This window comes from Buteo buteo, chromosome 33 (assembly GCF_964188355.1).
Source record: "Buteo buteo chromosome 33, bButBut1.hap1.1, whole genome shotgun sequence".
NCBI lineage: Eukaryota > Metazoa > Chordata > Aves > Accipitriformes > Accipitridae > Buteo > Buteo buteo.
Window position 1 is genome coordinate 1,700,500 of NC_134203.1, and position 141,164 is coordinate 1,841,663.

At 45.0% G+C, this 141,164-nt stretch overlaps 7 protein-coding genes across 15 annotated transcripts in view; 5 read left to right on the forward strand and 2 right to left on the reverse strand.

The window, feature by feature from the left end:
- The first annotated feature begins 442 nt into the window (after positions 1–442).
- On the forward strand, positions 443–3,025 carry LOC142026402 (sulfotransferase 2B1-like). Its single transcript, XM_075019372.1, has 6 exons — positions 443–578; positions 877–1,085; positions 1,472–1,598; positions 2,129–2,223; positions 2,309–2,489; positions 2,910–3,025. The coding sequence occupies exons 1-6, from the start codon at positions 443–445 to the stop codon at positions 3,023–3,025; spliced, it is 864 nt and encodes a 287-aa protein (XP_074875473.1).
- Positions 3,026–9,426: 6,401 nt separating this feature from the next.
- LOC142026401 (scavenger receptor cysteine-rich domain-containing group B protein-like) lies at positions 9,427–16,516 on the forward strand. The gene is made up of 7 exons (XM_075019371.1): positions 9,427–9,606; positions 11,472–11,498; positions 12,599–12,928; positions 13,344–13,673; positions 14,088–14,417; positions 14,981–15,310; positions 16,214–16,516. Exons 1-7 carry the CDS (start codon positions 9,576–9,578, stop codon positions 16,246–16,248), a joined length of 1,413 nt encoding a protein of 470 aa, XP_074875472.1. The 5' UTR covers positions 9,427–9,575; the 3' UTR covers positions 16,249–16,516.
- A 783-nt stretch (positions 16,517–17,299) lies between these two features.
- LOC142026399 (scavenger receptor cysteine-rich domain-containing protein DMBT1-like) lies at positions 17,300–38,285 on the reverse strand. Of its 2 annotated transcripts, XM_075019367.1 has the most exons (13): positions 38,192–38,285; positions 36,538–36,604; positions 32,872–33,082; positions 30,573–30,896; positions 28,806–29,129; positions 27,286–27,609; positions 25,767–26,090; positions 24,974–25,297; positions 24,214–24,537; positions 21,896–22,219; positions 20,758–21,081; positions 18,447–18,770; positions 17,300–18,139 (listed from the first exon to the last, which is right to left on the reverse strand). In XM_075019367.1, the coding sequence occupies exons 2-13, from the start codon at positions 36,592–36,594 to the stop codon at positions 18,129–18,131; spliced, it is 3,195 nt and encodes a 1,064-aa protein (XP_074875468.1). In that variant the 5' UTR covers positions 36,595–36,604; positions 38,192–38,285; the 3' UTR covers positions 17,300–18,128. The 2 variants fall into 2 exon arrangements, with proteins under 2 accessions (XP_074875468.1, XP_074875469.1); XM_075019368.1 differs by lacking the exons at positions 20,758–21,081; positions 21,896–22,219.
- A 9,198-nt stretch (positions 38,286–47,483) lies between these two features.
- Positions 47,484–59,915, forward strand: LOC142026391 (butyrophilin subfamily 2 member A1-like). The gene is made up of 12 exons (XM_075019350.1): positions 47,484–47,529; positions 51,223–51,297; positions 52,033–52,305; positions 52,860–52,958; positions 53,641–53,667; positions 55,492–55,518; positions 56,541–56,567; positions 57,003–57,029; positions 57,959–57,985; positions 58,666–58,686; positions 58,810–58,836; positions 59,413–59,915. Exons 1-12 carry the CDS (start codon positions 47,484–47,486, stop codon positions 59,913–59,915), a joined length of 1,179 nt encoding a protein of 392 aa, XP_074875451.1.
- A 25,824-nt stretch (positions 59,916–85,739) lies between these two features.
- On the reverse strand, positions 85,740–95,044 carry LOC142026392 (butyrophilin subfamily 2 member A1-like). Its single transcript, XM_075019351.1, has 8 exons — positions 94,972–95,044; positions 93,408–93,764; positions 92,396–92,680; positions 91,411–91,509; positions 88,237–88,299; positions 86,994–87,014; positions 86,802–86,828; positions 85,740–86,315 (listed from the first exon to the last, which is right to left on the reverse strand). The coding sequence occupies exons 1-8, from the start codon at positions 95,042–95,044 to the stop codon at positions 85,771–85,773; spliced, it is 1,470 nt and encodes a 489-aa protein (XP_074875452.1). The 3' UTR covers positions 85,740–85,770.
- A 7,424-nt stretch (positions 95,045–102,468) lies between these two features.
- On the forward strand, positions 102,469–113,654 carry LOC142026393 (butyrophilin subfamily 2 member A1-like). Its single transcript, XM_075019352.1, has 8 exons — positions 102,469–102,541; positions 105,190–105,540; positions 106,786–107,070; positions 108,357–108,455; positions 108,857–108,883; positions 112,389–112,409; positions 112,597–112,623; positions 113,110–113,654. The coding sequence occupies exons 1-8, from the start codon at positions 102,469–102,471 to the stop codon at positions 113,652–113,654; spliced, it is 1,428 nt and encodes a 475-aa protein (XP_074875453.1).
- A 24,296-nt stretch (positions 113,655–137,950) lies between these two features.
- The window catches only part of LOC142026395 (uncharacterized), a 4,641-nt gene continuing 1,427 nt past the window's right edge, over positions 137,951–141,164 (forward strand). For 2 of the 8 annotated variants that reach the window (XM_075019354.1, XM_075019359.1), the window contains exons 1-3: positions 137,951–138,046; positions 138,505–138,681; positions 139,406–139,699. In XM_075019354.1, the coding sequence (XP_074875455.1) occupies positions 137,977–138,046; positions 138,505–138,681; positions 139,406–139,699 (541 nt within the window). In that variant the 5' untranslated portion in view covers positions 137,951–137,976. Of the gene's footprint in view, positions 138,047–138,504; positions 139,700–141,164 lie in introns of all 8 variants that reach the window. The other 6 variants (XM_075019360.1, XM_075019362.1, XM_075019361.1 and 3 more) reach the window with 6 other exon arrangements.

Consider the following 141,164-nt stretch of genomic DNA (forward strand, 5'->3'; position numbering starts at 1 on the left):
CCAGACAGGGAAGTTCTACCTCCTCTCCCTCTGGCTGGCCAAAGATCCTGCAACGATGGCAGCTTGACAACCCTCTAAGCTGTGAGGGCAGGTAAACACGTGGGGCAGCAAAGGGAGATGGGAGGTTGGTCCATCAGCAGGAATTTAGCCCTAGAGCTCCTTAAATGCCCTGCGAGCCAGCTGTCCCCCATCCACACAATTTGCTGTTGAGGTACCGTCCCCATGAGGAAGGACCAGCGAGTATCCGGGTGGGTTATCCCATAATACACATCCCATATCCCCAGATGTTGGGGATATGGGATGGCTGGGGTCCTGTTTGGGACCTGCTATGGGGGGGAAGAGGTTTCTTGGCTTGGAGTCAGCACCCTTACCCTTTCTCTCTCCCTACCTATCATAGTGACACATAGCTGTGGCATCTCATCCCCATCCCCACCCAGGTGCGATGCCGGTCCAGTATGTGACGTACGAAGGCATTAAGTTCCCCCCTGCCTACAACTCCGAGAACAGCTTGAGTTTTGCCCACAATGAGTTCCTGGTGCGTGACGATGACATCTTCAACGTCACCTACCCCAAGTCAGGTACGAGGGGTGGGCAGAGGGGCTGGCCAAGGGTGGAGAGGGGCAGGAGAGGGGTGAGGGCTTTGGAAACATCTTCAGGTGTTGGTCTTGTGAATCTTCTCTTGTGGTGGGGAACAGGAATGTTTTGGGGGGTTTTTACCACAGTGGTTGTGCAAGGGCAGGGCAGCACCATCTCTTGGAAGGGCACAGACTCAGTGCTGAGGGTGCTGCTGACCACAGAGCTATGGCACAGTGAGGTCCTTCCATCCCCACCCCCCAGGCAAGGTCCCCTGCCCTGCATCTCTGCTTTCCCTGGCAGGCACTGTGTGGATGACTGAGATCCTGAGCCTCATTCGCAGCCGCGGCTGCCCCAGCTGGAGCCGAGCTGTCCTCAATTCTGACCGCATGCCCTGGTTCTCAACCCGTCTGGGTCTGGAGTCAGCCCTCAGCTACCCTCCACCTCGCCTGCTGACCTGCCATCTCCCCAGGCACATCTTCCCCAAGTCCTTCTCCCATTCCAGCGCCAAGGTGGGACGGGCACCCATGCAGAGCTTCAAGGGGGACAGGGGAGCGGGGAAGACCATTGCCCGGGATCTGGGGAACCTTGGAGTGAGGGGGCATTGGGCAAGGACCTTGGCATTGGCCTAGGAGAGTGGCGAGTGTCCTCCAGATGGAAATGTGCAGAGCCCCATCTCACATCCTGCCCCTCTTGGATGCTTTAGAGAGTCACAATGGCTCTAGGGGACTTGTGTGTTCATGGAGACCCCAGCCCAAGGTCTGCATGACGGAGTCTAGCCCAGGGTTGGTCCTTGTGTGGCCAGACCCCTCCGTTTTCAGATCTACCCCAGTGCCAGTGCCTGCAACTCCCCTTCCCCTACCGGGAGTATATCACTCCTGTACGCACTCTACCCCAGGTTATTTACACCATACGGAATCCTCGAGATGTTGTCGTCTCCTACTACTACTTCTCCAAGATGTGCAACAGCTATGAGGATCCCACATCCTTTGAGCAGTTCCTGAGGGACTTTCTGAATGGAGAGCGTGAGTGTGGTTTCAGGCTTACTCAGGGCACAGGGTTGGGTGGGTGGTGTCTTCCATCGCCTCTGGCTCAAGGGTCTTTTGTTACTGTCCACTGACGATGGCTGTGAAGCCAGGCTTCCCACAGGAGAGAGGTCAATGGCTCAGGAGGAAAGCAAAGCACTTCTGGAGAGACACACAGGTCCACAAAGCCCTGTTGTGCTTTGAAGCAGATGGAAAGTAGACTTCCCTGCCTTTTCCTGCAGAGTTCAGATGTCTTCAGGAAGTCTTGGCCAAGAAACCCTATAAAGCCCTGGCAGGACCTTACCCATGAGCCTTGCATACCTCTAGCCTCAGCCTCTTCCCATCGTGGACATGGCTGGAGAAGAACCCATTGCTCAGCTGTAATTGCAGCTGAACGTCCCAGTCCCACCTGCTCCCTGGAAACCATTGCTCTGTCCTGCATCGTGGCTGCCCTGCTCCCAACCTTGTGTGAACCCTCCTCGGTCTTGCACATCCCCTGCCCTGCCTTACTGCCTTTTGCCTCCCATCAGTGCCCCATGGCTCCTGGTTCGAACACGTCCGAGGCTGGATGGAGATGAAGGATGCAGAGAATTTTTTCTTCATCACCTATGAAGAGCTAAAGCAGGTAGACACCTAGGCAGACCCTCCAGCTCCAAACATGCTGGTGGCACAAGCCACTCGGTGCTAACAGGCTCTGTCTGTCCCTCCAGGACCTGCACAGCAGCGTGAGACGTCTCTGCCAGTTCCTGGGCCAGGATTTGGATGATGGTGCTGTCTCCTCAGTGGTGCAAAATGCCTCCTTCACGGCCATGCAGGAGAACCCAATGTGCAGCTCCATCCTGCTTCCTGCAGACATCATGGACCAGACGAAGGGCCAGTTCCTGAGGAAGGGTGAGCACAGAGGAACCCCATCACAACACCTCGGGGAGAGCCTCCTGTCAGGTGTCCTCCCCCATGAGGACAGCCAGAGCTGTCTTGGAGAGCCCTATCACAGTCCATTTGGGTCTGAAGAACAGGGTCTATATAATCATAGAATCATAGGAGAGAATCATAGAATGGTTTGGGTTGGAAGGGACCTTTAGAAGTTAGCTAGTCCCCTGAGCAGGGACATCTTCAACTAGATCAGGTTGCTCAGAGCCCCGTCTAACCTGACCTTGAACGATCCCAGGGATGGGGATGGTCTCTCATTTTGGACAACCCCCTTGGGGTGGTAGCTGGACCCAAGGGCTGAGCCTCTCCTCTTGTGCCTACAGAGCAGAGAGGGGGCTTTGTGCTATGGTGGACTCTGAGCCACACACGCTTCTTCCTCAGGCATCTGCGGGGACTGGGAGAACCACTTCACAGTGGCGCAGAGCGAGACCTTCGACAGGATCTACCAGGACAGGATGCAAGGCCTGAACGTGACCTTTCCTTGGGACAGGCATTAGGATTTGTCCCTATCTGAAGCCAGCTAAGCACTGGGTATAAACCAGCCACCAGCCATTGGGGTAACTGGCTGCTGTTGGACAGAGGGCGTTGTATTGAGGGCTGCAAATGGTACTGAACCTCAGCATGCACACCATTAATTTGCACCCTTTCTCCTTGGGAGAGCTTTTTCTCCTGGGTTGTGCCTGTCCTCTCTGTCCCATCCCTCGACCCTTTTTCCCCTGAGGCAGGCTCTAGGGTCTCCCAGGGTAGGACCCACCTCCCTGCCCTGCAACACATTCCTCTTCTGCAGGCAGAGGAGAGTAGCACACAGATGAAACATGTCCTGCCCGTCACATCCACTGGCCAGGGCATCTTGATTGGGAGCTGCAGTCAGCTGAAATGTTGTCTTGGAGCTGCTTATCAAACGGGAGAGCAGTGGGGTAAACCCTTTGCATGGGGTGGGTTGAACAGCAGGATGGCAAAATATCCCCTCCACTTTCCAAGCCAAGAATGGGAACTCTTCAAATCATAGAATCATAGAATGGTTTGGGATGGAAGGGGCCTTAAAGATCATCTAGTTCCAAGCCCCCTGCCATGGGCAGGGACACCTTCCACTAGACGAGGCTGGTCAAAGCCCCATCCAGCCTGGCGCTGAACACCTCCAGGGATGGGACATCCACAGCCTCTCTGGGCCACCCATTCCAGTGCCTCACGACCCTCACAGTAAATAATTTCCTTACATCTAATCTAAATCTACCCTCTTTCAGTTTAAAGCCATTACCCCTTGTCCTATCACTACATGCCCTTGTAAAAAGTCCCTCTCCAGCTTTCTTGCAGGCCCCCTTTAGGTACTGGAAGGCTGCTATAAGGTCTCCCCAGAGCCTTCTCTTCTCCAGGCTGAACAACCCCAACTCTCTCAGCCTTTCCTCACAGGAGAGGTGCTCCAGCCCTCTGATCCTCTTTGTGGCCCTCCTCTGAACTCACTGCAACAGGTCCATGTCCTTCTTATGTTGGGGGCCCCAGAGCTGGATGCTGTACTCCAGGTGGAGTCTCACCAGAGTGGAGTAGAGGGGGAGAAGCACCTCCCTTGACCTGCTGGTCACGCTTCTTTTGATGCAGCCCAGGATATGGTTGGCTTTCTGGGCTGCAAACATACATTGCCAGATCATGTTGAGCTTCTCGTCAACCAACACTCCCAAGTCCTTCTCTGCAGGGCTACTTTCAATCCACTCATCACCCAGCATAGGACATGTCCAAGAGGGACATGGACGGTCAGCTTTAGGGCCAGGGGTGCTGTACAAGAGTTTAGGAAAGGGTGTGCAGCCAAGACAGCGTTGCCATTGCACCTCTCTTGATCCAGCCTGATAGAGCCTAAACCTAAATCAGGTGATGGGTTTCAGTGAAGCAAGGCCACTTGTGCAAGATGCAGTGGGATTTAGAAGCATAGCCTTGTCCTTGTGCTGAAAGAGGTGTAGTGCAGGATGGGATCTCCATGGGGACCACAGCCAAAAGCATCCCAGATAATCAGCCTTCTACAAGATTTAGATGATTATGCCCACAGAGAGGCTTTGGGGAATCAAAGAAGGGGATGGACCTTTGTGGATCTTGGCCAAGAGATGGCTCTGTGGTTTGTGCTCCACTGAGCTTGGAGGGAAGAGCAGCTCCTTCAGCTGCTGATGTACTGCTTGTAATTATTGACAGTCTTACTTCCTGATAAGGGCAGCCAGAGACACCAGGGGATGGCTCCAGGCTTGGCAAGACACTGTCCAGAGAGGGAAGGTTGTCCCAGGGACAGTGAGCACTGCCATGGTTGGCACGTCTGTGTTGAGGTCTTGAGCAACGTCCCAGCCGGAAGATGACCTGACTTGGAGAAAGCGTTCTAGCCCTGTTGGCAGTGAAGGCCAGGCCACCTTTATTGCACACCCACTCATGGCCAACGCATTGTGCCCAAGAACCACCAGGTCACAAGTTGAGAAATAAAGAGAAAGAGTTTGTGACACAGCATTGGAAGGTACCCCCCAAAACCACAGTCAAAATTGTTTCCTCTTATATAAAGTACAGTCAAATGACCCCATTCGTGCGTTATGCTCTGGATGTCTGGGTGCCTTATCGAAATGTTTGCCTTCAAGCTATATGTGTCTCACTCTACACCCAGCACAACATTTTTGTCTATGCCATCCCGCTAAAAGTTGAGGTTTGGATCAATGCCTCAGCAAGGCTTTGGAAGAGCCAATACCATGAAGCCTCGGTGCAACAGCCCTCTCTGCCCCAATCCTAAGTATGGGGAGGGGAAAAAGCCAACGTAAAAGGAGAGTGGGATGTGGGAATGGACATGGAGAGCTGTCAGGTCCCCAAGGACCCTGGCACAGCACTTTTTGACAAAGGGCTGGGCCATGTTCAATGTCTTGCAGAGGCCAAATACTACTTTGAACTATGTGTATCAACTAAATCATCAGTAATTATAAGAGGAGCCCTGAACGTCTACTAATCGGATGTAGGTGCTGACACTGCAGACACCCAGGAAAGGGCTCATTTGTCTAAATATAGGCAGTCTTCCACTACATAAAATTTCTATTCTCTGTTTATTCTTGTGCCATATTTATAACCTGATGAAGATGTCTTGGACGCTACAGGGTGACTCCAGCATCAGTCAGTGCACATATCCCACCCACCTTGCCTTTAGAGACATCAGGGTATCAGATAGAGGCCAGGTGGGATGTGCTATGGTGCTTGCAAAGATGTTCCATCAAAGATGAGACCACTAAAGGGTTTTGCTGGCTTTGGGAAACAATGTGCCTTGTACATCCAGAGTTACTTAAACTCCTTTACAGCAGGAGACAAGCCCAAAGAAAATACAGCAAGTACAGCTGTCCTAGCAAAAAAAGAGTTCAGTTCCTGATTACCCTTCCTCCTCCTAGCTCACTCTTAATAAGCAGAGCCCTCATTAAGCCATAGAAAGTAATCGCTGTGCTCAGGGAATGTGTTTTCATGGCCTCCAGAGGGAGAATGCAACCAGAGCACCCTTCAGTTCTCTTCGGATGTGTCTCCTCAGATACGTGGAGAGCATCCTTCCCATCTTTACACACTTACACCTTCTCACCTCAGATCAACCAGCTGCAGCTGTAAATTTTACCTTGCCACAGGGCATAGACATCAGGTCCCAAACAAGGTATCTCTTTGTGAACTCATTTCTCGCCTGTTCCCTCTGTGTTTACACGGCACACGTGCTAATCCCATCCCACCCTCTCTTCTAGACCAAAGCACCTATTTTCCCCAGGGAAAGCCAGAGCCCAGCTGAGGGGCCGTTCACACCAGAGCCCACCCCAGTGTAGAGATGTATCAGACTGCTTTTGCCTCTCTGCTCCAGCTCTGTTGTAGCCAGCTCTGCCCTCCCCATGCACACACTTCCCTGCCGCTCCCCCACGTACCCAACACATCTCATCTTCATTCTACAGAAAACAACTCTCTGGCAGGCTTAAAAAAAAAAAATTCCTACTACCTCAATCATTTTGAGCTGAGAAACAATGCAAATATATCCTCAGGTGTGGAACAAAGAGCCCATCCAAACCAAGCACCATGCAGAATGAGCATAGCTGGTCTGCTTCGTGTGGCACTAACTCTCAGCGGTGTGAATGTGAGCTGGTTCATGCCTTGGCTGCATGGAGTGGTCCACTGAGCCGCCTTCAGCATAGCAGGTCTGACGATGAAAGGATAAATGGTTGAGTTTTCACCCTAAGCTTGATCAAAACAGCAGGTCTGATGATGAAACGCAACAAATGATTGAGTTTTTACCCTACGAATGCCAGTGATATTAAATCCTGATCCCAGCCTGCCCAAGAAAGTGATAATGACAGCATGGTCACTGCTTGCCTTGGAAGAGATTGAGTGCCTGGTTAAATAAACAGCAGGTCTCTGCTGCTCCATGTTGAGAACCGACTGACAGCAATGATGCTAAAGCAGCCGAAGTCACTGTGTTCCCTGGTTTGCATGCACAGGACCAGTGTATGGCTGAAGAAAAATCGGGAAATTTGGGTTATCTTCACACTGTCCTGAGGAGAGGTGTCAGGGCTGGGTAGGACTGTGTTTTCAACAGGTCAGCAGGGAGAAAAGAGGAATTTCTGTTTGAATTTTTGGGTACTCGAAGTAAAAGATGCTGGGAAACTCCAGAACATTTCAGGAAAGCCACAGCAGGTGTCAAGACTTGTCATACAGTACAAGGGACACCACTCCACACAAGGATCCTCATGCACAGTCAGTTGGTCCAAGCCTCCCTACGTAGTTAAAATTACACTTCGAACCACTTGGGTCTTAAGAGAAATGAATGAACGAATAAATGAATGAAAGAGGAAGACAGAAAGAGAGGAAGAGAAGAATAAAGGAGGGAAGGAAGGAAAAGAGGAAGGAGGTGAGGAAGGAAGAGGGAACGAGGGAGGGAAGAAGGAAGGGGGGAGGAAGGAACTCTGGTGAATTTTAGAGGATTCAGTCTAAATCCAGTTCCTGGAAAAACACTGAGCACGAAGCCAATACTTCTATTTGTAGCCACCTAGAAGATAACATGCCAAGTGTTATCAACAAACACAGGTTTGTTGGGGTTAAGTATCAAGTGAGCAATCGACTGTACAAATACAAACCAGGAATCACTGGCCAGACTCCCTGCAAGTGGGAAGAACCTAAGGATCAGTATCAAAGCACAACAGGCTATGGCTCAACAACCTATGGGTATTGCGACAAAAGCAAACCTCACCTGAGGCTTCTGGAACAGGGGGTCCTCCCACACACGAGATGTCTGTGTGACTGTTGTCCTTTCCCAGCAGAGCTGAGGTCTCTGCTGCTCGTCAGTGGCTGGGTGTGTGCATCAGCTTTCAAGAAGGGTGTTGGCCAACTGCTGGAGACTGTCCAGAAGGGAGGCGGTAGCAGCTATCTAAGCATAGAAAACAGGACAGAGATGGAGAGATTGAAAATGTACTCAATGAGCAAAACTGAAAACTAAGCAAACAGATAAGAACAGTCTTCAAATGCTAGTGCAGGATGGGATCTCCATGGGGACCACAGCCAAAAGCATCCCAGATAATCAGCCTTCTACAAGATTTAGATGATTATGCCCACAGAGAGGCTTTGGGGAATCAAAGAAGGGGATGGACCTTTGTGGATCTTGGCCAAGAGATGGCTCTGTGGTTTGTGCTCCACTGAGCTTGGAGGGAAGAGCAGCTCCTTCAGCTGCTGATGTACTGCTTGTAATTATTGACAGTCTTACTTCCTGATAGAGGCAGCCAGAGACACCAGGGGATGGCTCCAGGCTTGGCAAGACACTGTCCAGAGAGGGAAGGTTGTCCCAGGGACAGTGAGCACTGCCATGGTTGGCACGTCTGTGTTGAGGTCTTGAGCAACGTCCCAGCCGGAAGATGACCTGACTTGGAGAAAGCGTTCTAGCCCTGTTGGCAGTGAAGGCCAGGCCACCTTTATTGCACACCCACTCATGGCCAAGCTCCCTAGAGATGATGCTGAGCAAAGGTCGTCTGGGCCAAGCTTGCCCAGATAGCTAGTGCAAATGCAAAGAGGGGGTCGAGGATTTTGCTGAGTGGTGGAGGGTGCGGTGTGATTCTCCCAGCATCACATCACCTACCCTTCAGGACGTCCGCCTCCTCAGCCAGCCCTGGGGCATCTTCCCCCTTAGACATCTCCAGTGCGGGTGTCTGAGTCTGACACCTGACTGCAACTGCCGCCTAGGAGTGCCTGATGATCTCTGCTGAGCATACAAGGTATCTAAATGCATTTTCCAGATAGAGAAGTTGGCACGAGGTAGATCCAACCCACGATAGCAGCAGCATCGTATCCCTGCTCAGCAGTGTGACTATCTGGGTTGTTCAGCCTTGTAGGGGACCTGGGAGCCTGGCTGTGCCATCCAGGGACAGACCATCCTGCCACTTGCTCATCTGGTTTTGTTAAGACTGGGAGGAGGTCTCACACCAACCAAAAAATTAACTGGATTGTGAACACACACAAAGCTTGCAACCAAATTTCACAAAGACTTCCCGTCTCTTGGGACAAACATGGGACAAAAGCTGGAAAAACCTTCCCCTGTTGGAAGATGCTGCTTTCAGCAGTGGGAAAAGGTTTCTTACGTCTTCTCACGCTGCATTACTGGCATGGGATCATACCCATTTTCCCAGTTAAGCCTGGGCACTGATGCCCTATTCCTGCAGCTGCAAGGAGCCAGTCGTGGAAGGCAACTTGCAAAACCCTGTCTCCCCCCATCCCTGCCACTGATGGTCCAGAACCGGCTGTCCTGAGAGGACTTGTTTGCTCTGCAGATTCCCGAAACAGCCCACTTTCACAATCATGCAGCTTACGTGATGCTTATGGCACAAGAGTCGCTTCCTGGCAGAGGCTTGGCTTTTCATACTTGTTGAGCACCTGCCACGGGGCGCGGAGGGAGTTTTTCGAGGTGGAGGGGAGGAGCTGTGACAAGGGGGACTTCTCAAATAGCCAATGCCTTGAGCACATGTCCTGCCTCCTCCCTGCCCTGCTCTTCCTTGGAGACAAGGAGCACACGGTATCTTTGCCACCAACATGAGGCTTGTCCTCCTGGCATGTCTCTGGGGTAAGTGAGGTGGGATTTTCTTCCTCTTTGCTTTTGTCTTGGAATCTCTTTGTCAGTGGTTCTCCTCTTCCACTATTGCTTCTTCTACAGCCCGCAGCACAAAGCAAGTGGGACATTGCAAGGAACTGAAATGCAATTGGTGGTATTTGATAGCTGAGTGTGGACGCTCAGGTCCCCTCAGATGTCAGTAGACAGCTGCCCCACCTTGGCACCAATACCTAGACACCTCGAGAAGTGTCTCATTGGGGAACTGAATCCCAGTGCTCGTGAGCAAAGACAGCAGCACACAAGGTGGGCTTCCCTGCTCCTGTTTATCTGCTGTGGGTTCCTAGCCTCTGTGGGTTCATAGAATCATAGAGTGGTTTGGGTTGGAAGGGACCTTTCAAGGTCAGCTAGTCCAAGCCCCCTGCAATGAGCAGGGACATCTTCAACTAGATCAGGTTGCTCAGAGCCCCATCCAACCTGACCTTGAATGTTTCCAGGGATGGGGCATCTACCACCTCTCTGGGCAACCTGTTCCGGTGTTTCAGCGGCCTCATCATAAAAAATGTCTTCCTTGTATCTTCCTTTGTTCCTGTGCATCAGGGATGAGACCAGACCTGGTGGCAATGGGCAGAGGCACTGAGCGTGCTCAGTGGCTACGGTACGTGGGTAGGCACTTCAGGCTCCCAAGAGGATATGTTATCTGAATCCCACTGGAATTTACAGAGAAGGGGGATAACCATTAGGTATCTCAGCCCATAAACCTTAGAAGTAGCTAAAAAAAAAACAAAAACAAAACAGGCAGATGGGTAAATGACTTGTCAGCAGTTCTGCCCTTGCCCAAAGCTGTTGGTCAATGCTTGGGATCTTGCCAGACTGCTGCATTTGAGAGCAGAGATCATTGTTTGTGTTCAGCTCTTCTTTGCTGTTGACCTTCTACAGTAGGCACAAAGTCCCCTTCTCCTGAGTTTCCAGGAAAAAACAGGTCCTGGCAAGTTTTTCCTCAGGCTTTCCCTCCCAGGGTTTGCCTCCACCTCTAGTTAATCCTCAGGGAAATCTGCTGAATGGGAATAGCTTCTTTGCACAAGTCTCCAGACACATTCCACCTTGAAGACGCTTCTTTGCACAACCCAGTAGCAGGCATATAGCTGTTCCCGTGGCATTTCATTGCTGCCATTAATGTCTGCAGGACTGACAGCAGTCCTGGGGTTAATTTTGTCTGGTGCCTGCCTGAAGTTCAGAGACAGCAATGCTTCTTCCTGGTCTGGCCCTGACCGACAGGCAAGAATAAAAATGCTGTGCTGCTTGCAACTCATCACATTTTCAGCAGTTTCATTCAGTGGTGTACCTCTTGCCTGGCTGCTGATGAGAGCTGGGTGTCACACCAAGAGTCTCTAGGCAGAGACTCCAGCCCCAGTTCGACCCTCTGCTGCTCTGGACACCAGCCCTAGGATGAGATTGGTATGCATCAGCCATGACTCAGCTCTTTCCACTGGCTGTCACAGGAGTCTAGATAATCTAAGCATCTAATCTAACCTGTCTGGACACTGACTTTCAGGTGACTGAATATGGACAAGAGAAACCCCAACTGCTCTGCTATGGTATTTTCACATTATCTGCCCAAACCAATATTTTTTTTTTTCCCCAGTAGGTTGATTTTGGGGTTTTTTCCTTATCTGATCTCTTTATCAAGAAAGTCCTGTGGACATGCACTAGGATAGGCAAAGCCAATTGACAGCTGGGTTAGGGAGACAGCCAGCAATGATGGGCCCTAAGAGAACTCACAGAGTCTTGTTTCTTGCCTGTGTTTTGCTGTCCTGAATCTCTGCACTCTGCAGAGCTCATAAGACTTAGACTAATACACTGTGTTTCTTCTATTTCAGCTTCCCTTGCAGGAGTCCTGCTGGCAGGTCAGTATTTGTAGTAGAGAGTGGAGCATGAGTCAGCACACACAGCTATCATAAAATGTCATGCAGAATGATGCTATGTCTGATCTGGAGATTTAAATATGCTGCTTGGGGCTAAGAGACCTTGGTCTGAAACCTGCTTCTGTGGCCAATGATCTTTCTGTAAACCACATTCTCCTGATTAGCTGATGGAGAAGACCTGACTCTAGCTCCTGTATGCTCTGTGAGATGCAGCTGGCTGGAGATTTATGGGTGAAAGGGGCAGTACTGATCCAAAACATTGACAAAACAGCTGCTTATTTTAGTGAAGTTAAACCAGAAGTTGAGATACCCTCAATGCTGGGGTCTGATCTCCATGAGATGGAAGAATCCCTGGTGTCCCCTTGGCTCCATGAGCCGGTGTGGAGGTGCTTCAGGGTTTCAGTCCCTGGCACTTTTCAGTCCCTGAATTTCTCCCACTACAGCACCCCAGATCTGTGCAAAGGGACAATGGTATCCAGAGAGATTTGGTTCTTGATATTAGGTGGCAAACAGTGTTGTGATCAGAGGTTTGGCAACTGGGGCCAGGTTTTCAGAGTGATTGTGTGTCCTTGTGGGTTCAACAGCAGGAACAGGACTGAGTAGGTCCTTTCCACTCCCAAGTGCTGACTGGCTGTAGGTCCACAACTGCACCCAGCAATCACTGCCAATAGCTGAGAAAACCCAACCCTTCCCTTGGGGAAGGGGTAGAAATGTTTTCATTCTCTCCTCCCTGTTTCCAATCCTTGTAGCAGCATTTGCTGGGAGACACAGGCCTTAACTCTGGGGACACTTACCCAGAACCTGAATGCTGGGGTAGGTTTTGGGGGCACAACACATCTCCCTCTACAGCTGAAAATGAGCCCTGTGATTTGTATCTCAAAACAGACTTATGGTGCCACAAACACCCGCAGCTTTTGGCCATTCCGAGCTCAAAACCCAGTTCCCAACCACCAAAGATTTGGGATGCTAGAATATCCTGGGCTTTTCTTCCTCCTGGTTTGGCAATAAAGACAGTCTCACTGGGGAGGAAAAGACCTCTTTCTCATTCTCTGCCTTCACCCTGGGGTGTCTGGTCTCTCTAGAAGATGTAGACACAAGCAAACATGAGATCCGCCTTGTGGGTGGCCCCAACCACTGCTCCGGGAGAGTCGAGGTGCTTCACAATGGCATCTGGGGGACCGTCTGCGATGACCAGTGGGATTTACGGGAGGCGAAGGTTGTGTGCAGGCAGCTGGGCTGTGGGACAGCGCTATCAGCCCCTCGGGAGTCTAAATACGGGGAAGGGAAAGACCAAATCTGGCTGAGTGACGTGAACTGCAAAGGGACAGAAGCATCCCTCGCTGAATGCAAGGCGAAGCCGTGGGGAGACAACATCTGCAACCACGTAGAAGATGCCAGCGTGGAGTGCTCAGGTAACCCCCAGGTGTTTTCTACTTTGTGCCACATTGGCCCTTCTGCCTCAAATAAGCCAGGGTGCAATTTCTGACCCATCCAGTTAGGAGGTCAGGGATGCAGAATGACTTTGTTCAGCTCCAGCTTCTTACCCCGCTTGACCCAGAGAAGTTGCATCACAACTCCTGGACCTGGAACAACCTGCAGAGATGGGAGAGGACACAAACAGTCCCATCCCTTCCCTGACGGCCTCCATGCTGATACTATTTTCCCTTCAACTTTCCTTCTTAAGCCAGAAGTTAGGAAAGGAGCCTTTGACAGGCACTTGGGATGAGCAGAGACAGTTTTGGTGCATCACGGGAGATTCTGCTTTCTCCAGGCAATCAGGGATACAGAGACATGTCCCAAAACTTTTCCCTCATTTGTTTTTGGCAGAAACAGAAATACCTGAGCCAGGACCAATCCGGCTGGTGGGAGGCCCGAACCGATGCGCTGGGAGGGTTGAGGTGCTTCACGAGGAACAGTGGGGCAGCGTGTGCCATGACGACTGGGATCTAAACGATGCCCAAGTCGTGTGCAAGCAACTGGGCTGTGGGGATGCGGTGCTGGCCCCCATTGGAGCCAAGTTTGGACGAGGATTTGACACCATCTGGCTGGATGACGTGAACTGCACAGGAGTGGAAGCTGCTCTCTCCGAGTGCCCTGCGAGGCCGTGGGGGGACCACAACTGTTACCATGGGGAAGATGCCAGTGCAATTTGTTCAGGTAATCCTCCCATTCTCCTGCTTTTGCCAGCCATGCATGAGGGTGCCTTCACTGTCAACATGGGCACAACCTTGGACAGGAACAAGGGCTTCCTATGAGGCACTCTCCTACTGGGTTGGTGCTAATCTAATAGTCCCGCTGGTGGCCTGGGGTCCTTACTCCATGGAAGAGGGCTTCAGTCTGGGAGTTTCTCTCCTCTCTGCTTACTGGGGTGCTCTGTGGCCATTTTTCTTCAGCTCAGGCTTGAGGTTAAGACTGCCATTGTTCTTCTTGCTTGGCCAGTTGCATGTTATACGTGGAGAAAGCTATGGAGGAGAGGCTGCTGTGTGCAGGGCAGGGCGGGGATACTCAGGGAAGAGGGGACACACACACCAATGCACAGCCTGAGCATGCCCTCTCTGGATGTGTCTGCAGACTCGGGGATCACCGTCTCCACTACAGTCCGCCTTGTGGGTGGCCCCAACCGCTGCTCCGGGAGAGTCGAGGTGCTTCACAATGGCGTCTGGGGGACCGTCTGTGATGACCAGTGGGATTTACGGGAGGCAAAGGTTGTGTGCAGGCAGCTGGGCTGTGGGACAGCGCTATCAGCCCCTCCGGAGTCTAAATACGGGGAAGGGAAAGACCAAATCTGGCTGAGTGACGTGAACTGCACAGGGACAGAAGCATCCCTCACTGAATGCGAGGCAAAGCCGTGGGGAGACAACATCTGCAACCATGTAGAAGATGCCAGTGTGGAGTGCTCAGGTAACCCCCCCTCCATCCCGCATCCTGTGCCTGCTGGGCAGTAGGATGAGCAGATTCCACCACACACATGTCCCCTGCCTGAATCAGGGCTGGTCCCGAGCCCCAGTGCAGCTCTGTGGATATCTGCTGGTGGGAACAAGAGAGGGACGCAGCTGATTGATTCATCCCATCACTGGGTGCAGTGCTTGCCCAATGACCTAGGGACGACCCATGGATATAGCTGACCCAGGAGCAGCATTAAATCCTCTCTTACCTGAAACTGCTCTGGTCCCTTGTCCCACCTCTGGGCTGCAGGGCGACTAGCATCAGCAGACTCCTTGAAGCAGACACACAGTAAAGCCTGCAGCCATCCATGAAGACCAGGAAAGCTTCCTTCTGCCCTTTTCCCACAGCCTCTCTCCGTGGCTTTTCTGTCTTCCTTCCCACTTCAGAGAAGCCTGGCCCTTGCCATATTGCCAGTGTGCTCAGAGACACCTGAGACTCTGCCGAGCAGGCAAGCCTTCCACAGGTGGTGGGGTGTGTAGGATGCTCTCTTAACATTTATTTTCTGGGTATTGGTGCAGAGGTGGACATTCCTGAGCAGGGGCCAGTCCGACTCGTGGATGGCCCGAACAAGTGTGCTGGGAGAGTCGAGGTGCTTCACGAGAACCGGTGGGGCAGTGTGTGTGATGACCACTGGGACATGAAGGATGCCAAGGTGGTGTGCAAGCAGGTGGGCTGCGGGTCACCGCTGTCGGCTCTGGGAGGTGCCCGCTATGGGCGAGGGTCAGACATTATCTGGCTGGACGATGTTGAATGCAACGGGACGGAAGAGAGCATCTCTGACTGTCCAGCCAGGCCATGGGGTGAACACAACTGCTATCACGGAGAGGACGCTGATGTTGTTTGTGCAGGTAACTGCCCATCACTGTGGCATCTGAAATGATGTGGGGACAGGGTCAAACACTTCTAGCAGAGCCAGCAGGCTCAACTGCACGGTACAAAAGGGGAATCACAGGGTGGGAAGGCTCCCGCCAGCTCAGGATAATGCTGGTGGAGACAGGGAAATGAATACAGCAGGGAGCTGTAAGGAATATAGAGCATCTTGTTAGGATGGATGTGGTGGGACCAGCTGGTGGGAGAGAGGCATCAGCACAGCAGAGGCAAACACACTGTTGACAGTCTGACTATGGGATGAATCCTGCTGGGGAGATGCTGTCAAGGGGGTTTTATATAGGGCAAGGCTCCTAAAGGGCAGAAAGTGGGAAGGTAGGGCAGTTTCTGGGGCAGGATGCAATGATGAGCATCTGTGGGGGCAATGGTGTCTAGGGCGAGATGCCTCTGTGTTAGTACATCATCAATACTCAGTAAATATTTGAGTTGGACTCTCTGAAGCTCTTGGGAGCTGAGTTCCTGACTTCTCATGCCGTGTTTCTTGGGAGAGAATCTTGGATAGGCCCTGCATGGGTGAAGGGAGGAATCCCTGGGGGTCTTAGGCTGGTTTCATTATGGAGGAGCAGGGCTGTAGGGGCTTGGATTTCACTTGGGTGCTGCACAGGGACATGCTGTCAGGACCATGTGCTGCAGTCCTCTAGATCAGTCATTGCATTCTGCACTTCATATAGTCCCGTCCTGGCTCCCGCAGGGCCCTGTCCAAAGCTCAGGGTTTGGGTTCCCAAGAGCCCCAAATATAAGGCTATAATCCAACCTGCAGACCTTCTTCAGGAGCAGAGTCTTTGTCATTTCTAGCAGGCAATTCTGGTGTCAGACAGTTCCTGAGAGCACATTTTGCTTTACCTTGCTCCCTTTCTCTGCAGTTAACAAGATCCTGGAGGAGACAGAAGCACCATGAGTGCCAGACAGGCCCCACTGGTCCATGCTCATCTCGCTGCAGCAAGATGGGCCAGCAAGATTCGGCTGGGAAGGTGAAGGCCAGGGAAGTTGCAGAATCATCTGTGTGCCACAACAGGATCCAGGGTTTGGCAAAACCATTCTCTCTCATTCTTTGAAGGTTCTATAAACTCAATAATAACTGCACTGATGGAAAACCCAGCTCAACACATTATTCCCACTGAAAAGCAAATACCATAAAGTGACAATAAAGTTCCCCTAAAACTGAACTGGCTGTCTCATAAATTGCTTGTGGATCTCTGCTGCCTAAGCACATTATCTGGCAGGGTGCAGTTGGTCCAACATGATGAATATTTATGTGATAAAAGAATACGATGAATATTTATACCAATGGTATGACAGTATACCATTTCTCAGGTCTGCAGAGAAACATTTGCCTCCACTAACATTCAGATCAGTAACAAGGGCAGCCATAGGAGCCTTGGGAAGGGTACTGAACATTGCACAACACAAGCTTATCTCTGAAGGCTTCTCTGTCCCTTCTCGGGGGGGACTGCCCCCGATAGGGAACAATTCACCCCATTTTCTCCTTCACTTTTCCCCCGGACCAAAGCCGGCACTTTACAAGTGGATAATTTCCCCTTTCAGGGATGTCCAAGCAAGACCTAGCCTTCAACACAGAATTTTTTTGTGATTTGTTGCTTTCCAAAAAGCAAGGTGCTTTGTGCCTTTCAGCACAACATAAACACTTTAATCCCAATGAAGCAAAGAGCAAAGGTCTTCAGCTCAATATTGACATCGGGTGTCTCCAAGTTAGCTGGCCAACTCAAGCTAGTTTTATGGGAAGGACAGATGACTGTGTCCTCTCGTCCACCTCCCCCAGACCAGTTCACCTCATTCCAAAGCAGGTCTAAAGCAGTTCATATCATCATGCTTTTGGGAGGTGCCCTAGTTTAGTGTGGCTCTGGGGAGGGCAGAAATGAGGTGAAGCTGGTGGTGATCTGACCACAACACAGAGCATCACACAGACTCACAGGAACAGGAAGTTCAGGTACATGTCTTTTTTTTTCTTTTCTTTTTTTTTTTTTTAAACAGAAGGTGAGAAGAGGCACAGAAATGGTTTAAAGCTTGGAGGGAATGTCTCAGAGGGCCACGAGTTTCAGTCTGTCCTACTTATGAGAGGGCAAGCTATGTGAGAACTTCACTGCAGTACGCAAACACTTCTGGGGGAAGGGTACTGGCTGTCCAAGCCCATGCAGCAAGAGCCAAATGTTTATATACTCTATCCCTACCATCAGCACAAGACAACTTTTATGGATTAGAGGCAATATCAGCAGAAGAGGATGAATTGGCATGGGAACTGTATGACCTTTGGGCAGGGAAGGGATGCTAATGTGAGACGGTGCAAGGATTCAAGTTGACTTCAAGTGCCCAACAATGTTCTGCAAATATTCCCTCCACCCCTGAGAGAAGATGCCTGGAAACTTGTCGTGTGGCAGGAATTGTGGCCAGTGGGACCATGTGCAGGCAAGCACAGAGGTACCCAAATTAGTCACAACATGACCCAAAGTTCCTTCTATAGCCAGGGGAGTGAGAGGCATCTGAGGTGATTCAGAGGGTAGCTGGGCTGTCTTGCCCCATGCAGTTGCCTCAACTCTCTTCATTAACTGAATAGGTTCCCAGGGCAAAGATGCCCCTGATTTGGGTGCATCAGTTTGGTGCTTGCACTTGAGTGTGATAGAACAGAGTCTCAGTTGTTTGCTTCTGTACTGCATGCTCTTTGGACTTCGGACATCACTTTTGTTTGGGTTAAATGAATGTCATACTCATGTTGGCTGGCAATATCATCTCTCTTCTCCACTCTGGAACAATCTGTGAGGTTTAGATCCCACCTGGAAGGAAATGTAAGCAATCCAGATCTGTAAAAGTTAGCCTAACAAGCCACTGAAATTTACTAGTGTGGATATAGTCTTTAGTGATATTTAAAAAATGCAAATAGGAAAAATGTCACATGGAGGGATGGGAATCATCCCTCAAAAGAGCACGCTTCAAGTCCACACCTCCAATGTCACCCTGTGGTACTTGTCTAAGACAAGAAGGTTAGACTGGGAAAGGACAAAGAGCCACCAGCCCCAACATCCAGCCTAGAAGCTTAGTATCGACTAATGCCTAGTAGGACAAGACATGGATGAAGGTTACCTGAGCATACGATGCCCGCATCTTCTCCATGATTACAATTATGGACTCCCCAAGGCCGCGCTGTACAGTCAGAGAGGGCTGATTCTTTACCAGAGCATTTCACATCATCCAGCCAGATACGGCCAAAACCTTGCCCAAAATAAGCTGAACCTGGGGCGGACATGGCCTTCCCACAGCCCAGCTGCTGGCACACCACTGCAGCATCGCTCAAGTCCCAGCTGTCATCACAGATCGTCCCCCACTGCTGGCTATAAAGCACCTCAACTCTCCCGGCACAATGAGTGGGGCCGTTCACCAGCCGGACTGGAGGCACTTCTGGAGTACCTGCACAAAAAGCAACCAAAAAGGATAAATGCACACAAATACACTGCACCTGACACATTGTAGGGGACGAGTGCTAACCAGGCTGTCCCACGGATGAAGAAGAGATGGCTAAAGAGGACACTTCAGGTGTCCATTCAGGGTTACCCCAAAGTCTATGTGGCTCTGCACTGCCTGCAGACTGGCAGAAATGTCCCAGTTAGGTCTGGGAGCGGTATTTCAGTCTCCCTGCCTGTAAGACATGCTAATGCATCCCTTCCAAGCAGGCAGGTTTCAGATGGTTTGTTTGAATCGCTGCCAATGCTAGGGTGACACGGGACGCTGTGCCTGCGCTGAATAAATAGCAATCTGCTAGGCTGAGTTCTGAAGTAAAAAAGTAATGTAATCTACAGGCAAAACCCGTGCAATGGGAGCAATTCAAGAGCCTCCAATTAGGTGTCTTTTCCCATTTGAGATGCACTGGGGCATCCTTGCCATCCTCCAGCTGTCATGTTGGAAGGGTGTGGGTCTCAGCTCCAGGATCACATCAGCCAGCCCCACATAGATGTCTGCATACTGTTAGGTGTCTTATATAGCATTAGGTACCTATGTCCAGGAACATGACGCATGCTCAGATAAACTGGGTCACATAAGTGAAGCTTCATAATGTCCATCAGGGAACAGACTGTCCAGTGCCCATATTCCTGAAACTTTCTTTTGGTCTTACACCTTTTACTCCAGTTACTGCAATATTCACCATATGTGTTCTGAATAATTGGCTAGGAGAAAGCAGATTATGGTAACGTATATTAATAGACACTTAATCTTCCTCGAAAACTCTCACGGCCAGTAAAGCCAGCTGAATTGGACAATAAATGCTCTTAAAAAGCATCAGCCAACCCTTTCCTGCACTGAAGCAGTGTGCCAAATCAAGTTAGTCAAAAGAGGAGGTTAAAATTAGATGTTTAACAAAGGGTCTGTCCTGTCCATAGCTGAGAACCCAGCACTGGGTGACAGCATTTCAACCAGCTCAGCTGCAGGCATGTACTTTGCTATGTTCATGGTAGAGGAGATGATGCCGCTTGAAAGAGCACTGAGTTCTCCTGAAGTTTCCCAAAGCTTTTCATAGAAGGAAGGAGGGACTCCAGGAAAGCTCTGCTAGCTTCTCACTCAGACATCCCAGAAATGTAGAAAAGAAGAGCTAAAATTTGAGAAAACAGGATGCCTGATTTTAAAGAAAATATTGGAATTGTTTAGGATTGCCCTGAAAGATTGTCAGACTAGGTTTTTGAGCCTGGATAAAGGTCTGCTGGTCTGACCTTGCTTTGAGCAGGACACTGGTGTAGAGAACTCCCATAGTCCCTTTAACCTGAACTATTCTATGAGCCTCCCAATTGCTTTAACAAAGCAAGAGGTTTCTTCAAGACTGCAGATTGCAAGAGACACTGGAGACAAAACTGAAAAAACACTTAGATACAAGTGCTGCAAAGACACATTCAGTGGTTTCAGGTTTCTAAACTTCTCTATGAATCCTGAAATGGGATGTTTTATTGCTTTACCTGATGGCATGAAGTAAATTTCCCAATCAGCCAGACACCAAGACTTGCTGACAACACTGCTTAGTTTTACCTGTGATCTTCATGTAAAAGTGTAGACTTAGTGGTGACTCTGTCTATCCAACACCACAAGCCTGTACCTCAGCAGGAATGGAATATTTCTGGGACCTGTCCAGCCCTGGAAAAGTCTTGGAGCCTTTAGGAGCTGAGGTATGGAATACAAACCTTGATACAGCTATGAGCCTGGGGCTTGCTGATGGTAACTCCCTAATTCTGAATCAGTGGGGACCACTGACCATGGCCAGGGCCATGAGTGTTGTATGCATTTATACACCATGGTGATTAATAGCATTAGGAGCATCATGAGCTCAGAGAAGACCTTCTGTTGAGGATGAAGACGTTTCCCCAGCACACTTCCCCAACTCCATCAAGACTGAGACACAGACAGGGGTTACCTGAGCACACAACACCGGCATCTTCTCCATGCTTGCAGTTATGGGACCCCCAAGTCTCGGTCTTACACTCAGAGAGGGCAGCTTCATTCCCTGCACAATTCACATTGTCCAGCCAGATGGGGTCAGACCCTTGCCCAAAATGAGCTGAACCTGGGGCTGACAGTGCTGCCCCACAGCCCATCTGCCTGCACACAACGCTGGCGTCAGCTCTATCCCAGTCGTCATCACAGATGGTTCCCCACTGCTGCTCATGAAACACCTCGACTCTCCCAGCACAACGATTCGGACCGTTCACAAGTCGGACGGGAGCTGGTTCTGTAATACCTGGACCAAAACATAATTGCAAAGTATTTGGGGAGCCTTGCATGCTTCAGAGCTCTGTGGAGAGGGCAAAAACCCCTCCTCACAAGTGTCTTGTGCCAAAAAAAACCTGTGGACATGGATGCTGATCACCAGAGCATGTCAGCTTTGCTACCTTGATGAGGTGGCACTGTCTCACAGCCCATTTGTACCTGCGGCAGATTACTGCTGGCAAGAGCTTCAAGGAGCTGAACTCTTGGCTCAGGGCCCCAGGGTAAGCTGCAGATTCCACCAGCGCCATCACTGGCTACACAGCACTCCCATTTTCTGCAGAGGTCAAGGATGGCCAGGGCAGCCTGTCCCCCTTGTTTTTCCTCCCCAGATCACCTTCCCAGGAATATTCCCCAGCAACTGTGGCACAGGTCTCTCTGTCACGATGCTGTGCCACTGTGATTTGGAGTGGAAAGTGCCCTTTACCTCATTACTCAACACAACCCTCCCACACATCACCCACTGATGACACCCCACAGCACCTGGGCCTGCCTTCTCCCCACTTAGCCCGTACTGCAGGTGGGATTTTAGCTACTAAATACACATGCCCATTTGGGGAGCCAGTTTATTCTGCCTGGTTTGCAGCTGAAGCGCCAGAGGAGCACTGGGTCCTCTGTTGTATTCCCAAGCACTGTACAGGTGTCTTGGATCCCCTAAGAAATCTAAACCAGGTTTGGATTCACTCCTTCTGTATCTCATCTAAAAGCAATATCATGGTAAAACGTGTCCCCCAGAGCCACAGGCACCTCTTTCTGAAACATAGTCCCCATGCATGGCATAACAGTACCTGAGCAGACCACACCAGCATCCTCTCTGTGGTTACAATTGTGGTCTCCCCAAGACCTTGCCTGGCAATCAGAGAGGGCATTTTCAGCCCCTGCACAGTTCACATCATCCAGCCAAATTCGCTTGGTTCCTGGTCCAAACTGAGCAGAGCCGGGGGCTGAGACGGCTGTCCCACAGCCCAGCTGCCTGCACACCACTTGAGCATCTGTCAAATCCCAGCTGTCATCACAGACGGTTCCCCACTGCTGCTCATGAAACACCTCGACTCTACCAGAGCAGATATTTGAACCGTTCACTAGTCGGATCGGGGCTGGTTCTGGAACACCTGAACCAAAAAGGTAAGACCAGGTAAGTTTTATTCTGGCAAACAAGTTCCTGCTAGCCACATCAGCCAACACAGTGTGTACCCATTGGCTTAGTATGACCTACAGGGACAAGCAGCATGGAGGAAGAAAGTTCAGTGTCATTGTTTTCCCTCTTCTTGCCCCAAAAGTCAAGGAAAGATGCTGTCCAAAACTGAAGAAAGGATATGTATTGATGGATCTCACTCCCAAAATCTGAAGTCCTTAAAGCCTTCTTTCCCCCTCTGTCTTTGACTAGAAAGACACCTGTGCCCAGACAGCAAGTGCAAGAAACCCCACGGACTAAGGCAAAGGAATTAGCAAGAAAGACCTCTTTAGAGAACACGGCAAGAAAACTGGGGTATGATTCACCTCAGCTAGACTTGGAGCCCTTAAGCATAAACTTCCAGGGGCTGATTGGCTTCCCTGAGCGTTGGTACCTGGTGCCATCTGAGATGCCCAGGGAATCCCAGACATCCTGATGGGATTGGCAGACTTGATGCAGGACTCAAGGGAGATTGGTGCCCTTTTGGACCTGCAATTAGAGACTGGGTGGGATATAGTGGGACATCACAGATGACACTAGGCACCTATGTTTAGGCAGCTGAACCTCACTTTTACAACTCTGCTGAGGACCATCAGTACCCTTTATAGTGAATGGAAGGAAAGGAGCACTGTTGGGTTGCAATTTCTTTAATCTGCTTTGGACATCTGCATCAGGATGGGCCAAATCCTGCCATTGACTGCACTGACTCAGTCCTCACTGGCTACAAAGGGACATCAGGATGTTTGATTCAGAGACAGGCACCTGCGTTTCGTCAGTGAATCCGCAGGTTGTTTTCAAGATATGGGCAAGCAACCAGATGAAAACAGTTTGTCTCCTGCAAGGGCAAGGCAAAAGTTCACCACTTCTGGAAGGTAAAATGATCATATAGAGGATGAAGAAGAATGAATTAAGCAACCAGTCTTTTCGGAGGGATTTAAGGGATATAAAGGAGTGAGAGTGACACTCCACCATATCAGGCTGTTCTGAGAAAGACATGAACACGTATAAATGGGAGTGCTACGAGTTATACAAACCAAGCCTTCAGAGCTAATCAGCACTGGCAAAGCCTCAGCTGGCATAACAGACTAAAAGAAATATGCCCAACAGTTAAGGAGAAACCAGAGAAGAATGACAGGAATGAGGAGAAGCTAAAAAAAGTGTCCCAAGAGGGAACTGGGAAGAGGCTGAGGAAACAGAAAAGGGATGTAACAGTCTCAACAAAAGGCAGATGCAAAGAATAAATGGTAGTTATGCCCTGCAAAGAGGCAAGAGGCTGTAGAATGAATTCCAGGTAATGATAATGAGTTCAAGGTTTCCTTCTAGTGGCAACAAAATGCAGTGCTGCAACACTTTAAGGAAATTTGTCTCAACTGTGGAGGTTTCAGAGAAAATGCTAGAAAAACATTGGTGAAAAAAGGTCTCATGAAAGTGGTTCTACCAAGTGAAGGAGGAGGAGAGGTAGAGTAAGTGGATTTCTGCATAATTTTTTAATATTCTTATCTGGAAGAGGAAAGTGAGAGAAAAATGGGGAGCATATCTTGATTTTTCAAATGGGCTATGTTCATTGAGGTTGTCACTGGCAGCAGTAGAAAAGTCCAAGTGACCCTACACCCTCTCTAATGGGGCAAATCACAGCAGTCCTGCAATGCCACCAGGTTTACTGGTAACTCATGTGGAAAGAGTCCCAAATTTAAATTCTTCTGCACAGCCAGCGGCAGGCTCGACTGCAGCACCACAATGTTATGATTAGCTTTTGAGTGGGAAGGAGAGGGGTACACAAGTGGATTCACCCACATCCCTGTTTGAAGCACTATCTCTGCACAGTACTATGGTTTTAGAGTCACAAGACAGGAAGAGGGTACCCTATGGCATTTCAAACATCCCTCCACATACCACAGAAGTCAAGCAAATGGTGACACAGGTGAGACTTACCCAAGCACACAACACCAGCATCTTCTCCATGCCTACAGTTATGGACTCCCCATAGAGTGGTTTCACATTTGGAGAGGGCATTTTCACTCCCTGTGCAGTTCACGTCATCCAGCCAGATAGGGCCAGATCCTTCTCCAAAATGAGCAGAGGCTGCAACGGATAGTGCTCTCCCACAGCCCAGCTGTCGGCAAACAACTTCAGCATTGCTTATATCCCAGTAGTCATCACATACCGTTCCCCACTGCTGGCCATAAAAAACTTCAACTCTCCCACTGCAACGATTTGGTCCATTCACTAACCTCAGTGGAGCTATTCTTGGTATATCTGAAGAAAAAAACAAGGGCAGGGATAGATATACATTAAGTTGCCATTTGCCTGATTAAAAATAAGATAAAATCTATGTGAGCCTAAAGACATCCATGATGCATTTATCCAGTTTCCTAATGTTGGGATATCTTCTCCGGTTCTTGTATTCAGAGCTAAGTGGACAACAGACTGTGTACCATATTCTGCAGTATATAAGTAAGAAATGCAAGTCAAGGAAAGCACGCAGCTTCTGTTTACAAGAACAGCTACACACACGCCAAAAAGAAAAAAAAAACCAGAGGAATTTTTAAGAGATCTCCACTATGATGAAAGAGACCTCACAACCCAGATTCAGGGCACTTCAAGATAGCGTGCTGCTGTGGTGGTACATAAAAACCCCTCTTGGTAATAGAAGACCTTCTCTGTCATGCAGACGGACACAGACAGTGGTTACCTGAGCACACAACACCGGCATCTTCTCCATGCTTGCAGTTATGGGACCCCCAAGTCTCGGTCTTACACTCAGAGAGGGCAGCTTCATTCCCTGCACAATTCACATTGTCCAGCCAGATGGGGTCAGACCCTTGCCCAAAATGAGCTGAACCCGGGGCTGACAGCGCTGCCCCGCAGCCCAGCTGCCTGCACACAACACTGGCGTCAGCTCTATCCCAGTCGTCATCACAGATGGTTCCCCACTGCTGCTCATGAAACACCTCGACTCTCCCAGCACAATGAGTCGGACCGTTCACGAGCCGGATGGGAGCTGGTTCCGTAACACCTGGACCAAAACACAATTGCAAAGTGTTTGGGGAGCCTTGCATGCTTCAGAGCTCTGTGCAGAGGGCAAAAACCCCTCCTTTCAGGGCTCTGGAAGCCAACAGAGCTTGGGTCCATGATCTCTAAACTGGCACTAGATGTCTATGGCCTCACAGCTTGATCCCACATTCCTTGACTGGAGCTTTTGCAATAAATCAATCACCTGCAGAGTGACCATAAATGAGTACCCAGGTTACTTCCCTAACAGCAGAGCACTGAAATAGGGAGGAGAGAACGGAGCACTGGTGGAAACAGTGCATTTGAGAGTGCTGAGTCCTCACTTGTGAGCCTCTACAAGCCTGGCCCTCAGGACTGGCTAACAAAGTTGGCAGCACCCTAGTCCCCATGAGATGTCCAGGGCCGTTGGCACTCTTCCTACAAATACAGGCCATCCCTCATACCCCACATTTCATGACACGCATTAGTGGTACCTGAGCATTCCACACCAGCATCCTCTCCGTGGTTACAGTTGTGATCTCCCCAAGGCTTGGCCCGGCACTCATGGAGGATGGTTTCAGACCCAGCACAGTTCACATCATCCAGCCAAATTTGGCCGCTTCCTTGTCCAAACCGAGCAGAGCCAGGGGCTGAGATGGCTGTCCCACAGCCCAGCTGCCTGCACACCACTTGAGCATCTGTCAAATCCCAGCTGTCATCACAGACGGTTCCCCACTGCTGCTTATGAAACACCTCGACTCTACCAGAGCAGTTGCTCGAACCATTCACCAGCCGGACTGGAAGCAGCTTAGCAAACCCTGTGTTGAGAAAAATGAAGACCTCAATTCTCTGTTGTATTTTGGTTTGTGCTGACAGGGTAGAGCACTACACTGTGCTGCTCACTTCTGGGTTGCATCAGTCTGGCATAGACAGACATTGCTTATTTTTTCATATCAGCTCAGTAGACCCTTGCAGCAATTTCAGTCCCTTAGAGCGGTGGTCTCCGTGGACATCTCTTGTTGACTAGCACCTACTAAAATCAGCCAGCTCTGTTTGAACTGTCATCAGAAGATGACAGTTATGCCTGCAGCCTGTTATTGTGGTGGATGAGGCTAGAGGGAACATCGCTGGGCTGGCTAGTTGATTTGGGAAGAGACAGGGACCTGTGGACTAACACTGGTCCAGGAGCACCAGGTTGCCTTATGGTCTAGGCTGTGTTAAGGACTCTTAGCATCTGGAATCAGAATTCTGGTAAAGCAGAAAGAGTTCATTGAGGACTGCTAATATCAGATGCTGAAATTTTCTACCTCTGGTGTTGGTGAACATCAGGTATCTGGTGCTGGGGACTATGAGACAGGCCAGACAAATCTCACTGGAGGTGCCTGTTTTCTTCACAGGTGTGAGGTTAACCCACATTGTTAGATTTATCATCTGCATTTTTCACATCTAAGGTCTGAGATATGAATCCCTCCTCCCCAGACTATGCAACTGCTGATGGGAACTGCTCAGGACTGGCTGGCCAGAGCAGTGGACTGGAAGACCTACAGGCATCCCTCACAGATGTATTTTTGTGAATCTGTGTGAAGGAAGAGGAACAAGAGAAAGAATGATGGTAGAGACCCAGAGCTGCCAGCCATGGATGGCCTGGGCAGTAGTTGACTTAACCAGCAAGAAGATCCCTCCTACTCCACATGGTCTTCTCTGTTGCACTATGAGAAAGAAGTGCAAAATTATTGAGTTGAAGAGTAGCTGAGCTGAGAAAACATCCCCAAAATGAGTGTTTCTTCTGTCTGCTATAGCAAACTGACCTCCAGGAGCAATTCATGAAAAAGGCTTCAATGAGGAAAGAGAGGTCAGAATTGTCTATAGGTTTAGACACATCTTTTTTCCGAAGCACTCCGTGTCACTTTCTTTGGAAGACCTATTTGTCCTGAAGGACCTGGGCCTCAGGATCTGTCGGAAAGGGTCACCCACTAACAGCTTCCCCCATGACATGCCATGAGTGATGGGTACCTGTACAAACCACGCCAGCATCTTCTCCATGCCCACAGTTATGGCTTCCCCAAGAAGGGTGTCTGCACTGGGAGAGAGCAGCTTCTGTCCCTGTGCAGCTGACATCATCCAGCCAAATGGGACCAGATCCTTGCCCAAAGTAAGCCCCATGGGGAGCCAACAAGGCGTCCCCACAGCCCAGCTGCTTGCACACCACTTCTGCCTCGACCAAGTCCCAGCCATCGTCACACACAGTTCCCCACTGCTGGCCATAAAACACCTCGACTCTCCCAGAGCAGTGGGTCAAGCCATTCACTAATCGAAGTGGGGCGGGTTCTGCAAAGCCTACAGGGAAAAAAAAAAGGAAAAAAAAAATCAGGAAAGTAGATGGTGCCGAGTCTGGTGTGTCTGTCCTCCACCTGGCAATGAACATAGCATCTCTCACAGTTTTGCATGGGAAAACATTGCAAAAAGAGGCAACACAAGCACTTGCTCCACCATCACAGCATTTGATGTTCACCAATGGATTTTACAAGCTTAAATATACTTGGGATTGAAGAGGGCAAGCCCCACCCTTGCTTAAATGTGGATGTCCAGTGCTTTTAAGGTGCTCTAGCCTCTGTCTGCCATTGCAAGGGGTTTCAGGTCTGCCGTGTGTCTTGCTGCCAGCCCCTTATAGATGTCTTGTGAACCTTAACAGGCCCCAGAAATTGCTAGATACCTAGAGGTGCCAGAATCACTCTCCTACTCTCTCTTCAACCTCATGTTAATGCTGTTTTTATCCACAAGTCAATGAACAAAATGTAGATTTCACAATATATGAAGACCCTACAAACTTTGCAAAAGTCTGTACGTGGCTACAGAAGAAAGACACTAATTAGTACCTTGTTACAGGAAAGGCAGATGGGAACCAACTCTTCTTCCAATGTTGTCCAAGCAATCAGCGTATTCATAATAACTGGCCCACCAGCAAAGGCCTAATGGTAAAGCAGCTGTGGTATATGCTGCCTCTTGCTTGACCAGACAGCTGGTGAACTGGGAAGGAGTAGGTGGCTCTGGGAATCATGAAGGGAGACTTGGAAGTGTAACCTTGGGGCTCTGGTTGCGTGGGAGGAACTGATACTAATACACTGTGGACAATGTGGGCCATGGGAAGAACCTCACTTATTGCAAGTTTTTGGGGAACTTCAGAAGGAACTAAGTCTACTGGCACGAGGGTGGGATGGTGGGGCTGCCAAAGCCACTGATCTCTGCAGTGAGAGAGGATGCTCTGCCAAGGCATCCACTGGCCATGTGAGTGGGGAGCCCTGCAAATAACTCCTGCAGCACCGCTGTCTTTTACCAGTGGCTACTGTGGTGGTGGATTTTAATTAAGAGGCAAGACCACTTTAGGGCTTAACAGTATGCATCCCTTTTTATCTTACAGTTCTCTTGAGTGTTGGGGTCAGCGCTCCTCCAAAGGGAACAGGGCCTCCTACAGCACCTCCAGCATCTCTCCACACCCCACAAAACCCACTCATGTCACGCAGAGTGGCATTTACCTGAGCACACAACACCAGCATCTTCTCCATGCACGCAGTTATGGCTTCCCCAAGGTTTTGCACTGCATTCAGAGAGGGCAGCTTCAGTACCTTTGCAGTTCACATCATCAAGCCAAATGGGGTCAGGCCCTCGCCCAAAGTAAGCTGAGGACGGAGCAGATAGAGCGGTCCCGCAGCCCAGCTGCTGGCATACGACTTCAGCATCAATTATATCCCAGTTGTCATCACAGACAGTTCCCCATTGCTGGCCATAAAGCACCTCCACTCTCCCAGCACAGCGACTTGAACCATTCACTAATTGCAGCTTAACTGGTTTTTTACTTTCTGCATTAAAGAAAGGAAAAAAACAACAAGAACATGATAGGGGATTGCATATGGAAAGATTGCCTAGAGATCAAAGGGAAGGAAAGATCTCCACTAGCACTGCCCAGGACTGTTCAAGGTAAAGGCTGATGAGGATCAAGTTCTATATCTTCCTCTGTGGTTTCAGAGTTCAGAATTAGAGAGATAAACAGCATAGATTGGGAATCCCTTATGAAATAGGACTGTGTAATTCCCACTGTGATGTTACTGCAGGGGTGGGGACTCGTTATAGGTCAAGGCACCCACATGTCTTGTAGACCTGTTGGTGTCTTCATGTGAGATGGATCCTGAAATTCTAGTTAGTCAATGACATCTCTGGAGCTGCTCAGCTGGCCAAATATTGGCATGTGATTCAATTGCCCAAATAAGCATCCAGCAGCATTTGTGATGCCATAGGTATTCCCCTTTAGAGTCTCCCTTAGGGCCTGTATCTCATCTGCTAGGTTGTGAGATGACCCAAGGCATCTCTAATTGCACTTGGCAACTCTGTGTGGGGAGCTGACTCCATGCTAGGTTTCCATTGCTTGCAACAGGAGGACACCCAGCCCTAGTGGTGACACCTGCATTTAGACATACATATGTCTGGGTCTTAATATGGCCCTGAATCCCATTCCAGATCCAAGTAGGGGATTTCCAGTTTGAAAATTTGGTTTGTTGTTCAGTGCTGAGTGGAGCAGCATTTGGGAAATACTGACCTGAAAGAGGGCAATAGACAGCCTGTCAACCTCCCAATCCCCTTTCTACCTCCTGGGGTTCATGGCCTGCTTGATTAAGCTTTACTCCCCAGTTAACCATGATGTAGAGGGGTAGGGCACAACTTCAAGCCTTCCCCAACCAATTCCTGGAGCTCAGCATTCATTAGCATCATGCTGTGACATCCAAGTTAGGACTGGCTCACAGACAAATGACCCACAATTGAATCTGTCATCCCAGTCCCAGTCTGGAGAATAAACACATCCACAGGGAGAGAATATTATCACAAAATACAAATGGAAAGAGGCCACATAAATGCTCAATTTCCCTGGCATACTTCAGCCATGAAATATGTGTATGGAAAACATGTGCGTTCTGGTGGGGATTCTTCAATCTCCTTACCTGCTAAATTCATGGTGATGGCATAAGAGGCAAGAATAATGTGGATTGGGGAAAAAACCTAGGATTTCTGTTCTGCCCCAGTAACAGGATAAGCACAAACACCACCGCCCCCCCACACACTGTTTAACTGAGCTGGATAACGTTGTCCTTGGCATGGTACAGGCCACTGCCTGAAGCAGCCATCCCCATTCTGAGCCCTGAGGGTAGCACTGACGGAGAAATAAAATTCTGCAAACAGGCTTAAAAAACATCCCTCTACACAGCACAGCCTCCTGGGGTCACAAGGAGAGGGGTGGAAACATGAGTTACCTGCGCACACAACGCCTGCGTCTTCTTCATGATTGCAGTTATGCTCTCCCCAGGGTCTGGTCCTGCAGGCAGTAAGGTCAGCTTCTGTACCGGTGCAGTTCATGTCATCCAGCCAGATACGACCAGTTCCTTGACCAAAGTGAGCTGAGCCAGGGGCTGACAGTGCTTCCCCACAGTCCAACTGCCTGCATACGACCATGGCATCGGACAGATCCCACCTATCATCACACACGGTTCCCCACTGCTGTTCCCAAAGCACCTCGAGCCGCCCCGCGCAGCGGCTGGGGCCACTTGCAAGTCTGATGGGAGCTGAGTTGGCAACACCTGAATCCCAAAAGAAGCCAAGGTGGAAAATGGGCATAAGTCAGGTTTTGGCTGATAGTGGAGAACATAACATCTTGCTCTTGCAGGAATAATGCCATTTTGGGTCTGTCTGGAGAAGGATTGCTGAAATGCTCACCACTTTTTTTCCAGCAGGAACATTATAAGAAAAGCCTGATGACTAATTAGTGGTGTAAGTTTCTTGCACAGATGGTGTTAGGACCTCTAACACATCTCTGCATCTCTATAAGCAGCTGCAAGATCTTAGTCACCTACAACAGATCCGATCATGGGATTCCTACTAATACGTCTCTGCCAGACACACGCCAGATATTCAAAACCTTGAATGAGAACCAATCATTGCCAGCCACGCAACAGTCCCAACATGCCCCCCAACATGGTGTGTGACAGCTCCACACCACGAAGACCCTAGACTCTACCCTGCACAGAAGATGAGAGAAAAACCTCAGATTATGGTCCTTAGGAAGATGGTGAAGGTCCCGGAGTACATGCCTCCACACAACCTGAGCTTACTGTGGCACCATGGGGCTGAGATCATCCCTCCCCCCCTCATTGTGCAGCTCCCTGCTCCATGCACAAGACTGTGGCCATTCCTCCTGAGTTCTGCCACTCTCCCTGTATTGTGCAAGTTATCGAAGGAAGCTTTCGGGTCACTTCTCTGGGGACAAATTAGGGTATCCTCATCCTTGTCCAAGATGCTTGGCAGTACTTTGCTATCCAGAGCTTGCTCACCTGGTGCCATGTGGAGCATAGTTTGTTCACCTAAATGAAGGTTTCTAGTTCCATTTGTAGGCTTGCAGCCTCCAAAGCAGTAGTTGGAGTCCAGGATTGACTAACTAGGGCAACTCCAGTGGCTCTAGGCACCTACATTGAGGCAACTACCTACAGTCCATAGGGTAGGATTCACCTCCCAGCTGCTGACAGTTGCAGTGTTGTCCGTGCTAAACAACTGGACTCCCATACAATGCAGAAAAGAAGGTATTTCCAATCAACATCCATCCATAAGGAAGAAAGACTTGAGGTAGAGAAAGGCTTCTTTCCCGTTACAGGTATAAGGAAAATCCAGGCTACTGTTGGGATCTAAGCCTGGCAGAAGATGCCGAAGATCCCTCCTTACTCAGAAAGGCCCTGTCAGATGCTTAAACTGTGTCTACATCTTTCATCCTGGGTGCTGCTTCCCACGGCCTTTATACGCTTATATCAGAAGCTTTAGAGCAAGGGCTGCCATCTAAGGCTTGCCAGGTCCACCCTTCTATGCTGCTGGAAAGCACGGGTATTTTTCTAACAAGCTTTAAATTCCCAGATCATCCTTCTTCATCATTTGCAGATCTGGCACAGCCAGATCCTAGCCCCTGAAACAGCCTCAACTTGTAACAGATTTTGTTAAAAACCAACATCACTGTCTTAGGATAATCCTTATCCAATTCTTTTACTACTTTTTTAGTTTAAATTATTGGATTATGCTCATTTGCAGGACACAAATGCAGCTGCACTAAGCACTGATCTGACAGGGAGGCAACAGAGGTCTGCTACGCTTATTCACTCTTAGGTTCTGGCTCCAACACAGACTGTGACTCTAGGGTGGAGGAAAAAACCAGGACTACATTCTGGATTACACAGATCAGTCAAAGGAAGCTCTGTCTTTATGCTTGCATTTGTTTGTTCCCAGGGTTTGCCTCTGCATGTTTGCATTGTTAATGCCTCTAAATCTCTAGGTGACCTTCAGAAGCCAAACTATCAGCTCTACTAAAGTCTTCTCTTGTCTCAGAAACATCAAGCCCTTTTCCAGTGCCAGGGGTTAAAACTCAAGCTTTCTGGATCTTCAGTCACTTATTCCAGCCACGAAACCCATTTCCTTGCCAAGGCTGGGGATACAAGAGGGGTCAATCCATCACGAGTCCCATTTATCAGGCCATATCCAGAACCTTGTTCTCCAGGAGCAAAGGAGAAAACTTACCCCAAAGACATGCCAAGAGGAAGAGCACAGTTTCCATCCTGGTTCCAGCAAAGGCAGCCAGGCTCCCACTGTGGGTAACCCTGCATGGGAGAAGATTTCCCAGTGGTCCCATGGTACCAGCAGAGACTTTACACAATCCAGCTCCTGAAGACCTGGTTGGCAGGGTAGAGCAGGAAGATCGTCCTTCTGGGGAGGCAGACTCAGTGGCTGGCTGGGGAAGCAGGAGAAAAGACAGTAAGGACCAAGATGGGAGGTAGATGACAAATATTTCTTACCCTGACTCCTCCCCTTAATTGGCCTCTCCCCCTTCACCGTCCAATGCTGGCCCCCTCCCTCCTGTTCCTTGCATCTCCCTATGCTACTTCCCTCCTCCCATGCTCTTCTGTTCATCAACATATTAGGGAAAAATAGTCCCTGCTAGAAAGCACTGTATCTTTCTTCCTCTGTTGTTTTGGCAAAAAGTAAACCATTTCTGGTACTTCTAAAACTGCCATTCTCCTGGCAGGACTAGCTTGTGAACAGGCAGTGCCCTAGGAAGTCTTCTTGGAGAAGGCAGGAGTGATCTCTGTGTCTGCCTGTTCCTCTGACTCTTAAATGCTCTCTAGGAATGAAGAGCATATGGAAAACAAGAAAACACTTTTTTTTTACTGTGAGGGTGCTCAAACACAGGAACAGGCTGCCCACAGTGGTTATAGAGTCTCCATCCTTGGAGATATCCAAAACCTGACTTAATATTGTCCATGACAATCTGCTCTAGCTGACCCTGCTTGAGCAGAGGGCTGGACAAGATAAGGAAGAAGAGGTCCCTTCCTACCTCATCGACTTTGTGGATTAACTCCTGCCTGAACTGGGGGACAGAGAAACACAGTCTCCATGTAGTGGTGATGGGAAAGGGTCTCTTAGGAACTGGATGGGGCCACATTCATGAAGTCACTGTAAACCACTTGCAATAATGAGAACTTCAGGATCAAAGTGTGCAATGAGAGACATTGTCCCAGGACAGGGACACAGCATGTGCAAGTAAGAGGTTGAAGTAGGGAGCAGAAGATAAACATGGCCCCTGGAGATATGGCTTGCAAGGAGTCTGCTTAATGTCGGCTTGGATAATAACACTGGTGAACCTACACTTCTGATATTTAATACCAGTGATTAAAACAATGCTTGTTTTCAGAAAAACTTTAAGTTAGCCTGCAGTTTGTTTATTTTCAGGACTGAGTCTTCCCTTAGAGAAGTGTTTTTCACTGGTGCACTCCTGGGGAAAAGCAGACTTTCTGAGACCTACAGCGCCAAACTCTCAGTCACCAGTTCATATTCAGCCTGACAAAGATGCTTTCTATGCCATGGACCAGTTGTTTTCATGGACACAGATTATGGATGAATTCTTGGACATCTGTGATGGTATGATTGGCCTTGACTCTAGAAGATGTCCAGGATGAACATTAAGAGTCATGAGGAACAATATAAGGTGCAGGATTGCCTTGTTATCTGTCCTGCCCCTGTCAAGAAGCTTTTGGCTTTTTCATCTTTACTGCTGACCTTCAAGTGATCCTAAGCTTCTATTTCATCATCCTTTGCTTTCTCTTCTTCAGAAGAAACAAAGCCAACTCTTTTGGCTTGTCCTTATTGCTCATGTGCTCTAGGTCCCTGGCCATCTTGGTAGCTCTTACTTTGAGCCAAACCATGGCACAGACCAAGGCCAAATGCAGAAACCCTTTAGATCATACCAGATACTCAGGTACTCAAGTTATTTAATTTATTTGGTCTTTCATACTTCCCCCCCCCCCCCCGCCCCCACATTATGCAAGTGTGGAAGACTCCTAGATGGAAGAGGAAGCACATTTTGAGTCATATTTGCACGGTAAAAGTATCAAGAGGTGAATCTTACTGAATCACATGCCATGAAGAAAATTGAGCAGATGAGCCAGCAACTGAAAGGAACAGAGCAGGCTGCAAGAGGGACAGAGACCATATGCCAAGAGGAGAGACCCCATGAGATATCGGAGCAACAATGAACAAATCTTATCTGCTGTGGATAAAATATCAGCAACACCTTCTATGCCTCTGAATGGAGCCACTGAGTCCTCATGCCCAGATCTTTGTCAGAGGTGCCAATTAGTCTCCCTGCTCTGCCTTCATATTTCACATTTTCAATTGAGATATGTCTTTCTCAAGTAGCCGTTGTTCCTTCAGCCTACTATTTACTATTTGCTTCAACTTCAATTGGCTTTGTAGTTCCTTGTTTACCCTTCAATCCTATTCCTATTGACCTTTAATATAACCCTATATATCTTCTTTGTCCCCGCTTACTGGAAACAATAGGCCTTTGGCCAAGTAGTGGAGCAGCTCTGTATTCCTCTGCTCCTACATCTCCCTCTGCTTTTGAAAACATTCTGCCTTGGCTTATTTTCCCTCCCTGTATTTGGAGGAAGGGAGTCTGCTGCGTTGCTCTTTCCTGAAGTCTTCTCAGAAGCATGTAACATAATTTCTTCATGCAAAACCATGCTGCAGCATTGACATACATCTGTGGCATTAACAGGATGGGAAAGAAAGGAACATTGTGCTAGGTGCAGGATAAGCCACATGTGGCTTGAACGCAAGTGTTTGAACAGGGCAGACAGACATTTGGAGCACAGCATGTGAGTGAAGGCATTTGACTATAGCCTATTAGAACAGAGCTGTTCTCTAAAGGAATAAAAGACAGGAGCTAAGGGCAGCCACCACACAGGCAAACCAATGAGCTCACCCACAGAGAATGGTCCCACAGCACCAGAAGAGCAGAGAAGGATAATGAGAGCAATGGGACCTCCCAACAGTACAGTAATCATCAGGTGAAGACAAGGTAATGAGCCAGCACCAAGGTCAATCCAGGACAACAATCCTGAGCAACAGCTCAGGAACAAGGCTGGAAACAGGCATACCCACATCAGAGTTCAATTAAGGGTTGAATTTCCAACCCTGAGCTTAAATGGAGCCCCTGGCCGGAGGGTGTGGGTGTTGGCTCCAGGCTCAAACAATTAAGACCTATTGATGCACTCAGCATCCTGACAATAAAAGAGGGGGAAAAAATTGGTCCTAATTTTAGTGGGTTTAGAGAATATCTTGCAGTTTTATATCTCTCCTTTTATGTCTTAGCTCCTGACCTGGTGTTCATTGGGCAGAATCTGTTGGCCATGAGCGGGTGTGCAATAAAGTGGCCTGGTCTTCACTGCCAAGAGGGCAAGTAGACTTCCTTTTAGTCAGGTCATCTTCTAGCTGTGACATTGCTCAAGACTTCAACATGGATGTGTCAGCCCCACTGGCAAGGAGGGAAGGCATTGCTGCCTGCCCCAGGACAACTTTCCCTCTGTGGACAGTGTCTTGCCAAGCCTGGAGCCATCCCCTGGTGTCTCTGACTGCCTCTATCAGGAAGCAAGGCTGTCATTAATTACAAGCAGTACTTTGGCAGCTGCACCACTGCAAGGAGCTGGTCTTCCCTGCAGGCTCTGTGGAGGCTCAGGGGGACACAAACCACAGAGCTATCTCTTGGCCAAGGTCCACAAAGGTTCTTCCCCTTCTTTGATTCCCCAGAGCCACTTTGTGGGGACGATCATCTAAATCTTGTAGAAGGCTGATTGTCTGAGGTGCTTTTGGCTGTGGTCCCCAGGGAGATTCCATCCTGTACTATACCTTTTCAGCACAAGGACGAGGCTGTGCTTCAGAGCAGTTGGGGTTTCTCTTGTCCATGTTCAGTCACCTGAAAGTCAGTGTCCAGACAGGTTAGATTAGATTAGATTAGATTAGATTAGATTAGATTAGATTAGATTAGATTAGATTATCTAGACTCCTGTGACAGCCAGTGGAAAGAGCTGGGTCATGGCTGATGCATACCAATCTCATCCTAGGGCTGGTGTCCAGAGCAGCAGAGGGTCGAACTGGGGCTGGAGGTGCTTGTCTCTGCCTAAAGACTCTTGGTGTGACACCCAGCTCTCATCAGCAGCCAGGCAAGAGGTACACCACTGAATGAAACTGCTGAAAATGTGATGAGTTGCAAGCAGCACAGCATTTTTATTCTTGCCTGTCGGTCAGGGCCAGACCAGGAAGAAGCATTGCTGTCTCTGAACTTCAGGCAGGCACCAGACAAAATTAACCCCAGGACTGCTGTCAGTCCTGCAGACATTAATGGCAGCAATGAAATGCCACGGGAACAGCTATGGGCCTGCTAGTGGGGTCGTGCAAAGAAGCGTCTTCAAGGTGGAATGTGTCTGGAGACTTGTGCAAAGAAGCTATTCCCATTCAGCAGATTTCCCTGAGGATTAACTAGAGGTGGAGGCAAACCCTGGGAGGGAAAGCCTGAGGAAAAACTTGCCAGGACCTGTTTTTTCCTGGAAACTCAGGAGAAGGGGACTTTGTGCCTACTGTAGAAGGTCAACAGCAAAGAAGAGCTGAACACAAACAATGATCTCTGCTCTCAAATGCAGCAGTCTGGCAAGATCCCAAGCATTGACCAACAGCTTTGGGCAAGGGCAGAACTGCTGACAAGTCATTTACCCATCTGCCTGTTTTGTTTTTTGTGTTTTTTTTAGCTACTTCTAAGGTTTATGGGCTGAGATACCTAATGGTTATCCCCCTTCTCTGTAAATTCCAGTGGGATTCAGATAACATATCCTCTTGGGAGCCTGAAGTGCCTACCCACATACCGTAGCCACTGAGCACGCTCAGTGCCTCTGCCCATTGCCACCAGGTCGGGTCTCATCCCTGATGCACAGGAACAAAGGAAGATACAAGGAAGACATTTTTTATGATGAGGGCAGTGAAACACCAGAACAGGTTGCCCAGAGAGGTGGTAGATGCCCCATCCCTGGAAACATTCAAGGTCAGGTTGGATGGGGCTCTGAGCAACCTGATCTAGTTGAAGATGTCCCTGCTCATTGCAGGGGGCTTGGACTAGCTGACCTTGAAAGGTCCCTTCCAACCCAAACCACTCTATGATTCTATGAACCCACAGAGGCTAGGAACCCACAGCAGATAAACAGGAGCAAGGAAGCCCACCTCGTGTGCTGCTGTCTTTGCTCACGAGCGCTGGGATTCAGTTCCCCAATGAGACACTTCTCGAGGTGTCTAGGTATTGGTGCCAAGGTGGGGCAGCTGTCTACTGACATCTGAGGGGACCTGAGCGTCCACACTCAGCTATCAAATACCACCAATTGCATTTCAGTTCCTTGCAATGTCCCACTTGCTTTGTGCTGCGGGCTGTAGAAGAAGCAATAGTGGAAGAGGAGAACCACTGACAAAGAGATTCCAAGACAAAAGCAAAGAGGAAAAAAAATCCCACCTCACTTACCCCAGAGACATGCCAGGAGGACAAGCCTCATGTTGGTGGCAAAGATACCGTGTGCTCCTTGTCTCCAAGGAAGAGCAGGGCAGGGAGGAGGCAGGACATGCGCTCAAGGCATTGGCTATTTGAGAAGTCCCCCTTGTCACAGCTCCTCCCCTCCACCTCGAAAAACTCCCTCCGCGCCCCGTGGCAGGTGCTCAACAAGTATGAAAAGCCAAGCCTTTTCCAGGAAATGACTCGAGCCATAAGCATCACGTAAGCTGCATGATTGTGAAAGTGGGCTGTTTCGGGAATCTGCAGAGCAAACAAGTCCTCTCAGGACAGCTGGTTCTGGACCATCAGTGGCAGGGATGGGGGGAGACAGGGTTTTGCAAGTTGCCTTCCACGACTGGCTCCTTGCAGCTGCAGGAATAGGGCATCAGTGCCCAGGCTTAACTGGGAAAATGGGTATGATCCCATGCCAGTAATGCAGCGTGAGAAGACGTAAGAAACCTTTTCCCACTGCTGAAAGCAGCATCTTCCAACAGGGGAAGGTTTTTCCAGCTTTTGTCCCATGTTTGTCCCAAGAGACGGGAAGTCTTTGTGAAATTTGGTTGCAAGCTTTGTGTGTGTTCACAATCTAGTTAATTTTTTGGTTGGTGTGAGACCTCCTCCCGGTCTTAACAAAGCCAGATGAGCAAGTGGCAGGATGCTCTGTCCCTGGATGGCACAGCCAGGCTCCCAGGTCCCCTACAAGGCTGAACAACCCAGATAGTCACACTGCTGAGCAGGGATACGATGCTGCTGCTATCGTGGGTGGGATCTACCTCGTGCCAACTTCTCTATCTGGAAAATGCATTTAGATACCTTGTATGCTCAGCAGAGATCATCAGGCACTCCTAGGCGGCAGTTGCAGTCAGGTATCAGACTCAGACACCCGCACTGGAGATGTCTAAGGGGGAAGATGCCCCAGGGCTGGCTGAGGAGGCGGACGTCCTGAAGGGTAGGTGATGTGATGCTGGGAGAATCACACCGCACCCTCCACCACTCAGCAAAATCCTCGACCCCCTCTTTGCATTTGCACTAGCTATCTGGGCAAGCTTGGCCCAGAGGACCTTTGCTCAGCATCGTCTCTAGGGAGCTTGGCCGTGAGTGGGTGTGCAATAAAGGTGGCCTGGCCTTCACTGCCAACAGGGCTAGAACGCTTTCTCCAAGTCAGGTCATCTTCCGGCTGGGACGTTGCTCAAGACCTCAACACAGACGTGCCAACCATGGCACTGCTCACTGTCCCTGGGACAACCTTCCCTCTCTGGACAGTGTCTTGCCAAGCCTGGAGCCATCCCCTGGTGTCTCTGGCTGCCCTTATCAGGAAGTAAGACTGTCAATAATTACAAGCAGTACATCAGCAGCTGAAGGAGCTGCTCTTCCCTCCAAGCTCAGTGGAGCACAAACCACAGAGCCATCTCTTGGCCAAGATCCACAAAGGTCCATCCCCTTCTTTGATTCCCCAAAGCCTCTCTGTGGGCATTTGGCTGTGGTCCCCATGGAGATCCCATCCTGCACTACACCTCTTTCAGCACAAGGACAAGGCTATGCTTCTAAATCCCACTGCATCTTGCACAAGTGGCCTTGCTTCACTGAAACCCATCACCTGATTTAGGTTTAGGCTCTATCAGGCTGGATCAAGAGAGGTGCAATGGCAACGCTGTCTTGGCTGCACACCCTTTCCTAAATTCTTGTACAGCGCCCCTGGTCCTAGAACTGACTGTGCATGTCTTTGTTGGACATGTCCAATGCACTTGAAGAGTTCCCATTCTTGGCTTGGAAAAGTGGAGAGGATGTTCTAGTAGCACTAGTAGTCATACCAGTGCGTATTTGTGTTTTGCAGGTTGGAGCCGGGGAGGACGGTGGGGTGGGGGTGGGGGGGTGTAGCTTTGAGACTGCAGGAGGCTTTTCTAATCCTATCTTTTTTAATAGTATTCATCACCAAAGTAGAGAACACCTCTTTCTTATTTTTATGAAAAATAAAGGCACCTAGACACTTGACCTTAGGGGGATACCACACCACTGATTTTTATTGTCTGAGGTATCCTATCTGCTATTTTTTTCTTTTGTGGAATCTGTAAGGACCTTCTCTGACAACTGTTCTTCTTACAGGTTCATGATCTCTTCTGCTTGTTCTGATGGTCTGGGCTCCCTTGCTTCCACCCGGGAGTGCTGTCAAGGCTGCCTGAGATCTCTTCTGCCTCTCATCTAAACCCCTCTAGCTAGACAAGCTCCCAGACTGTCCCTCCATGCACGGCTACTTGTGGCACAGCTCAGGGTGACCAGAACATTCAGAAACCCTTGCCGACCCCTTCCCATTTTAGCTGTCTCTCCTGGCCCCTTGGGAATCCCAGACTTTCAGGGCAAGTGTTGCTTTTTCTCAACTTTTCTGTCTGAGATCGCTGCTTGTGCCTTTTGCTTCCCAACTTTTCAGCCAAACCTGAAGTGGCTGCTCAGACTTGGCTTAGCCAACTTTTCTCTTGCTGAGGGCACCCTGACCTTTCACTGAAATACTTTTTGTTTGTATAAATTCAGGCTCTTTGTGGCTTTTGCTGATTTAATGCATGGCTTTATGGTCACAAGCTGACAGGGATGTTTGTCAGTGGGACGCTATGGCAGGCAGGGCTCAGCCTGCCTGCTCTTGCTGGCTTACCCAAGCTCTACAAGAAGCTCAGCGTCTGCAGCAGGGAGACTGGAAACACCTGATGTGTCTATACGGTCCACCCAGCTGTGATATTTGCACGCTGCAGCCTTGTAGATCCAGTAGATAGAGCCTTGCACTTGCTAGTAAAAACCATGGGGTTTGCGTTAATAGACCAATGTAGGGCACAGGATTTGCCTTGACACAAGCAGATTTTAGCTTGTTTTAGCTGTGGCGGTGATTTTCTAATGCTCACTTAAATTTTGTCTAGTGGTATTTGTGCAGCTAAGCTATAAACAAATAGGAAATGCATAAAAAAAAAACCAACAACAAAGAAACCCCACCAAACGCCAAACTCTGTAGCCTTTGAGAAATATTAACACTGGTATGTTCACTGAAGCTGAGGGGCTACTGTGTAATTTATTGGTGCTGAACATGTACATGTGTTGTGAAGTTTATGTAGACCACTTGTTACTACTAATTTTCCTGTAATAATCATATAATTAGGGCTATAAGTGTTAATATAATTGCAGTTAGACCAATAAATGTTGGTCTATATTTGTTGCCCATATAGAGAATAATTGTTGGTCTATACTTTTTGCCAATTATTGACTAGGTCAATAATTGTCACCAATAATTGTTGCCAGTAATCCTTGGACTGTTAAAACATAAATTAAGCTAACAGTAAATTCTCAGCTCTCTCTATAAGGTATGTTCTCCCTGTTTGCCCATAATAAAGGCGGCAATTAAATGCAATAATAGTTCACAAAAATCTTGCAAAGATTGCATTCACACCTGCCTGTATTTTAAAGCAAATGAAATTATCTTTGTTTCTCAGGCCTGATAATTGTGCATAGTGTAATACAGGGCCAAATCAACCAGAAATATTTCTAATTATTTTTAACACCCTCAAAGAACATGTTTGAAAGCAAGTCATTGAGATAATAAGATAGTTATGCCGTTAAGTCCTCAAGTGGTGTGCCACAGCCCTGCTAAGGACATGTGTGAGTCAAACCAGCTCTAATTTTGCAGGTTCTCCATCATTCTTGTCTCAACAATTTTGCATCTTTCTGCTTCCACCTTTTGTGTCTTGTTTGGCTTTTGTTTGTGAGCTGCATGGGAGCTCAGTGATGCTCTCATTCAGGAGAGACAGTCATGTCAAACTGTGCATCAAGAGCCTCAAGCTGCAATATTTTTCTGCCATGTATAGAAGAAAGGTGTATGATACAATGATTAGCAATCACGACACTTGACCTGCATCAAACAGGAGCATTGCATGGAAAAATCCTGGAGCTTCTGGGACTGTTTAAAAAAATCCAACCCCCCAAGCCCCTTTTCATTAGGAACAAATGGCTGTAAATTTGTTTCCTTGAAGGCTCTAGCTACCTTAAGTTGGACATGCTGTGTGATAGTCAAGACTTTTACTTGTTCTGCAACATTGGCAGTTTGAGGCATTAAATAGTTCATGAAAGGGTAAGTTGTATAGTGTAATTGCAAAAGTAGCTTTAAGTAGACATTAATTTGTTTACAAGACATGGCTTTGCACACAGAAAAGAGGTTGAGAAGTGCAAAATGCTTGATCCTTCATATAAAAACATCATGGTCTAATGCATGCATATTTTTGTTTGACATCAGTCATTGCAAACATTATATCCCCCAGGCAAAGTAGAAAAGGATTTTTTTCTATAAACATCAGTTTGTAAGGGTGATGAAAGGCACAGGAACTGATCATCAAAAGTTACTACTGTTAGAGGTATGTGCTGTTTACTGATGACTAGATTATGATGAGGCTGTCTAATTGCTGACTGAGATAAGGCAACTTCGTACAACTTTGCCAAGGGCTAACAATGGCCCAACTCTTATGACTTCTTTAAGTTTGGTATCAATAGTTGTGACTTTTTTTCTTAAGTCTGTAAAGTTCATTTGCTTTTTCAGTTGTAAACATTTGTTGAGTGATATTTTCAGCCAGGTTTTGATGACAGGCTTCTTTCTTCTAAGTTCAGGTGCAATCATCTCCTTGCATACAAAATAATGTGCTAGATGACTATGCAGGAAAATAGTATTGTGTTAATATTTGATCTTATCTTCTACTTGAGGAAGTTACCTATTGAATAAATTGCTCACCTTTTTTAAAAAGGTCTCTAGTACAAGATATTAATTTCAATTAATTAATTTCCTTCTCACTTCAAATACATAAGTTTTAATTTCTTTAACTGTTAACTCTAATTCCTGAAGCATTAACACCTCTTAGTGTGTTCTTTTGTTTGAAACTCATTTTCCCACCAGTTGTGCTACTGAATTTGCTTTAAATGTCTCTACGCCACCTAGTTCCCTTCAACGAAATACACATTTACCCAAAAGCTCATCATTCTTTCGGATGAGATGACCTTTCCTCTTCTTGATGTGCTTGAGGTATCTTCCTGCTGCCTTAAGTTCCTGAGGGTAGAACTGCAGTGGAAAGGGTCATTTCAGGTGCTCAAAGAAGTAAATGTTTTCTTTGTCAAGGTGACTATCTTGTGAATTCCTCCCTATTCTCCCAGCATCAGTCTGGTGACGTGCCTCAGGCTTTCTCTGTTGCAGAACAGACTTGTCATTATTCATTACAGCTCTTGGAAAGCTTCCAGCTGAGGAGCAGTCATGTACAGAACAGCTCTGCAGAAACAAGATGAGTTCCTCATTCTTGAAGCATATCTGGGGAGAAATCAACAGTGCCACATCCTTTCCATGAGCACCTCGCTTTGGGTGAGGCTCTGGGGCTCCCATTGTTTAGGCCTGCAGTAGTGACAGCAAACCCCCTCTCCCTTTCTGCTCAGAGAGGGTTAATCCTCAAAGGAATAGCTAGTGCACATTTATACTCTCCCTCTTCCTGGTGACCATGGGAATGTTTACACGGCACTGGGCTTGCTAGTGACAGATGGTATTCAGCTATCTCAAAGGGGTACAAGAATCCTCACTCATGAGATGGCAGGGCTCATAGAAAGGGCTTTAAACTAGGTTTGAAGGGGGAATGGGGTAAAACTAAGTGCACCAGAGATGAGCCTGGGGGCAGCGTGCCGATGTTAGGGGTGGATTCCATAACCCAGCTCAAATGCACCTATGCCAATGCACGCAGCATGGGCAATAAACACGAGGTGCTGGAAGCCATCGTGCAGCAGGATAGATATGACTTAGTTGCCATCACAGAAACATGGTGGGACGACTCCCATGACTGGAGTGCTGCAATGGATGGCTACAAGCTCTTCAGAAGGGATAGGCAAGGTAGAAGTGGTGGGGTGGCTCTCTATGTTAGGGAGTGTTTGGACTCTACAGAGCTACACAATTGTGATGACAAGGTGGAGTGCTTATGGGTAAGGATGAGAGGGAAGGCCAATAAAGCAGATCTTGTGCTGGGAGTCTGTTATAGACCACCCAATCAGGTTGAAGAGACAGCAGAATCGTTCTACAAGCGGCTGAGAGTAGTCTCACAATCGTGTGCCGTTGTTCTTGTGGGGGACTTCAATTTTCCGGATGTCTGCTGGAAATACAACACGACAGTGAGTAAACAATCTGGGACGTTCCTGGAGTGTGTGGAAGATAACTTCTTGACACAGCTGGTAGGAGAGCCAACCAGGGGAGGAGCCTTGCTAGACCTACTGTTTACAAAGAGGGAAGGACTGGTGGGAGGTGTGATGGTCGGAGGCCGTCTTGGGCTTAGCAACCATGAAATGATAGAATTCTCAATTCTTGGTAAGGCAAGGAAGGAGGTCAGCAAAACTACCACTGTGGACTTCTGGAGAGCAAACTTTGGCCTCTTCAAGGCACTGATTGAAAAAGTCCCTTGGAGACAGTCCTGAAGGGCAAAGGGGTCCAGGAGGGATGGACATTCTTCAAGAAGGCAATCTTAATGGCTCAGGACCAGGCTATTCCCATGTGCTGCAAGTCGAACCGCCAAGGAAAACGACCGGCCTGGCTGAACAGGGAGCTTTTGCTAGGACTCAAGAAAAAAAGGAGAGTTTATCATCTTTGGAAGAAAGGGGGTGCAACTCTGGAGGAGTACAGGGGTCTTGTTAGGTCATGCAGAGAGGAAATTAGAAAGGCAAAAGCTCAGCTAGAACTCAATCTGGCCACTATTGTAAGAGACAACAAAAAATGTTTTTACAAATATGTTAACAGCAAAAAGAATCCCAAGGAGAATATTTATCCTTTAATGGATACAGAAGGGAAGGTTGCCACCAGAGATGAGGAAAAGGCTGAGGTACTTAATGCCTTCTTTGCTTCAGTCTTTAATAGGCAGACCAGTTATCCTCAGGGTACTCCGCCCCCCTGAGCTGGAAGGTGAGGATGAAGAGCAGAATATACCCCCCTTAATCCAGGAGGAAATAGTTAGTGACCTACTACACCATCTGGACACTCAGATCTATGGGACTTGATGGGATCCATCCAAGACAACTGAGGGAACTGGCGGAGGTGCTTGCCAAGCCACTCTCCATCATTTATCAGCAATCCTGGTCAACAGAGGAGGTCCCAGAGGACTGGAGGCTTGCCAACGTGACGCCCATTTACAAGAAGGCTTGGAGGGACCATCTGGGGAACTGCGGGCCTGTCAGCCTGACCTCAGTACCAGGGAAGATTATGGAACGGTTTGTCTTGAGAGCACTCACATGGCAAGTCCAGGATAGGAAGGGGATCAGGCCCAGTCAGCATGAGTTTACAAAAGGCAGGTCCTGCTTGACCAACCTGATCTCCTTCTATGACCGGGTGACCCGCCTAGTGGATGAGGGAAAGGCTGTGGATGTTCTCTATGTCAACTTCAGCAAGGCCTTTGACACTGTCTCTCATGGCATACTCCTTGAGAAGTTGGCATCTCATGGCTTGGACAAGTGTACTCTTCGCTGGGTGAAAAACTGGCTGGATGGCCGAGCCCAGAGGGTTGTGGTGAAGAGAGTCAAATCCAGTTGGTGGCAGGTCACAAGTGGTGTTCCCCAGGGCTCAGTATTGGGGCCAGTTCTGTTTAATATCTTTACTAATGATCTGGACAAGGGGATCGAGTGCACCCTCAGTAAGTTTGCAGATGACACCAAGTTGGGACGGGGGGTTGATCTGGTTGAGGGTGGGAAGGCTCTACAGTGAGATCTGGACAGGCTGGTTCGATGGGCCAGGGCCAATTGGATGAGGTTCAACAAGATCAAATGCCGGGTCCTGCACTTTGGTCACAACAACCCCACGCAGCGCTACAGGCTTGGGGAAGAGCGGCTGGAAAGCTGCCTGGCAGAAAAGGACCTGGGGGTGCTGGTCGACAGCCGGCTGAAGATGAGCCAGCAGTGTGCCCAGGTGGCCAAGAAGGCCAACGGCATCCTGGCCTGTACCAGAAATGGTGTGGCCGGCAGGAGCAGGGAGGTGGTCGTTCCCCTGTACTCGGCACTGGTGAGGCTGCACCTCGAGTCCTGTGTTCAGTTTTGGGCCCCTCACTACAGGAAAGACGTTGAGGTGCTGGAGCGTGTTCAGAGGAGGGCAACCAAGTTGGTGAGGGGCCTGGAGCACAAGTCTGATGAGGAGCGGCTGAGGGAATTGGGGCCGTTTAGTCCAGAAAAGAGGAGGCTGAGGGGAGACCTTATCGCTCTCTACAACTGCGTGAAAGTGGGTTGTAGTGAGGTGGGTGCTGGTCCCTTCTGTCAGGTGGCTGGAGATGGGACAAGAGGAAATGGCCTCAAGTTGCAGCAAGGGAGATTTAGGTTAGATATTAGGAAAAATTTCTTTACTGAAAGAGTTGTCAGGTATTGGAACAGGCTGCCCAGGGAAGTCGTTGAGTCACAGTCCCTGGAGGTATTAAAAAAGCACGTAGACAAGGTACCCCAGGACATGGTTTAGTGGGCATGGTTGATGATTGGACTTGATGATCTTGAAGGTCTTTTTCAACCTAAATGATTCTATGATTCTATGTGTTGAGATGATAGCAAAAAAGGGGCCAAAGCCAAATTGGGGCATGAAGAAGAAAGTTGCAAATAAGGAGCTGTTCAAGGACATAATTGTAGCCACACAATCTGTTTTGTTTTCTTTTTTTTTTTCCTCTGAGCACCTAGAGGGCCATCCTGACCAACATGGTGTCAGTCTCATCTCCATTGTCCTGCACTAGACCAGCAATGAGATGCTCCGTGTTGTACCTGTTATGCCATGTTACGCCTCATGGATGACATCTATGTGTAGATGGAGACAGTGAGGACTCATCTGCAAGATCTGCAAGCTGCAAAAGGGATGAGGGAGGAGAGACCTGTAAAGATCTCGCCAAACATTTAGACATACCTGTCTGCAAACAACAGCCCATTCTCAGTCTCTGATGGAGGACGATACCAGGAAGGTATGTTGGTACTGGGATGTGGTGAAACATTTAGCCGTGACTGACGAAAGGCCCTAGACAAATAGTAAGGGATAATGTTTGCCTGGGGTGTGTCTAGACCATCCAACACATCGACATTGTGTTTTTGTTATCCACCGCTCATTAATTCCCAGACTCTGTTAATAGGTCTCTGCTTCTTTTTCTACATCAAATTGTGATCACTCTCTTCTCTGAGAGGCACAACTGGACCGATATCCAAAAATAGTCATGGGAGGAGGTCACAGCAGGCACACAAGAGGTGAAGTTGTAGGATAGTGGCGATGGAGGCCAGGGTGCTCCAAATCTTGGCTGACGCATCACCCAAAGGTAAGGTCTTTGGTATGCATATGTATATCTAGTCTGGTCATGGATGAGGTGAGCTTTTCTTAGGCTGCAGACACTTTCTAGGAAGTCCCCATGTCTTTTCTATGTGAATGGGAATCTGTGATTAGTCTGTCTTGTATGCAGAATGAATGGAGTCCTTCACACAGAAGTTCTGCCCTGAAAAGAAGCCAAAGAGTTTCTTCCAGCTGAAGAGCAAGAAGCTCCTCAGATGCTTCTCCACACTCTTCCTGCAAAAGTTCTGCTTGCAGATAGCCCACCAGAGGCTGGAATTACCAGGACAGAAACCCAGGGATGAGTGGCTACAGACACAAGCTCCAAATCCTGTTGGATCAGAGACCTGGAGGTGTTCAAGCTCTGGACCTTCATTTCACCAGGTATTTTGCCAGATGTCCAGGTACAGCTCATTTTTCCAACTTCCCTTGTCAGCATACTTACACATGTATGTGTTTTGTAGCATTAAAAAAAAAAAAAAGAAAAAAAGAAAAAAGAAAAAAATAATGGTAAGACATTTAATGGTGTCATACTTTTTGGTACTAAGGGCTTTTTTTGGGCAGGTAACATAATTCCAAAAGCACATGTGATCACAGAACAATAGACACTATACAAAATTCATGCTTTATAGAGGATAATATTTACTGTCTTGGTCATCAGGGATGGGCAGTCGTAGCGGCTGGGGGATGAAAGTGAACAGTTCATAAAGGGAACTGCACATTTCTAGGGAAAATAAGCCATTTGTCAGAGATAATCCAAAAGATTCCCATGACCTGTAGAAGGAAAGGGAGGCTATTCTTTGTTCCCAAATCCACAGAAAGAAGAAGTATTGGAAGAAGTAGAGCTTGCCTTTTGCCTCACACCAAATTCCATGCAGCTCCGCCGAGGTCGCAACTCCCTCTGGTGGGATGACACTGTCTTTGCATGGAGTATTTCATCAGACACAATAGCATGAGCTTATTCTGTTCGACTTCCCTTCCCCATGCCTTTTCACTTGCTAAAACTCCCCCTCTGCAGTGTGTGCATGTTTTCATTGAAGGGTTATTTTTTTTATTATTTTTTTTTTGGTTCATGGAAATAGCCTGAGAAGAATGCAAGACTTCCAGGGGGAGGAGGTTTTATGCAAAATATTTAACATTGATTTACAGATAGACAGAGAATGTTGGTTTGAGGACGGCACATATTTTATCTTCTGATATCACAGCAAGTGAAGACATAGATACCAGACTACAAGTAGGAAGGCTTTTTTTTTTCCTTCCCAAAGAGACCTATTCCAGCACATCCAGTGTCAAGCACACATTGTCACCTAGCAAAACCTATTATCCCCCTGTTGCCTTTTCTCCTCCTTCCTCACCCTGGTTCTTCCTTCTATTAAAAGTAGTTCAGGATGGGAGACAGTCCACCCCACTGCTTTACCTCCAGGTCTTCTAAACCTGTTCCTGCACAAGCATTTTGGAACAGGGCTAAGGCAAACATCAGGTAACTACTACGATGGTAAAAAAATGCATTTTTTACAACCTAATCAATAATAGTAATTCCTTTTCCCAGTAATTATTCTGCTTTTATATTAACTGTAATTTATTGGCCAGCCCTACTAGTTTCTTGGGGTCCATTTTCCACAGCATTATAGAAAGCTTCCGCTGTCTGAAGATTCTAAGGGCTCTTTACACTTCTTTTTACTTATCATAGAGTATTTGACCACAAATAGTATAAATCCCCAGTCCCACCCATTTTTATTTTCTTTCACTCTCACTGTACTGCATTGCGAAGGTTAATAGCTAACCTTTGGAAATAAAAGGGTTATTTTTATGGTCAGGATTGCAGTGGCTGACAGGGTCCAAAGGTACAAGCAGTCTTCTGAGCATCACCAACAGATGTAAGCACCCACATGCAGATTTCTTTAAGGAGCAACTGCGTTTCTGGAAATCCAGGGTGGTGTTATTGAAAAGCAGGTTTGTGTTTATTTAAGCAATGGTTTATTTGGCTGCTTCTCTAGGGAAGAGCTCTGAATATTTTCTTAGCCCTCTGTTTCCCACAGGCTTTGTGTTGTTTTGTGTTGTGTTGGTTGGTAGATGTTTTGGGTGTTATCCTGAAAGATCTGGGAACTATCTTTGCTGACCTCTGCTTTGTGTGTATTTTTGCATGGTGAACTGCTGCTCGGGAGAGAGAGAAAAAAACCGCAAAATACCTTTATATCTATCTATCCTGAAGCCATGCTTACTGTTAGATTTGGCTTTGGGGTCGAGCAGGGCTGGACTTAGTGGAGAGAAATCCAAGCTCTGACAGTGAGATGTGGATGTACAGACCCTTTGGGAAGCCCCACACAGGCACCAATAGCATGTAATGGGCACAGATCCCTTGCTCCACTTCTCCTTTTTGTTTTTTTGTTTTTTTGTTTTTTTTTTCCTATGGTGTAATGCATTACTTTCATTTTTGTTGTTTATCCTTCTCTCTGCCTCTGTGTCTCAGTTCTTGTAGCTCTATCAGACTCAGCTATGATACAAAACTAAAGTGAAACAATTTCTCTAGTTATCTTGGCAGCAGAGGAAGACCTGAAGATGGTGTGTGAAGGCTCAAAAAAAGAGGAAAATTATGAAAACAACTAAAAAATATGTCAAAATCTGACATTCTTAATGGCTGTAGGAATGGACTATATTGTGCCTCAAAAAGATAAAAGAAGTAAGATGTATACTATGTATCATTAGCTAGCCAAGTGTCAGGCTTCTAACATAATTTAGTCTCGTGGTCTCCCTTTACTAGCAGTGAAAAAAACCAGCCACCTCCGGATATATTTTCTCCTCCTGTGAAAGTAAATGTTGAGAGGTTATCATCAGTTGTCTTAGTTATTATAACCAGTGAAAACTCTGAAAATCCTTAGGGAAGTTTGGATGAGCCATAACTATCGGGAGGTTTCATTTTGTATCGCAAAAATGTGTGGTGGGGAGGAGAGAAGCAAATCCATGACACACCTGGACATGTGGTGCACTTCAAAGCATAGCTTATTATGTTTTGCTAGGTCAAAGTCAAATGAAGATCTTACCTTTTTTTTTTTTTTTCTATTTGAGTTATATTTATTATAGTATAATATATATTTATATATGGTTTTATATCTATACATGGGGAGAGAGAGAAAAAAAGTGGGTTTGGTTATATGAATCTCAGAAAATTCTGCTTTAAAATCCTGATTAATTTAGAAACTTTTATTTCTACTTTCATTTGAAATATTTGAGGAATAAAATGGTTATAGTATTTCCAAAGTGACATATTTAATTTAGAAAATACGTATGTGTCCTTTTTTTTTTTTTTTTTTTAAGGTAGAATTTATGTTCTGGGCTTTTGTATCTAAATTGTCTTTGTCTTTTAACTCCAAGGAGCCATCTCAAGTCCTGTTACTGGTACTACTAATGAGACACATATCTCTCCAGCTCAGGAACTGCCCATTTCATAACCAATGACTATTATCAGTGTTGGAGTGTCTCCATACAGACCATAAGAACAATTGTAGGACTTCTCTGGCTGCTGAATCGCTCCCCAGGTTCACCTGGGGTGCAGCTAAGCATGTGGGTAGTACACATAAGCAGGCAACAAGATATTGGAGTGAACCTGGCTATGACATAACTTACCTGTGCAGGACCCTGTGTCATTTATTTTGCATTCAAACATAGACTTTTTTCTTCCACATAGGTATGGGGTTCTTGGTCCAGCTGAGAGGAGTCACCTTCATCTTGGTATTGGTATCTACACACCATCCCACTGCAGGTAATTTTGCTCTGTAATGGATTGGTTTTGCTCTGTACTAAATCCATTTCAGAGCCCATGGCTAGATTTGAACTGATGCCCCCTATGACTTTCTTCTCCACTGAAGGAGGTCCAGATTTAGATGATATCTTTGGATTTCATGTGAACACGGATGTATGTTCTGGGATTCAGTGTGCTCAACTGTAAGCATTAAAATTGAGCATCTGAGAGCTATTTGTCTAAGGTATGTGTATAGTCAATAGGAGAAGATGGGCCCTGCCAGAGCATAACATAACTCATTTATCTCAGATTCCCATCACGTCAGGGAATGAATTGCTGAATGCAGTTTCTCCATAGTTTCTCTACAAAGTGACTGCCTCAATGAGATACTTATCTTTTAGGTGGCTAAAATTTCGTGAGATGAACACACCTAGATAACTCAATGTTGTCAACACTACAAAGGGAGGTGGTAGGTAATTTTGACTTGCATGATGTATTGGATGCTGCTCATTTAAAATGGGGATGACTTTTAACAACTTGTGTTTCAAATGCATCTACGTACTTTTCTTCATCCTCGAATTTGCAGCTGCTTCTTCTGATCAGAGCTGTCGGAAGATGTGCTAATGTCATAGGATCAGTGGGGAAAGCACTTAGAAGGCACCACAAATGCAAAACTTCTCATGGACTTCTCCTTTAGCCTTTAAAACCACTGTGACTGCTGAGCACAGTTCACCTGTTTGTCTTCCTCTTCTGTAGGTGGTGGCCACGATCCATTGCTTGTCTTGGATGGTTATGAGGCTGATGGTATTCATCTCAAATGTTTGTCTGAGAGGTCGTTTGCTGAAGTCCAGGTGTTGTGGACAGATGGTAGAGGAGACAATGTCACTGGGACTCCTCTCACCACTGACACTACCACTGCTAATGCCAGCAGCTCTATCATTCTAAAACCAGGATCTGGAAGCTCTGTGACCTGCAAAATAATTGATAAACTGCTGAAAACATCCACAGAATCTTCAGTTGCCATTGCAGGTGAGTATGAGCTTGTGTCCTTGTGGCCTGGGAGAAAAAATAGTGAGCTGATACATACAAAGCAGATTGCCCCAGAGCCTCCTATTTCTAGTGGAATAGAATAATCAGTTTTCACAGGACGTTTTCTTCTGTAATGCTTCTGGTCTTTGCACTGAACCACTGTGGGCAACTCCCAAACGTTATCAAATTATTAATAGTAGAAATACTCCTCTATGGGTGTGATGCCATCTGGGGAAAATGAAATCTTGTTATTGGGTAGTGCCTATTCTCACTTGCATGGATGGAGGATGCTGTCCCATCTTTCTCTCTCATTTTCTTCTGCTTCTATTTCTTCTGTTTCTATTGCTGTAACACCTAACACAGTGGTTTACACAAATCACTGATGGTGCTTTGTAAAACGGTCTAGGGATGTAACAGTCACAGTGACCTGCTCCTACAGGTGTCTAGGAAAAAATTTAGATCCAAATTCATTTTGTTTCACTTTAGGCATGTAATCAAAGTATAAAGTTGATAGTTAAGGAAAGTTATAACTGGTCATCTGAAATAATTTGCAGATGTCTTCTTTCCTGACACTTCCCCTTGGCTGCCGGCTTTTGTCGTGATCCTGCTCTCGAGCATTTTCCTGGTTATCGCTGCAATTCATAAACTCAGAAGTAAGTTCCACTCTTAATGCTGAAGTGATGAATGCTTCATACAATCCAGTGGAAAGAAAATGCCACCATGTCCAGAATTATCTGGGGAGGGTACAGGATTATGAACAATCACCCTCGTGATTCTTCAACCATGGCTTTTTACTGTATGTTTGCTTTCCTTGCATATTCATTTTTAAGCATCTCTTAACTACTCCAGCACTTTGGGGTATAAACCTATACAATCACATTTGCCAATATGATTTGACATATTACTATAGTGAAATTATTGTTGCAACTTAATCTCATTTTTGAAAGAAAGCAATTCTTGCAAATAACTGAAATATGTTAGTGTACCCAAATGCATCCACTGGCTTAATTTATTTGCAAGTAATTTTATTGCTTTATAAACTGGTTTCTAAGACAGTTCTACAACACAAATCTGTTGCCAAGACAGCATGCCAAGTTTGCATTTTTTCTGCTTTCAGCATCCCTAGTTTTATTCTTTAAATTCTGTGTAATTTCTCATTATTTTAATGGAAGATATAAGTATATGCAAATCAAGATATTTTGAAACGAAATTGCTTCCTTACCAAACATGACCACCATGAAATATGAAATTTTTCATTTTAAAACCTACAAGTAAGAAGAAAGTAAGATAACATTTTCCTTCTCCCTGCCTCTCTCTGCTCTCTTTTTCTCTCAGAGGACAATAAGACAACTACTCGTGAAAGTAAGTCACATTAATACCACATTTAAAAGTCTTATTAATATTATATTTCATCATGAACATCTTGAAAGATATGTGCAACAGTATAAATGCTGGTCAGTGGTATGAACCATGGGGTGAATTAGTTGTATTCCTGAAGTTGTTTTATGACAAAGACTTCAAAGACTGGGACTTTGGCTGACCCTATCTACCTGTAGGCTCCAGCTAGGGTGCCTTTGGGGAGTACATCACCTTACGCACAGCCAATACAGAAAGACAGGCCCACTGCTGATTCCTGTTCCTGAAGAGAAATGAGGAAATTCTTGCGTCCCACTTAATGTAGGCTTTTCTGCCAGCAGATGTTGAATGTAGTAAAATACTTTTGGTAGAAGTCATCTTTTGTGCAAAAACCTTGATAGGTTTTCTTTCCCCTGACCCACTATCTCTCTAAAAATTTACCATTTCCAGAAAAATGACTTTTTGACAATTCTCCAAGCTGTCATATCCAGGATCCTTAAAGCAGTAGAATATTTTCTAATGCCCTTATGCAAAAATGTGATAGAAAGACTCCTTGGACACCCTGAATACCATGTTGGAACGTGGTTAAAACCACCACACGGATGTGATTGAGCAGGGCATAGAAGTGACAGCATGTTCTGGCTGGAAGGTGTGTCCACAGACCAGTTTTTCCCTGCCAAGACCCACTCCACCTTTCAGTAGGTGCAAAATTTTCAATACAAAATTTTGTTTCATGTGAAAACTGGAGGTACTTATAAAACATTTTTTCTAGATTTTTTTAATTATTATTTTAAAAACAGTCTTAGGAAAAAGAGAAAACTATATCGCTTCTTTTAGATAGCTTGCATCTTTCATCTCTCACCAGCAATGAAGGAAATCAGGATGCAGTTCTAGAGCAGGAACTCAACTTATTCCTCTGAATTGTACATGGATTTTTTTTTTTACTCTCTAATGACTACAGAAATAATTAAAAAAAAAAAAGCTTCCTGGCCTAAAGGTAGCTTTTGTAAACTTCTGGAGAATCCAGCATATTCTATTTGAAAAATACCACAGGCTAGGAAGTTATTTTCATTTTTAAAAATAAAAATCTGATTGTCTGTCCGAATATTTACATCAATTTCTGAACAGTTTAATCTTTAGGATGAGATTTTTATTTTTTTTTTTTAGGACTTCTGACTTACAGAAGAAAAGCAGAATATATCTAGTGGCTGTTTTATACTGATGGTAACTCTAAAGGAGAGAAAATACCCCTTTGCCATAATTGAGGGAGTCAACTGCTGCCCAGGAACTAAACTCAGCAATTTGCATACAAACAAAAATGTTTGGGAATTTAAAAAAAAAAAAGTGTATGTGGGAACAAATCTATGGAGACTTTTATTAAAATTCACATCCAGTCATCCCTGAAACACTTCTCATCCATTTTGCAGAATCTTGCCACCTCTCAGCTGATAAGTCAGTATGACTTGTGAAATGAAACTGAGTATATACTAAATTATCAGAGAACAGAAGAAAGTCTTTTTACTGTGAAGATCTTTGAATACTGGCACAGGTTGCCCTGGAGAGCTTGTGGAGTCTCCACCTTGGAGACATTCAAAACACAACTGGACACAGCCCTGGGCCAACACTGCTTGAGCAGGGTGGGTGGATTAGTTGGTTCTCCAGAGGTCCCCTTCTTCAATAATTTATGTGTATGTATATATACATGCAAATATATACATAAAACTATACATATAAATCGTTGTGGCTTAATCATTTCTGTAGTCTTTAAAATGGAATGTGAAGTGCTTGAAGAATTATTTTTAGGATATAAAAATATTTCTCTGTTCACAGAAAATGCACAAAAGGAAATTCAAAAAGGTAAGTGTAACAGCTTTTTTTTCATCGATTTCTATCTATAAATCTCTCTAGTCCTTTAGAACCAGATAAAAGCTGAGCTCAGGAAATACTATTGACTGTTTTGCTTTTGCAAAATAAAATTTAAAAAAAAATCTTTGCAATACCTTTTATATTGACCACCTAAAGATAATCAATGCCCATTGCAAAGACGATGACTAACTCCATGGAGGTGTTTGAAAAATGGCTGGTATTTTTTGCTCAGTATTTGAGCCTGCAAATTGTTCTGTTGGTTAATTTGGGTAAATTAATGTGTTCTTAATTGGGGATCATGGTTCGTGATGAATTTCAGTCTGTAAGAAAAAAAAAAGAATTAAGCTCTGGAGTCTGAAAAATAATTAAAAAAATAATTTTCTGATCTTTTTCTAAAGACTGGTTAGGACTTCAATTGCAAAAGTAGAACAAGAAGATTGCTTTTACTGTGAAGAGCAAGTGTGCTGGGTATGCAAATTGTGCCAGAGATGTAGTAAATACAGTAAGCCTTTTTTGAAGTCCTTTTTAGTAGCCCTTATGGTACCGTGGAGAAACATCAGTTATAGCTTTTATAAAGCCTTGTTTGAGATATTATCTGGACACAGTTCTGTTGTTTCAACATAAGTACAAAGAACCATCAGCAGATGGGTGTGCTAATGCCATTCAAGCACATGCTAATGCCATTCAGGCACACCCTCATCAAAGTACTCATTTGGGGTTTTCCCACTAGTTCAGTCATCTGAAGTACTTCATTTTACCAAGGTGAATTTCTTGACCAGTCTTTTTATTCCCACATTAAGGGAAAGTACCAGCACAATGAAGACTTAAACTCTGGCTGCTTTATAGCAGGGGAACATCTGGTCATTTTTATGAAGCTCAGATCATTTCATTTTATCTTTGCTCTTGCTATACAGAACACAGTGGAACACAGGGAAAATTCAATGTATTTGTGTTTAAAAGCAAAAAAAAAAAAAGGAAATCGTGTTTTAATATTTAAACATAATCTTTTTCAGAGATAAGCCAACTCAAGGATGAACTGGGTAAGAGCATATTTTGACTTCCTTGTTATGTTGGTTTGGAGTATCCCTTGGTTAGAAGAAGCCTCTATATTTCCAAAAGTTATAGTATCATGAAAGAGGGCCCATATTGAAAATGTCCTTCTATTATAAAGGTAGAGTTTTCAATTGCATTAATGTTATCTGGTATTATTATCTTCAATGTCACCTGGTTTTAGCCAGTGGATGTTACGCATCTAGTCTAAGCTAATAATCTAGACTCCTTCTACAGGATGGGTATCTTCAGAGGACAATGTTTCTCCCACCTATTTTGAAATCATATTCTGAACTTAATGGCAAGCCTCAGTTCCCTAAATGAACACATTCTTTAACACTGAAATTCTCAGTCACATTTTGTGAGTTTTTGTCTTGAATAATGTAACATCGTCTATTTCTCAGTTTGTTTCTTTTTTTTTTCAGCTGAGGAGCACGACAGATTTCAGAAGGGTAAACTAACATTTTTTTCTACCCTGCATTTAGTACCACACACTATTCTTTTAACCATACCCTGAAAGATGCTTTGCAGGTGACCATTCTAATAACACAGTGGTGTTTTATGCAATTTTGAATACTAGAGTTGGAAAAACATTCTCAGAACTTCACATTTGCAAAGATTAACTCCCCGATTCCAACCAGAAAGATAATTGAAAAGTTGTGTTATGTGTATGTGTACACACAGTCTCTCTATCTATAGTTACATAACTATATATCTACAGATAGAGAGTATATATGTATATAAAGTTATTTTTCCACTGCTAGAAAATATTTAAGTGGAACATTTTATTTATTGCATCTCAGAACAAAATAATGACTAAAGCATCTGATCACAGCATTAAAATGAATATAATGGGGAAAAACCCAGCGCAATTCCTCTTGAACACCGAGAATAAAAGAGTTCTCAAAAAGCAGCTGTGACAAGCTGTGTCCCCAGGTGAAGCTAAGAACCATAAAAAGGATACATTGGGGTTTATTTGTGTACAAGAGACAAATATAATCTCAAGCTTTGTGTTACTGAGAGAGGTTTTACTCTCCTTCTCTTATGATGCTCTATGAACTGTAAACATCCTTGGGAGCTATTTGTTCTGAATCACTCCCTCATTGTTTCTGATAGTTTCCTTTATTTATTTTATCATGTCTTGTGCTCAGGAATATTTGTGCAACACATTATTTAATACCGGAGAAAACTTACATAATGCATATCTATTATTCTACAAAGATAAACAGATTAATCCTAGATCTATTAATATATATATAAACAGATTAAGCCTGTATATATAGATAACCTATATATTAGTATTCCAAAATGAATAGTGAGTGTACCATAATTCACCTGCTTTAGTAGTCCTAAATTTTAATTTAATTTTGTTTCCCTGTAGAAAATCTGGATATGTCGATCAAAATTGGTAAGGATATTAAGTTAACTTTGGTCCTTAAAAATAATTTATATTATCTGTGATTAGAAACACCATTTTGGAAGTGGACTGTGTCACCATGTGTCAACTGTTGCAGCACAGCATTCCCTTCCACACTGAGACTTAGCTGTCCCTAAAAAAAGTGGTTTTCTGACACAATCTTGAACTCCAGAATGTCTGTTTCAATAACAAGGGTACATCTTTTCAATCATTTAAGGATTTAATTTTTGCTGTAGAGTAGAAAACAGATTTCCTTTCCTACTAACAAACTGATATTTTTGAAAGCAACAGCTCCTGTATGTACCTACAGGTGATTCAGCTCATCTAACTAGTTAACTAAATTTTGGGCATTGAGGCTAAAGCAGAGTTCTTGGCTCCCTTGTTGAGAGATGAAGGCATCCAAGAGTAGTTTCAGATAGGTGGTTGAAACAGCAGTGAAGAAACACTTTCCGATGTGCCATTCTTTTCCTCCTGACTCTACACAGAACCCAGGTGACTAGCTTGGGTTTAGATAACCCCTAGCTCCCCAAAGTTAAGCTGGCATCCTTTCCTTAGTCCTAGGCCAGGTCATACTGACATAACATAGTATTGGAAATACTCTTATTAGCACAGATACCCTACAGAAGACCCTTGCCATGCATGAGGATAATATAACTTCCTGTCCTTTTCAGAAAAAATCCAGAACGAACTGGGTGAGTTGAAAGCTGAAAAGAATTTTATCAAATCTACACCCCTCCAGCCCCATACTGTACTAAAATTGGGTAAATTAACACTCTGCAGTAATTTTAATAAATCATTCATTTCTTTTCTTGCAGAGTTCAGGAGAGCTCATAGAAATGCAGGTAAGCCAAGTCTCGCCTGCCATTAACCTCATGTTGTTCCATGCCCATACCAGAGTCTATCCCTTGTATTATGAAAAACTCAAAGGCTGTCAGAATTTGGGAAAAATTTGCAGCCCATTGGTTGAAACAGGCACAGAGGTTTTCTTAGGCATCTCCCATCCACACAGTTCTTGGTGTCATGAGTTGGGGTGAATCATTTCTGCACCAACCAGGACCTTTTTATATGTTATGTGGTTTGGAGAGACTCAGCTTTGAGTTTTATTCCAAAAAAACAGGCTGCCAGATGGGTCTGATCAGAGAGCCTGGATCTCCTCAGTCAGAATAAGGATGAATTAATAAAGGCACAGTGAAGCCAGAGAACAGGCATGCCCTGCTGGATATTATTTCTGTTATTGAATTTTTGTCTGACAAATGCACACTGTATATTCCTGGGTTGTTTGTTTGTTTTGTTTGGGGTTTTTTTAATAAATTCTCTCCTTTATTCACTTCCTTTCAGATAATTGTTTATTTTCCTGAAAATCAGAAATAACTTGCTGCTTTGTGTTTTCTCCCCCCGCCCCGCCTTTCTTTCTCAAGTTAATATCACTCTGGATGAGAACTGCAAACATCCCAGTCTCACCATTAAGGAGAAAAACAGAGTCATGTCCTCCACCCAGAAAGAGATCCTGCCCAAAGCAATAGTGGTAGCTACTGAAGGGTTTTCAGAAAAGAAACATTACTGGGAAGTGGAGGTGGGGGACAAATCAGAATGGGAGCTGGGTGTGGTGTGTGAGGAGATTAGAAATACGCTGAGGAGCAACACAATGAATACTTTCCCAAAGGGGAATTTATTCAGCCTGCAGTTTTCTCAGGGAGAATACAGCTTAACTGGTGGGAAGGGTGTAAGAACTTGCAAGCCCTGCAGCGTGGTAGGTGTTTTGCTGGATCAGGAACTTCATAAGCTTTCATTCTTTGATGTTGAAGAAAAGTGCCTTCTCGGGTCTCTCTCTTTTGAGTTTTCTGGGAATCTGTACCCATTCTTCAGTCCAGGCTCTGACAGCAAATGGTTGGGAGTACGCCCAACCAACGTACATATTTAAAACACATTACCCTCTCTATGACATCCTTCACAGGGCCAGGAGGAGACTAATAAATTAATAATGTGAATCACAGAGGATGTGAAAGCAGAGAGGAAGGAAAAAAAGTAATATCAATTTTTAAAACCATGGTCAAGAAAGAAATAGTCTCTTAAGTACTTCTTAGGGATCCATCTCGTACTAAGAAATAATTTTGTAAAAACCCAGACCTGACAAATATTGCAATTTTCTTTCATTTTGCCTGGACTAAAGAAACATGGATTTATTTCAGTATTTGTTGCATTTGTTGTGTATTCATTTTTAACTAATAAACCCATTGGAATGGTTTACCAAGAAGAGTATGAATGTGAATTTCAAATTTTATACAAAGTCGGAAAACTATTAATAACAATCAGATTGTGAACTATGAAATGCAAGTAGTCTTTTTGGAAGTCTGCTTCTAAGAGTTATTAAGTGATAAGGGTGAAATCCACAGGTCACATACTGGATGTGATAAAACCCAGGGACAATTGCTTATTTGTAAGCAGTCGGTTAAGGTAGTTTGACTTAAGGAATGGGAGTCAAGAGTTAGATTCCGCTGCCCAAACATGGAAGCCTAATGCAATTTGAGCTCCCACAAGGCTATCAGAGCATGGGATTTACAGGATTCTCACAGCCTCCTGAAGCAGCAGCGGAAGATGAGGGAAGGTGTGACATGGCATCTCAAGTGGCAATAGATGTCTGTCTTCAGGCAACTGAATGCCATCCTGTTTTCTACTGTCTGTAACTGGAGCATAAAACTCATGCTCACACATAGGCAGTGTGGTGGGTTGACCTGACTGGCTGCCAGTTGCCCACCAAGCCGCTCTATCACTCCTCCTCCTCAACTGGACAGGGGAGAGAAGATATGACAAAAGGCTCATGGGTCGAGATAAGGACAGGGAGAGATCACTCACGAATTACCATCATGGGCAAAACAAGCTCAACTAGGGGAAATTAATTTAATTTATTGCCCATCACATCAGAGTGAGATTGTGGGAAATAAACCCAAATCTTAGAACAAGATTTTCCCCACCCATCCCTTCTTCCCGGGCCCAACTTCACTCTTAGCTTCTCTACCTCGTCTCCTCAAGCAGCGCATAAGGATGGGGAATGGGTGTTGTGGTCAGTTCATAATGCGTTGTCTCTGCTGCTCCGTCTTCCTCATGCTCTTCCCCTGCTCCAGCTTCGGGTCCCTCCCACGGGAGACAGTCCTCCACGAACTTCTCCAATGTGGGTCCTTCCCATGGGCTGCACTTCTTCACAAACTGCTTCAGCGTGGGTCCCTTCCATGAGCAGCAGTCCTTGAGGAGCACACTGCTCCAGCGTGGGTACCCCACGGGGTCACAGGTCTTGCCAGAAAACTTGATCCAGTGTGGGGTCCTCTCTCCACGGGTCCACAGGTCCTGCCAGGAGCCTGCTCCAGTGTGGGCTTCCCACGGGGTCACAGCCTCCTTCAGGCATCCATGTGCTCCGGCGTGAGGTCTGCCACAGGCTGCAGGTGGAGATCTGCTCCACCGTGGACCTCCATGGACTGCAGGGGGACAGCCTGCCTCACCATGGTCTTCACCACGGGCTGCAGGGGAATCTCTACTCTGGTGCCTGGAGCATCTCCTCCCCTCCTTCTTCACTGACCTTGGTGTCTGCAGGGTTGTTTCTCTTACATGTTCTCACTCCTCTCTCCGGCTGCAGCAACTTTTTTTTCACCCTTCTTAAATTTGTTATTACAGGGGTGCTACCAACTTTGCTGATTGGCTCATTGTTGGCCAGCAGCAGGTCCATCTCAGAGCCAGCTGGCATTTGATCTATAGGGAAAGCTTCTAGCAGCTTCTCACAGAAGCCACCCCTGTAGCCCCCCCCATTGCCAAAACCTTGCCACCCTACAATTAAGTGACTTAATTCACAAGCTGAATATCACCTCTAGTTCAGGGTGAGCTGAAGCCACCATTAGCAATTAAGTTAGCTGAATCCCACTGCTTTAGCTAGGTTTAAAACTCTCATGAATAAAAATTTCTTGAATAACTGAAAGGACAGTCAGGGCACTGATTCAATACCATGAGATGTATCAGTTACTCAAAGTGAGCAACGCCTTGAAAAATAACTTACTGTGAAATGGAGGATACATTAAAGCAAAGGGAGGGAACCAATCTGTGAGTAAGTTATCTTCTAACCTGCCTTTGAGGAGTGTAGTGCTACGTGTATATTGCCTCCCTCTTGTACTCTATGCATTTAGCATAAATACTGGATCCTTTCAAGCCATGGCATAACCCATCATGGCTCTTTTACAGTGGTAATACTCCCTCTGTTAATCCAGATGACCCAAGGTGTTCTGCCTTTCATAGATAACTGCCACTGGGCAAGAAAAATGCGTGTTCATTAAGAGAGGTGTGTGTTCATTCAGAGAGGATGGGAGGACAGGATTGTTGGAGATAGATTGCAGGTGCAAGGTAATGGTACGAAGACATAGTTTTGGAAATGGGACCACAAAAGTGTGGTGGTACTGACGTGCAGAAACAGACTCCACAATCACTGAGACTGTAAAGTAGGTATGTTCATTCAGCACTGGGCAGCACGGGGGGTAGTCCCACCAAAGTCATGTGCGCTTGACTTGGCAGTTCGCTTCAAGTTTATACAGTCAAGTGTTACATATACATTGAGTTTCACAATACACCTATACATATGCATGACCTATCCCCGCTTCATATTAAAATTAGCTTCAAGAAGTCATTTCCATAGTCTCCTCTCAACTGAGCTTGCGCAGTGCCTCCTTATGGTGGTCGTCTGGTGGTCGCAGAGATGAAGATAGATGACTCCTCTTCATCACCGCTATTGACCTCTTTTCTTGCGCAGGCTCAGTGGTTTCTTGGTATTCACCCAAGCCACAAGACCAGTCTTGGCTGGTTCTTGGGACCAGCTCCTGCTTCTTATCAGGAACTGTCTCTGCCTCATTGGCTGGTTCTTGGGACCAGTTCTTCTTATCAAGGACTGTCTCTGCCTCAGCTAATTTCAAGAATGTAAGTGCTAAACATCATCTTTCATCCCCCTTTATTATATCTACTGAGATTCTTTTGACTCCCCTTGTCTCAGTACATGCCAGGACACAAAGGTCTGGATTTAGCCCAGCCATGAGAAGTACTATAACAGAAGAAAGACAATGGTTGGGGACAGAAAGTCATGACTGCGACCACGTGGACGGAGGAGCTGGAGTGCTGCAGATCTGTAGGATGCATTGCTTGTCTGAAGTCTCCTGAGAAAGGACCCTGGGAATGTTTCCAGGGATATCTCTAGAGTGGCAGACCGGGCAATCATCCCTCTCTGTCAATTTTCCAGGAAGCAGATTAAAAGGATCAGTTAACATCTGCTTGTTAGCCCTGTGATCCTCCTCATCCCTTTGGGAGCCACAGTTTCCTGAGATCAGTTCTCCGCTGTGGCAGCAGTTGAAAAACCATGTCTTTTCTCAAAGTACTCTTGCTGTGGATTGGCACTTTTCCATGTTTGTTACACCCCAAAGGATGGACGTTGGGAATGAGAGAGCAATTACAGATTTATTGCCTGCAGACAGCTAGTTTAAACTTAGATGAGTACTTCTTAGGAAGAAAGGAAGCTTGGTCTTTACCTTCAGTCACAGACACGTCAAACCCTGGTCTGTGAGTAAAAGGTGGTCATTAACTTCTGCTGTAAACTTCTAACTCATTTGTGTAGCTGGACTCTCGGTTGCAATCTGGTTTAACTTCTCTGAAACTTTTTCTGCCAGCAAAGGTGATGTTGGAGAAAAATCTAAGAATTTCTATGATGATTAGGAGTCTTAAAAAAAGAAAGAACAACCTTTATTTTTCTGCATTTGTTTTCTTAATTCACGAAGCCCAGTTTCCCAATTTTTTTTAATAAAAGTGAACTTCTGGGGACAAATCAGGGGTGGACGGCAATAGTCAATTAACTACACCGTTAGCAAATTTTCTCTAAAAAACTTCCAGTTAAAAACTGATTCACAAACCTGTTCCAATGGGCAGAAAGCACTGTTAATTGGATGATCTTACTCTTTATATCAAGGAGATGGCACTGAGAGGTGGAGATGGAAAACCTCAAAAGAATTTATTGAGATTACTTCTTAGCAACCTATCTCAAAGGGGAGAGACAGCAACTCACCCTGGAAGGTGAGTTTCAGGGTTTTTTCCCCCAAGCTTTCAGCTTTGGATTATGACCCTTCAGCAATTGCCTGTGAGGGTGTCTCTATTGGAGTGAGGTGTTTACCCTGCCACTGGAGTCTGTATGGATATTATAAGAATCCACCACAAAACAAATGAGACTGCACGTGGCTGATGAACAGGACCTAACTGGAGAAGTGCTACCCCGTGAGCTGCTCTGAAGCTGTGACCACGAAGCAATTAGATTTAATGCTGTAGTTGAAAAGCAAGTCAGGTAAGTTCAGCACACAGATATTCCATTTGAAGGAAGGGAACCATGTAAAAGTGAGTCATATGTCTTTAAAAAACAAGCAAATAAACCCTTAAAGGTACAGGGCAGCAAGGAAGGAGCCCACAGGCTGCCCGGAGACTCTGAGAGGTACATTGCTTTGGAAGCTCTCATAAAGTGTGTGCCTCAACTCAGACAGAAAGAAACCTTGTTTTAAAAAAGGCCCTGATTCAGTAGGAAAACTAAGAGCACGTCACACAGAAAAGATCAGCGTAAAAGAAATGGAAAATCAGAATAAAAGGAAAGCCTGTAAGGTCAAATGTATATTAAAAAACTGAGATTCAAAAAAGCAGTAATATCAAGATAACCTTGCAAAGGATGTTCAAGACTACAGTGAAAATTCCATCAGCTGGCAAGGGACTGGGGCAAATAAGATATCACTAAGTCACTAGAATTACATAGTGTCACACAAGTCCTGAAGGAAACTGCAGCCAAGTATTTACTTAATGACCATGCACTGGAGGACTGGTGGGCTGTCTATATAATTTCTGTTTACAAATAAGCCTCTGGATAGGATATTGGAAACTACAGTGCCATCTTACTCTCACCTCAGTGAGGTTATAGAAGCTGTTTTAAAAACAAGAACTCTTGGTGCAGGGACAAATGCAATCTGTTGAAGAAGAGTTGCTCAGGTCCTGTAAAAAGGGAAATCCCACCTCTCTGTGCTGCCTGGAGTTCCCCTAAATTATCAATGAGCATGTGGATAAAAGTAATCCAGTGGGTAGAATGCACCTGGATTTAAAAAAAAAAAAAAAAAAAACAACCAACACACCCAGTCTTTGACAAGGTTCACACCACAGTCTGGCATAGATTGTCTCAGAACTGGGGAAAAGGTCCTTTCAGGGCCTGGAAATCTCCCACCCCTTTTGGCAGTGACCCTACACTATTCTGAGACTTCCTTTTGCTGCCAAGGGGCCTTGTTCTACAGCAGTTTTAACTTCAGGTGAATTCTGACCTTCTTAATTCCATCTGTACAAGACCAGACAATGCTGCTTCATTCCTCCTGGTTTGCCCGACTACTCTCCACCTGCTATACACTTGTTCCCTGTCCTCAAACTGAGCCAGGAGTTCCCTGTTCAGCCTGTTGGGATGAATCATGCTCTGGAGAATCCTGTCTTTCTCCATCAGCTCCAGAAGGAAACAAGACAACTCGCTCTTCCATGCAACACTTCACAGTAAATAAGTAATAAAGGCAGGGCTCTGTGGAAAGTAGGCTTGTAGCTTCAGCATGGAACAAAGGGGATATAAAATCCGTCCTCCTTTATCTGTGTCCTTTGCCCTTTGTCTCAAAGAACCAAGAAAATTTCCTTCAGCTATTTGAGAAGCATCAAAAAGATGGGGGTGACTGACAATGACACACTTTTAGGTAGAAGGTGGCTCAACAGTCAAGACATACACCTCAGACAGGAGAGATGAAGTTCAGCTCTCCCTCCAGCCAACAAATTCAAAGTTGTATTTTTGGGCTTGCCTTTCATAATATGCCTTTCACACAAAGCACGGTATTGTTCGCTCTGGTTGAAGCCACATGTTCATGCAGCAATAGTCCATGTCTTGAGGTACAGGGGAAGATCACAGTATGAAAGGATGCAATTGTGTTACCTCGTAGCCTGAGATTTCAGCTGGGATGAACAGAGCCCTGTGTCACGGTTGTGACAACAAAGGTATTGCTTTTATTGGAGTAATATCTGTTTACCCAAGTCCCTGGTTAATAAACGACTCTATGACTGTGCAAGGTATGAAAGCAAAAGGAGCAAATAGTAATAATGTCAATCTATTTCTCAGTACAAAAGTCCAGTTCTCCCAAACCCAAGAAAAGCTTGTGATGGCTGTTTTCCTTTCTGCTCTCCAGGTAAGAAACCACCTTCAAGCTAAGAAATTCAAGCGATCATATTTTCAGCAAGATTGGGACAGATCTCTGGTCTGCAAGTATGATAATTTTATATGATTCTGCCTTACCTGAAACAGAACAAGGGAGAATTTCCTTCCTTTGTTCTGCTACGCCAATGTTACCTTGAAACTGTTTTGATTTTATAGGACATAGAGCGGGATGTTGTCGTCTCTCAAAAGGCCATGCCTTTAGTAGAAAAGCGAGAAAATGAAGTTTTCTTCTAGCTAAAGCTGTGTTTTGTATCAACAGTTGTCTTTCAACATCCAAAAGGCATAGCTATGCCCATTTGCTCCTTGGGAACGCTAGTGGCATTATGCCTATTTAACGTACTGGCCTGAGTTGAATTGCTCCTGTTTCATCAATAATGTTGACCATTTTAAAAAAACCCAAATGCTCACAGAATGACTTCTTTCTTTTTGGAAAATGGAAAATGATCATCATAATACAAGAGTAAGATATGAAAATGCTTCTCCGCTATGTTAAGGTATCAGGATCAATCTCCAGAAACAGCCAGATCCATCTCATGCATGCTACAAGCTCTTAATGTAATTTTTCTCTGTGAAGCTTCTTAAGGTTAAGTGAGGCTTGAGAATCAGTATGACTGGCAACTGCAGACCATGGAGAGAAATATGAACCCAGTCGTGAGCTGCAGAGTTGTTTTCTCTCCTCAAAAGCTGTTATAGCAGCAGAGCTGGTGTAGAGACCAACCTTCGGCAAGGCTTTGCAATGTCCACGGGGAGTTTTTGGCTTTGGAGAAGTTGTCTGCTCATCATCGTCAGGCAATCAATCAGAGCTGGTTTTGGACTTCCTAGAACCCCTGAAGACAAGCTACACCACAAGTGGTTTCCTGACACCAGTGCTCACCAGGGACCAGAGATGGAGGATTCTTTTTACCTATTCTTAGACATGCACAATGATGGGGAGTAATTTTGGTTTTCTTTACAGTGAATGGCAAGAAAAAAATTACTTAACTGATACCATTCATCACATTCGTCTGAAACAGGCCCAGTGAAATCCATCCTATGTCTTCGCAGAACCTGTTTCCTGAAGGGCCATGTCATACAGAAGTAGTTTCATTGCTTCTGATCCCAGTCGGTGCCTGAAAACCTCATTGCTCTTCCTGAGCTGCTAAAACTCTCCAGCCTGTGCTGGCTTGTAGCCATGAGGCCAACTTGTTTCTCTGCATGTTTGGCGTGGTAAACACAAACCAGCAAGTGGTAACAGCTTTGAGTGGGGAACACACACTTTTCTGGTTCAAAAGACTCAGGGCATCTGAAATAATTTTTTTTATTTTAATTCTCTTTTTTACATCTGCCAATAATTTGGAGAACGTGAGTACTAGGAATATGTATTCCATTTTATTGTTACTGTTTCACTACCATCTTGTAGTTTGAATGCCATAAATAGCCATTTAAATACTTGTAAGATGAAAGCTCTCAAGGTTGGTCTTTCCTCTGTTTCTTTTTTCACCGTGACGTATTTATGCATATTTGAAAAGTTAATGACCTTATAACCTCCTTTTCTTTAGCTCATGCATGCTTGGTCTGCTACTTTTAAATGAACTCGAAAATGGAAAACAGACTCCTGCTGAAGCTCAATAAACCCTAGGAACGGGTGTGATATATGCATGCCTGAAACAGTTGAGCTTTTTCTTAAACATCCTGTTCCATAAAATTGTGTCTTGAATTAATGCCATTGTACTTTGAACAGATCACTTCCCTTCCCCATCCTTCTCTCCGTGGAAAATTATTTGTAAGTCTCCCTGGTAGACATTAGATAAAAGCAAATGTATATAAAGATTTTTGAAAGGACAAGACTTTAGGGGAAAAGATATGCAACATCACTGAATGGGTTCATACCCTAAGGCATTTAAGTAATTTAAGTAGCATCAATGCTCATTGACTGGAAGTTCTCTCTGCTACACCTACTGACTAGTCCTGTAAAGACATAGCTTGTTTCTGGTCGCTGGTGTTGTAACAATTCACATAACCCTTTTCAGAAGTTACCTTGGTGTTCTTTCTAATAAGCTAAGCTAATATCTAAACTTCCTGCTTTCACCTTCTTTTCATTTAGGAAAAGCCCCCAAGGTCTTTGCCTGGCTGTTGTGCAGTTGTCTGGAGAGCCTGAACTTCTGTCACTCTTCAGCAATGGCTTTCTTCATCATGTGGCAGGCACTGATACATATCCTGATTGTTCTGCAAATACCTCAGAAGGCTAGTGGTAAGCAGAATTTATGCCATAGGGTTATAAAAAACAAGTAATCTGCAATTATATTTTTTTAATAAGTATGTAAATGCATATACATATATATAGATAGCAAAAATTGTAGACTTCCAAATTCTGGAAAATATAACGTACGGTATAGGAAGTTATCTGCCTCATTAAGCTCAGAAGGAAGTTTACTGATGAAGTCTATATGGAAGATTTCTACTATATTCTACTATATTCCATATTCTGTATTTCTTGCTGTAGGGTGAGATGTGTCACTTGAAGTACTTGCATTGATTAGAGGGACTTGATAAAGGTACCTACCTAGACACTTCTCTTCCAGTTTGAGAAAGCCTAGAATACTTCATGCATTATCAGAGGACAAGCATATACAACCCAGGCCCTGAGGAAGACCTTTGGGAGTCCTCTGAAAGAAAGCATGCCCTAGACTAGCTCAAATTGTACTGGAGACAACTAAATTCAGTCAAGTAAGCATCTAAGGTATCTAAGCTCCCTGACTCCCCTCAAGTAGGGTTCCTTACAGTAAAAAGAGAAGGGATTTAATTCCTAATGTTGTTATCTAGAGCCACCTCAAATTTCTCAGGAGATCATAACTGTCTTCCAGCTGCCTTTTCATAAGGGCAAAGGTATTCCATACGTCCTGTTGCTGGCCCCCTATGGATATCTCACATTCCCTCAGGCGTCTGGCACCATTTGACTGAGAGGCTCTGGGCTATGTAAGGCATCCATATGGAAATATTCATATAGATTTATACACACACCCCTACGTATTTGTTAAAAACAGTTACTTATTTGTCACGAAAGTACCAAGAGAGAGATATCCTTTTTCCCAGACAAAAACCAAATCAAACCCAAAAGCCCTGAATCTGACTTTTAGTATATCCAGGAATTGAACACACATGGCCAAATGGGAGGTGTCCACAGCTCATAAGCACAGACCATGTTGGACTTCCCATGCATCTGTGGTAAGAATGAGAAGAGTGTATGCAGTAAGCTTGACATCATTTCACTCTGCTCCAGGTTAAAATACTTAAGTGTAGATGCCTATACGTGCCTAGGAATAGAATAGAATAGCATAGAATAGAATAGAATAGAATAGAATACAATACAATACAATACAATACAATACAATACAATAAAAAGAACAGGTGTAAAGTAGACTAGGGTAGGGTAGGGTAGAGTAGAGTAGAGTTCCATTTGGAAAGTACCTAGAACGATCATCTAGTCCAACTGCCTGACCACTTCTGGGCTGACCAAAAGTTAAAGCCCATTACGAAGGGCATTGTCCAAATGCCTCTTAAACACTAATAGGCTTGGGGCATCGACCACGTCTCTAGGAAGCCCGTTCCAGTGTTTGCTACCTCTCCGGAAAGAAATGTTTCCTAGTGTCAAGCCTGAACCTCCCCGATGCAGCTTCGAACCATTCCCACGCATCCTGTCACTGGGTAGCAGGGAGATGAGATCAGCACCTCCCTCTCCACTTCATCTCCTCAGGAAGCTGTAGAGAACAATGAAGTCACCCCTCAGCCTCTTTTTCTCCAAACTAGACAAATCCAGTGTCCTCAGCCACTCCTCATTGGAGCAGTATGGCACTGGAGATCTTGTCAACAAAGATCCATTTACATCACGTTAATGTAGACGTTTACAGTCTTATTCAGTTATCCAAAGATAGATATCTGGTGCCACTTAAGACAGCATGAAGTATCCAGTCTGGTCTCCATGCATTTCTTTGAAAGGGCTCCCGTTTGTGCTGTATCATCTCCTTCAGCTGTACGTGGATCTTGTGGTTCCGCTAGGATGACTCCAGTGATACCAAACGCCTAAGCTTAGGGAATCTGTTCTGGTTCCCAGCGTGCATGCAGCCCCCTACGTACAGAGACCCAAGCTCAGGTGTCTGAATTTGGAGTTAAATCTTACTGAAGTGCATGCATTTCTGGTGAGCAGTTCAAGTGCCACTATCCTGGATCACAAAGTACATGCTCTGGCCCCTTGCCTAAGGGGTTCACTGCAGAAATGGCAGAAGCTCTGTTAAAAAAAAATGCTTCTCTTTTGAAACCAATTCCCACACTGAGTCAGCACTAACTCATAACATGTGCATATCTGTTTTCCTCAGGTCAGTTTACAGTCCATTCCCCTAACAATGTTGTCATCCAAGCTGTTGGAGAAGATGCCATCCTGCCTTGCTACATCTCTGCCCCTAGCATCCCTGTCAGCCTCACTGTCCAATGGATGCTTATTAGAGCTCTGAAGAGAATAGAAATTAGTTCCTTCAATGGAAGAAGTGAGGTGGAGAGGCAAGGGAAAAGCTACAAGGGTCGAACTGCATTTTTCATATCCCAGGTGAGGAGGGGAAACCTCTCCTTGAAGCTTAGGAACATCCGAGTCTCTGACAAAGGGAAATACATCTGTAAGGTTGCCTATTCCAATTGGTACAGGGAGACCTACGTGGAACTGGATGTGACAGGTCAGTGCCTGGGTATCATTGCTTCTAAGTAAGATGAAAGTAGTGTCTCCATGCCATGATAAGGTGAATTCCAGAATGGTCTGTTATCTTTCAAGATGCTTCTTTTCATTCCAACAGCAATGGGAAAATGGATTGACTGGAACATTACTTCAGGCAGTAGACTGAGTGCCCATGTGAAATGCAACCAGATTTTGAAGATCAGTCAAACAAATATGATAAAGAAAATATTCTAGGCAGGAAGTCTGGGCAGCTAAGCTATGAACCAGGTTATCCCCATCTGCTTGTATCTCCTTCTTAGGAGTGCATGTGGAAAAGAATAATTTGCTCCTAAGGAAAGGCAAAGCCAGATAGGGTTTATGGACATCAGCACCTGGGTGAGCTGTCCAGTGGAGGATTCATCTGACATTTAACTACAATTTCACGCTTTATGATCAGTGGAGATGTAACCAATAAAATCAGCGGAGAAAGAGAAGGATTTCTCTTATCCTAAACCAGGGTGAGATTTGGCTACAGTTACTACATCTAAATTTAAGCGAACAGTGTCCAAGCTGCCATGGTAGCTGACAGAAATCTAGTCAATAGAGACAGTTGAGCCTCAAGTGCTCTTCAGAGCACACCTAAGAGTCTTTTCAGTTGCCTCTGGATAAATGTCTACCTATAAGGCCACTTGAGGTGTTTTATGGGATGCCAACTTGTTCAGGGGCTGGAGACTATGACACTGGTCTTGCTATGCTCCATAAAAGTGCTTACCTTTGTCTTTCCACTGGATCCTGATCTCCTAAGTGTAAAAATACATTTTCTCTGTGTCTTGACAGCTCCATACAGAAGCCTGACTTTGACATCTCCTGTTATTGGAGTAATTGGAAGAGATATTCTCTTGCCCTGCCGGTTCTTCACTAATTTTACTGGAAATTTTGTAGTGCAGTGGACATTGCTTCATTCTTCAGAATTAATCCACAAGGTTTTCTGTAATGGGGGGATCCAGTCAGAAATAAGAGGTGGGAGGTATAAGGGCCGAACAGAACTGTCTTCTGTTGAACTAAATCATGGGAACTTGTCTCTAGTGCTGAAAAATGTCACGTACACTGACAAAGGAGAGTACGTCTGCAGCCTGGACTCTGAGAGCTGGCGTGATGAAACTGTGGTGGAGCTGGATGTGACAGGTCAGTGAAATGTTTTCTGAGTTCGTGTGAACTGTGTCTTGCCTGAGTATGGGACCCTTGAAGGACCAGACACAAGGCAAACAACACCAGAACTGCTGGGAGCAGAACAGCTAGAAAAAAGAATTAATTTTGAACTGGTCTGGGACATAAACACCTTCAGCTACCCAGTGCCTACAAGGCATCCAATAAAGGCTGATTTGCAGAGTAGGTTTACATGTCATCACTGCATTCACCTGCTACTCACTGCTGAACTGGTTTTGGTCTGATCAACCTTGTCACACTTCATAACTCCGTGGATCAGGCTCAGTGTTTCTGCACTTAGCTCCACTGCACAGTATGGACATGCCTTGTGTCCAGACATCTCTAGGGGCTGCAGCCCAGAAGCCTCCAACTTCTGGAGGTCCCTTAGGGAAGAAAGTCCTCTCCCCAGACTGAGTGACTCGGATGCCCTCTCTAGCCTTCTTGAACAGTTCCTCTAAATGTTGCTGTCTTCAAACAGGCCAGTTCCACATCCTTCCTCCGAACAACCCAATCATCAGCTTCATTGGGGAAGATGTCATTCTGCCTTGCCAGTTGTCACTCACCGTTTTTCCCAGGAGCATCACGGTTCAGTGGGATGCTCTACAGCCTTTCAGGACACTGAAGATCTCCTATAATGAAGCAGTCAAAGATAGCTGGCTAGAGAAGCGAAGCTGGGGAGGCACAGAGCTCTTCCTCAGCCAGTGGAGCACAGGCAACATGTCCCTAAAACTGAAGAACACCCAGCTCCCTGACAAAGGGAAATACATTTGCAGAGTGACAGCAGGACAATGGCATGACCAGGTGGCCATTGAATTGGAAGTGACAGGTCAGTGTCATCTCTTCTTTCATCAGGAGTGCAAGGGTTGGTCAAGAGGCCCACGGCTGATGGACTGGCAGTGGGAGGGAATTTCGAGGGGGAAAAAGGTCACTCAAAGAAGCCGCTTACGGAGTTACACACTTTAAGGCAAGTGTGTTGCTATGACATGGCTGGGGAGAACAATTAACGCTGCTCATTCAGAGCTACATTGTGCTTGGTTACACTCCAGTTAAGAATGATAGCTGCAAATAGGATGAGGGTATCAACATGGAGGAGTAGGAAGGCCAGGGTACTTAACTATCTATACTATATCTTGTAGTCTTGTAGTAAGAGCACACTTATAGGCAGTTTCCATGAACCAGCTGTCAGGAAGCACAAATGTAGACAACTTAACTACCTGAAGGTTTATATACTTTCCAAAGAGGAATGTAACTACATGGTATAGGCCAAGATACAAAACCATATATTGGATCAGCAAGGGAGAGGGACAGCTGAGGTCTCTTTGACTAGAATACAAGTCCTGACAATAACCCAAGCCCTACAAGGTGACATTGTCACTTCTCTTGTGGTAATGTGTTTGTACTGTCAGAACCTGGGACTTTTCTAAGCATGAAATGAATTCATTCCCTGCACAGCTTCATGTATTCCTCAGGATCACTGTGGCTTTACATGTCCTGTTTTATATTTTGTGTGCAGTTGCTATTCCAAACATTCTCACTTCCACATATGTTGCTGGAGCTGTTGGAAATGATGTGCTCCTGGACTGCAGGCTGCCAGCCACCGGCATTCTGGCAAACATTTCTATGGAATGGTTTCTTTCCGGACCCTCAGAACTGATACAGATCATCTCCTACAATGGAAGCACTGGGAAAAAGATTCAAAGCAAAAGGCACTGGGGACAAAAAGAGCTTCTTCAATGGGTCCCAAGCAGAGGGGTCTTGTCTTTACTACTAAAAGACATCCAGCTGTCTGATGCAGGAATTTATATCTGCCGGGTGTCTTCTGGGAAAAAACGACATGAGGAAGCCTTTGAACTGGATGTGATATGAAATTGTCTTGGTTAGTTCTCATTGATTAGTTCTTCTGCCTCAGATAAACTCTCACGTTCCTCATCTGCAGAAGACAGAAGATGTAAAGGCTGCTGCTTGCTTCTGCCTGACCTCTAGCTAGCCACAGAGGTACAGTTACATTCCTGTTTGTTTCCCATGGATGCTATTATTACCACCTTAGAAATACCAAGTTATTTGCTATAGCTTAATACCTTCAGCGGTAGCTCAGCTCAGCACCTTGCTGTTCTAAGTGTTGATTTCAACTTGGTACATCCTGTTTTTCTTTTCCAAGCAGATATCCCTTTATCCCTTCCCATGGCTAGATGGTCTTCAAGGCCCCTTACAACTCAAACCATTCTATGTTCTATGTATGGTCTGTGTTCTAAGACCAGATATCTCCAGCTTTCCTAGATTCAAATGCACAAGAGAAGCACCCCCAAGTTAGGGTAAGTGACTAAATCAGTTTTGAGGGTCATTGTTACCTTCCTGATGGTTACAGGGAAGGACCATTGAACAGTAAAAAACCCCTGAAAAGTAAAGAACAGCCAAGACCACAAGTAAATATCCACCAAGAGAAGAAGAGTGCTGAGGAAGAAGGGAGGTTTTCTTTAGGGATGCCTGCAAGGTGAATCAAACTAGAAATTCTCTGCACAAGCTCATTTGTTTATACCCTAAGCTGAATAAAATGTATCCGTATCAACACTAAATGATATCTGAGCATGGCCAACATGAAAGTTCACTGCAAGGTCTGTTTAGATTAACTTTGTAGGTGGTAACTGCCTTAAGTCATTCATTATTTTGCTTACATATGACTGGGATGATGGACAGAGCTGACGTGGTCTGCAAAGTCATGGGAACCCATGTTAACAGGGCTATGTAGTTCTTGTGAACAGCTATGATTTATGGCTTCTCCATTTCCAGTGTCCCTGCTCACTTAGGGTCCTTGTTTTGGCTGGGATAGAGTTAAATTTCTTCATAGTAGCCTGTATGGAGCTATGGTTTGGATTTGTGATGAAAACAGTGTTGGTAACACAGGGATGTTTTAGTTATTGCTGAGCAGTGCTTACACAGCATCAAGGTGTTTTCTGCTTCTCACACCGCCTGGCCAGCGAGAGCAGTTGGGAGGGGACACAGGCTGGACAGCTGACCCCAACTGACCAAAGGGATATTCCAGACCATATGATGTCATGTGTAGGAATAAAAGCTGGGGGAAGAAGAAGGAAGGGCAGGACATTCGGCATTAGGGTGTTTGTCTTCCCAAGATACCATTACACGTGATGGAGCCCTGCTTTCCCGGAGATGACTGAACACCTGCATGCTGATGGGAAGTTGTGAATGAATTCCTTGGTATGCTTTGCTTGTGCATGCAGCTTTTGCTTTACCTGTTAAACTGTCTTTATCTCTACCCATGAGTTTTCTCACTTTTACCCTTCCGATTCTCTTCCCCATCCCACTGTGGAGTAGTGAGAGAATGGCTGTGCAGTGCTGAGCTGGCTACTGCGATTAAACCACAACACTCGGGTATCTCATTAATATTTTTCATTGAAACATCTGGATGTAACGAGGAGGACAGAAATTTTTTTTTATATGTTTCTGATGAGAGAGAGGCCTTTCCAAAGGACAATTGACAGTGTTAGGCTAGTCGCTTGTTCTGAATCAGCCCATGGGCACATCCGTGTGTAGACTTCAGGCACATATAACATTAAGGAGCTGAGGAAGATCAGTTTTATCAGTCAATGACAAGGCTGCTATCTCCCTTGGTTATCTCAGGCTGTTTTGTCCCTCTTTGGCATAAGGCACCATATGTGATCTCAAACACAAGAATGTGATGCCTCGGTTTAGGCAGATGAAGCAAGTCATGAATCACTCCCTACACTCAGTTGACTGTGTTGAGCATAAGCAGAATTTAGCTGCCTAACCATAGACCCCAACAGGCATTCCAGATGTCCTAGAGACCTGGAAATGCCTCTTCAGGCCTGACAGAGGATACAGGACCAATGGAGAACGCTCCATTTCTGGCATGGCAGCTGGAGGCCAGCCAGAAGTACAACAGCACCTACAAAATCACTGAATACTTCATGGGAGCTTACTAGAAGGGCAGTTCAGAGGATTCAGATTTGCTGCTAGTTCAGTACAGCCCTTGAGCAATCTGGTCTTTCTTTGTGTGGGGGACTGGAGTAGAGTGCTCCAGAGATGTCTTCTAAGTTAATTTTCTCTGTGACTCCATGAATTAGGGAGCTTTGCTTTTATCAGAATCTGGCCCACTGTATTTGCTGTTTCTGAGGTGGATTAAGCTACATCGTCATGAGAAGAAGAGCAGCATAACCTCTTGCTACAAAGAACTACATCTCTGAAGATGTGGCAAAACGCCATTGTAAATCTTATTTGTAAAAAGGGTTCTAGAAAGAATCTTGGAAACTACAGCGCTGTCTGACTCCCATTCCTAATAATGCTATGGAGTTTATGACAAAGAATAAGAAATTGGAGGCATTTTCATAACTAGAGAGTTGAATGAAGACTCAGTCTAGCTGGACTATCAGGTTGCTTTTCCTCTGTCTGTTATGCCATGAGTTTCGAGTGATTTGTCTGTTGGTTCAAGGGCATTAGCATGTTCTGTGTTCCTTAGATAACACTCTGCTCATTGGTCATCTGGATTTTATGTCCAATGGGTATTTTGTGTATCAAAGTTCAGTTCTTGTCAGTAGGAACAAAACGACAAACTTCAGCTGAAAACAGATTTACAGGAAACAATGCCAGAGGGACTCAAAAGGACATGGGTCTTCCATGAGTCTTATGTCAACCCTGCCAGTCTCAGATACATTGACAGGTCTGAACTGGCGCTAGACATCTATGTTTAGGCAACTTAATCACAACTTAGAACTCCATTAACTATAATTAAACATACCTACCTAGTTCATTTACATTTAGATCTTTGTCTCAGACTGAATCTCACCTGATGAAAAGACTGTGAATTTGTATCATGAGACATTTGTGTAAAGAGACAGTGGAGATGGAATATTAATGCAAGTCAAATCCTGGTTCAAAACTGACTCCAAATTCACCAGTGACAGTCATTAAAAAACAAGATTGGTGTTGAATAAGGCTCCACCGAGGTCTACACCCCCTGTATGAATGTAACCATAACTCTGACATCACTGATACAAAAATGAAGGAATAAATTATCTTCCACCTCCGTGTTGCACAGGACAAAAGCTGGTAAGCTTAAACTCCACGGAAGAAAGGACTGTTCACAGAAAATAACCATGACAGCCTGGAAACAAGGATCCTTCAGCATCCACTGTCGTTTCTGTCTCAGGAGGTCTCCAGCTGCCACTTCAAAAAGACATGCGTGTCCCACAAGCCTTGTGCTGTATGACAGCCCCATGTAGACGTGTTGGATGCCCTAAAGAATTTTAAAGAACAATGGGTGTCTATGTTTAGGCAACTAAATTGCATTTTACGTGGCAAAAGTTTGGGATTCAGAAGATCTTGTGGAGCAGATGGCTCTGTCGGGGCTATTTATGCAGTAGAAGAGCATATTACTCTACCACAAGGGTTCAAAGATACATCTCAAAGAGAGATGTAGCACTGCGTTAAGTCTATTTATGTTGCCTCTCAGACTCTTCTTCAAGCACAGATGCCATGTTCTCCACCCAAGAAGTGAAGTGTAGACACATCACTATGTTTTAAGTTACTCTGGTTTAAAACTCTTTTTTTCTTTTCCTCCAAAATTCTGAGAATTCCATCCAGAAGAGTGATGGAGAGAGGTTACCTTTATGGGGAGCTGTGCATTTGTTGTGTGTGTGTGTGTTTGAATTCATGGTATGAAGTTGGGCTTTGTATGCAAGTACAAAGTATACAGTGCAGCAGTCCAGAACAAAATCTTAGAGAATGATGATGACTGAAATGCATTGTAAGGACTGAAATTATTTTCAGAAAAAAGACTCTACAGAAATTGTTCTTGAGATGAACATATAATTTATCAAATCATGGCATGGGGTGGCTCACTTCTGCATGCATGCTGCAAGTATTGGACAAAATGTGTACAGAAAGGAAAATATTTTAAGCTAAGGTATTAAACTATGTGTAATATAGAATGTGAACAGGAATGTGTAATATATAAATTGCAATTAATCATTAAATTTGTCTAAGAAAATAATAAGATCTTTCAAGTCACAACAAAATTACCATATTAAAAAAAAAATATTCCTCTTTAACTGAAACAAATTCTCATGGTTGATTCTATGTGTGAGTTTTTAAAGAATGGATAAACTTCTTCCAAGAATGCACAGTCTTTAAATGTGAACATCACAGACATCTCAGTAACATCAAAAAAAGTCAAAATTTTCTCTTCACAATTAAGGTAAACTCCAACTTTCCTGGGATTTTTCCGCACCGCTAGCCGTGTCCATGGCTCAGTTCTTGCCCAGTAACATTTAAAACTGAAGCCCAGAGCCCAGAATCCTTCTTCAGGTGACAGAGACATTATTCCTTTCCTCGGAGCAGATTTTCTGGCTACTCCCAGGTCCCAGTCATTGCTTTTTTCAACATCCACCTCCCAGTAATGCTTCCCAGAGGAGAAACTTTCTGAGCCCAGCACACAGACAAATGAATCAAAACTCCCTTCATTTTGAGTTACCTCTGATTTATGCGTAAAGCTCTTCTTGTCCTCAGCAATAGACAAATTTGGATGGGCTGTGTCCGCATCAGCCTTGATGTCATCTACAACAAACAGATATTTGGAGCTTTATAAACACTCCTCTAAAACAAATATGCAAAAAGAGAAGGAAACTGTATTGTATTGCATTTCATTCTGAAAATCTCCCTACAACTAGTCTAGAAAGACCTCTAAGCCTGGAGTGAAGAAGGACTGCACTCAGACATATAAATTACACTTTAACTTCCTAATATTTCACTGCCAAGTGAAATATCTCCGTATCCCTGGAATAAAAAGCATTTGTAGACTCACAATCCAGTCCATGCTCATCACTGCTTCTGTAATATTCACAGATTGCAAGCCATTGAGTATAGACATAAGTAAATACATTATTTTACCTGCATTGTCACGAGCCATTCTGAATTCTAAGAGCAAATAAGGGGGAGAAGAAAGAAAAAAGAATAGGTAAGAAAAAACAAACTCCAAACATTGACTGAAAAAGTTTTCCAACTCCAAGTTGGGAAATCTCAGACTGAGTCTAAGGTTAAGCTATGTGGGTCAACTGATACTCAAATTCCCTCTTGCTCTTTCAAGCCCTGTGATTACCTGAGGTCTGAAGAAGGATCTGAAGTTGGGATGAGTTTCCTCTTTGGGAAGTACTTTCTGTCTCAGGTCCCAGTTTGTTGCCTTGCCAGCATTTTACACAGATACCCCACCAGCCACACACCACATTTCAGAGCATGTGAGATCCCTGGTCATCACCCCAGCATTTCCAGGGACGCAGAAAGAGACAGGCACCTTTGTGACAGTCAGGGAAATAGATTTCAGCCACATTTTGTGAATTTCTCAGGCGGGGCTGGATACAAAGGAACAGGTTGCACGAATTTTCCCTAATCTTCTGACTGGAGGAGGGAGTGCACTTTCTGGTGAGTTTCTGGGTCCATGCAACTGTGACAGCTTTGTGCAATAGTGACCAGGCAGGGAAGGATAGCGGAGAAGATGTGGCAGGCAGAGAATCTACTGTACAAACCAAGCTGCTGAGGAGTCAAATCAGTCGAGTAAATATTAAATGTTTGCCAGGGCAGAATCACTGAGCCTGTGCTTTTATGTGTGAGAGAGGAAAAGACGACCCAGCAGGGTAGGATCATGAAGTCCTGAGATGTGAGCTTAAGAGATTAGCTCATAGGTAGGCATCTATATGTGAAAAACTTTAAGTTGTAGATGAAGGTCTGAGCATGTGAACAGACAGGTGTGAGATGCGCACCTGGAACTGTGTGCAGAAAAGGCTTTGAAGACCCAGGAGTTCAAGTTACAAGCTCCAAATTCGTTGACCCATAAAACAAGAACCAATTCTTCCTCTCTTCAGACCTTCCCTTTCACTAGGTTTAAGGGACTTAAGAGACAACAATGACTTTACCAACTTTGCAACTCTTTCCAAACAAGATAAACGCACAGAAAGAAAACATACTATAGATTAGACATCAGTACTTGGTAGCACTACAGGATGACTCTGGATACAGATAACTCTGTTAATACCAAAGTTCAGCCATATCCTGAAATGCCATATTTTAACCCGCTATTTCTGACGTCACCATAGGTTTCCAGGCAGTCAGATCTACACGACATTTACAGTCATTCCTAAATGGGCTCTTGTGGTGGTTTAATGCCAGCCGGTAACAAAGCACCATGAAGCCTCATGCTCACTCCTCCCATCCCCATCCCTGGTGAGATGAGGAGAAAATATAAAGAAAAGGTGGTGGGTCGAGACAAGGACAGGGAGGGATCACTCACCACTTATGGTCACGGGCAAGAGACAGGCTCAACTTGGGGAAGAAACAAAATCAATTCAATTTACTACAAATCAAATCAAAACAAGGATGCGGAGAAGTAAAACCAAACCTTAGAACACATTATCACGAGGCACTGTGATGATGCTTTGCACCATGAAATGGTCTCTCTCACTCCAGGTTACGTTGGTCTTGGCCCCCACATTTATTGTGTCTCCTCCATAGTTCATCCAAATGACTCCAGGCTTTGGGTACCATTGTTTTGACTCACACGTGTAAGCAACACATACTCTCCTCTTGCAGATCCATGTTCAAAGTCAGCTTATACCCAATTGCTGTAACAGTTAGTCAATGAGTATGAAACAGAGTTAGAGTTATTGCAAAACAACGACAACAACAACAAAATAAACCAACAAAACTCAGAAACGTTCAGTATGTTGTTCTAAAAATTCATAGCTCATAAAACCAACCACACCTGGTCACAACAAAGGGGCCATTTACCTGGACTCCAACAATGGTGAGCACTAGGACATCTTACCACAGAGATACAGTGAATCCCAGGGAGCCTGGATGATCAAAGGTCAGGAAGACATCTGGGAGTTTGCAAAATAGGTGACCACTCTCCACCTGTCTGAGGGGGATATGATACAGGTCTGTAAAAAGGAATGGTGGAGAGGAAGAACAGCAATGAATTGTTCCCTGTCTTGTCCAACACCAAAGGTATCTCCCAGGTTCTCCCAGTCTCTTTGGAAACTTTTCCAGGGTCCCACCTCAGAAGGCCTGAGAAAAGCAATGTATTCCACAGAGGTGCAACACTGTGGCTCATCTGTGCGCAGTCAGTTGTGACTTTACTCCCAGCAGCCACTCTCTTCTGTCTTTTACAGTTCCTCACATAGCCTGGCTAAATCAATCAGCACACCCCATTCCCTATCTCTATGGCTGCATTATCTTGCACCTGCAGCCTATCTTAATTCCCAACAAACTTGCATTCTTGTCCTCTCTTAGCAGAAAATGTTGGTGAACTGCTGAAGGGCAGAAAAAGAGTTGTTTGGTAGGGCAATAAAACTGGAGGAACTGTTAGTGCTGTAAGGAAGCATATGGGGAGTACACCATGGCTTGCAAGGGTCTAGCGTTTATTCTAAATGCCCAGAGGATAAGAGGGAGGCAATGCAAGCACAGTGCAGAAGAACATCAGACATCATACTAATCACCTGAAAGGCAGGTTAGAGGACAATAAGGCATGCCCAGGGAAGCCCCCTCCCTTTGCTTTACTGAAACCCAGAGTCACACTGAGCTGCTTGGCACAAAAGCTCAACTACATATCAAAATGCACAATTACCCACATTCTGAGTACCAACTGGCATTTACAACATCTTTTCATAATAGTCTATCTGAGGGACAGAATACTGACATTTATGTTTCAACCATTCAACATTTTGAATGAATTAAAGCAGCAAAATGTATATCTGGCTGTCACTGTTTTGTATATGTTTGCCCTCTTCTTCTACAACCCTTAATTCCCTGCTATGCTAAATATTTATACCTATATTACAAAGATCATTCTAGTAGATATTTACCATTCCAAAGCAGAGGATGTTTTACATTTTCAATCAACCACATTGGAAGAACATTATATATCAATAAAGTACCAGTTCAATGAGATAAAGTAACCTAAAACCACAGTACAAATCTCAAAGCAGTACCTGATTAACTAACATAAATTCTCATAGGTTTAGTTATTAAAATACTCCTTCCTTACTAATGCTAAGGTATCCTCCACTTTATTCCTTCTCGTTCATTAATCCTCAGATCTCACTAGTGAAGTTGTAAATAGAATATACCTACCCAAAAAGACATCTAGAATATATTCTTTTGCTATTTTCATTATGCATCCTTTGTAGCATTAAAAAAGTCTTGTGCTCTTACCTATGGGAAGGAGTGTCTTGGCTAGAGATTTTTAAAAATACAGGAAGGAACAAGATGACTCAAGTTACCACTGAAGTAGGAGGACCAATTCTGCACTACTGGGAAAATGATAAAAAATGCCTTTCACCTGTTGGTGAACTCAAGAAGTCTGATAGAAGCTGATAGGTAAATATGAGAGATTTATTTTGGGGGTGTATTGGGTGTCTGTGGCCACGTTTTGGGAGCAGGGGGGTTGCAAGGGTGGCCTCTGTGGTAAAAAGTGAGGAGCTGGTCCCATGTTGGACACAGCTGACTCAAGCTGGCGGCACCTCTGAGAAGACACGTTTATGACGGGGCAAAATGCAGCACGACAGTAAGGAGAAAAATGTGACAGAAACAACCCTGCCAACACCAAGGTCAGAGAAGGAGGAGGGGGAGGAGGTGCTCCAGGTGCCAGAGCAGAAATTCACCTGCAGCCTGCGGATAGTGGTGGAGCAGGTACCCACACTGGACCTGTGGAGGTCCCTATCCTGCAGCAGAGTGGATATTCTCTGAAGGAAACTGCAGCCTGTGGACACCCCACGTGGGAGCAGGTTTCCCACGCTGGAGCAGGGGAAAAGTGTGAGGAGGAAGGTCTGGCAGAGGGGAACCATTATGGACTGACCACGACCCCCCCCATTCTCTATCCCTCCGTGCCACTTTTGGTGGGGGGAGGTAGAGGAGTCAGGAGTGAAGGAGTGACGTTGGGCCTGGGAGAAAGGAGCATGGGGAGAAGGTGTTTTAGGTTTTGTCTTTCTTTCTTACTATCCAAATCTAAATAGCACTGAATTAAGTTAATTTTCCCCAAGTTAGGTCTGTTTTTCTCATGGTGGTATCAGACTGGACCATCTGGAGAAAGACTCCGAAGGGATGAAAAAGACCAGCAGGCAGGTTCTTCCATGGATTTTTGAGACTCCTTTGACTAGAGATTGTGTAAAGACCCATGCATGGTGGGAGGCATCCTGTTACCGTTTTCCGTGAGCCTGCTCCATGCCATCCACCCAGACCAAAGAGTTTTTGGGGTATAAGAGGTTTGCTACACACTACAGGCTACCCTTTTCTCATAATCAGCTCTCTGGTCTTGCCGATCATGCAAAAATTTGCCTACATCCTGCCATCACACTGGTAATGACATGGTATGCCATGGATTGAAACCACTCTGCATTCTCTAAGCTCCTTTCACTGGTGTAAATCTGTTCATTACCCTTCTATTCCTGGACCAACCTTTTGCCTGATGCACCCTCTTCAGGAAGGGAACACATCCATTGAACACCTGAATCCCATTGAGCAGGCTCCTTGCTGCCCCACTGGAAAATCAGGATGCATTGGGCAAAGGTGATAACTTTAAGGTGACCAGCTCAGCTGGAGATTTCTACTGGACAGACACATTGAATAAAGGCTAAATTGAGGGCACCTAAACCAAAGCAACTCTGTATCACTCTACATTCTGAACAGTACTCCTTCATGTATAATTCATGTATTAATTATCATATACTCATTATCATATACTCCTCATGTGTTAACTCATATAACAACCCATTTTGGTCTTCTGAAAAGTTCATAACCATTCTGCTCTGTCACTCCTGCCTCCTCACACTTCTTTCCTGCTCCAGCATGGGTCCTCTCCATGGGCTACAGTCCTTCAGGATGAATCTGCTCTAGTATGGGTCATCCATGGGATTTAGTTCCTCTCAGGAGAACCTACCCAGGGTGGGGTCTCCACAGGCTGCAGTCCTTCAGGATAAACCTGCTCCAGTGTGGGTTCTCCAGGGATTGCAGCTCCTTCAGGGAATATCCACCTGCTCCAGGCTTGGGCTCTCCATGGGCTGCAGTGTGAATACCTGCTCCAGCATGATGTCTCCACAGACTGCAGGGAAATACCTGCTCCATCGTGGATTATTCCAAAATTTTCATGGGCAGCAGGGAAGTCTCTGCTCTGGAGCCCAGAACCTTCTTCTCACAGAGGCCACCCCCGGCAGCCTCCCCACCTCCAGCTAAAAAAACCTTGCCATGTAAACCCAATACAATTTCTAACTGGAATTTGACCATTTTGACACAAACAGCTCTGAATATTTTTCAAACCAAATAGTTCAGAGACTGAAAAGAAGTTTTACTCTCCCCTCAGGCAGCCAAAATTTAACCAAGACAGGTGTGAAAACATGAAATAAAATGAAAAGAAAGTGCCGATGGTATTAAGATCAGTTTGCGTACAATTTATTATGAAGGTTTTGTGTAACGTTTTCATGCATGGTGAGACCTTCAGGCATTTAGTCACAGGAGGTCAGAAGAGGAGGAGGTGGTCCGTGAGCAGGCACCCCCCCGAAGGGATTGCAGCTCACACTGGAGCAGGTACACCTCTGAAGGGAGTGCAGCCCGTGGAGGACCCACGCTGGAGCACAGAAAAAGAGTGAGAAGGAAGGAATGGCCAAGAGAAACCACTATGTCATGAGTCCAACCCCTTGCACTGCTTGTTGCCCAACTGGAGAGACTGAGTGTAACCTCTGGTGATAGAAACATGAGGGGAGAGGTGTCTGGAGTGGAGTTGAGCCTGGGAAAGGGTGAAAAGTGATTGAAATGTTTGTCTTTTTTTCATTTCCCAATAATTGAATTCCCAGTAATTGAATCCTTCTGCCGATTGGCAGTAAATTAAGTTAAATTGCCAAGTCTAATCTCTGTTGCCCGTGACAGCAATTGGTTAAGTGATTTCCTGGGGAAGTAGGGAGTGAACATCTCTGCTGGGGCTGGCTGGTAGCCAGGGTCCACCCACCACAATGATGCAGAGAAGCAAGGTATGCTCAGTACCCTGCCAAATGTTAGCACCTTCTTGGAAAACACAATGTCTCTTTTTACTCTTCTTCCTACCTTGAATTTTCCAACAAGCTTAAAATTGAAAAGAAAAGTTTTCAAAACAACACCCTCTGCCTTCAAAATACATTTATTTCATTTCTTGATACAAGAATGGTAGCAGTTGGCTTGCCTAACTTTAGGGATGGCATTCAACCTAACATAAACACCAAACATGGAGTATGAGTCGTGTTGTCTAGAGAAGGAAAGACAGGCTATATGACATCACCTAAATTACAATTCTATCTTTAAGCAGCTGAAACCACTGCTGTACTGACAAGACTTTCATGACCTGTAATGGGAACTCAGACTCCTGCCTAGGTTTTTCTGAATCTGATCCCAATCTTCTTTCAACTAGCTGATTCTTTTCTCCTTTCTCATTTTTTTTCCCTGTTTCAGCTTCAGGTTTCTTCTTTTTAATTTTACATTCCTGATGCCTGAGATGTAACTTTTCCCTTCTTCTTTCCACTGAACTGTCTTTCCCTAAGCCTTTAGATCTCACAGTCATATTTCAAGAAGCTTTAGTGGGACAGGGGTTAAGACCGGGCGGATAAGAGGTGTGAGCGTCCCTTCCCTTTTGGATAGAAATGGGTAAAACATTTCTGCAGGTTCCTTCCCAAGCCGTAGAGGCATTCTCACCATGACGCCCATCTGCTCTGCATCATAAAAGTTCACTTGCCCTTCCTCCAAGTCCAGCAGCACACCGATCACTGAATTACCCGCCTGCTGCTTCGCAATCCTGTGGTCTCCTTTGCTAGAGAAAATCTCTCCCTGGGACCTGTGCAGAGCCCAGAAGTCCTCCCCGGGAAGGGTCCCTTCCTCCTCCTCTCTCCCCTTCTCCCTCAACACCCCCAGCACCCAGTCGTGCTGCTGGCCCACCTCCACCTCCCAGTAGTGTTTCCCAGCTGCAAACCCTTCCTTCCCCAGCAGGACAGGGACTGTGGAGGGAGCGTTTGGGCCAGCAGGTTCAGACGCACTGCTCTCCACATCTGGAGTCCCCGGCACCTGGAGCTCCAGGACTCGGCAGTCAGGATCCACAGTAATGGGAACTGGAGGGGAAAACGGGAATCACCCGATGAGCAGAGTGGCCCAGGGACCTCTCTCCCCATGGGGCTATGTGTTGAAGTGTTTGAGGGTCTGAGCGGTCCTGGTGCGATTCAACAAAGAATTTAAGCATTCCCCAGAAGAGGGCATGCAATCACTGATGAACTGGGAGGCACCTCAGGGCTGTCACAGCCGTGTCCTCTTTTGGGGCACAAGTCCACACACTCTACCAGAAATCTCTTTTCCACACGATCATCCATCCTCTCCAGATTTGTGTCCACATCCCACCCCAGACCTCGACGCCTTTCAGCAGCTCCTTTTCTCAGTCTTCCCAACAGCCACATCCCAACTTCATTAGCCTGTTAACCAAGCCAGGCATATTCCTGTGACTCCAGCTAGTCGGTCTATCTCCAACATCATGGCATTGTCATTTCAACGTGACTTGGACAGATGGCCACTGCATTTTCACACCCTTCCTCCTGCCAGCTTACCTGCGTGGCTCCGGGCTTCCCAGAAATCTACAGAAAGGAAAGAGAGTAGTGTTTTGTGAATCCATTGGGCAGTCAGATACTTATCAACCTACAGTATTTCTGTCTATTGATGTGCAATTCTGCCCCAGGGTTGACTTTTTACTTAATCAACCAGTACATATCACAATAAAATAAAACTTTTAAACCACTTACCCAGCTCAGCTTCTAATGTCTCTGAAAGAGAAAGATGTTCTAGTTATTAACACTAAATTTGTGAGGGTTTTTTCAAAGTCAGACAACCCCTAACAGTAGATCGAGCAATAACATTAGTCAGTATGAGTTTTTTTTAATTTGTGTGGTTTAAACTTTTGAGACTTTGTTGCAAGATGAGGAACACAAACTGGGCTTCTCAGGAAGGTCTGAATTTCTTTACAGTTGGCAAGCATTTTAGAGGACATTAGGTCAGCCAGTTGGACTGTGTGGAGGAAATCAGTTTCTTGGCTGTCATCGTAATGGTTCAGGAGGACGTGATTTGTAAGAAAAAAAACCACATGATGCAACATAGTTGTCTGTAGTTTTGGTGTAGTTTTTAGGTAAGAAAAACTCCCAGTAAGGAAGATTATTCATTATTCATAGAAGACTTCCAGAGAGGTCTTATAGCAGCCGTGTGACAAATTTCTTGAAGGAGAAAATCGAATCTCACTGTGAGGAGATATTTACATTGGATTCACCCTCACAGAAGACCTATCTGAACACTTGCTTTATTTTTTATGAGGTTTGTAAAAATGTAAGATTTATACAAGGTGTTTTCTTACCAAGGTTATTTCTCTTTTCCAACATTGCTGTAAAAGAATAATAAGTGAAATGAAAACTCAAGGAGATAACGATTAAGAGGTGAGATCTGAAGGAAGTAATTCTATCCCTGTGCAAATTCTGAAATTATTTTTTCCCTTAAAATTTGCCGTGTGAAAACTTGTCAACTTAAATTCTTAAAAGCATGTGTTGTGGATAAAGGTCAGGTGTAAATTAACACAACTATACTGCACTGTTCCTATGCTCTAGAGTTATGGCATTCTTTTTTTTCTTTTTCTTACCCTTCTTCCCTTAGTTGTACACTTCCAGTGCTGTCTGAAGTGTTGTGCCCTGGGTGGGAAACCTCATGGCATCTCAGCAGAATCTAGGTATCCTACTATAAATAGCTGAATTTCAACCCAAATGAAGATAGTCAGAATAGCTTGGTATGCAGGATTAGGTGACCAAATGCAGGTGTCTATTTTTGAGTTCTCTAGGTGCCATTAGCAATATTGCTAATCAATATTGATGGCACTGATAGTTTCCTCCTTATTGTGGCATAAGTTGCCTAATGTTATTTGTCTACTGCCTATTCACAGGCACAAGCTGTGTAGTGTTATTTGAGATGCCCTAAAGTCTCCTGCCTGGCATTGAGGTGGCCTACTCATCCAAAAGGAGTTGACCTCCAGGAGGGTCTTCGCTGTATGTGTCCTCTCCAGGTGGGTATCTGGGTTGAGGTATGAAGCAGAAAGAGAGGGGGAAGCATGACATGGCATTTTCCTTAGTACTCATTTTGTATGTAACTAAATATCCAAGCCAATATTTCTCAGGGTACAGAGTCTGAGCCATATATTTTTGGCTTTGTGATGCTGGTTACAGCTGTTTGAATAATTTGACCAGAAAGTAAAAAAAAAGTAGGTCAGAGCTTCAAGAAATCTCACTACAGTCAGCAAGACTCCAGGCAGAGAGATTACACAGGAGCAGAAAAGTATCACAAGTTTCTTAGAAGCAGAGCCACACTAAGTAAAATTTTTCATCAGTGACTAAAAATGAAATAGAAGTAACATTCATTTGAATAAAGGCAAGCTGTTATGCTTTTTTATGAACTAGCTTATTTTCTTTCTCTCTTACATACCTGTTTGTAAAAGTTGATTAACTATATTTACCTCCTCCGACTGTTTTCTTGCATGATTCTAAGTTGATCAACAAACAAAACAAAAAAAAGGAAGGAAAAAAAAAACATTACTGGCTGGCCAGTTGGTTTAATTTACAAGTTTAAAATGATAAGACAAGCTTTTAAATTATTTTGTTGTCCTCATTTACTAAAGCTCCAACAAGTTATTTGAAAATGGATCATTTTTTAATTTATAATCAAACTTGAAAGCAGGTCGCAAAAATGTTTTCTAAAGGGAACAGACACATCCAGAAGTACTTCATATGAAAATCTACATCTCATTTGCTCTTTTGGGGTTGTAAATAATATGCATCCTAGAAGTACTAAAAAGAACAGTAGAAGTGTGTCCTTACCTAGTTTTACCATCAAACATACTCCTTCTGCAAGAAATTATATGGGATTATTAATAATGTATAAGTTTCTGTTTCTCTTAGCTGACTACAAAGACAATACCCTCAGGAACACCCAGAGACTTCTATCATTTTAGAAACTTAAATTGAATCTCACTGGTAAGTTGAAAGGCCAAAATGAGGTAATGGAGCTCCTCTAGACTATGTCTTGTTTACTGTTATTATTTGACAAGAAACATTTGCTGATGACACACAGAATTTGCAGAAATTGCGGAAGAAATTGTTACTTGTTTCTTCAGGCTAGACTGGATTGAGAGGATCAGAGATGAGAGTTTGATGACCTTGATGAGAGCATCAGAGTCAAAGCCACGGGGTGCAATTTAGCAGTGAACAGTTCAAGGCTTGTTATTTGAATTTATTTTTCTCTAATAATCTTGGGAATTATTAGCAGGTGAGAACAGAGGAGGCAAAAGATCAGAATACATGGATTACTGTGATCCAGCTGTGCAAAAAATGGAGCATAAACCTGGCATAGAACAATGGCATTTTCAGAGCAATTACAGCATCGATACGGTTATACCTCAAGATATTAGTGCAATCATACTAGATCATGGTGTATCAGCCTGTTCACCATCTTGCAAGCATCAGAGGATTACCCTGAGTGATCTACTCTACTTCAGACTACCTATGGAGTGGCCAATACTTTTTAATTATAAAGGATAACTTGAGCAATTGCCATCAAATGCTTTATGCCGATAAGGACTGCTACTTTGGAGATTCATGTCCAAGAAATCAAAAAGCCCTAGAAGAGTGTCTTTGATTTTATGTTTTCAAGATATCCTCACAGTTTTCAAGGAGCATTTACCTCTTACCATGTTCTCCTTCAAGTTTACTAGGAAAAAAAAAAAATTGCAATATTAATTATTGACTATCTCAAAACAATAAAACATAAATTATACCAGTCAAAGGATCTGGAATGCTAGTTGGAAGTTGAACCCATCAGTTCTTTTAACAGAGGGTTATTTCAATACCAGAAGACCTTAGGAATACCCAAAGAGAAAAGAGCTACTGGAACAGCAACCAATTTAGTGAAGAAGCCCCTCTACAACCTCACATCTGGGGAAATGATAGAGGCAAGGAGAACTTCCACGTGCAAGTAGGTAGGCAGATAAAAAAAGTTTGTATTGGATTCACCAGCTGATGCTGACACTGATAGGACAAAGGGTAATAGCTTTAAAATGAAAGAGCGTGGATTTAGACTAGATGTAAGGAAAAAATTCTGTGAGGGTGGTGAGGCACTGGAACAGGTTGCCCAGAGAAGTTGTGGATGCTCCATCCCTGGAAGCGTTCAAGGCCAGGTTGGATGGGGCTTTGACCAGCCTGGTCTAGTGGAAGGTGTCCCTGCCCATGGCAGGGGGGGTTGCACTTTAAGTTCCCTTCCAACCCAAACCATTTGATGATTCTATGGTTTCAGTGTATATATATATATATATATTTATTTATGTATGTATTTATTTATTTATTTTTATTCTTGTCTTGGGGAAGAGTGAGCTCTGGAGGAATACAAGCCACTGACTTGTTGTATTGGAGTCCATACAGCAGGAGAGTACCCCAACTTGTCTGTGCTGACAAGAAGATCTGCCTAGGAGTGTAAGAAGCAAAGCTCCCTGCTTAAGCAGCAGTGGCAGTACGCAGAGCTGAGCAGGGTCCAAATACCCCCCACTTCAGCCAGGTGCTCTAAAAAACTGAAATACTTAAATGTTGATCATGCCTGCATTATTATCACACGTATAAAACTGCTTCTGAGACTGTTGCTGGCTCAGAAGCATAAACTTTTCTCCTCAAATATGTTCACATGGGTTTATATTCAGCTGCTTCACTACTCACCTGCTTTACGGCATTGTTTATAACTACCTGGAAAAAAAATAAACTTTTTAAATTTTTGTTTTATTTTTTAAACAAGATGTGTATTGAGAATATCGAAGTAAAACCTCAAACTTTCTCATTTTAAAATTAAATTTTTTTCAAAAATCCACTATTCTAAAAGCTAAAATCATATTCTGTGTTTGTAAATATCTGTGATCATACAAAATGGCATCTCATAGAAGTGACCTCCCTGTAAAAGATTCTCTGTCCATTCACACATATGCAACTCCCCACCCTACTATACATTTAACTCTATGTCTGTTAATTTTGTCTCTCTCCCCCTCATTCCCATATGTTTGTTTCTGAATCTGTTACTTAAGTTTTCATTAACTGTGTTTTGCATTGTAGGTTAAAACTTGCATATCAAGTTGTAGGTGGAAATACTTACTGTGTAGTTTATAGCAGATAGCAGCAATAACAGCTATATTAAGAAATAAAATTACAAGGAACGCCATCATCCAAGGTGAAGTGGAAGGAAAGAAGACATCTGTAAAATATAAATGGTGTTCCTTTCACTGAATGTTTGTGAAACACCTATGGCAGGCTCCAGCGGCCAAAGCATATGCATCCAGTGCCATTTTATTTGCTGTAATGTATCCTTTACAGGTTGCAGGACTCGCTTGAAATCCAAAATATCCAAAGTTCTGCTCTGCCAGCTATACCAGGCCATCGGAGATAGTATTAGATGCCTATGTGCAGGTGATCAAGCTGGGCTCCTGCACTGCATACACCCATATTCCAACTGCCATGGGTAGAGGCATGTTTGGAGAAGGTACCTCTTCATGAGGGAGATGTGCTGAGAAGCCCATCTCTGATGCCAGTATTTGCACCGTTGAGCCACATAATGATGTTTTCAGCAAAGTGGCATTCCAGATTGGAAAAAGGATCTCCCTCTTCCCCTTTTGAAATGAAATTGCCTACTTTCCAGACTAGGAATCCATCTAAAGGGAGGAACACGCTGAAGCTCAGAGTAATCATGGTGGTGTTAGGGAGAGAGAAGAGGATGGGAACGGACAGTTGGCATTTCGTATTGGCATAGTCCAGCTGTCTCAGGTCATTGTGCTGGGTATCCTGGCAGCATCGTAGGGTCCTTGTTAACCCCATTGACATTCCTAAATCCTTCCCCCTCCAAACTGGCACAGTGCTCTCAGGTGGCAGCTAACGAGAGCCCTGCATTAGTATTTATAGCTAAGTTGTATCTTGGAAGTAACAAGTGATCTAAGACACAAAGATGGACTTCTTATCATGTTATCCATCTAAACACTAGTCATGTTTGTGCATGGGCTGGGTGTCCAGGATCACCCCAGGGTCAACGGAGAGGACAGCAGCCTACCAAGCGGTCCTGACAGCGATTGATCCTGGAGGTCACTCACCTGAAATCAGGACTCGGGATTCACAGATTGCGTTGAGAAGGTTATTGACTACCCTGCAGGAGACTTCCTTGTCAGATCCCCGTTCGAGAATCATGGAACTTACAACATCAAAAACGCCTGAAGATGTCTTTGTGTTTCGGGTGGTCACTTCCTCCTTCCGTGTCTGTCCTTTGCTGTTCAGCCAAACTACTTCGGGCTCTGGAAACCATCCCTGTGACTTGCAGGTGAGGCCAATGCCCTGACCCACAGGACCATCCAGGAAAACTGAAGACTCATCACCTTTAGCTATAGAACAGCAAACAAACAAGCTCCAACAAACAGGAGACGAGATATTCTCTCACCAAACAGTACATGGTGGGAAGGTCTTCCCCAGATTTATCTATAAACACAGTGTGTAAATTTATCAGATTTGAAATTTTAGTTCTCATTAAATTGCTGGTAAATAGCTCTTCCTGTGTTACATTAAAATGGGGCATTTGCACATAACTTCCCTTTTACAGTTTTAATAGAGACAAATCTTTGGACTGATTTTTTTGTTATCTCCACGAACAACTGGAATTAAAATAAAGTAGCATTGCACTGACTGGAAATTTCTTGGTAAAACAAAGTTGGACGACACCATGAATAGATGAAAATTGGAATACTGGACAGAAAATGAGATGATGTGTAGGGCAAGAGCAGAAGAAACTGGTTGCAGTACCAAATGCAGCTTCGGTTGCTTCACCTCTGCAAAACCAGGCTTGTTTTACCATAGGATTCATCTCTCTCTAACCTTTAAATGTTTTAAAGCTAAGGTGTTGCCTACGCTCCCTCTGCAAGACATGGTAAAAAGACCTCTATGATGGTTCAGAGTCTGCTGGCGATAGAGGTAGCCTAACCTATAGCAGAGGCTGATCTTTCATATGGCTAAGAGCAAGGCAGATTAATCCAGCCCATTGGCACCCCATAGACCTTTCCGATTTTATACAACTGGACAGAGGAAGAAGCAGCAAATGCCTGCCATTCCACTCACCCGCCACAACCAGGTCAACCACCGCTTCATCATACCAATTCTCAAAAAAGACACTGCAGGTGTACTCCCCTTTGTCTGAGAGCGTGACATTTTTCAGGTGAAGAGACACGTTTCCCTTATTAAATTCAGACCAAAAAAAATTTGTCCTGCCCCGGTATGTCTCATCCTCATGAACTGGATTGCGTGAGTTTTTTCCACCATAAGTGGTCACATGAATTTTTTTGGAGTGTCCAGTAAACACCCAGTGAACAAGTAGTCTCTCAGGGATTATCTTAATTGTCAGCTGACAGGGCAGGATGACTCCTTTTCCAATGACTCCAATGACAGGCTTGTCGGGAGTAATAATTTTATACTGGCCTGCAAGAAGATATAGATGTAAAACTTACCTGTCATAGAATCATAGAATAGTTTGGATTGGAAGGGAACTTTCAAGGTTATCTAGTCCACCCCCCTTGCAATGAGCAGGGACATCTTCAACTAGATCAGGTTGCTCAGAGCCCCGTCCAACCTGACCTTCAATGTTTCCAGGGATGGGGCATCTACCACCTCTACCAGGCGGAGACTGATGGGACAACAGGACTGGAGAGGAAGATACCCCGTGACAGTAATCACATCACATCTCTGTAGGTAATGAGCATATACAAGCACAGTTTTGTAACCGAAGGCCCCTGCCATCCTCTGCCATCCTTCACCACTACCACTTATCCTAAGAACACAGCGTAACTTCAAGCAGATGCTGCTGAAAATACTGAGCTCGGTCTGTAGACTGGCTCAGAGGTAGAAATGCCATGTCTATCATGCAGAAAGGCTAGCTCACTTTGTAAAGTTGGAGCTCACAAAGGCAGGATTTCACCTACCTAATTTCAGATGTCCATAATCTTTTCACCCGGACAGCCGCTTTCAGTGATGAAGCACACCACCAGAAGTGTATTTCATTTCAAACGCAGGCGACTTGTTGCAAAATGGCCATTAGTGGAAAAGGACAAGCTTAGTGTTGAGGTTTAACAGCAAAAATAGTAATGGCCCTTTACTGAGCTTATTTTGCCCTTCAGTTCAGTACTCTAAAGTGGGAGACCCAAAAAGAAACCTAGGCTTTCTCAGCATGACAAAGTGACAGGGTCAGCCAAGCTGAAAAATGACTCCAAAACAGAGAAAGAAAGCTCTCTGAAAAACAGTTATGGGGCCCCTGTGAATCTATAACCCCATCTTGAAGGTTTAAGTGAGTCTTTTGTATTGCCTAGGCCTTCTGCCATCTGCATGATTGAAGTGTATTAAGATTTCATATAATGCTACTGTGTCATTCCGGCTTCAGAAAATGAGTGGAGGGAATGGTGGGTGTATATATAAAAAAATATGTATCTCTCTCTGTATATTTTTATATATATATATATAAAAAATCAGGTAATGATACAAATATGCTGCAAATAAAATATGTATTGCCACCTCCCCATCCCCACCCCCCCAAATCTACACCTCTTTTTTTTCCTTCTATATCTATCCACTAGCTCTGGAAATTAGGTAACTTTTTAAATCAAATTGTAATTAGAACAGAACCTAGATTTACCTGTGACCAAACGAATTATCTGTAGGAAAAGAATGATGTGAAGAGTTGTTGCCTGCTGAAATCTGGAACCCATCACCTTGCAGTTTTGTAAGACATCAATAAGCAAAACTTGTAGGGCCAATCTTACCAGACTCCTGTAATCTTTTCAAGCACAGAACAGAAAATGGGAAAAGCAAATCAAACTAGAGCTGCATGTTTCTCTATATACTGCTGTATATGGAGTGACGCGAGGACAAATCCTCAGAGGTGTTTAGGTACCTTCGAGTGAAATTAGGAAAATGACAGAATAAGCTGTTTTTAACAAAAGTCAGTCAATTAAGTTGTGATTCTAAGACTTACACTTGGCTATCAGAGAAAAGAGAAGTATTTCTGAGAGACCTAGAACAGTATATTAGGTCTTAAGGGCCCCTCACAGGCCTGGTCCCCAAGTGTCCATGAGACACACAGTGTTCAGGAAACTTCTAGCCAGGATAGCAACATTTTTCTAGATGACATAAGGCTAAATCTAAACCCAGTAGGATGTGTCTAACTTCAGACAGGTGAGACCCTCAGGCAGACAGAAATCTTTAAAAAGCTCCTTTATTTCCAAGTTCTGCTAGAAAGCATCTACTGTGCGCTGAAACTCCATATGTTGTTTCTCTTACTCATACTTGCTTGGTCAAAACTTCTGGTGGTGGTGGTTGGAGGAAGAAGCTAGGATTTCTAGAGAGGATCTTCAAAAATGCCTGAAGACAAAAAAAGACTTCTACATCATTCCTGTTCTGAGTAAAAAGCTTACACGCTTCTAACATTAGTGGATACACGTCCCATTTGAAAACATGCATTCAATTTGGGAAATTCCTGACCTAAGTAACACACACTGGCTGTCAAAAGATTATTCCAAGCCCATATCAGTCAGTACGAGCAGCAATGGGTGAAATTCACCCGCTGTATATCAGTTAAGTAAGTACGTTTGGATACTTGGAGAGAAATACATATGTAAGGTGAAGTGACCTATTGATTGCTATAAAGAAAGTCAGAGAGGATACACTGGCATGCAGATTCCAGGGGTGTAAATTTAGGTGCACAGAATCTCACCCAATGTTTCAACAGGTTTTTTAGTATAAACTGTAAGTAATTCCCTCCACCCAGAGCTTTCCATGTGACCTCTGAAAAAATTACACCGACCTAGACTACTCATGTCACAAAACTCAACATGGGAAGAGACTGGTTTCCTTAGAGCCCAGCAGCATTTCTGTTCATATGTAAGGTCTACAGAACACGCTCAGTGCTCGCTTCCTTGTGGAGGCTAACCCACACGCATCTTTACTTTCCTAAAAAAGGAGAAGCATGAAGCACTGAAGAGTCAAAAAGGAAGCTAGGGATTGCGAGTGCAGAATACCAAGCCCATTGTCATAATCTGCACTCATTCATTGCTATTTCCATTGAAAAATTAACTGTTTACTCAAATGCAAAGTTAGCTTTTCCAAGATCTAGAGTGAAAGAAGGAAAAATAAAAAGGATTAAAAACTGCAGCAAAGCTACAGAGCCTTTTCTGTCTTGCTTTTGATTTATTTCTGTTTTACACTCCTCCAAATAAAGCTAAAAGCTCTCAGACACAGGCCAACTATTATTGTTTAAAAAGGAAAGACAGAAAATAAATGCCACAGATTTGCAGCATTCACCAGCTGGAAAATTTAGCCAAGATTTATTACTTGCACATGCATGAATGCAAAAATCATTATCCTTTATATTGATTATCATCAGAATAATTTTATACCTGCATGATAATTCATTAATTAAGATTGCCTACATCATGGTATATATAATAAGTCGTATTGGTATATAGCTACCAGACAAGCACATAACAAGTCTATATTTCTGACACAAAAAGAGCAAATAAATTTGCTTTCATCAGTGCAAGTATGTTTCAGAATCAGCACATTGCAGTCCTCAAACCAACCCCATCCATTACAACAGTTTCAGCAAACTCTCTCTTTCAAGCAACCTACCAAAAAACAATTAGCATTTCAGTGACTAATTTCTTTAATAAAGGTTGCTAGCAGGTAGCATCTGATTAAAAATCAAAATCATAGATCAGATTCAGGCATTATGCACTCTTAAGCAAGCAGGCTGTTTTATTCATTACAGTAAGGCAATAAACAAAGAGAAACTTAAATGTTTTCTAACAAGTTCATTAAAATGGCACCCACAAATGACTACCGTATTCTCACTGATCCAGGCAAGAAAGAAGCCTTTTTAATTCCAAACCGGAATCATTCCCTAGGGACTGTAAACAGCAAACCACCAGCTCAATATTCATGCAAACCCCTCCAAAAACCTAATCGTGCACAATGCTGTTTCAGGCAGAATTTAATTCCTTACCTGAATAGCAAGATCCAAAGTATCCATTTTAAATTCAGCATGGATTATGGAAGTAAGGAACCTTTGGCTTGTATCGCCTGAACACACACACTTTCCTTTTCCATATCTATAGAGGCGATAGACTTCACTAATTTCCTCACTAAAGCTTCCAAGTATTGAAAACCGAACTTTCACCATGAGCAATGTTTTGCCCTTGGGTGCAAGATTCCAGCCGATACCTGCAGATACCAACACACCTAGATCCAAAGTACAGCAAGAGGATTATGTTTCAAATCCTTTGCAAGTCATTTTCTAGTATGGCTTTCAGACAATTAAATAAAACTGAGAAAACAGTGTGAATGGGAGGTAGAGAAACCAAAATGGGGTGTTGCATGAGCCCATTACCAACTAGGATGATTTGAAGTTAGAAGTATGAATATACAAGACAGAGACCAGGTAGGAAACCACAGAAATTTTAAAATTGGGCAATTTAGAACTTTAAAGTGCAAGACCTTCTCATTCACTTACACCAGTTTGCTTTATTTGCTAGAGAGAGAGGAAGTTAAGATCTGTAGTGAGCAGGAAAATAACTTGATTTACAAGACTCAGACCCTTCACAGAGAAAAAGATTAATGAACATCTAAATGGGGCTCAATTCCTCTTCACTTAAAGGTGGGATGTATCCTGCATACAAAAGTGTTGTAGGCATGAGGCCACACCTAGATTTAAAACTCTGGGGGGTTTTATGGCCCCCAGGCAGGATCAATCATGTTTGCAGAGCTGCCTGTCCCTCCTTTGACTGCAGAGGGAGAATAATCATCCAGCTGAGATCCGAAACTTCGTCTTCAAACAGCCAAGGTCACAGCAGCTTAATTGCACCCAGGGAATCCAGGACTGTGATTGCTTTAATCAAATATGGTAGTTTATGATACCGTGAGATGAACCATAACTCAAACTCCACTGTCTTTCACAGTCTAAGGGAAATAAATGTTTGTTTCACGTGAAGATTATCTCTGAAAATGCAGGCACCTCTCTCCACAGACATGGTATTCAGGACCATCCTGATAAATTAATGGAAAGCTAAATCTTGACACATTGAGGTGGGCTCCCATTATCAAGCTTCTGACCAAAACATGCAGTTTTCTGATTATTGCTTTGTCCCTCACACACTACATCCTCAAAAATCCGCCAGAAATGTTTTTAAGGTTACATATACACCATCTTTATGCAACAGAGAGATGGAAACTTAGAAAGAGATATTGCTTTCACTGGCTGTACTGTAAAAAAAAAGCTGTAAATGGTAACTTTTTTTCCTAAAGAGTAGCTCCTTTCCTGTGGAAAAGAAAGCACTGTCTTACTGCCTCATTAACTGAAGGGTTTGGTTATTTGCTAATTATGCTCCAGTGTGCAGTTGCAGTTCTCTTACAAAACTAGCCAGCTCATATTTTCAGAAGCACTGCTGCTAGATTAGGCTCATATTAGATGATACCCAAACAGCACTTTGTTACCTATCTCAGATAGTTTCTGATAAGTAACAATAAAATCTTCTCAGAAGTGACATGTTAGTTAGGCAGAAAAGACCTGCTGTCAATATTGACACTATGGTGATCTCCCTTCCTCCACCTGCATCCCTAACAAAATTAATTCATGCTTTCTATGTGCCCATTTTCTAGATGGGATCATCACTCATGAGGCTGCAAGATGGACGTGCAGAATTCTCCTCGTCAATCATGACTCCATCTAGGAAATGTCAAGATTCACATGAGAAAACATCACATTTTGCACTCTTGATGTCATTGTAGGCTCCATCACTCAGCAGGTTCATTTTTGAGCAATCTCCTCCGTGCTTTCTTCAGTTTTGTCTCTGGAAAGACCATCTTGCAAAACTGTTTCATGCTCCTTCAGAAGTCTCCTTTCCTATGTGACTGTAGGATTTAACACAAATGCACTATTCCCAGATGTCATGGTGTAAAGAGAAAAGAAATATTTTTCTTTAGTTATCTTGGAGGGAGTTTGAGAGTAGGTCCAACTGAGTGTTCAGCAGAACTCAGCCTTGAGTAATGGGGACACTCTTTCTCTTTGTATCAAATGTGCCAGTGGAGGTTCCTAAGAGTTATTTTATTCTATTTTATTTTATTTTATTTTCCCAGACAGCATTTCAGCTAGCTCAAGAACTCCAGCTAGGCAGTTACTACAGGGAAATAGATTGTGACTGTAGCCCTACTACATAGATTAATTCCCTTGGAATAGCACAAATACTTGACTTTCCCTAGACAAATAAGCAACTGTTTTCATAGCCCTTACAGAAACTTCACAGCCCTGAGAAAATCCACTGCTCAATCAAATTCAGATCAAATTGATCGAATTAGCCTCAAGAGTTAGAAGTATAGAATCCTAGAATCATAGAATGGTTTGGGATGGAAGGGGCCTTAAAGATCATCTAGTTCCAACCCCCCTGCCATGGACAGGGACACCTTCCACTAGACGAGGTTGCTCAAAGCCCCATCCAACCTGGCCTTGAACACCTCCAGGGAGGGGGCATCACAACTTCTCTGGGCAACCGCCTTCCAGTGCCTCACCACCCTCATAGTGAAGATTTTCTTCCTTATATCTAATATAAATCCATGCTCTTTCAGTTGAAAGCCATTACCCCTTGCCCTATCACTACATGCCCTTGTAAAAAGTCCCTCTCCAGCTTTCTTCTAGGCCCCCTTTGGGTACTGCAAGGCTGCTAGGTCTCCCCAGAGCCTTCTCTTCTCCAGGCTGAACAACCCTAATTCTCTCAGCATGTCTTCATAGGAGAGGTTCTCCATCCCTCTGATCATCTTCATGGCCCTCGTCTAGGCTCACTCCTACAGGTCCATGTCCTTCTTATGTTGGGGGCCCCAGAGCTGGATGCTGTACTCCAGGTGGGGTCTCATGAGAGCAGAGTAGAGGGGCAGAATCCCCCTCTCGACCTACTGGTCAGGCTTCTTTTGATGCAGCCCAGGATATGGTTGGCTTTCTGGGCTGTAGACATATATTGCCAGGTGACATTGAGCTTCTCGTCAACCAACACCCCCATGTCCTTCTCCGCATGCCCGCTCTCAATCCACTCATTCCAGCCTGTATTTGTTTTGGGGATTGCCCCGACCCATCTACAGGACCTTGCACTTGGCCTTGTTGATGTTCATGAAGTTTGCATGGGCCCACCTCTCAAGCCTGTCAGGGTCCCTTTGCATGGCATCCCTTCCCTCCAGCATGTCGACCGCACTACATAGCTTGGTGTCATCATCAAAATTGCTAAGGGGGCACTCAATCCCACTGTCCATGTCGCCAACAAAGATGTTAAAGACCACCAGTCCCGGTACCTACTCCTGAGGAACGCCACTCATATGAAAGAGATGGGTACAGTTTTCCTTTGTAGTCTTTGTTTCCACAATCATGCCTTTGTTTCAAGAAATAAAAAAAAATCTGGCAAAACACCTAATCAGTAGGTTTTGAATTTCCATGACAAAAAGAAAGAAAAACGGGACAAAAGACACACAACCCCTCCACCCCAAAAATATCAAAACAAACCCAAACCCCCAAAACAACAACAACCACCAAAAAAAAAACCCAAAGAAAAAACGTAGCATTATACTGCCACACACAAAAGCTCTGGGACATCCCTTTTTCAAGAATCTTCAGTGCAATCTGGATATAGAAGGAGAGACAGCAGTCTCCTGAGAGCACTAAATGCTTCTTCACAGGATGGCCAGGAGTCAGAGAAACTGAAGGATAAAAATGAGAGGGAAGTTGACTGAAATTGTTTTCTGATCTTCAACAGGACATAAAAAGAACAATATGGGGAAAAAATTGCAACACTGCCAAGATCCAGATATATTTGCAAACAGAGGGAAACACCTGAGCATGCAATAGAAAAGTACCCTGCTAAGTTATTCATGACATACTTGTAAGTCTTCCTGCAGTGATTTCTGGTTAAATGCTGGTTGAATAGAGAATGATTTTGCACAGGAGGATGAGGAGGAACATCCCTACCTTTTTCCAGCTAGGAGTATAGAGAGATAAATTGGGAAGCAAGAAGCTATTTTGGCCTTGCAACATGAATCTTGGCAGCTACCTTTTCCCCAGTCATACTGTCCAATCCTCTCTAGCCCTATTGGATGTGGAAAATGCAATCACAAGCTTCAGTGGTAATAAAGATATGAGGACAAAGGTTCACCATAACCATTTCCCATAAAGAAGTCTTAAGGTTCTTACTGTTCAGGTAAGAAATAATACTTTTGCTAAATCCATGAAGAAAACCCGTTGCATTTACTTGAATTAACTGGTATGGATTTGATCAGTTGCACTGACAGAAATGAACCTGCCTGCTGTAGATGTGTTATTGCCATTTTCAGATGGGAATACCTCTCTCTGACAGCACTTGATTTTATCTGTGATTTGAGATGTGAGAAAAAACACAGAAAATCAGAGGAAATCAGGAGCTCTTATATCTATAATAAAGTTGTGTTGTGCCCTTTCAGCTCACTCGTCAGCTTGAGTTACATACCTTTACTGTGAGTGTGGTGTGAGTATGGATTAGTTTAGCAGTGAGTTGAAAGCAAAGATCTTGGGAAGAAGTTGGAGGAGTCATATTTGTTAAATCACAAGTTTCTCTTTAAAATGCTGGTGTAAGTCAACAGAGAGATCAGTATAGTAACATTGCTCCTGCGAATTTATCCATGAAGTTGTTTGCAGGTTTTTTTACTATACAAAAGGCAGGGGGAAAAAAAAACCATAACAAACTAGTCTGCTAATATCAAAAGACAAGATTAAATGCTTTAAACTCCTCACTGAAAAGAAAAAGAATGCCAGTGAACATAATAAAGAGTTTCTGGAAGACAAAGGTAAATATAGAGAAGGCAAAGGCTATATTTCTTTTGCACCATTTACATAGTTAAACTTGACAGGGAGATGAAGAAGGAAAAGATGTCTTGCAATCCTCTTTGCCTTTGACAGCATCAAACCCATTATCTGTAAGTTCATTCATATTTTTCCCTATCATTCTATCTCTGCAATTACGCTTGCTATTTTGCATTGAACATTTGAAGAGACTGAAGGAGTCATACGGGAATTTCAGCTGGAAGCTTTGCTTTTGGTCCTGTGGATGATTAGGAAGCCTGGATATTGATGGGTTCCCCCTTTTGGTGGCTGACAGCTATTCACATACTGACTTTTCAACACAGATCATGCCTCATTACAGGTAAAGATAGTTCCATTTTGAATATATTTTAATAAAACAGCTTATTTCTGCCTAGGTTCATAGAAATGTAAAAGTCAAAAATAATGAGTACACATCTTTTTTCTTTTTAACTTAGATGACATAAAACATCAAATTAAAACACCAGATAAGACCCTGGTGCTGTCTGATATGTGTTAAGGTACCTGGGACATCTGCATAGGCTGGAAGATATGATAGGGCTGCCGGACACTTATAACCCTCTAGACTGGTGAATGGAGGGCAGCTGGGAAGCTCCAAGGTAACTCAGCACTAGACACCTAGGTGTAGCCAACTGAATTGTGCCCAAGGTTTTGGATTTGGCTCGTGGATTTAGCTGCTTATGTTTAGCTTCCCAGAGGCAGGTGTCTGCATGCAAGCTCAGCGTGTAGGGTAAGACTCAGAGGCTTATGCATTGGCATCTACTGGTATTTCAGATGCTGTAGGATCTTCTTGCTTCTTGATGTTCCAATATAGAACAGACCTACCATGTAGCCTGTGTCACATTTGCCAATCCTGTGCCTATAGTATCTCAGGGCATCAAAGATGGATGTTGAAGGATCTCTATCCTACCCAATGAAAAGACTCACTGCCTGCTGTAGAATGAACTGAACAGATTATTGGCTAGATCTCCATTGACTATAGTAGGAACGTAGTTAAGTCAACGACTGAACTGGAAGTGGCAGGTCAGTGGCACGTCTCTCTCTGTTTATTCAAAGGTGGAAGTTTTGCTTTTAGTCCTCTTGATGATTAGGAAGCCTGGACAACTCATTTTAGGTTCCCAGTTCTGGACCTGAATCCCGCTCCCTGTGCGTTATTCAGTGCCTAACCACAGACGCCTAGTGCAATTCTAAATGCTTTAGTGTATCTGAGATTTGATGTTAAATGGAGCTGGCAGATGTGACGGAAGATCAGCGTAGACTGGGGCTCTTGGGGCTTCATCAGATGTAATCCCCTACGGCATATGAAGTGACATTATATTTAATATTAAATATTTCCTACATGTTTCATGGTAGATTTTTAACTTGCTGTAGAATAAAGTCAAGTTGCTGTGATACGACTTCTTTGCAAGTCCATGTTGGTTGCTATTTATTTCGTTATTTCCAAGAGCCTTCTTTCCATTCCGGTATCCTCCTTGGAACTGAAACGAGAATGACCGCTATACAATGTCCTGGTTTTCCCTTTTAGTCCCTTTCAAAGATATACATTGTGAGTGGGATTCATCTCATGTATCTTTAGAAGTCTGAAAGCTGCACATCTGACTTCAGTATAGCATCACCAAGGCTCCCAACACACAGTCCTTCCCCGTGACAGCAAACCCCAAGTAAGACCAACCTGGACACGTTAGCCCCATTTTACCAGTGTCGTGGTTTAACATCAGCCAGCAACTAAGCACCACGCAGCCGCTCGCTCACTTCCACCCCACCCAGTGGGATGGGGGAGAGGATTGGGGGGAAAAAAAGTGAAACTCATGGATTGGCATAAGAACAGTTTAATAGGAGAGCAAGGAAGAAAATAATAATAACAGCAATAATAAAATGAGAAGAAGAAGAATAAAAGAATTGGAATATACAAAACAAGTGATGCACAATGGAATTGCTCACCACTTGCTAACCGATGCCCAGTTAGTTCCTGAGCAGTGATCCACCCACCCCCCCCCACCCCTGCTCCCCCCAGTTTATATACTGGGCATGACAGCACATGGTATGGAATAGCCCTTTGGCCAGTTTGGGTCAGCTGCCCTGACTGTGTCCCCTCCCAACTCCTTGTGCCCCTCCAGCCTTCTTGCTGGCTGGGCATGAGAAGCTGAAAAATCCTTGACTTGAGTGTAAACACTACTTAGCAACAACCGAAAACATCTGTGTGTTATCAACATTTTTCTCATACCTAACTCAAAAATATAGCACTATATCAGCTACTAGAAAGAAAATTAACTCTATCCCAACCAAAACCAGGACAAAAGAAAAGATCTGGAAGAGAGAGTCATTTGCCCTTTAACAAAGGCTGGTTGATGTCTGAGGCTGCCTGTTTCTCCCCATTCATTGCAAAGGGAACCTAGGACATCTAGCTCAGATGTAGGTGACCAAATCATCATATATGTGATTCAGGTGTCAACACATAAATATCTAGTGTCCTTCTAGGCACTGCTGTATTCTGGTCTGCTCTCCAGCTGGTCCTTCACATGAATGCAGATCTGCTGCAGGTCGTACGCCACATCTACCAGCACCATCGGGATGTCTTGCGTACCCTAATGCATTTCAAATGATACTAGGTACCAATGTTTGGGCAATTGAATCCCACCTTTACTTTTTTGTTCGATAGATCCTGCATCCTGTGTTTGACCTTTTATGGACTTCTCAGTGTTCACCCATTTTCCATGATTTCTCAATAGCCATCACCTAATGGCCATGAAATTGCTTAAGTTAGTGTTCAAAGTACTGAAGGATAAACTCCATGAGCCTCACATAATGTGGACATTACTCATCTAAGTAATCTGCCATGTTATTTTTTTAGTTTTCTTCTCGATTCCTCTCCTATTGACAGTGATATTGGTTCTATTGGTTGCCTGATGTAATGCCATGAAAAATGAGATATGGACAAACAGAAACAACTGCCATTTTATTTTTACCCAGGTCAACTTATTAGCTCTCCTCCTATTAGTTCCATCATTGGAATCATCAGAGAAAGTGTGGTTCTGCCCTGCCATGTTGTAGCAGATAACATTCCTGAGGTATTCTCTGTCCAATGGATATTTCATGAGCAGTCTCAAAAAATAACTGTGAGCAGATATGATGGAAAGAATAAAATGGAGAAACAAGATGAGAGATATCAAGGCAGAACAGAATTCTTCCACAGTGAATTTAGAGCTGGCAACATGTCTCTGCACTTGAAGAATGTCAGGAGCTCTGACAAAGGATCATACGCTTGTGTGGTCTCTTTCAATGACACATACCATGATGTGTTGATTGAACTGCACGTGGCAGGTTAGTGGCAACTCTCTCTCTTTTTATTTAAAGATGGAGCTGAACAGAAACATGTATATCCATCACTGACTGAGGGAATTATAATATAATTTTAATATAATTTGGCACATAAACTGTCTTCATGGAGGGTTGTGTTTGATTTGAGTCAGTTTTCTCTAAATTAATGGCTATATCCAATATTTGAGGTAAGTTTTAGTCCTAGTTTGAGATACCTGTATTTAGGTAACCGAACACATGCAGCTGTGTGTGACCTGAGACTACAATCTCCCTTCATACTCAATGAAAGCCCAGTCAGAAAGTTCAGGGAACCCTGCAATTATTCAGCTGATCAATGTAAAGTTGAATTAAGATTTCTACTGTGCAATCAACCATGACTGAGCTGATTGTCCAGAGTTTCTCTGTGGTCAGCATAATCAATTGGTCCCATCCCAATACTTCGCCACTTACATTGCTGCTTGCCCACAGCAGGAGAACAAAGCAGTGGGTAGGACTTCATCGCTCCTATTTCTATTTCAGTATGTTAATAGATACCATCTTCATGGGTTTCTTCAGTTAATGTAGTTGGCTTGGAAGTGGACAGTGTTCCTCCATGCTTTCCCTGCTACACAGGAACCAATTTTTACTAGATAGGTATTGTTGCATCTCATATTGCAGCCAGATTCTGCTGAAGATGTCCTCTTAGCTTTAAAACTCCGGATGAAGCAAAGATTTAACATCTAAGTAACGCTGTAATTTAGTCTTCAGAGATCCTGAGTATAAAAAATACAATTTTTTTGAACTGTAGACCAGGTGCGTACCATGTCAGTAACAGTTTTACTTGAAATCATTAGCCTGAGACACTAATACATTCTGCTTTCATGGACAGATTGCACTAGTTGTTCATAGGCTTCCTGTAATCCATTAATCATTGCAAGGATATGGATTATTTTTTTTTCTTTTTTTACAAAATTCTGGGAAGTTCCACTGGCAACTTCATTCCAGAATAGCCATCCCCAGCCAGCTCTGTTTGCTGTAATTTCCATTAAATTGTTCCTTATTCTCAATCTGATAGACTCCAAATTGCTGACCATTAAGAAACTTCAGGGCCTCAGTCTCTGGCACAGTTTAAATTCAGAAAAGTCTTTTTATGTATTTCCATACAAATATACATATAAAAAAAAAAAGAAGTGTTGAATTCAAGATAAGCCAGGCAATTTCCCATTCTCAGTACTGGTTGAAATGGAGAATACGTATTCTTTTTCTTAGCTAGAGGTGGTGTGCCTTCCATTTTCCTGAGGAGTCACATGAAGCAGGGCATCAGCCTCACCTGCCATGCAGTCGGATGGTTTCCTAAACCGGAGGTGATTTGGCTGGATGGCCAAGGACATGTCCGGAAGGAACTATCAACCACAAAGATGACAATGATGCCTGCAGGTCTATACAGTGTTGTAACGTCCATGAACCTAAACCCGGGCTCTGACATGGAAGTCGCCTGCAGGATAGTCAACAACCTGCTAAATACAACGAGCGAGTCCCGAGTCCTGATCTCAGGTGGGTGAGCTCTGTCGTCACCTGCTTTTAAGATTAAAAAGACACTGTCTAAATGGCATGGGTCCAATTTTTATGTCATGAGCTGGCCTGAAGATGTATTTCCAGAATCAGTGTTGGAAAAAAGTTCATGAGAACTGCAGTCTTCTTCCACATTTATTTCTAGTTGACTGCACAGCCTTTGACAGTACCCAGTAAATCAGTTTTTCCTCTCAAAAAGCAGTCAGGTAGTATCAAGACTTTCTGTGTTCAAATTTACACAAATTTACACAAATCTGTGTTCAAAGGCAGTCAACTTGTCAGAGCTGAATTAAAACAGATTAAGAATATAACTGTATGCACATACAAAAATTACATATTTCCTTAGCAATGGTCAAGCACTCCAAAAGCTTGCTTTATCCAGAAATATGTTACGAGGCCATTTAATAAGATGTGTGCTGATGGGTTTCACAGAGCATAGCTGAAAACAATAGTTATGGTCACAAGTGTTAAAGTGATAATTCCAACAGCTCACAAATGTTTTTAGTCTATGTTTTTATCTTCCTTCTTTTTAATATGTGCATTACTGTGATATCGTGGTGTGGATAATGTCATGGCTCCCCGTACTCCGTAGAACTTTACACATTTCTTTTTGCTGGGAATATAGACAAGCATCAGGTAGTCTGAAACAAGCCTCATAGGACTGGACCCCAAAAAGAACTTCAGCACCACAAAGCCAGTGTCTAGGTCTGGAATGGGAATTAAAGTGCAGTGTAAAGCTCTTGAAGAAGTCTGTGAGGGAAGTCCCTTTCAGGATGGCATCAAGAAATCCCAGAACATTGAGTGTGGAAGTACCTGGAAAGAGGAAACAGGAAAAAGCCAACGTGGGGAATATCTTAAATCTTATTCTCCCTCTTGACTTACACACTGTACTCAGCAAGATGAATCAGACATTCATTGAATCATATCAAACAAGGGTGAACATGTCTCTCTTGTCCAGTGGTGATGGTTTCTTCCACCATCTGCTCAGTTTAGTATGAAATGAAACACATCTGTGAAAAAACGGAGAGTTGGTATTGCTGCCTTTCTCATGATCTTTCCTAATTCTGAATCTGATACCCAGAGAAAGAGTCTCCCTGGATTAGTCCTGTTGGGGAGGGCTAGATCTCTTCTTCAGCAACTTTACTAGGAAACTTCAAGTAAAATACAAATTCACCATCTCCTCAGATGTAGTGACTGTATCCTAAGATATAACTGTTGTTATGTTTTAATCAGTAATAGAATATAACTCCTTTTGGTCATTTTTACAGATATTTTCTTTCCCTCCATTTCAAAATGGCTGATTACCTTCCTCGTAATTTTATGTCTCAGCATGGTCCTAATTTCCACTGTATTTTCTAAGCTGAGAAGTAAGTATTTCTTTGTGTGTTCTTTCAGTCAACATAGAGAAATATCAAAACAGTTCATATTGAAATCCGTGACTGTAACAAAAGCTCACAAGCAAAATCACCAGTGATTGTTTGATGACCAAATTCAGGAAATGGAACAAAAAAGGGGTGGGAAAGTACATGGTCTGAACAAGGAGGAAGGCAAATTGCATGTGCTTACCTCAGATGGCTTTAAGTCTGACAAGAGGAGCTCTGTGACCTAAACTACACATGTAGTTCCCTTTCTATAATTATTGAGGAGATAACTCCATAGCGTTGTCAATAACACTAGTACCTAAACGACAAATTAGAGAGCTGATTTCTGTCAGTATTACTCTACAAAAACATGCAAAAAAAGGGTTTTTTGCTCTTTTTTTAACCAGGTAACCACAAGAAAACAGTTAGATCGGGTAAGTAATCAGCAAGATGAATATGAAGATTATGACAATTTGTAAGTTGGAAGATTTATTTGTGTAAAATTAGCAGTTCTAGTTGCATCCAAATGTTTTGTAGTTTTTAATTTTACTTTTGCACAGCACAATGTAATAAATTCCTGCATGAGTTTTTTTCATTTGTGTATTATAAACAGAATCTGTTTCTTTCTTTCATTAAGCTCTAGTCATTATTATATGCTGACTGACATACTCTACCATGTCGTACATATGTTTGCAATTGTTCAAGAGTTAATTAATTGATCAGAAGCATTCCTTGGATTCCTTAGACTAGGAAGAACTAAATGAATTAACCAAACAGTCAAGAGCAATTCAAGGATCCTACCTAAGGCCATCTCAAGACTCTGAGAGCAGCTTACTCTTTGAATACATCTGTTTGGTACTCACACCTATGTCTGTACTTGAAAATAAAATGGACCAGTTGTCATAGAATCATAGGATGGTTTGAGTTGGAAGGGACCTTTAAAGATCATCTAGTCCAACACCACTGCAGTGGGGTGGGGGCACATGGCATAGCTCACGTGGATTTTGGTGAACTTTCCTGCTCACCAGGACAGAGTATTTACAGTTAAAACCATCTATTGGTAATGGTCTTCAGCTCATGTTGTCACCTAGATGCTTACCTGCTTATTGTTTGGGAGAGTACTAATTGGCCCATGCCATAACCATAGCAGGGACAAATGAATTGCATGAATAATTTTATTCTGAGGCACATCTGGTTCTGTTCCCTGACTGGGTTTGGCAGTTGAGGATACACATATCCATGGGACCAGAAGGGATTTATTCCTGGACTATGAGCCTCAGTCAGGCTATGGTTGGGCAAGACTCACCTAGGAAGGACTGGGTGCCTCGGAATGCTACCTCATTTTTTGTGAACTCCATTAGAAATGAGACATGTCTTGGTATAAAAAATAAGAATTCTTTGGACTAACAAGAAGCCTTGGGAAGTTTATTAGGTTAAATTAAAGTAAAATTTTAACGCTACTTATTTCTGTTTGTACATAAAGTACACTGTTGTATGACAAGGAAAGTTTACAAGAATAATTAACATTTTGATTCATTTTCTTTATTTTTTCAGTGAAAGTGAAGATGGAAATGGAAGAAGGTAAAAGTCCTTTGAATTTGAAATGATGCTAAGATGTTCAGAGATCTCAAAGATGTAAATTCGGGGAAACAAGATTCGAATGTTGATTATCAGTATAGTAATTGCGGGAGTGGCAGCCCTTTTCAATATTAAGGAAACAGTGACAATGACACATCATATCCCACGCAAGGTCTGTTCTCTAGTGAAGACTGCAGATGTTTACAAGGAAGTAACATGGGCCAGCAGTGATCTTTTTGAAAACTCAAACCAAATCCCTGCTGCTGGATGGAAAGCTCTTAGCAAGCTTCTAGCACTCCTTCTCTTCCTGGTGACTACTCTTCTGCCTTTTTCAAGATTATTCAGACCTATCTTTCATCAGCTGTGAACTTTATTCATGGATCTCCACTGGGACCTTGCATGCCTATGACTCAATCCACTTATGTACATACAGGTCCCCTGGAGCATTTGTCATGTCCCTGGTCATCCCATTTTTTTCCTAGGTGCCACTCTGGAAGGAAGCAGTTACCTCATTGATCTTTGTATCTGACAGATACAATTTGAACTAACAGAGCTTCTATGGGAGACCCTAGGTCTTTTAGAGACACCTACATGGCACTTGAGATACCCCAGGGCATCTCAAATGCACTAGGTGCCTATGCATCTGAATAGCTCTCTTAAATGTAGTCAGTTAAGGCATGTTTTAAACAGGCTTTGAAAGAAGACCGCTACCAGCAATACATAGAAGCCTTGTTCCCACCCTGCTCAATGAGTTTTTAAATAACTTAATGAGTTTTCTAAATATAATAAAGTTGAAATAGTGTGATACATTCATGCATTAAATTGTTGAATTGGATTTACTCAAAGCAGTTGACAGTGTAATCCAAGGATACACTTGCTATATGGTTATGCAATTTGTGTATTGGTGTTGAGTGTATTAAGCCACTCTATCAAAGAGCTTTTACAGATATCTGTGTACTTTCTTTTCTAGAAAAAAAACGACTGAAGTTGATGTTAGGTAAGATGCTTTTCTTGTTCATTGTGTTTAATTGTCTTTGTGTTAAAGTTATGCCCACTTTGGGGTTTTTTTCTGGCTTGGTTTGTTTGTTTGTTCTGGGTTTGATGGCACTGTTTAATGTGGTTAAGCATTTAAAATGAAATGCAAGGCTCCGCTGAATCAATATGAAAAACTCCAGGCACAGTCCGAGATATTTACTTTTTTTTTTTTTTTCTTCCAGAAAAGAAAGGCTTTAAGTATTGTAGATTTTGTGTGTGTATGCTTCGCTGTAAAATGAACTAACAGAAAGTGTGTTGGAATGATGTGTTTCCCACAGAAGCGACTCAAGTTTAAGGCTTTACAGAATGCAATGTGAAAGTCCACTAAGTAACATTTAACCTCCAGTATATATCCAATAAGTACTCCATCAATATATTTCTTTTATTCTATGTGCTGAATTTTCAGAAGGAGAGAAAACCAAAAATCAAGCAGGTAAATCTTGTTTTCTTAAAATATTCATTGAGAATAGATGCTGTCCAGCCTCAGTGAAAATAAGCTACTATGTTTAATTAGCTTACTTTTCTTTAAAATGACTTCTCAGAAATGTTATTTGCCATGTTAATTACCTGGCAAAAAGGTCAATGATATTTACTTCTCTACCTACATGTGCAGAATGCATTGTGCCTTAGACCCTGATTACGGTCCACTTACATCTCAGGACGAGGCATTAGGTTTCTTCTCTCCCTTGTGGTTTCACAGAATCATTTAAGTTGGAAAAGGCCCTTAAGATCATTGAGTCCAACTGTTAACCTAACACTACCAACTCTACCACTAAACCATGTCTCTAAGCAGCATGTTTCACCTGGACACAACTGCAAATTTCACAGAACCAAAACTCTCAGCTCAGCTTTCTCATTCTCTCCTTCCCCTCTTCTCACGTTACTAAGAAAAAACTGTAACTGCTTTTATCCTGCAAATTTAATGACAGAAATCTCCCACACTGTTCCCATAAGGAACAACCGGTGATGTAATTCTAATATCTCTCTCACAAATGTTTTTTCATTTTTGCCTTGAGTTTCTACATCACTCATTTATGCTATTCCTTTTCAGCAAAGTCCAAACTCAAAAAACACTTTGGTAAGAAAACACATTTTATGTAAATATGACAATCTTGTCAAGTTTAGAAACAGTACGACAAATCTTCGGGTTAGCATGTCTATGTTATCCCTGGATTTGAAGCCAAGTAATATAATCAAAGATCAACCTATGGAGAGGAATAGTCTCCTATTGCATGCTTGGGGGTTGTCCTATTTTGAAAAACTGGAACAAAAAATGAAAAGCAAACAAATGTTACTGACTGGAATATCTATATCTTTCCTTTTCAGGTCAACTGAAAGCAGAGCTGGGTAAGTGGGTTAGAAATACTAATGATTATACAAAATGCTAGTATTGGTGGCTTAAGAGGAGAAAGGCAAAAACAGATGCAGAATCACAGCAATGACAATAATTGCACATTAGTAGACTTCTCAGTCTGAGAAGTATCTAACTGCACTACTAAAACATAATACAGTAATGTCCATTTTCTTTCTGTAGATTTCTGGGAAGCCCGGAGCCACGCAGGTAAGCTGGCAGGAGGAAGGGTGTGAAAATGCAGTGGCCATCTGTCCAAGTCACGTTGAAATGACAATGCCATGATGTTGGAGATAGACCGACTAGCTGGAGTCACAGGAATATGCCTGGCTTGGTTAACAGGCTAATGAAGTTGGGATGTGGCTGTTGGGAAGACTGAGAAAAGGAGCTGCTGAAAGGCGTCGAGGTCTGGGGTGGGATGTGGACACAAATCTGGAGAGGATGGATGATCGTGTGGAAAAGAGATTTCTGGTAGAGTGTGTGGACTTGTGCCCCAAAAGAGGACACGGCTGTGACAGCTCTGAGGTGCCTCCCAGTTCATCAGTGATTGCATGCCCTCTTCTGGGGAATGCTTAAATTCTTTGTTGAGTCGCACCAGGACCGCTCAGACCCTCAAACACTTCAACACATAGCCCCATGGGGAGAGAGGTCCCTGGGCCACTCTGCTCATCGGGTGATTCCCGTTTTCCCCTCCAGTTCCCATTACTGTGGATCCTGACTGCCGAGTCCTGGAGCTCCAGGTGCCGGGGACTCCAGATGTGGAGAGCAGTGCGTCTGAACCTGCTGGCCCAAACGCTCCCTCCACAGTCCCTGTCCTGCTGGGGAAGGAAGGGTTTGCAGCTGGGAAACACTACTGGGAGGTGGAGGTGGGCCAGCAGCACGACTGGGTGCTGGGGGTGTTGAGGGAGAAGGGGAGAGAGGAGGAGGAAGGGACCCTTCCCGGGGAGGACTTCTGGGCTCTGCACAGGTCCCAGGGAGAGATTTTCTCTAGCAAAGGAGACCACAGGATTGCGAAGCAGCAGGCGGGTAATTCAGTGATCGGTGTGCTGCTGGACTTGGAGGAAGGGCAAGTGAACTTTTATGATGCAGAGCAGATGGGCGTCATGGTGAGAATGCCTCTACGGCTTGGGAAGGAACCTGCAGAAATGTTTTACCCATTTCTATCCAAAAGGGAAGGGACGCTCACACCTCTTATCCGCCCGGTCTTAACCCCTGTCCCACTAAAGCTTCTTGAAATATGACTGTGAGATCTAAAGGCTTAGGGAAAGACAGTTCAGTGGAAAGAAGAAGGGAAAAGTTACATCTCAGGCATCAGGAATGTAAAATTAAAAAGAAGAAACCTGAAGCTGAAACAGGGGAAAAAAATGAGAAAGGAGAAAAGAATCAGCTAGTTGAAAGAAGATTGGGATCAGATTCAGAAAAACCTAGGCAGGAGTCTGAGTTCCCATTACAGGTCATGAAAGTCTTGTCAGTACAGCAATGGTTTCAGCTGCTTAAAGATAGAATTGTAATTTAGGTGATGTCATATAGTCTGTCTTTCCTTCTCTAGACAACATGACTCATACTCCATGTTTGGTGTTTATGTTAGGTTGAATGCCATCCCTAAAGTTAGGCAAGCCAACTGCTACCATTCTTGTATCAAGAAGTGAAATAAATGTATTTTGAAGGCAGAGGGTGTTGTTTTGAAAACTTTTCTTTTCAATTTTAAGCTTGTTGGAAAATTCAAGGTAGGAAGAAGAGTAAAAAGAGACATTGTGTTTTCCAAGAAGGTGCTAACATTTGGCAGGGTACTGAGCACACCTTGCTTCTCTGCATCATTGTGGTGGGTGGACCCTGGCTACCAGCCAAGCCCCAGCAGAGATGTTCACTCCCTACTTCCCCAGGAAATCACTTAACCAATTGCTGTCACGGGCAACAGAGATTAGACTTGGCAATTTAACTTAATTTACTGCCAATCGGCAGAAGGATTCAATTACTGGGAATTCAATTATTGGGAAATGAAAAAAAGACAAACATTTCAATCACTTTTCACCCTTTCCCAGGCTCAACTCCACTCCAGACACCTCTCCCCTCATGTTTCTATCACCAGAGGTTACACTCAGTCTCTCCAGTTGGGCAACAAGCAGTGCAAGGGGTTGGACTCATGACATAGTGGTTTCTCTTGGCCATTCCTTCCTTCTCACTCTTTTTCTGTGCTCCAGCGTGGGTCCTCCACGGGCTGCACTCCCTTCAGAGGTGTACCTGCTCCAGTGTGAGCTGCAATCCCTTCGGGGGGGTGCCTGCTCACGGACCACCTCCTCCTCTTCTGACCTCCTGTGACTAAATGCCTGAAGGTCTCACCATGCATGAAAACGTTACACAAAACCTTCATAATAAATTGTACGCAAACTGATCTTAATACCATCGGCACTTTCTTTTCATTTTATTTCATGTTTTCACACCTGTCTTGGTTAAATTTTGGCTGCCTGAGGGGAGAGTAAAACTTCTTTTCAGTCTCTGAACTATTTGGTTTGAAAAATATTCAGAGCTGTTTGTGTCAAAATGGTCAAATTCCAGTTAGAAATTGTATTGGGTTTACATGGCAAGGTTTTTTTACCTGGAGGCGGGGAGGCTGCAGGGGGTGGCCTCTGTGAGAAGAAGGTTCTGGGCTGCAGAGCAGAGACTACCCTGCAGACCATAAAAACTTTGGAATAATCCACGATGGAGCAGGTATTTTCCTACAGTCTTTGGAGACATCACGTTAGAGCAGGTATTCACACTGCAGTCCATGGACAACTTCAAGGGGGGGGTGCCTGCTCATGGAGCACTTCTTCCTCTTCAGACCTTCTGTTGTTTCTCAGTCTTTTGTTCCCTCCTCTTTCTGCCATTTTCTGCCCTTTCACAAAGATGTTTTCACTAAGATGCCACAAACTCTTCTGACCAGCTTTGGTGTGCAGTGGGTCCATTGTGGAGCTGGCCGGAACTGTGTCCAGCACAGGGCAGCCCTGGACCTCTTCCCATAGAAGCCCCCCACCACCCACTACCAAAACCTGTACCCAATACCACCACATCCATGCCACCAGTTCCCCATTCCTGTAGATCCCTTTTACCCCCAGCAACGATGAACACAGGCAAAGACCCAGCCAAATGCCCATGGTGTGGTCTGAGCCTGGCACTCTCTCTTTGCTAACTGCCTTTCCCCTTCCTTTTGTAGCCCAGGGACAACAGGAGAAGGCTAAGTGGTGTCTGCTGTCTAGGGTGTTGTTCTTGGAAGGAAAGGAGCCTTCCAAGAGGGACATGCTGGTGTCTGTGGGATGAGGGTCTCTCCATGCAGCCCACGAGCGCGGTGTCCTTGGGGTCTGGAGCCTAGGTGGGCTCTGAGCCCGGCAATCTCTCTTTGCTAACTGCCTTTCTGGGTGGCCTTGGCAGTTGTCTTTGTTCCCATGCCAGGTACCAGCACCCACAAGGTTTGCTTTTTGATAGCTGGTGGGGAGGGAGCCTTTGGTGTCCATGGGCCTTTTTTTGAGAGGGAGCAGAAGAGCATCCATGCTTTTCAAGGGCTTCTTGTACAAATGCTTATGCTTCTGTCTTTCATTACTCTCTGTCATTACAGGCCAACTGGTGAGAGAAAAGGCTGACATCTCCTTTCTGATGCTCCTTATGAAATGCACAACTGCTGAGATGTCCGTTGAAAACCTGCTCAGCTCTAGCAAAGTGCTCTCACCTCACTCTGTTTTGTTGGGAAACATCACGTAGTGCTAGGGAATACCTTTGTACAGGAGAGGGAATTAGGCCAAAGGATCACATGGGGTAAATCCTGGACTCCAAGACATATAGGAATGGGATTATGAAGCAGTTTTGCAATGAGGTATTGTCAAGTGTCTGGCAGACACTGGGATTTCCCCTTTCATGACACTGCGAGATACATCTCCAGACTGGCCTTTTTAATGGTCCACTCTCTTTCCTATTAGGGACCACATCCTCTTTCCTCTCTATATTCATGGCATCTTTAGAATATTTCTGAGACACTAATCACTTGAGTGACCCACTGGCTTTTCCTCTTTGGAGGATGAGGTGGTCTTGTGATGTGCTTTCTGACCTGTAGAAAAGACATGTTACTGCAGAAGTGCATGCTTGTCTGCCAGCGTCATAGACTTTGTATGAGTTCACTGGACCCACGGTCTCCTTGTTAAAACCACTCAATGTCTCCTTTATTCATTTTCCTACAGAATTTCTGCAGACACAACACCACAAAGGTAAGAAAAGAACCCATGCTGAATCCCATCTCTTGGAGCCTGAATGCAGCCCTGGCAAACTCATTCCTTCTTCCCAGAGAACGGTTCAGATGACTTCTTAACAGCTAGAATTGTTTCTTAATCTTTCTCTTATTCATTTGCTGCCCAAGAAACTTCACATGTCAGTGTTAGAGTTTCTGGGATTTAAAGCATCATTATTGATTCTCAGAAGAAAAGGATAGATTTTGGCAAGGAGAGGCTCATTTCAGGGTGGTTTTGGAGCATTCCTACTGCTGAGTATATACAGACCCAGCATATCTGTGTCATATAGTCTCAGTCAATGGGATTTCTCCCCATACTCATGCAAGTGGATTCTGTGATTCTGGTTTTGACCAAAGAGGAGGTGTGTGCCAAGACCCAGTTCTTATCTTCTGATCACCTCTACAGTGTTGCGACGGTGAAAGCAGAATTTGCTATTTCTCTGCAGCACAAGTGCAAGTGCACTTCTCCATATTCAGGAGCCAACCCCAGTTCTGCCAAGCTCAACGCAGACACAAGTGTAAATGCTGACAGTAAAGCCTCCGTGGAGCAGTCTCCTAGGGAGATTATTTGGGTTTTTACTTGTCTCACAGCTCTGAACTGCCCTTCCCACCCTGCTGCACAACATGGGATGTCTGGAGACACATGGGACGGACTGACAGACCTCTTGGGTTGTTCCAACTGTACCACTTTGGGGGACATGTAGCCATTAGGTCAAACCAGGGTACCACTTCGTGGAGAGGTTTGAGAGGGCTGGTGGACCTATCTGGCTGCTCAGGTCATGAATGAACATCCTGCTCTGTTCTCACGGGTTTTTCAGCAATTGTCCTCAGGAAGGAAGTTATGTAGTTGTGCAGTTTAACCACACCCATATGAGCTTGTATTATTGGAAGAGTTGTGGTTTTCATGGCTTATTTTCTTATCAGTGTAGCTTCTCCAAACTGTGAGATCAGATTAGGCTTTTTCAGGGAGAAGGACTGAACATCACAGGGGTGCCAAACAGCTCTGATTATAACCCAGCTGTAATAATTTTTGTGTTTCAAGTGAACAGCCGTTCTGTTGCAACTAGCAATGACCAGAATCTTTCCTCCATCCCAGTACACAGCTGATATGGGGAAACACCAAGGGAGAGGAAAACAACAACAAAATCTGAGTAAGTGTGGTTTAACCAAAAAGTGAAAAAGTTAAGATGTTTTTAATCCTAACCCTGTTATCTTTTGTGGTGGTATTGAGCTCATGATAAGGACGTGGGGTGCTTGCCTCAGTTGTTCACATGCAAACCTCCAGTGACGGTAGAGATGCCCTGAGCTGTCACTCCATGCACCCCCAGAAGGGTACAGGTCTCCAATGAGATCTGCCCCACCCTCATTTTTGTGGTCAGTGGAATTTAAGATGCTTTTCAGGTTGATTAGCCAGGACATTTCTACTTTCAGGTGCTAAATTGCCCTGCAGGCATTTTGGAGCAGAAACTATAGGCCAGGCGAGTCACCCAAGGCACATTTCGAGAATCAAATCAAGCCTTTGGAAACTTCCCTTATGGTGAACGTGTTCCAATGAAACTACATTTCTCTTCCAAAATGTGCTCTGGCCCCTCTAGGACCATGCTCTAGGCCATGCCAGGAAGATTTCAAGGGAGATGAAAGATTCAGCAGCAAATTGAGGCATAGGGTTTGTACACTTACAGCAATTTCTTGCTATGATGATTTTGCTAAATGTGTGAGCCAAAACTCCTCAGGCCAAAGCAGACCCATGTCCAGTTGGCTCATCGCTTCTACCCTCATCCTTCTCAGATGAGGAGGACAGACCTAACTCCTAGGGATGATGTCTTCCAGCATTTCTGATTGACAGATGTATACCTAAAACTTCATTTTTAGCATAGGTAGCTGTATTGGGTTTACATGATCCTGGGCAACTGGCTCCAATTAGCCCTACCTGAGCAGTGAGGTTGGAGAAGATGGACCTCCAGAGGTACCTCCAACCTGAACTAGTCTGTGAAACAGTCCCCCACTGCAGCAATTGCCTTGGGGGAGAGCGAGGCGGGGAGGATGAGCACTTTGTAGGTGGTTCCTCTCTTCTTCACTGTGTTTGTGCAGGCTGTGGGGGGAGGAAGAGGAAAACCACAGAAGTGAGGATGTGCTCTGCTTAGCAGCTTGCAAGCAGTGCTTCCTGAAACAGAACGAGCTTGTTTGTCTCTGGTTTTGCTTTGAGCAAAACACTTCTCGTAGGGCCCTGTCAAATTAGGGTTGTTTTTTTCAATCCTGTGGTGCACAGTCAACGAACACACAGAATGGAAAGACACGGTCAAGAGGCCAAGGTGTGACTTTTCTTCTGCCTCTGTCCCTAGCAGTGACTGCGTGGTTTCACTGGCTAACCGGTTCCCAGTGTCCTGTTCCTGTTTGATGGGCCTCATCCATTTTTTCCTTCAATGCAGCCAGAACCTCTCCTGCTTCAGTTCTGAAATCTTGAGATTTCCTCCTAAAAAAAGAGTTTCAAAAAATTATTTTTAGGTCAGTAGAAGAGAATAATGACTGAGTCGCTCATATGTTCAGGATGGGTTTACATTATCATTACAAAATCCCATCATGACAATGATTACTGAGGACATCTTAAATAGACCTCAGTCATTGTGAAATTTTAAAAGTTCCCCTAACTTTCAGTTAGTGCAATGAAATTTTGAACAATTCCATTGATAGTGACCATGTATAATTGCTTCCTCTTTAGGCTTTTGCATTGTTTTCCACCTCTTTAATTGTCAGCATTTACTTCATTTACACAGTTTTTTCATGTTGGTGCAGGCATAAGGAAAAGACTGTATTTCTAAAAAAATATGAGTTGAAACACATGAAGATTCACCCAGAGAAAGAAACAGAAAACTCCATTAAAACAAAGAAAGATGAGATAGTGCAGAAGAATCTGCAGGGAGAACTAGCTTCTCAACTCCAACACTTTTTCCAAAATGTTATGGAAGATGAAGACATAACTAAAGAAATGCATAACACTGTGCATGCTTCTCTGCAGATGGGCACTCCTGGAGCTCTGCCGTGGCCATGCCAAGTACTTGCAACATTGCTTTGGGTGGTTCCTTCTTTGCCCACCGCCTTTGCATCTCAATCCTGCATCAGTTATCAGCTTGTGCTCTGCCTTTCCAACCCCCCCCCCCCCGCCCTTAGAAATCTCCCTGTCCAATCATGTGTGCCTGAAACTCCAGATGGTCTCCCCATTTTGTTCTCAGTTGGTGTCAGGACAGAGGGACAGGACAGAGGGACAGGTCCCTGTGGCAAGGGTCCCCAAGGCATGCAGCTCCATTTGGTACAAACTTCGCTCAGCCTTGCTCTCCTTGTCAGTCCTGATGCTTGGTTTTGCTAGGAATCAGAGAACAGCAGAAGGGCTTCCTGGAAGTTGTTGAACCAGTGAGCATGAGTACATGAAAGGGAAATCCTCCAAGACATCAGCCTTCAGGTAATACCTAAATACTCTTCTTTGCATCTCCTTTCTCAGTGCAGAGCTTCCTGGCCATGGTGAGCAACAAAGGTTGCTCTCCTCCTCTTCTTTAACCCCAGTCACTTGCACCCAGTATATGATGTCCTCAGCTAAGAAAGCAGCAGATCCTCTAGCGTTACAGGTGACCCACATGCAACTCTGCTCCTCCTTTCTGAAAGCCTCACATCGCACAGCTTAGAATCATAGAATCATAGAATCATTTAGGTTGGAAAAGACCTTCAAGATCATTGAGTCCAACCATCAGCCATGCCCACTAAACCATGTCCTGAAGTACCCCGTCCACTCGCTTTTTTAATATCTCCAGGGATGGTGACTCAACCACTTCCCTGGGCAGCACATTCCAATGTCTGACAACCCTCTCAGTAAAAAAATTTTTCCTAATATCTAACCTAAATCTCCCTTGCCTCAACTTGAGGCCATTTCCTCTTGTCCTATCTCCAGCCACCTGACAGAAGAGAGAGACTTGGACAGCCACACATTTACACGGGACCTCTCTCTGCATCACCACATTTTTCCTAACAATGGCTTTCACCCAAGTGGCAACCATACCTGGGTCTCCCTCTGGGCTGACACCCACCTCTTGAGTAGCCTTCTCGAGTTGGCTATCCCATTTGATACGGCAGGCACTCCTTGCTGCCTGCAGTGGACATCCACTCTCCCTGCATTATAATACAAAGCTGAACAATCCTGTGCTGTTTGGCTTGGCTGAGATCTTTTCACTCCCTTTTCCTCGCTTTAGAGTTTTTCCTGCTTCAAGCATAATTTTTAGCTGCTGCAGAAAAATGCGTGTCTCCTGTAAGCTTTGTGTCATGCCTAGCAGACCTAGGCAGACCTCTTGGATGCCCACAGACAACCCAAGTGCCACTAGAAACTTCATTGTACAGGACTGGATCTTTTAGGGCAGGATTCATATGGCTGCTTACATTGAAGCCAGGTTTTTCAACTCCAATTTAGTCAGAGATGCAGTACATAGTAAAATTGCCTGCGTGTTGCCATATCATGACATCTGGATTTAGACACCTGTGCAGGTCAGGCAGATACAACACACATCCTAATAGTGACCTGGACCTCTCCAGACCGGCTTTTGGAGGTTAAGCAAAGTATCACAGCAGGCATGAAGTGGCAGAACATTTCTGCAGGGTCTTCATCCAACCCTGGCAGTCTCTCTGTGGCACAGCTCACCTTGCTGAAGGTCATGCCCCAGCAGTTACTGCAAGCGTGAGAAAGAATGAAGCCACAGCAAGTGCCTCTAACCTACAGCCTGCACACTGCTTTCAGAGAAACCACAAGTGCCCTTCCTGGGACACTTCTGGTGCGAAACTGGTTTCTGAGTGTCTAGGTTGAAATGACAGGAGCAGAGCAGGGGAGAAAAGAAACCTTTGTTGCTCACCATATCCAGGAGGCTCTGCACTGATCAAGGAGATGACAAGGAACAGTGTTTAGTTATTATCCAAAGGCTGCTATTCTGAAGTTTTTCCCTGGTGTGAAAAAATGAGCGGGAGCAATTTTCCCTCCTTCTCTGCTCTCACCTTTTGCACCCAGTAGACAGTGCTCTTGGCCATCCACCATTAGTCATACTAACAGAGCAACTGGTAGCTCTTGCAGGCACCTTGCAGACTGCAGAGGAAGAGAGGGATGAGAACAGTTGATGAGAACATGGATGTGGTGCTGGGCAAGAACCAGGACATGGCACTGGAATCTCCTACTTGCTCAGTGGTCCTTGGGTCTTGTCTTTTCTGTGACAAGCAGGCACACTGGGTAAGATGGCTGTCCAAGAGACAGCCTGGAAAGTCTCTTTATTATTAGAAATGGTGCATTATCCAGATTAGGTAAAGCCAAAATATCTCCATGCAAAACATATCCAAGCAAGTGGCCTGTCGTTCAGCTGCCACCAGCTCTGGTGTGAATTTTACCGCTAAACCTTCTGTGCCCTCTGAATATTCTCCAAATACTCTCTCCTTACCTCCAGCTCCTGCTTCCTTCTACGTGTCCCCACAAGCCACAACAAGTTGCAGGAGGTCTTCAGCCCTGGTCAAGCTGGCCACCCACATCACCAAGAGGACAAAGTTTAATGGGACAGATCCCAGAGACCGTGGCATCTCATCTCAGACAATTCCAAGGAGAGCAATTCTGGTCTCCTGGACATCTAGGACTGCTGCCGGGGATCCTTTGATCTGCCTTTCCAGTGTACTCTTAATCCATGCCTGACCTCAATCTTCACACCTTTCCTTTTCCTATGGCTGGCTCCCACTTTTCTTCTCATGGTTTGTATGAGTTAGTCCCCCTTCAGCCCTTTTCTGTCCCAGAAAAGATGGTGTACTTAGGGTGTTCTTTAAAAGGAGAAGAATGAAGGATCCCAGGTTTTCTGGGGGTTCACCCATACAACAGCCATGTACCTTTGAGAAGCAGGTCTCAGTCCGGCATAATGGTTTCAGCATCCTCGTCGGCACAAAGTGCAAAAGAAGTAGAAACACCCCTCCAACTCACCTTGTCCTCTTGTACCAAAGAGCGCAAAAACCCTGTCTGTTCTTCTTTTGCCTTTTTGGCAGATTTCTGTCCCAAGAGAGTGCTTACGTAGCTTGCATGTTTGAGAAAGACAAACTACAGAATTGGAGATGGGCCCCAGCCAGAGATGTGCCAGCATCAGCACTTCCCTCAAGGGAAACATCTGTGTGTCCAACAAGAGCCTCTCTTCCCATTTTGGCTTTAGGTAAAAAGCATGCCCTGATCTGTGCTGTTCAATCAACGTCCCTCGGTTTTGTGCCAGGTTCCAGATTTTGGTCATTCTGGTAAATAGAATCATAGAATCATTAAGGTGGGAGTAGAAGTGCTTGGGGAAATGCAGCTGAAGCATGAGCTTGGGTTATGCTGGCTCTCTCTAAAATGTTTCCACCAGAAAGTCTGTGGTGTCTGATCCTGCAGGACTGAGGACTGGTTGACAACTGAGCAGTGAGCAACTTTCCTAGGTTGGGGCCTCCATCCACATACGTTGGAACTCCATTTAAGCTTCAGAAGCTCCATTTAGGTTCCAGGAGCTCCGTTTAAGCTCAAGCTTGGGCCTTGAGTCCCTCTTTGAGCTGTGTTATAGGTGGGTTTGTCTCAAGCTTCATTACAGCCATGGCCATGCCTGGTCGTGGATCCCACTGATCCTCACCCATGGACTGTTTTTGTAAAAAAACAGGTAGGGAAGCTTACTGTCCCTCCACCATCCTGTAGGATTTCATAAACATGAATAAATTTTGAAGGAATAGCAGCAGCCTCCAAACTCCTGACATGAAATAAAGGGAGCAGAGCTCCGCCGGGGTGGAAAAAACATGATACGATTGAGTTTCAAATTCCGAACCCAGAGGCCAAGTGTGCATGCTGATGGTTAATGCTCATTCCCTAGTTCCCCTATTTTGAGCAACAGGTCAAACTTGCTTTTTTCCTTCAAGAAAGCTGGCTACCGTACCTCCCAGAAAGCTGATTGTCGTGGTTTATCCCCAGCCAGCAACTAAGCACCACGCAGCTGCTCACTCGCTCCCCCTCACCCAGTGGGATGGGGGAGAGAATCAGGAAAAGAAATAAAACTCGTGGGTTGAGATAAGAACAGTTTAATAGAACAGAAAAGAAGAAACTAATAATGACAATGCTAACACTAATAAAATGACAACAGTAATAATAAAAGGATTGGAATGTACAAATGATGCACAGTGCAATTGTTCACCACCCGCCGATCGACACCCAGTTAGTCCCCAATCCCCCCAGTTCCTATACTAGATGGGATGTCACACGGTATGGAATACCCCGTTGGCCAGTTTGGCTCAGCTGCCCTGGCTATGTCCCCTCCCAACTTCTTGTGCCCCTCCAGCTTTCTCGCTGGCTGGGCTTGAGAACCTGAAAAATCCTTGACTTTAGACTAAACACTACTTAGCAAAAACTGAAAACATCAGTGTTATCAACATTCTTCACATACTGAACTCAAAATATAGCACCATACAAGCTACTAGGAAGACAATTAACTCTATTCCAGCTGAAACCAGGACATTGATTGACCTGAAGATAAATGGAGCATCTTAATTTTTGTGGTCACCCTTTGATGGTAATGCAGAATGTGACACTTGGGCTCAGAAAGTTTTATTGCAATTAGGCACTAGCTAGTTCCTTGCAAGTGGGAACAGTGCAAACCAGCACAATGTTCAGGAAGGACCAGCTCACATTTCTTCTGCCCTTTAAGACCTGGAGATATTTCTTCCTTCTTTGCTTACTCCTTCCTTGCTTTATGCAAAGGCAAAATCTGAGGAGTCAAGATTGTGTAGGTAACAGGATTAGAACTACCAGTTTGGGGTACAGATATAGCAAAACTGGGACCAGAAATTAGACATTGGGGTGAAGAAAGAGAGGTGAAAGAGCAACAAAGGAGGACCAAGAAACAGGAAGAGGGTTAATAAGGTGACCGATGCTGATGGTAGCTGTCATCAGCTTGACAACCGTAGCTGGAGCAGGACAATAAACCCAACTTACTCTTCTGGCTACAGCGTAAAAGCCAGACCTGCTTCGGCCGTCATGAGGACTGAGGTGGGAGCAGGATGGATGCTTTCCCTAGCAAGCCCAGGATGGACAGGTCGAGCATCCTGGTGTTGCCGCATCGGCACCTGCTCTGACCCTTTTGGCAACGGTAGCTGCCCGCCTCTTCAGAATGAAGTGTTAATTGGTTCCATCGGTTGTCCTGTGGTTGTGCCAGTGCGGGAGGTGAGAGGCACACCTTGTTCAACTGCTTGTTCGCTCACCAGCTCTCTATCTCTAACAGCAGACTCTACAGCTTCCTTTATTTTTTTTGCTGCATTTCTCAAATCTAAGTTTTTCCAGAAATTAGTAACAACAAGCTGGAGAGAAGGTTTCACTCTCTCTTCCATTATCTGCTCTATACCCTCTTTCTTCAGTTCTTCAAAATGTTTCCATGCTTCTTCCTGTAATAAGTTCTTGACCTGCTCTCTCTGTCCTTCTTCATAGTTACAGCAGAACCAGAAGGGGTACACGCGGTACAAGCTATAAAGACTAACAACAGCAGTAATAGCGAACAGCCCGGCAACCTGGAAGAAAAAATATTAAAACTAATGGTGTCACTGGACTTTACGTTCCAAAAAATGTTTTGCACCTGAGTGAGAGGAGTGCTTTACTATATTAAAAACCTTGCATTATTATTATTATTATTATTATTATTATTATTATTATTATTATTATTAAGTCACACAGTTCTTCTTATAAAGTATATTCCTTGCCCCTGCCATGGCTAGAAGCCAACTGATGGTAAGAGATATACTGACTGAAACAAGGAATATCAGTCTCTCTCTCTCTCTCAAACAGTACATTACCTTACTTCTTATTTTCATAAAACTTGCTTTAAGAATCAGATGCAAAACACATGTATAAACTTTCAGAATAACCATGGAGTAAGACGTTCAAAGTTCAGGTTTTAGCCTCAGAAAGAAGATGCTAATTATTAACTTGTATTGATAGACAGTAATTAAAAACTGTGGGGGGGAAGGTAAGATAATGCAAATGTAGTAAACATATCAAATGAAATCATAATTGCAACTTAACCCTTCAGTCTCCAGATGGAATTGTTTCCAAATTGCTATACATTCCACATTCTTCACGCACACAAAATAGTTGATATTAAAATACTTAAAATCCTAGATTCCTAGGACTCTTACCTGAGATAATGTGTAGAACTCACTGGGTAAATCTGCTGCTCCAATTTTGTTTGCATTTTGACTGTTGTTTCCTACACTTCTTGAAGCCACACAGTCTATATATCTGCCATCACACAGTAGGATCACGCACCAAATCAGAGGAGGTAGAAATGCCTTCAAAATTATGTCAGTCTTCCAGTAGCAGGAGCGTTTCCTCATGCAGCGAGCCAGGGGAATGCAGTCAGGGTGGGAGGTCAAGCTCATGAAAAATGTAATGAATGCTGGACAGAAAAAGTAGGAAATAACATACAATTTCTTTAATGACTCCTTCTGAGGACATTTAAATTCCACCTCCATTATTTCTTCGACCACAACCATAATTAGAGAATTAAATGATACAGTCAACACATTATAATGACTTTTCCAAATATTTATGAATTTCTCTTTGATTGACATTTTGGTTGCTGGTCAATACTTCACCAACTCAGAGGACTAAGGAAGTCTTCTGTGTCTCTATATCACACAGCTCATCATCCTATACACTTTATATCACCCTGTCTGCAAATGATTAACCAGCAGAGAGGAAGTGAAAAGTAAAGCACACACAGTAATTGGGTACCTGTACAGCTACATATATGGGTATATACGCAGCTACAATCTGACTTTGTAGATCTTGAAACTTGTAGTTTCAGTTGTCGTGCTCTGTACAGAATCACAGAAACACAGACTAGTTGAGGTTGGAAGGGACCTCCAGAGGTCATCTGGTCCAACTCTCCTGCTCAAGCAGGACCACCTGGAGCCGGTTGCACAGGACCTTACCCAGATGGCTTTGAATATCTGCAGGGATGGATACTCCACAGCCTCCCTGGGTAACAACGTCTGTAAGACTCAGGGACCAGTTTGGGGCTCAGTGGCCTTGCTACATTTTTCTGTCCATATGACATCTTCTTGGGGATGCACCTTGGTTAGGTAAGAGGCAACAGGCACAAGCTGCAACATGAGAAATTCCAATTAAATTTAAGGAAAACTTTTGGGGTGGCTTTTTACTGTGAGGGTCATCAAATATTGGAACAAGCTGAGGAAACTCCATCCTTGGAGGAGTTCAAGGCTCAAGCATCCTCATCTAACTAGGCCTGCTTTGATCAGGGTATTGGACCAGCTTACCTCCAGAGGTCCCTTCTAACCCAAATTAATTTGTGTTTCCTTGGGGTTTTCTTTTTTCCCCTTGTTGCTAGAGGGTAAAGGGAAGAATGTAAATAAAAATAAGAAGCCATTGCTTCTTCCCATTGCATTATTGCCATAATCAGTGTCACGCCATAAAGTCTGCCAAGATTATGAGAGCTGAAACCAAGTTCCAGATGTACTAGAGACTGAGACCCCAAAATAGAGAGGCATAAAATGAAACAAATTACAGGAGCAGTGCAGATAGTGCTCAAATCTGAAAATTAATTTTTCAATAAAATGGGAAACTGAGTGGGATGCAATGAGAGATGCCTAGAGAAGGAAAAATAGTCATGGTGTGCTGATACAGATTTAGGTGGTTAATCCAGTGTGTAAAATGGGATTTGCTCATCCAGCTTGAGATGCCTTGTAGACAGGTTAGGGAGGTCTGCTCTAATGTTAATTTAGTTGTTAAAAGTCACAGTAACAATTACTAACCATGAATATTCCTGACCTCTTGTCCTGGTTTCAGCTGGGATAGAGTTATTTGTCTTCCTAGTAGCTGGTACAGTGCTATGTTTTGAGTTCAGTATGAGAAGAATGTTGATAACACACTGCTGTTTTCAGTTATTGCTAAGCAATGTTTAGTCTAAAGTCAAGGATTTTTCAGCTTCTTATGCCCTGATTTTCTTCCCTATCCCACTGGGTGGGGGGGAGTGAGTGAGCAGCTGCGTGGTGCTTAGTTGCTGGCTGGGGTTAAACCACGACACCTCTGAACTCAGACTAACAATAAGCAGCTATCTCACCTTGAGGTGAAGGATGTACAATACACCAATACCTGAGGAAGGGCTATAAAACCGCCGTGTAAGATTAGTTATCAGATGGGACATCTCTGCACTAGCTGAAGGTCTAAAAAGTCAAGGACGTTTCTGATGAAAGTTCCTGTAATTGCTTTCAGTTTTTGATTGTAGTTGTTTCGAACACTGTCTGCACGCCGTTTTACACTGCTGTCTTTGATCTCTGTTCATCTATGCCGTACAATAACTAACTTGCAACTGGGCTCTGAACCATGTCTATTTTGTGCCCCAAGGATGGGCGCAGGCTGCACCAAATCAGTGCAATCGCCACAGGGTGCTCCTGTGGACCTGGACTCTTATGTCCCGTCTGCGACACACGTGTGCATGATTTGCAGCTCCAGGCTATGCAAGATCTGCAGCAAAGCCATGTCTCCACTTACATACACCAAACCACCCAACAGGGTAACAAAACAGAGCCTCCTCTCCTTCTCAAGAACCAGCCTCCTGCCTTCATCCTGGAGGTCCAAATGGGCAGCTAGGGGCACTCAGAGGAGCAAAAAAATGCTTGTTGCCCATAAAAAAAGCCAGGCTTGATATGCTGGCAGCCAAGGGGAGGGCCCCGGGCATGGGCCAGCTGGTTACAGTGCCCCTTATGAGGCACCGTGGTTGGCAGAAAGTCTGTAGGAGGCAAGTTATAAAGGATTTGTTCAGAAGTGGGCAGCTGATGTTGCTCCTCTGTCTTTGAGTCAACCCTCAGAACAGAGCTAGGAGAGCTGCTTGACTCCTGGCTGGTGGGGCCAGGACTGATGGGAGGGAGATGTTGTCCCCTGCACCCGGTGATCAAAGGGTATTCCCTCCCTCTGGCATTGCCCCAGCAGACGTGGCCTGAAAGTGCCGAGCTGAGGATGGCTGAGCCCATCTGCTGATGCTAAGGTCCAAGGAGTGGCCGTGCCTGGCCCTCCACACCCCACACCCACCCATCTGTGGGGCACGGGCATGCTGGGCTGACTCTTCTGCCACCCCAGGAGACAGCCCTGAGCAGGGATATTAGGCACGGGGGTGTCCAGCTGCAGGGCAGATGAGGATGGGATCTCTGACCCCACTCTCATCTGACCCCAACATAACAGGGCTGCAGCAATAGGTCTCCAGAGAGGCTGAAGGTTTTGGTGGTGTCTCACCAGGTATAATCACCTTTAAAAGCAAGCAATGCCGAGTCATGGCCAATCTGAAAAAAAAAAACAGGGCTCGTCCAGGATTTTCAGACTTGTCCGCAGCTCTGAACATCTCCTCTGCAGACCTCATGCCCCAGGTAGGAGCCTGGCACGGCAACCGTGCAGCTGAGGAGGCACCAAGCCCTCAACGGCAGGAGGTGACCAAATGACGCTGCGCCCCGTGAAGCCATTTGCAGCCAGAGACCCCCTGCCTGCGCACCACTGCACCAGCGATGGCAATGCAGGGGTTGCTTTTGGGCAGGGGCTGCCTTGCCTCTGAGCATATGTGGGCGAGGAGATGGACCTGAAAGGGTTTGGGAGAGGCTGATGGGTTTTGTTGGCCCCACGGGGAGCTGGGCACATCCAGCTATTGGGTACAGCCCAAGGCATGGACAACCGGGGTTGTTCTGACACCGCAGACTGGTTGATGTTTAAAGGGACCTCTAGAGGTCATCTGGTCCAACCTCACTGCTCAAGTAGGGCCACCTAGAGCCGGTTGCCCAGGACCTTGTCCAGCTGGCTTTTGAATATCTCTAAGGATGCAGACTCCACAACCTCCCCGGGCAATCTGTGTCAACGCTTGTCACTCTCACAGTGAAATTGTTTCCTCATGACCAGAGGAACCCTCCTGTGCTTCAGCTGGTGTCCATTGTCTCTTGTCCTGTCACCAGCACCACTAAGAAGAGCCTGGCTCCATCCTCCCATCAGCTATTTATACACATTGATAAGATCCAACCTGAGCTGTCTCCTCTCCAGGCTGAACAGTCCCAGCTCTCTCAGCCTTTCCTTATGTGAGAGATGCTCCAGTCCATCATCTTTGTGGCCCTTCCCTGGACTCTATCCAGTATGTCCACGCCTCTCTTGCACTGGGAAGAATACAAAAGAGACATCTCCTGGCATTTTTGCCTGTCTTCCTATTCACAGGAATGGAATGTTATTCAGCTTGGAGGAGGTGATCCTTGAACATTAACCAGATTTCCTGAGCCCTTTATCCCACAGGACCCTTCCAAGCATACCTTTGAAGAGACCAGTGTCTGCTCGCCTGAAGTCCAGGGCTGCGAGCTTGCTTTTTACCCTCCTCCCTCCCCTCAGGATCCTGAGCTCCACCATCTCACGGTCGCTGCAGTCAAAGCTGCCTTTGAGCTTCACATTTCCAGCAAGCCCCTTGTGGTTGGTGAATAGGAGGTCCGGCAGACCCCTTCTCCTCATTGGCTCCTCAATCACTTGGAGGAGACAGTTATCAACAGTACACTCCAGGAACCTCCTGGATTGCTTGTGTCCTGCCGTGCTGTCGCTCCAGCAGATACTGGGGTTGTATACACAGATACATATGCACTAATGTGGTCACACATCTCTGTTTATAGGTATGTGCAATGATGTTGTGGTTTTGCTCAAATGAAGAATAAACATCTGTGAATTTGTATCACTGATTGCACCTCTGTCTTATACAGTCCTTTAAGGAATGGAATTAAGCTGCCCGAAGACAGCCGTAGATACACAAAGGGACGGCTGTAGAGAAGTGAAGGGACTGTAGAGATACACAGGGATAGAAAGGGGAGCTTTCTCATGTCTGAACTCAGCTGAGACATCTACCAGACCGTAAAAGCTTCATGTTCGCACTCCGCTACTGCCTCTCCTTTCTCATCTTGGCTCTGCTTTCCTTGCCAAACCTAAATCCCACCCAAAAGTCATTTGTTGCCCTCACCATAGCCAAAAAAGCCCGTGCAATTGGAGTGTTAAAATACCATGCAATGTCATAGGGCCACCTGCGTTCCTGCATCAAAATCATCATCAGCTCGTAGCTATGGGTTTGCATTAATGTTCAGGCTTTAGCTAAAATGAGCTTTGCAGATTTCCAAGCTGGCTGGGTTTTAATGTCCCCGTGAGAGCCCTGTGCACCACGTTTCGGTTACAACCCCTGGAGACAGACAGCTGCTCTCGGGGGGCATTTCACCTGACACCTCTCCTTGGATGAGGCAATAGCAGCTCCTTTCTCTTCAGGGTGCAACTTCACACTTTTATTTACAGCTCACACATCTTCCATGCTTTCCCCATTTGTCTCTGCCTCTGTCAGAGAACTTGTGTGGATGCTTTCCCTGCCTGCACAAGATGATCTTCAAAAAGCTGAGAGCAGGCTGTTTTAGTGGAGAAGGGTCTGGGGGTCTTTTGAGGTCTCTCCAAGCAAATGTTTCCTTCAGGAGACCTAAAGCCCCAAATCAGTGGGGAATGGGAGAACTGCAACTCATGAAGGAGCCATCCTGAGCCCGTCCAGAAATGTCCAGAGATCTTCATGGAGGGGAGAGAGAGCCAGCAATGATCCACATGAACACCCTCTCTTGTGCTGGATAACTCAGAAGATGGCTGCATCACCTCTTGCTTTCTCATAAGCTGGCGTACATTGCGGTTTGGTCTGGAGACCTTCAAAATAGAAAAGACAGAAGCCTCACCCTCCTGGTGCCCATCACGGCCACAGAGCCTTGGGCTGGGCTGAGACCAAGGAAAGAGGGCAATGACAGCTACAGTAGATACGTGGGAAAATCCCAGCTTTTGGCTCTGTCCTCCTCCAAAAATGGGCCGTCTTGGAGCCAAGAAGAGTTTGCACAGCCTGAAAGCCTCTGCAAGAGCTGAACCCACCTCAACTCTGCCCAGTCCATCAGTGTTGGCATCTGGAGGGAGAACCTGAGTTAGTGTCCAACCATCAGCGGGATGTTGGAGACAGCCAAAAATGGGTTTGGAAGAGAGGACCCCAGGTTTCAAGGATGTCATTGGGATTATTTAGTGAGAATAGAATTTATTGAGAATTAATTTATTGGGAACATAAAGGATATTTATTAAGAACACGAACAATGGGATCAGCTCTGCATTGCAAGCGAGGACAGCGCAGCAGAAGGACACTGCATCTGGTGCCAAGAGGGGAAGGGTGCAGGGAGAATTGGCACTTAAAGTAACTCCAGTTGTCAGCAGAAGAGTCCTCAGCACTACCAGCACCACCGAGCAGTGTGGAGACAGCAGGGAGAAAAGGTGTTGAAGGTCTGCGGCCCCACGTCCACCCTGCAGCAATGGGGCCTTTTGAGTCATTCCCATGGATGATGCTTTCTGGCATTGGGATGCATTTGGTCTCTCCCTCCCCACTTTGGCATTCAAGTGCAATCACCCTGGAGGTAAAGTCGTCCCCATCTCAGCACCTTTGCTCCCCCCACGGTGACGTTCAGCAGCACAAAGTAGCTCAGCTTCCCCCATTGGGCTTTCAGGCTGTACTTCTCCACCACATCCTTGCAGAAGACAATTCGGGTAGCAGGTGACCCCATCAGGATGGAGCACCAGGCCAGAACTGCTTTTCTCACGGGCAAGGTTTTGCTCCTCTGAGTGCCCCCACTGCCTGTATGCATCTCCAAGATGCAGGCAGGAGGCATCAAATCCAGACCTGCCTCTGAGGTTGGCTCCAACCCTCCTTCCCCCTTTCCTGACCTGACCATGGAGCTGTGATGCCTTGTGCCTCTTCGCTTGACATCACCCCAAGCCCATTTTGGGTGGGTTTGTTGTTCCAGGTGGGTGACCCTGGAAGTGCTGAACTTCTCCTAAATCTCACATATTGATCCAAAGCCAATTAGGAGAGCACTGTGGGTCAAGGCCACCTGCTCAAGTTTGAAAATCAATCACTACTCCATCCTCTTTTTATTTCTCCCCATTATTTAGACTCCTTCAATCCAGGAGTCCTTCTCCATCCTTTCCACCCATGCCCTAAGTGTTTGCATGTCTCTGGGGCCAGCACAGTGATGATTCACCCCACCCTTCCCACCTTCCTCCTGGATCTCTGTGTCCAACCCACCCCCCCCACCCCCTTCTCCAGACTCACAAAACACCCACAACAGGATGGTGGGGATGTCCGGACAGGAGCTTTGACCCCCCTCAAATTGTCCCAAAGCTTCATCCTCATGCACAAATCCTGCATCCCTGGCAGGGAGGCAGTCCAGCTAACCATTCATCCCCCTGCCAGGTAAGGCAAGGATTGATGGGGTCAACAGCATCTTCTGGAGAGAGGGATGGAGCCAGACGAGAACAAATTGCAGTCGAGGTGCCTGCACCCCACCAGGTTCCACCTTCCCAGCTAAGCCCCAAGATGCAATGAATCCCCCAAACTCCTCCCTAAAAGAGGGGGACCCCCCCTCCAAGCACCACAAGAGCACAGGGGCTTTAAGGTTGCATCACTAAACCCTCCTCAAGCCCTGAGACGTTGGAGGTGCGTGACTCCAAGCCCATTGTTACGCTACTTCTAGAAGACAGACAAGCCCTGGCCTTTCTTCATTGGTTTTACTGCGTTAAAAAAAAAAAAATAGTTGTGGTAGGAAACAAGCCACCCCTTCATAATGCAGCATTTGAGTGGGCTGCTCTGCTCCCATCGAATGCTCTCTCTTGAATCGGTTTGGGTGCATCTAGGGAAAATTGTTCTGGCTTATTGTTGTCATTTTTTCTTTCAAGCTGCCATGTTTTCCCACATCAACTGTGCTCTGAGATGAACTGTAGCCATTTTCTTTTGTTTAAAGCCTTTTATTTTAATTTTCTCTCTGACTTGCCACACTTTACTCAAGACTAGAGAAGATGCAGACCCCTGGAAAGCCTTGCAGAAGCTCTGGGACCTCACTCCATGCTCTACCCAACATCAAGCCTAAGCCCTCCCCAGGACATGTTTCACCTTTGGCTTACCAGAGAAGAGAAACATCACAGACCAGGAAATACAAATATATATTTGAAAAGGAAACTGAAAAGTGAGCAGCATGCAGAAGAAACATGCAGGAGAGGAGAGAAAGGGGAGAAAGAGGTTTATTTCTGTTGATTTTCCAGCAGGTGCACTCCTTTGGCTTCAGAGCCAAAGATGCTTCTCCTTATAGAATCATTTAGGTTGGAAAAGACCTTCAAGATTATCGAGTCCTACCATCAGCCATGCCCACTAAACCATGTCCTGAAGTGCTTTGTCTATGAGCTTTTTGAATACCTCCAGGGACTGTGACTCAACGACTTCCCTGGGCAGCCTGTTCCAATACCTGACAACTCTTTCAGTAAAGAAATTTTTCCTAATATCTAACCTAAATCTCCCTTGCTGCAACTTGAGGCCATTTCCTCTTGTCCCATCTCCAGCCACCTGACAGAAGGGACCAGCACCCACCTCACTACAACCCACTTTCACGCAGTTGTAGAGAGTGACAAGGTCTCCCCTCAGCCTCCTCTTTTCTGGACTAAACGGCCCCAATTCCCTCAGCCGCTCCTCATCAGACTTGTGCTCCAGGCCCCTCACCAACTTGGTTGCCCTCCTCTGAACACGCTCCAGCACCTCCATGTCTTTCCTGTAGTGAGGGGCCCAAAACTGAACACAGGACTCGAGGGGCGGCCTCACCAGTGCCGAGTACAGGGGAACGACCACCTCCCTGCTCCTGCCAGCCACACCATTTCTGATACAGGCCAGGATGCCGTTGGCCTTCTTGGCCACCTGGGCACACTGCTGGCTCATCTTCAGCCGGCTGTCGACCAGCACCCCCAGGTCCTTTTCTACCAGGCAGCTTTCCAGCCACTCTTCCCCAAACCTGTAGCGCTGCGTGGGGTTGTTGTGACCCAAGTGCAGGACCCGGCATTTGATCTTGTTGAACCTCATCCAATTGGCCCTGGCCCATCGAACCAGCCTGTCCAGATCTCACTGTAGAGCCTTCCCACCCTCAACCAGATCAACCCCCCGTCCCAACTTGGTGTCATCTGCAAACTTACTGAGGGTGCACTCGATCCCCTTGTCCAGATCATTAGTAAAGATATTAAACAGAACTGGCCCCAATACTGAGCCCTGGGGAACACCACTTGTGACCTGCCACCAACTGGATTTAACTCTCTTCACCACAACCCTCTGGGCTCGGCCATCCAGCCAGTTTTTCACCTAGCGAAGAGTACACTTGTCCAAGCCATAAGATGCCAACTTCTCAAGGAGTATGCCATGAGAGACAGTGTCAAAGGTCTTGCTGAAGTTGACATAGAGAACATCCACAGCCTTTCCCTCATCCACTAGGCGGGTCACCCGGTCATAGAAGGAGATCAGGTTGGTCAAGCAGGACCTGCCCTTCGTAAACCCATGCTGACTGGGCCTGATCCCCTTCTTACCCTGGACTTGCCATGTGAGTGCTCTCAAGACAAACCATTCCATAATCTTCCCTGGTACCGAGGTCAAGCTGACAGGCCTGTAGATCCCCAGATTCTGCCTCCAACCCTTCTTGTAAACAGGCATCACATTGGCAAGCCTCCAGTCCTCTGGGACCTCCCCTGTTGACCAGGATTACCGATAAATGATGGACAGTGGCTTGGCAAGCTCCTCTGCCAGCTCCCTCAATACTCTTGGATGGATCCCATCAAGTCCCATAGATTTGTGAGTGTCCATATGGCGTAGTAGGTCACTAACTATTTCCTCCTGGATTAAGGGGGGTATATTCTGTTCTCCATCCTTGCCTTCCAGCTCAAGGGGTGGAGTACCCTGAGGATAAGTGTTCTCCCTATTAAAGACTGAAGCAAAGAAGGCATTAAGTACCTCAGCCTTTTCCTCATCTCTGGTGGCAATGTTCCCCTCTGTATCCAATAAAGGATAGATATTCTCCTTGGCTCTCTTTTTATTGTTAACATATTTGTAAAAACATTTTTGTTGTCTCTCACAATAGTGGCCAGATTGAGTTCTAGATGAGCTTTTGCCCTTCTAATTTCCTCTCTGCATGACCTAACAAGATCCTTGTACTCCTCCCAAGTTGCCCACCCTTTCCTGCAGAGATGATAAACTCTCCTTTTTTTCTTGACTCTTAGCAAAAGCTCCCTGTTCAGCCAGGCCAGCCGTCTTCCTCGGTGGTTCATCTTGCGGTGCATGTGAATAGCCTGGTCCTGAGCCATTAAGATTTCCTTCTTGAAGAATGTCCAGCCTTCCTGGACTCCTTTGCCCTTCAGGACTGTCTCTCAAGGGACTTTCTCAACCAGTGTCCTGAAAAGGCCAAAGTTTGCCCTCTGCAAGTCCATAGTGGTGGTTTTGCTGACCACCTCCCTTGCCTCACCAAAAATTGAGAATTCTATTATTTCATGGTTGCTAAGCCCAAGACGGTCTCCAACCAGTCCTTTCTTGTTTGTAAACAGTAGGTCTAGCAAGGCTTCTCCCCCGGTAGGCTCACCTACCAGCTGTGTCAAGAAGTTATCTTCCACACACTCCAGGAACCTCCTAGAATACTTGCTCTCTGCCGTGTTGTATTTCCAGCAGACATCTGGAAAGTTGAAGTCCCCCACGAGAACAAGGGCACATAATTGTGAGACTACTGCCAGCTGCTTGTAGAATGATTCATCTGTCTCTTCAGCCTGGTTGGGTGGTCTACAACAGACTCCCAGCACAAGATATGCCTTGTTGGCCTTCCCTCTCATCCTTATCCACAAGCACTCCACCTTGTCATCAGAATCGTGTAGCTCTGTAGAGTCCAAACACTCCCTAACATAGAGACCCACCCCACCACCTCTCCTTCCTTGCCTATCCCTTCTGAAGAGTTTGTAGCCATCCATTGCAGCATTCCAGTCATGGAAGTCGTCCCACCATGTTTCCGTGATGGTGACTAAGTCATATCTATCCTGCTGCACGATGGCTTCCAGCACCTCGTGTTTATTGCCCATGCTGCGTGCATTGGCATAGATGCACTTGAGCTGGGCTATCGATTCCACCCCCAGCATTGGCATGCTGCCCCCAGGCTCCTCTCTGGTGAGCCTAATTTTATCCCATTCCCCCTTCAAACCTAGTTTAAAGCCCTCTCTGTGAGCCCCGCCTTCTCATGAGCAAGAATCCTTTTCTCCCTTTGAGATAGCTGGACTCCATCTGTCACCAGCAAGCCCGGTGCTGTGTAAACCTCCCCATGATCAAAAAACCCAAAATCCCACCGATGGCACCAGCCTCTGAGCCACATATTAATCAGGTGTGTTTTCCTGTTCCTTTCAGTATATTTCCCTGCCACTGAAGGGATTGTCCTTGGTGGACATCATCTCCATGCCCACCCCACAGAGATGGCTTGACCCACCAGGAGATGATGGGTCCCAACGATGTGAATCCAGCACCCCTGGAGGTGGAGCGCAGAGACTAAACCCAGTGATTGTGCAGATAATGGGAAGGATACATGGGACCAAGGGAGGATGCGCACAGGATGACGTAGACACCTTTCCACCCATGCAAGCTCAGAGGAGACTGGACTGAGGACCCTTCTCCCACTGCACGGTGGGCAGATGGGGGTTTTATAAGCTTCAGCTCCACACTAGCCAAGTCTCTGAGCTCCTGCCAGTGGAGTTCCAAGGTTGGTTTAATCAGGCAAAGTTATCTAGTAACTCTGGAGATCCCCTCGGTTTCCCTCAGAAGCCCAGGGCATTTGAAACAGCACCTCCACAGCAACAGCTGGGTTGCATGTCAGTCTAGTGTCCGAGACACACACAAAAAAAAGGAGAAATTAGGAAACTCTCTTCTTCCCAGTGACGTTGAAAGGATATTGCGTATTTGTATTGCACAGCATGGGAACTTCAGGGCTGAGGCTGTAGTGAAAACTGCGGGGAGCTGTTTTTGCCCCGGGGATGCTGGAAACCTGCTGGGAGATGGTGTGTCCCACTGGGGACAGTTGTGACATACCCCTAGCCACCCAAAAACAGGTGCCCACAAACATGGTGCAAAACACCATGATGAAGCAGCCACTTTTGGGGTCCTTTTTGGGGTGGGGGAGGAAGGCACCAGGTGCTGCTGCATGGTTTGCAAGCCCATGTGCGTGCACTCAACGTGGCAATACCCATCCTGCCTGTCCCATCCTCTTGCTCTCTCCTCCCCGAGAAGATGCTGTGTCATGCACTGGGGGATGTGTCACAGGGAGGAAACCAGCCTCAGCTTCCCCCTTCCCCTGACGCTTGTTCCTGGGGAGCTCAGAACTGCCCGCGGATGAGCATGGTGAGAAGAAGCCGGCTGGCCAAGGCTGCAGGTACCCTGCTCTTGCTGGGGTGGCTGGCAGGTAGGTGGCCGGGCAGGGTGTTTGGGGGGGCAATTTGGAAAGTCACGTGGGAGGTGGGGCAGCATGGGGTGACGTGGGTTGGATTTTAAGCGGTCCCCTTGGGAAAACTCCAGAGAGAGAATAGGTCGAAGCCAAAATTGTGAGTTTCTGGAGTGATTTCTACGGAGTCCCACTGTCTGAAAACACAGGATGGGCTTTCTGGAGGGTGTAAAGGTCCATCTCTGCTGTGGCAGGTTGCAGACAACCCTTGCCCAATGACTTATTTTGCCAAGAGAGACATAAGGTTGCAGCTCCCACAGAGGGAATCGCATCCTTGCACTGATCCATGAGCATGGGGTTGGTCCCTCTTGGGGTCCAGGCATGGTGTGGCTGTCCCTGGCTGGGCAGGAAAGGACAAGGCATCACCCAAAAGTCCCTTTTGCTCCTCACTGGTGATTTCTGACCTCCTTCGTGATGAGGTCTGCAGGAAACTCTCCCCATCTTCTGCAAGCTTTCCCAAGGTTGCATCTCCAAACTCAAAGAGATGTCCTCTGCAAGGTGTCCTCTTCTAGACCAGCAGACCATCTCAGACCAGCCCCTTCTGTTGTCCCACACAGGTGCTGGTGGGATGAAGCCAGAGACCTGCAGCTCCCCAGGTGAGTGCAGACAAAAGGGGTATTTGGAGAAACCCTCCACGTCCTTGTTGTAATGTTGCTTATGTCCTTTGGATTGTGTCTCCTGATCCTGGGATGTCCAAAAAGGTAGCTTTGATCGTGGGACTGGTGTTTCGTTTCAAGGTGGAAGGCAAACCAAAAGGAGGAAAAGGAAATCCACCATATGTATGGTTTTTTGGTAGGGTGTGGTATGAAACATATCAGTTAGGCTAGGGTGGATTTTGGCAGAGGAATCTGCAATTTTTAATTTTATGATGGAGTGGAAAATATTGGCTTGAAATTAAAGAAAATGAAAACATTCTTCTTTGGAAATACCAGAGTGAAGCCCTTTGTTGTCTCAGAATTTAGATATTTCATCTGAGCCTTTTCTGAAATACTCAGCTTGGATGGAAAAAATCATTTTGGTGACTAGAAACAGTATTTTTCAGTATATTTACCCTCCTGTTTTTCTCCCACTGTGTTTACCTGTATCAGTGCCAGCTCCTGAAATGAGCAGAGCTTTTGCTTTCCTATAGTCAAAGTATTCTGAGTCATCAGATGACTGAAAAGCAGGCTCTTCCAATCTCTTCACCTTGTTTTCTTTCTGCTATTTCCACCAAAAAGCAGCTACAAGGTCAACGCTGCGGTTGGAGAGCTGAAAATCCGCTGCACACCAGTGCTCATCTCCACATCGTCACACCACTACCGTGTCTCTTTACTCTTCCAGGTGACTTTCCCCCACCAGCACTCTTCCCAAACTTCTCCTCAGCTCAGGAAGGTGACTTGATTCTTGCCCGGTGCCTTGTTTTTTCCCATGTCCCCATCACCCACATCTTCTTCTGCAAGAATGGGGTGGAGCTGGCAAACCACCTGGTGGGAAAAGGCGAATTCACCTCCACGCTCACCATCCAGCTCTCTGCAAAGACCAGCGGCACCTACTCCTGTGGGTACCAGCGCCGGAGCAGATTTGGACAGGTCATGCTTTCAAGGTTGAGTATCCCATGGGTCCTGACCACGGGAGGTGAGTGGAGAAGGGCATGGGAAGGTTCATCCTGCCCTATATCAGGGACAGCCCTTGAGAAACCCCAGAAGTGATTGCCCCTGCTTGCATGGACTCAAGGTCCCTGCAGTGCCAACACAGCTGGGTCTTGACCAGCAAGGCCAGTTCAGTACAGGGATCCTCCTGATTTACTGCGAGTCTTTACAGGGTCAACTCAGCTGGGTCTTGACCAGCAAGAGCAGTCCACTGCAGAGATGGTCCCAGTTAACCCCAGGTCCCTGCAGTGCCAACACAGTTGGGTCTTGACTAGCAAGACCAGTCCACTGCAGAGATGGTCCCAGTCAACCCCAGGTCCCTGCAGTGCCAGACCCGCTCAGTGAAGGAATGCTCGCAGTTAACCCCACCAGAGTGTCCTGGTTTCAGCTGGGATAGAGTTAATTTTCTTCCTAATAGCTGGTATAGTGTTATGTTTTGGATTTACGATCACAGTAATCTTGATAACAAAGTGTGTTTCAGTTGTTGCTAAGTAGTGTTTACACCAAGTCAAGGATTTTCCAGCTTCTCATGCCCAGCCAGCAAGTAGGCTGGAGGGCCATAAGAAGTTGGGAGGGGACACAGCCAAGGCAGCTGACCCAAACTGGCCAAAATTATATTCCATACCATATGACATCATGCCTACTACATAAACTGGGGGGAGTTGGCCTGGGGTGGGGGGGATCACTGCTCGGGAACTAACTGGGCATCGTTTGGCGAGTGGTGAGCAATTGCATTGTGCATCACTTGTTTTGTATATTCTAATTCTATTATCATTATTATTGTTGTTATTATTAATTTCCCTTCCTTTTCTGTCCTGTTAAACTGTCTTTAACTCAGCCCGTGAATTTTACTTTTTTTTTCCTTCCGATTCTCTCCCCCATCCCACTGTCGAGCAAGGCAGGGAGCGAGCGGGCAGCTGTATGGTGTTTAGCTGCCTGCCAGGTTAAACCATGACAGTCCTTTCTGGCACCCAGCTTGGGGTACAAAGGGTTGAGATAGCAACAGATGTGACCAGAGCATGTTAAAACAAATTTGTTATAAGCATTCAGTATATTAGTTTAATAGTTGCTGGTCACAATGTTGATTTATTTGCTCACAGAGTTGTTGCACTCTTTTTCTGCATTGTGCTATGTAACATCTCACTTGCTGTGTATCTTCCCTGTTGTGCTGTTTATCACCTCTGGAGGCTGGGTCAAGGTTATCATTTTGTTGTACTTTGTAATACTGGCTTATGGTATGATAAAATTACTGGTCATGAAACTAATCTGGTACTTGTACTCAGCATTGCCGTCATCTCCATACTTCAGGAGCCATCTATCGGAAACTATTAATAATTACACCTTTTACCTTCTCGGTAAAGAACGCCACCCAAAAGCACCACTGCTTGGCCATGTTTTGACAACCCCCACAGCATGAGGAGGAAGGGGCAGATTTGGGGTGACCCTTTCTC

Coding starts and splice junctions, on each gene's coding strand:
- LOC142026402 (XM_075019372.1), top strand. CDS start 443: ATGCCGGTCCAGTATGTGACGTACGAAGGCATTAAGTTCCCCCCTGCC. Junction 579..876: donor CGTCACCTACCCCAAGTCAG/GTACGAGGGGTG, acceptor TTTCCCTGGCAG/GCACTGTGTGGATGACTGAG. Junction 2,490..2,909: donor GGGCCAGTTCCTGAGGAAGG/GTGAGCACAGAG, acceptor CTTCTTCCTCAG/GCATCTGCGGGGACTGGGAG.
- LOC142026401 (XM_075019371.1), top strand. CDS start 9,576: ATGAGGCTTGTCCTCCTGGCATGTCTCTGGG. Junction 13,674..14,087: donor TGCCAGTGCAATTTGTTCAG/GTAATCCTCCCA, acceptor ATGTGTCTGCAG/ACTCGGGGATCACCGTCTCC. Junction 15,311..16,213: donor CGCTGATGTTGTTTGTGCAG/GTAACTGCCCAT, acceptor CTTTCTCTGCAG/TTAACAAGATCCTGGAGGAG.
- LOC142026399 (XM_075019367.1), bottom strand. CDS start 36,594: ATGGACAAGAGAAACCCCAACTGCTCTGAAGCACAGCCTCGTCCTTGT. Junction 29,130..30,572: donor CGCAGGCGTTGTGTGCGCAG/GTAACTCATGTT, acceptor TCTTTAATGCAG/AAAGTAAAAAACCAGTTAAG. Junction 25,298..25,766: donor TGCTGGTGTGGAATGCTCAG/GTACCACTAATG, acceptor GTTTTGGTCCAG/GTGTTACGGAACCAGCTCCC.
- LOC142026391 (XM_075019350.1), top strand. CDS start 47,484: ATGGAGGCCAGGGTGCTCCAAATCTTGGCTGACGCATCACCCAAAG. Junction 52,306..52,859: donor ATCTTCAGTTGCCATTGCAG/GTGAGTATGAGC, acceptor AATAATTTGCAG/ATGTCTTCTTTCCTGACACT. Junction 58,687..58,809: donor AAAAATCCAGAACGAACTGG/GTGAGTTGAAAG, acceptor CTTTTCTTGCAG/AGTTCAGGAGAGCTCATAGA.
- LOC142026392 (XM_075019351.1), bottom strand. CDS start 95,044: ATGGGTTCCAGATTTCAGCAGGCAACAACTCTTCACATCATTCTTTTC. Junction 91,510..92,395: donor ATCCCGAGTCCTGATTTCAG/GTGAGTGACCTC, acceptor TATATTTTACAG/ATGTCTTCTTTCCTTCCACT. Junction 86,829..86,993: donor GACATTAGAAGCTGAGCTGG/GTAAGTGGTTTA, acceptor TCCTTTCTGTAG/ATTTCTGGGAAGCCCGGAGC.
- LOC142026393 (XM_075019352.1), top strand. CDS start 102,469: ATGGGTTCCCCCTTTTGGTGGCTGACAGCTATTCACATACTGACTTTT. Junction 107,071..108,356: donor GTCCCGAGTCCTGATCTCAG/GTGGGTGAGCTC, acceptor TCATTTTTACAG/ATATTTTCTTTCCCTCCATT. Junction 108,456..108,856: donor TGTATTTTCTAAGCTGAGAA/GTAAGTATTTCT, acceptor TTTTTTAACCAG/GTAACCACAAGAAAACAGTT.